This window comes from Hesperophylax consimilis, chromosome 24 (genome assembly GCF_061612785.1).
Source record: "Hesperophylax consimilis isolate HC1 chromosome 24, BYU_Hcon_1.0, whole genome shotgun sequence".
NCBI lineage: Eukaryota > Metazoa > Arthropoda > Insecta > Trichoptera > Limnephilidae > Hesperophylax > Hesperophylax consimilis.
In genome coordinates, this window is record NC_142859.1 from 15,686,156 (window position 1) to 15,808,051 (window position 121,896).

Below are 121,896 nucleotides of genomic sequence, written 5' to 3' on the forward strand. Positions count from 1 at the left end.
AGACCAGTTAGAGAGGTCAAAGGATCTCCCCAAACGAGCCTCTCCCGATCTGGCACGTTACACAGCTGGTGGGCAGACGCATCTTGAACACACCTTACCCGATGAACCCGGGCACACATGCTAAATATTTCTCAGGGCGACGGTACCCAAACCCGCCTCCCAATATTTTTGTGAACAATAGTAGAAAGAATTCTATGTAAACTTTGACCTTGTTATTGAAATACAGATCATTTGGGTACGTTAATAGATCTAGTTTTAAATCTTCTTTACAAGCTAATAAAACAATATTAGCAAAGTATAATTATTTGCATCGGGAAAGACCAAATAAAGATTATTTTTAGATTAAAATTGTTACAGAAATTCATAATAGGCATCTAAACCCCAATTCAAGAACAATATTAATTAATTTATTACTGTCTTAAAAGGGGGTTCGTTCGGTAGTAATACAAGCTATCACCGAATTGATAATATCTTAATAACTTATTTTATGATGTAATTGCTTTTTTCTTTTATTGTGGAAGAAGAAATGAAAGATTATGATACCTACCGTTTTTAATTATACATCAATGGGATAATCTTTTCATTTGCTCATAAAATAAAAACTCAATGAGGTAGTTAAGTAGGGCTTTTAAAAGGACACACCCGACATAAGATATATTTGTGTATTTTTATCGAAGGAAGCAAACACTTTGTGATGTGACATTATATATTAAATGAAAAAATACACTTTGTAAAACACCACTTTTATTTTGAATTAATATTAACAGCCAATCAGGTTTCGCTTAGCCCAAGCTTCGTCGAAAAAAAACTGATGATAGTCGATATAATAAGCCCTGATATCATCAAGCCAAAATATCATCAGTTGATCTATAACTTTCTCTCATTCATTTCCCTAAATATTCTCTTTACACTGCATCCCCAAAGATGACACAGGCCCTGAGGGTTTTTTTTTCCTCGGAACCTTCTAAAAATAATAAAATAAGTAGAAAATACGAAGGGGATAAAGAAATACTGAATCGTGTATCGATCGTACACTGGAAAAAAAACTTTGCTTCAATGCAAATAATATTTCTCTAATACCTAGCTAAGTTGTGGATCTAGGAGACGACGCACAGTGGGCTGAAAATCGCCTTTCATAGACATAGAGACTTGAATTTTCAAGGGTATTTTTTTTGGCCAAAAATGGATTCTGCTGATCATTACTATGCTATAAAATGTCGTACGAAGCAATTGCGTGTACAAATGAAGGAGTTATAATTTTTTTAAGAAAAAATTGTATGGCGCTGACATTAAAAATGAGGCTATCTCTGGAATCATAAGGTTGGCCGTTCTATCCTTACACACAGATAATACTACTATTTATTTGTATTTTTTTGACATACTTCATATTGTGGCGCAAGGTGCGATGTTTTTTTTAAAAATCCTCAAAGTTGAAAAAACTCTTTTTAATGTTGATGATTCATTTTAATGCTTAAACGCTTTTAGGCTTGCAGTGTAAATAAAATATTGTAAACTAGACAAAGCATACTCATATGTAAAGCATTTAAGCATTAAAATGAATCTTCAACATAAAAAAGTTTTTTTTTCAACTTTGAGGATTTAAAAAAAAAAATCACAAGTTTCGCCACAATACGAAGTATGTCAAAAAAATACAAATAAATAGTAGTATATTTGTGTGTAAGGAAATAATGGTCAACCTTATGATACCAGAGATAGCCTCATTTTTAATGTCAGTTCCATACAAATTTTTCTTAAAAAAATTATGACTCCTTCATTTGTACACGCAATTGCTTCATACAAAATTTTATAGCATATTAATGATCAGCAGAATCCATTTCTAGCCAAAAAAAATACGCTTGAAAATTCAAGTCTCTATGTCTATGAAAGGCGATTTTCAGCCCACTGTGCACAGTGTTTTGGCTTGCAGTGTAAATAAAATATTGTAAACTAGACAAAGCATACTCATATGTAAAGCATTTAAGCATTAAAATGAATCATCAACAAAAAAAAGATTTTTTTTTCACTTAAGAATTTAAAAAAAAAAAATCGCACCTTGCGCCACAATATGAAGTATGTCAAAAAAATACAAATAAATAATAGTATTATCTGTGTATAAGGATAGAACGGCCAACCTTATGATTCCAGAGATAGCCTCATTTTTAATGTCAGCGCCATACAAATTTTTCTTAATATAATTATAACTCCTTCATTTGTACACGCAATTGCTTCGTACGACATTTTATAGCATAGTAATGATCAGCAGAATCCATTTCTAGCCAAAAAAAATACCCTTGAAAATTCAAGTCTCTATGTCTATGAAAGGCGATTTTCAGCCCACTGTGCGACGCCAGTGTCCAATGACAACTCTATTGACTTAATAAAAAACTGGACTATTTATTTATTTACATGTATTTTGATATTTTAAATAAATAGAATGTAAATCAAATTTAATAATGTAATTATTAAGTTCTGCAAGAATTTTACTTTCTTAAAAATGATAGGGAACGATGACAAGCTACCCACATTATCGATACAAAAACCTTTATCGATAAACTGTGCTAAATGTGCAGAACATTTCGATTCTCGACGGTGGTATTTTTACGCGAGGGATAGTGATAGTATTCACCACTCATACATATTGAGAATTGCTAACTGATAATACAGGGTTTTCCAATTAGAGGTGTTATTTTGAATAGCCTGCTATTTCTGTAGATGTTACTTTTGAAGCTGTCATTTTTTGAGATTTGACAAGAAGAAACTACGTCATTAATAAAAATGGAACGATACACGCTTCAACAACGCATTGAAATTATTAAAATTCACTTGAGTGAATCAAATGCAAATTATCTTGAGTGGTAAGGCCCATTTCCACCTCGGTAGCTTCGTCAAAAAGCAAAATGGTCACATCTGGGGCTCGGAAAATCCAAAAGTTATTATTGAAAAGCCTCTCTTTCCTCAACGTGTGACTGTTTGGTGCGGTTTATGGTCCGGCGGAGTCATTGGACCGTACTTTTTTGAAAAAGAAGGCTGGAGCAACAGTTACGGCGAATAGATTGCGCTATCGAGAGATGATTAATGATTTTTTATGGCCGGAATTGGATGGTATTGATCTGTACAACGTTTAATTCAATGAAACGGCGCTACATGCCACACAAGCAACGGAACCATTGATCTTTTACGATTGAATATCAAAATAACACCTCTTATTGGAAAACCCTGTATATTCTTACAAATAATGTTCCAGTTGTAGTGATTCCATCCTTCTACATTTATACCTATATTGAAATAATGGTTATTTCTCCTGTCTGATCTGCAAAATGTTGTAACATCCTGGTCATTGCCCTTCGATTTTCCTAAGCTGTTGGTGGCGCCCTTAGAGGACTACCTTAAGAAGAAACCCTAGCTAAGTCTTTCGACCCCCGTATGGAACATACGGCAGAAGATCTTAAGATTTAATTCGCAATAATGCCCCTTTTTCAGCGTTGTGTATTTTTTGGTTTTGAAATTCATATGAGATATGAACGGGCTATTAATGCATATATTTGTGGTAATCCTGGTTCGTTTAAATTAGAGTGAATGATCCCTTTACCATTGAAATTTTTAAAACTTTCTTACAAGACCGCGTGTTTAGCCTACTCCTGTCACCTGCAGTACGCCTAACTCTTATACAGTGGTAATCGCTTGTAAACCTTTCCTTTTAAGCTCTTTCCTACCTTTAATAAATCCGAGGACATGAAATAGTTTCGTTATTGCATAAATTAGTATAGTATGGTGTTGACATGCATAGTGCGACGGTTTTCGTCATCTCAGCTCCGGGGTCGCCTCCATTCTGTTTTACATATATTAATTTTGTTATTCGACACTTAATCTTATATAGGGAAGGGACGAGAGGGGGGGGGGGAGAGGAAGGGTAAACTATGTGATCGAAATGTTTTTTTTTTGCAAATTACGTTGGCTCCTCCGCTGACCAAATACGAGAACGGTGGATGGTGATCAGAAATCAAACGCTGACTCCGACGTGGCTAGACTATACCCCACAGCTGGCGATCCATTTCATAAAGATACCCTGACCTGTCGGATCCTTTCACGTCCAAGAGAAAGCGAATTAAGTCATCACGCCACTTCCGAAATCGCTCCAACGCCCATTCCTCCGGACGAGCTACTTTACTGAGTCTAGATGGGGAAGGTAATTGCATCCCATATCATGATACTAACGCGATAAGTGTGTCGTGTAGGTTTTGCCTGATGAAGCTCAAACTCCCACGTGCCGTCAGACCTACAGTTCACCTCAAAGAAGCTGCTGTAATTCCGCCAAGGGAGCGTTCCAGTTGGCTTACATCAGCCTCTCGGTCGACACCATTGAATAATGTGATAGTGCTGCGGACTTATCCCCACGTCATCTCACGCCGTCGCTCTCCACGTGGATTTTCACAGACGTCCAAAGTGCCTTCGTCCTACACGCCCCAACTGCAGGCCATGTTCCCGTTCATTACCAATTGGCATCACTATTTCCATTCCACTTTCGTGCCCAATAACTCCACACGGCCCCGTCAGAGGGTGTAGTCCATCCAGCGCTTCGTTGGCTCGATCCGTCCACGCTGACAACCCCTCTCACGTAATAGCGTGAGAAAAAAAATCCTTCTGTCTAGTCCGTGTTTGTGAGAAACGGATTTGCAGCGACGCTATCAGACATTACCCAACTATGAAGTTTACTCGAGGGGTAAATTTGGGAATGGGGTAAGGCTTGAGGGTAATTATATTGATATTGTCGGGGAATCCTGAAAATTGACATGTTGGTTTTATGTACATATTAAAGTGGATTAGTAGTAACTGTCAGTCGGCAAATATCAGCTTCACGCGTTCCAAGTCCATCTGGGAATTTGGTTGAATTGAATTGGAAATAAAAACACTTACCCAGTCCCTATCCGCTAAATAACAACATCCGGGTTGGGTTTTACACAACCGTTGCCATTTTGGGCGGGGTGTTCGCGAATATCACTAGATTTACCCTGAGCTTATACATAATATCTTTACCTCCACCTGATACATCCTCAACCTTATTTTCCTAATTTTTATTGTGTTACCCTCTCTACCGGCCGTAACGAATGTGCTTCGATATCTCCTCCCTAACCTGGTAGTTATTGAAAAATTTCGTTGTAACACGGCTTCGATCGAGCCCAAAGCGCGGTAGCAAGATACTTAGGTATATAGATTTCAGTTATAATTTGACTTTAATCCGAGGCTCCATTGAAGCCCCCAATTAAAGTTTTATCACTTTCGTTTAATTTTCTCCGAGAAGAATATTTTTGGTTTATTATCTTTTGACTACAATCTTTTGTTTATGATCCATGACTTTATTTGAATCCATAACAATCGCGCTCAACTTTATTCGAGAAGAAATTTTAACGCTTATTAATTTTAATACAATTCATTTATAATCCGTGACTTTATTTGAAACATAAAAATCGCGTTCAACTTTACTCGAGAAGGAATTTTTAGCGTCTATTAATTTTAATTACAGCTCGTTTATAATCCGTGACTTTATTTGAATCCATAACAATCGCGTTCAACTTTATTCGAGAAGGAATTTTTAGCGTTTATTAATTTTAATTACAACTCGTTTATAATCCGTGACTTTATTTAAACCCATAACAATCGCGTTCAACTTTATTCGAGAAGGAATTTTTTAGCGTTTATTAATTTTAATTACAACTCGTTTATAATCCGTGACTTTATTTGAAACATAAAATCGCGTTCAACTTTATTCGAGAAGGAATTTTTAGCGTTTATTAATTTTAATTTCAACTCGTTTATAATCCGTTACTTTATTTAAAAACATAAAAATCGCGTTCAACTTTATTCGGGAAGGAATTTTTAGCGTTTATTAATTTTAATTTCAACTCGTTTATAATCCGTTACTTTATTTAAAACATAAAAATCGCGTTCAACTTTATTCGAGAAGGAATTTTTAGCGTTTATTAATTTTAATTTCAACTCGTTTATAATCCGTTACTTTATTTAAAAACATAAAAATCGCGTTCAACTTTATTCGGGAAGGAATTTTTAGCGTTTATTAATTTTAATTTCAACTCGTTTATAATCCGTTACTTTATTTAAAACATAAAAATCGCGTTCAACTTTATTCGAGAAGGAATTTTTAGCGATTATTAATTTTAATTACGATTCATTTAGACCAATTAAACTTTTCAACCTGAATTTAATTATTACTTCAAGGACACTGAGTCTAATTTCTTCAAACACTGAATTGAACTGTATGTTTTTTTGACCAGAAAATCTCTAAGTCCAGGATAATGACCAAAGTGATAATTCCTCCTAGCGCGGCGCGTATACTCCCTTAAAAGGTCCTCGGCGACTTGTGACGAACTATCCCGATTTGTGTCCGCGCATGATGTTTTATAGCTGTAATTAACTACGCTTGTCATTGCGATCCAACCTTTATTGAAGCGTTACGGTCTTATATTTCTCGCACAATATCCTCTGTGTGACTTAAAACTTATCAGACCTACCCTTCTGCGTTTCTCAGAAAAAATGGGCATCTGTTGTCTCACAACACAGGCCCGTACTGGTGAAATTCTGAAGTTTGCCCCATCCTGCAGGTGCCCTATAATCCGTCAAAATTGACCTGTTTTTCTAATTTAAATTTTTCGCGTTCCTATTTGGTCCGTGATGTGTGTTCTGATGACCTTTCCTTTAGTGCGCTAAGACACCGTCTTACGCGTAACTAGCCAAAATTTTCCTTTCAACTTTCCGTTTTCGTGGACATTTCCTACAACCTACCTTCAGTTTTCTTTCTCCCGTGTGAAATTAGAACTCGCAACTCGCCTTTTGTCGAATTGAATGCTGTAGACGTCCGTTCCTCCCTTTACCTCCCGAATCGATCACTTCTGACAACCATTCCCCTTCCTCCGTATGATTAGTCCCTTGCGTAAGGTCGCCTCTTACATTGCACATTTATTCACCTTCCCCTTTCGTAGTTTAGTATAATAATCACACTTTCCACTGATTATTCCAAGTTCCTAAGGCCTTTTCGGTACTTGTTCTAGTTGAAATGTCCCAGTACACATCATGTCGCTCACCCTTTGCCTTTCGTCCGAGATCGCATCGGTTTGATAACCTATTTATTTCTTTGGCCAGTTTCATTTTAAGAACTATTACTGAATTTTCACGATTCCTCTCTGCAATTATGGGTGTTGGCCTTAATGATTCTGTCACACGCCTATCTTCTCTCTTCGTCCCTCAACTCGTTTCAAATCAATCAGAGGTCTCAAGTTCCCTTCACAACAAACCCGTATGTACTCGGTCATAATTCCTCTGCCAAGCGTCTATACATTAATTTTAATGTATTTTCGTCTTCCATAAGCCACGTATAAAATTAAGTACTTTCGATAATGGTTATTACCGACTAAATGACGCAGAACCATGTTCGAAATTTTCTCAAAATCAACACTCTCAAGTGTCTGAAATTGGCAACCCTCTTACTTCTTCTAACCTCGAGTAACAGGCCTGTTGCCACCAAATCTCGCTCCGTCCGAGTGAAGTTATGCGTTCAAAAAAGGTTGTGAACTCCTAGAATGTCAAGTGATTTAACCTTGATCCTAGCCCCGTTCGTTCACCTATTCATTTTGTGGGAATATTTCCAAGGTCGATGCTATATAAATCAAAACCTAAACACGCCCCCTATCTGTAATTCCCTTTGTCCTGTCAGAAAGTCACGCCTTCCCCTTTCGTCGCAACCCTAAAGGAAACTCCCCCACCTTTGTATGCAGTTCCCTGTAATTCATATGCGACTGTGCCGACAGATAGCGCTACTATGACGGATTATATCATCTACCTCGGGAGAGACCCTGATTCATCACACAGTCTAGCAAAAAGTTTTTAATATTTCTGGCTGTTTACATGGAGATAAATGAGTAATGCTGATTTATCGAAAATCTCTTCAAATTATTAGTCATCCTGTTAAAAACGGGACTGTAAGCCGCTTCCTGATAAAGTGTTTGTAAATTCGTAACAATATCTGAACACGTGTTTATTCACCTGCGTTGGACTTAATAATATATCAGGACGAAATGCAAAATTGTGAAGATTTTTATGAACATGTGTTCCGACATCGTGACAAAACATTGGTATTTTAAATTAAGTATTGAAAGCAAAAGTCAAGTCGCCTGAAATATCCATACAAATTGAAAATATCTCCCGAGTAAAAATAAATGCCGCAGACGGGAATTGAACCCACACCTTCTGATGTCCGGTCAGGTGATCTGGACCACTGAGCTACGTCGGCTTATTCCTAACACGCCAAATAATTCAATATGTACTAGTATACTGCTTATTATATTTTTTCACCTGTTAACAACCAACTTTATTTTGTAGGAAAGGCTTTTGTTAGTGCTAAATTTTCCACTAAATGGAGTCGAGACATATTATATCTACATTTGTTGGTGAAATATTTTTAACTGTCAAATATTTTTTTTTACTGATTAATGTTTAAAATACAAGGTTTCTTATGCATAACACAAAGGATAACAAATTATTGTAAGCATTAATTAGTTGCCTGAAATATACATACAGATTTAAAATATCTCCCGAGTAAAAATAAATTTTTACTTTCATTATTAATTAAATTTTATTTTTATTTTGACTTTTGAGATATATTCAATTTGTATGGATATTTCGGGCGTATAATTATAATTATTGCTTACAATAATTTGTTATCCTTTGTGCTATTCATCAGAAACCTTGTTTTATAAACATTAGTTGATTATTAAAAAAATGATTGGTATTTTACTTAAAATTTTATAGGAGACTACCAATACATTCTTTAATGACCTACAATCCCGTTTTTAACAGGAATATTTAGCAATACTCACAATCAAGAAGTTTTCTCCGTGCACGTTCATTGTTTAAAATTCATCATTTTGATTGTGTGTCTGAATAACTCAGGTTCAAAGAACTAGAGAACTTGTTTTGCTTTGAAGTTAATGCCATTTAAACAATTAAAACTGATTGTAATTTAAAGCAATACATATATAAAGTACTTATCTATAATCTGATTTGTATAACATAAAATTATTTAAATTTTATTTTTTCGAGAATAATGTCAACTTCTGCAACCAAATTTCATGTTTTTTACATATGTACTTGTATCATATAAATTAGAGCATGTTGAGGTTAGAATTTTCGAATTTTTGGAAAATACCGAATGATACCGAAGACAGAAAACGTCGAATTTTTACATTTTCGACCAGCCGAAAAGCTTGGGTACTACATCACTGTCACTGTTATGAATTTTACTGAATCGCGTATCGTTTGAAGTCACTAATCACCGTTGCTTAAATTTTACCCATGTTCACTTTGAAAGCTAAAAACTTCATCATTTTTGTGAGGTTATCGAAAAAAGAATTTTACTTTTAATAAATTACATTTAATCAAAATAAACTGGGAGACGATTTGATTCAAATTTTCCCTCTGTTTTGACGGGACGGCGCTAGTTTTATATAAATATGTTAATTTGGAATTTTGGAGATGACATTATAAATATACGTTCAGAATAATGTCAGGTCAAATAAGTGTTGAATAGAGGAAAAGAAATTTAGATGGATTGAGATGAAAGTGTTGGTGCTTTCAATCAAATTTATATTATATTTAATAATATCTCGTCACACTTGTCTTGTAAAACGATGTTAACATCAATTTTTTTAAACTCTTGTTCTGAAATGGTTTGTTTTTTTTTATAAATTAACGTAGTGCAAAATCGGTGCGATGTCGGTTGTTGGTGCATGGAATGGTGTAAAAAACTTTTAATTTTAAAAAATTGGAACTTAAAATTCTAAATCATATTTGACAAGTGATAATGTATGTGCCAAAATTATATTTTATATTTAATTATTTTTTATTTGAAATGTGTATTTCTTTTGTTTAAATGTTTGACAGATTCTTACCTAGATGAATTAATATAATGTATTGTGCCATTGGATAGATATTGTAAAAGTTTAAGTTTACCAACATTCAAAAGATATATTTTTTTCTTTTAAGAGGTATTTTTGTTTATGAATACTTATTTTTGTTTACTTTCGGCTTTAATACAATATAAACTATATTTTTTTCTTGGATCTCCGAAAATTTTTGTGACAAATCACTTTGAATTCAATTCATCTTCTATACTCCATTGCACATATTTGTATAAATAATCAGAGTGATCGGTTAAATTATTTAAATAATGCCCCTTGAGGTGATTTTTCACATAATTTTAGAAAATTCTACAAAAAAAGGTGGTTAAAAAAAAAAATTGGCTAGTGAAGGATTTAAACCACCAACCTCCGTAAAGATTTGAGTACGGCGTTCTTACCTATTGAGCCAACGAACCACAAGAACTTTGTATGAATACGAGGAATTTATTTATTTTGATAAGAGCGTACAAAGGATAAGCGTTTTATAGCAGATCATAAAATATACATAGATAATTCGCTGGTGGGCAATAGCATGATTTTATTGCAATTTTTTTTCTTTGATCTTTTTACGATGTTAATTTCTCATCACACCTAGTATTTTTTGTGAGTGTCGAACAAGAGTCCCAACTGCTCCTAACAGTCTGGAGCCAATGAGACTATGGCATCCCCAATCGGGAAATGGGGAAAAAAGAAGGTGTAAGAATGTGGATGGGATATTATTGGAAAGAATCCAAAGAGGTCATTCCGGTTATATGTAAGGATATGAAGTGTCCTTAACATTAAAATTATCAATTTTTTTTTCGTTACCTGTTGAAGTTTTCTCTGATGATAGCAGAATTCCATAAGCTTTAAATAAACGACTTTTTTGTCAACTTCGATTTCAGTTCCTCTTAATGACAGCAAAAAGCTCTCTCATCTTAAGGGCAATAAGGACAATTCCTTATCTTTAAGTATACTATTAAAATATCCATGTAAAAGAATTATGGTTGATGCTGAAACATTACTGCAAATTTTCGTTTTTCATTTTAACTTCAGTATTACTATTACTTCAAAATTTACACGATTTCTGTGATTTATTATAATATGTATTTCTTGTTTTAAACTATGTCTGTGGTTAATCATAATATATATTTCTTGTTTTGTAAATAGAAAAATATTATGAAACTTTCTTTTTGACAACAATATTACATTACCACACCGTTACTTAAAAATTTGTATTTTAGTGTCTTATTTTATTAAAAAAGCATATTTCTATTCTTATTTAAATAGTTCTTTTTGTTGTATATTACCCACACAAAGGGAATACCTTAGTGAGATCCCTTTACTTATCTTTGTTGTATATTACCCACACACAGGGAGTGCCTTAGTGAGATTCCTTTACTTACTTTATTTGTATATAACCACACACAAAGATTGCTTTAGTAAGATCCCTTTACTTCCCTCGGTTGTATATTACCCACACACAGGGAGTGCCTTAGTGAGATTCCTTTACTTACTTTATTTGTATATAACCACACACAAAGATTGCTTTAGTAAGATCCCTTTACTTCCCTCGGTTGTATATTACCCACACACAGGGAGTGCCTTAGTGAGATTCCTTTACTTACTTTATTTGTATATTACCACACACAAAGATTGCTTTAGTAAGATCCCTTTACTTCCCTCGGTTGTATATTACCCACACACAGGGAGTGCTTTAGTCAGATTCCTTTACTTAACTTTGTTGTATATTAATGAATGCACGGAGAAAAGTGAGTGTGAAATCCTGTTTTTTAACAGGATGGCAATCCATTTCCTGATAAAATATGAATCAGGTGTTATTTTCCTGAATAATTTAACGATGAAATGCGATACTATTATTATATTATATTATTTATAAGAACACGTGTTCCATCGTCCTCATAACACATTCGCGTTTTACTGGGACATAGTTAGAAAAGCTGTCGATTCTTTCGCCTGCAGTCTCGTTACAGGAATATAAATAATTTGAACAGATTTTCAATAAATTAGCAAAATTTATGTCAATAAGTTTTCTCTGTGTGTTTAACTTTATTTCAAAATGCATGTTCTTAGTAATAATATTGTATGGCGCCCCAGGAAGACATAACGTTCTTGAGCTGTGCATGTCAGGACTCAGAAAAATATAAGAATGAGTACACTGGTCAACACATTTTTGTCCCTTTAACGAAAGTAGCCAAAAATGACAGGAAATTTCACGCTGATTTCAGATATGTGATTAGTTTTTTTCTATCACGTCGGGTTTTTATGGGTTTTAAGTTTTACTAAAATGTGTATTAATTCATATTTATTCGTGAGTTATCATTGATTTTTTGATTTTTTGACCATCCATTCCACTTGGTCATGCTGCAAACATGAAAAAGAACTATGACAACAAGCTGCTGTTAACAAACAATAAATATGTAAAATACAAATGGAAAATATGTGGTGATCTAAAAATAATAGGGCTCCTACTAGGACTGCAAGCGGGATAAACAAAGTATTGTTGTTTTCTGTGAAAGTGGGACAGCAGAGACAGGAAAAACCATTATGCCAAGAAGGACTGGCCTACTAGAAAGCACCTTAAACCTGGCACGAATAATGTTCAACATGCTCCCTTTGTAAAATCTAAAGATATCTTACTTACACCCTTCCACGTTAAATTGGGTTTGATGAAAATTTTTGTAAAAGGCTTGTCTAAGGATGGAAATGGCATGATTTACTCAAAGCAAAAGTTTCCTAAGTTCAGCGAGGCAAAAATTAAAGAAGGAATATTCGTGGGACCACAAATAAGGGAGGTCTTGACTGATCCGAATTTTATAACAGTGTTGAGACCAGTCGAGCTAGCCGCTTGGTCAGCCTTCAAGAATGTTGTCGAGAACTTTCTTGGAACTCATAAAAGTGAAGACCATATCAGCATTGTGTCTGAAATGTTCATGGCCTATAAAAATATGGGATGTAACACGTCACTAAAAATATACTTCCTTCACTCTCATTTGAATTTTTTCCCTGAAAATATGGGAGATGTCAGTGGGGAGCACGGCGAACGATTTCACCAGGACATTGCGGCTATGGAAAAGTGATACCAAGGAAAGTGGAGTCCATCTATGCTAGCAGACTATTGCTGGACCCTGCAGAGAGACTCTCAAGATACTCACAAGCGCAAATCAGGAGCAAAAAAATTAAATTGAATTAGTTTTGAAATTTTGTTAGTTAAGTACCCGTCATACTATGGAAGAATTATGTAAAAAAACTTTGTTAAATAATAAAAAAACCTGACCTATCAATTATTTTTCTTGATTCATTTCGTGTTTATGGATACTAAATACATATAAAAAAAATTAGCTATGCTTAAGGGACTGCACATAAAAAAATAAATGTCGACCAGTCGTATTAGAATATCTTTGAATATTTTATTAATGACGCAAGGAGTTGATACCGTGACAGTTAAATGGTTGTCTTTCCTATTTACCCACTCCTAACGGCAGGACAAAATGACAAAGTGCGGTTTAGTTAGTCGATATTTTACACTGCAGCTCCTTAATTATACTTTTAAATAACTCACTATAAATTTTAATTTTTTTCTGTAAAAAATTATGATGTCATTTTTCAAGTACATCAGCTAGTAACATAAATTATAATAATTTAACATTATATCTGCCTTCATCAGGGAATCAGGCCTAAAATAATTCCGAAATGAAAAGATTACGTTGAGGTTAAGTTTACTTGGGAAAAGGTTTAGTTTGGACAGGTTTGTTTATTTTGAGGCCGGCCGTTACTTTTAGCATCTCCCTTGAATATTAATTAGCCAACAATAAGCCACTATGAAAGATCGCCGAAAAGATGTAGGGAACACCCTACTGTGAAAGTATACAGTGGCGTGCAGTGGCGATTGGTAGGCTTAATCGGGATACTGATGTACATTTATGATCGTAGGTGTGTATTTTTTTCGCGTGAATATAATGTGTTTGTGAAAATGGAAAAAACGAAAAAGTTAAGAGTAAAAAATTATTGGTTTGAATTAAGTTTTGGTTTGAATTCGAAACTTCCGAAAAAGCCTAACTTATAATAAAGTTTGCGCGCAGAAAACTTACTTAAATAAGAATTAGATAATTTATTAAAAATCTAGTCAAATTAAATATTCGTTTTCACGAATAAATTCATCAATTTCCTTATAAAGTATCAGTAAATTCGAATGTGTTTTGATGATGTCGGAAAACGTATTCATATTTTTTTTTCGCATTCCGTCATTATATGCGTTCGGATATATTATGAAACAACTAATAGTTTATTGAATTAATAGAATGCTATCACGTTTTTAAGAGGATTTTAATAAATCCGCTTTATAATCATTTTTCATATAATCATAGTGATTTTTTTTCCATGTGAGAATAGATCCAATAGTCCCACGAAAAAATCGTATAATGAGTTCGGGCGTCCCTTTAGAGTTAAAATCAAATCAACAGGTGAAATCAATAACTTTACAGTGTCGGATCGATAGACATAACTATCAATGATTTTATACCATATTGATGTCAATTCGATATTCATAAAATCCGTCATCTATGGTCAGGTTGTGATGTTTGCGAGCACGTTAAAAGGATGATTTCGACAGGCAGTAGACAAATGCCGCTGCTTTTAGCGAGGCCTCCAAGGTGCCGGATAAGCTGTCAATATGCCCGACTTTTTGGATAATGTCGTTCGTTTTAAAATAACTGGCTTATAAATGAATGGAGGTGAATTAACTTAGCCCATTAGTTGAAAGATATCGCACACACAATCCATGGACGATCGAAATGTTGTTGGTTGGTTGGCGTATGAACAGTTCGATCGTGCTAGCTAAATTGCTACAAAATCGTAGGTAATTCCGCCTATCGATCTGATTTTGTAAATTGATTGATATACACTGGCAACACTAGAGTAATTTGATATTACAAATCATTAAACGTCATAAATTTACGTAAAAATATCCACAGTCACCCAAATTTAACTGGAAGCCAAGGAGATCTGGCGGGCTTTTGTCGGAAATTCTTATCAATCGTTGACCGTGCAAGGGAATGTTGGTGACGGACCATAGATCACGAATTGAATCAATATAGTGTTAACATACGGCTTTATCGATCGACCGTACTAGACCTCCTGATTTCAGAAAGCCTTTTTCATTTTAAATGTCTATTGTTATTTTCAAGAGAGTATATATATTATTATAATAATTCAATTTCTAAAAAAAAATGTTGTAATTTTTTTGCACATTTCGCTGGATTCGTGGTTTTGGATATCTAGCCGAAAATTCAAAGACAAAACATGATACATTTCACTTAGGTACGCATTCAATCACATAATTGGTTATGTTCAAGCACCAAATAATTGTTGTATTCGCCCTGATGGCGAAAAAATTCTGACCTGATATTATTGAATAAAATCTCGAAATCCGTATATTATATTGTTTATTGTTGTTTATTGTTTATTGTTGTTGTTATACGCCCATAGGGGCTTTTACATAGATTATAAATAAGTTTTACATAAGTTATCGAGTTAGAATTTATACTAAGAGTTATAAAAGTGAAGAATTTTAAAAAAATATACAAGTAGTTTTTGAAGAATATGGCGTAAAGAAACATTTTAAACAACATAATATTTAACAATAACAAAGAACAAAATATAATATAAAACATTACAATAACATATCTAATCGTTAAATCTATTACAATAATTTGTATGATTCCACAAAGTGTTGGTTTAATTTGAATTTAAGATTATAAAGGGAATCATGGAATATATCTATAATACCACCAAACTTGTTGCCCAAATCATGCATCCTATTGGTAAGTGAGTTTGACTGATAGTTGGTTTTATATGTGTCGCAAAAGAATGTTGTATTTTGTCTAGTATTTCTTGTCGGTACATAGAGTTTAATAGCAGCAACGATGGCAGGGCTGTCAATAAGGTTGTTCATGACTCTGTATAATAAAATTAGGTCTGAAATGGTTCTTCTGTCAGACAGCGTAATTAAATTAAGTCCATTCATCAAATTTACATAATTAATGTTTTCTATTGGAATTTTAAGCTTGAAATTTAAGTACCTAAGAAATTTGTGTTGAACCCGTTCTAATTTGTTAGAGTGTACTTTATAGAAAGGAGACCAAATAGGTGAATTATATTCCACTTGGCTTCTAACTAGTGAAATGTAGAGTGTTTTCATGCAATCCAATGACTTAAAATCAGTTAGGGTTCTACAAAGGAAGCCAAGAATCTTTAAAGCCTTATTAGTTATATCATCTATATGCGCTGTGAATGTTAAGTTTGATTCGAATATAACTCCCAAGTCACGAATTTGTGATACTGGTGTTAATTTAACATTATTTAAATTATATTCATGTAAGATATGAGAATGAGTTCTGGAAAATCGTATTACTTGGCATTTCTCAATGTTCAAAAATAACATATTTTGTTCGCACCATTTAAAAAATTTATCTAAATTAGCTTGTAAAATTAGGCAATCATATATATTTCGTATTCTTTTAAACAATTTTAGATCATCTGCAAAAAGTAGGACTTGTACATCTTTAAATATGTTTACAATGTCATTAATGAATATTAAGAATAATATTGGGCCAAGGTGGGACCCTTGCGGGACACCACTTGTGGCCTCGAATACATAGGATTCTATAAAATTAATCCTGACACAAAGAACTCTATTACTGAGGTAACTAATAATCCATGTCAATAAACTACCTTTGATGCCTAACAGTCGGAGTTTGGATATAAGAATATGATGTCGAACCTTATCAAATGCTTTACTGAAATCGGTGTATATAGAATCCACTTGTTGTTTCAGACTGAGCGATTCAGATATGTAATTATTGTAGATAGTATATAACAGCTTTCAAATTTTGAAGTGTGTTGTGAATTTGGCCAGCTAGTTTCACCTAAAATTTACGAAAAAAGATTAACGTCTTGGTGCATTAGAAACCAATTTCCATATATAAAATATCAATAACGACAATATTTGTGACAAATTAATAAGTTTATAGCACGTCCCTGCGAACCTATCACAGATGCCCTTGAGGTGGTTTATTACTAAACGTAGCTGTGTAATTTTATTTTCGGCATTAATAAAAACGTCAGACTAATTTATTTAAATCATGTGATCTTACCTTAAATATTATTTAGCACCAACATAAATATTAATTGTCATTTTTTTCTTGTGGGTGACCCCAATACTTGTACACGGAGAAAACTTTCTGATAAAAAATATTGCTAATTTATTAAAAAATCTCCTCATTTTATTCGTATTCCTGCTAAAAATGTGTATGTAAATAGTGATGACAAAACTTACAATAACAATAATAGCAGGACAGGAAAAAAACAAGAATATTGAAACTAAATACATAATATTTAACAGGAGGCAGTTTGTGCTCAGAAATGAGAATCTTCTGAGCAGAAATTTTAAAGGGTACAAGGAGGCAACCGAAACCAAACAATTACCGGAATTTTTTGAAAATGGCTTATTATAAAATATCGAATAGAAATTAATATTTATGAATGGTAAGATTTTTTAAATAATTTTGTTTTTAAAGCCTGTTTAAATTGAGCCAAATTCTGGAGATTAGTAAGAGCTCAGGGAAGTCTATTTCAGATGAGCGGGCCTGTTACACGAAAAGAGAGATAATAGTATACGTCGCGATTTGATCTAGAAAGTTCGATTAGACGATTACTAACATCTAGATCTGCTGACCTTAGAGCACGCTGTGTATCGCTTAGGTTTTGTCGGAGGCATAGTTCCGATATATAGGCTGTCACCATTCCTTGCAATGCTTTGAAGGTCATTAAGCAGATCTTAAACTCTATTCTTTCAGGGCTTCGATGCTAGTGAAGGCGATCCCTCAGAAGTAGGGTTATACGACGATAGTTAGATTCACCAATAATTATTATTTTGCCGCAGCATCAAAAAATGACTGGATTCTATTGATTTGTTTCTGAGGTAGTCCGGCGTATGCAATATTGCAATAGTCCATACGCGAGACGACGAACGAATTTATGAATGACTTTGCCCCATCAGAGGTAAGGCATCTCCTGATTGATTTTATCTGCCTTAGATGGAAATAGCCAGAAATCACAGTTTTTGAAATTTGCGATTCAAGAGAAAGACTATAACCTGTGATTAGTCGGCGGATTGCTGCGTGCAATATGAAGGCGTTTCATAACTTCCCGTGTGGGAATGGCCTTACTACTTACCGACAAAACGCAGGTATGTTTGACGTCACGCGTACCCCTTCCAGATTTACATCGTTTCGGCGAGCTTTAATTAAAAATTCCTGATATGTAACTAATATATTTTACTAGAATTCCTCGTTCCTACCACCGAAAATATGAAAAATAAAAATATTATCTACCTAACTAAATTCTCTCCTGCAAAGTTAATTTAATATATGAATAATTATTTACAGCAAAGCTGAAAACACATGTCTCCGGAGGCGGTAACTTGTCCCAATTCTGTTATTTTAATGGAGGAAGGAAGGGGAACAGAGGAGATGGTTATACGATCATTTTTTACGAGACTTGAGTCGCTAACTTCGGTGACAGAAGCCTGGGGTGCAAGGGGGAATTTCAAATTGTCACGCCCATTATTTACATATAGATTTAGTTACATTTGCCAAATTTTATTCAAATTAACTGTACATGGCGCTATTTAAAACATAATTTAAATTTTGAATAAAGCTGGTGGTTAAGTTAATAATACAAGCAAATATCTAATATTTTACAAGCCAGGTGACATACCCTTGATAATAAAATGCGTTATAATGTTTATTTGATTTATTTATGTAATTATGACGGGAAGCATCTAGCGGAATTAAAATAAACAACGAATTCTGCATCGCGTACCGACACTTTGGAATAACCAAAATAAGCCAAAGGTATGCGATTGTGACCTCTACAGTGACTTCCTTCGAATCCCATTATTAACACGTGGCAGAAACGGGAACTATTTACTATAAAAAATCAGCAATAAAAATACTTTCACTCCGAAAAGTAACGACATTCCTAATTTTTCACTTTCTTTCTTGTTGTTTTTCAAAAATTTCATGTTGCATTTCATCGTTTAAAGGTAAAATAGTACCTTATTGCTTGTGAAATGACAATCTGTTCACACCGAGCGAAAATAAATCATTCTGGCCTAGTAATAAAGTCACGCCAAATAGTGCCTGGTTGAGTATATTTAATGTGATGTGCCCAGTTGCCCTACTGCCACCTCCTCTCTATTCTTTCCTTCAACAAAAGCCAAAACCTTGCGAAAAATGTTTTCGTCGCTTATCCAAATAATAAAAAGAAAGTTTCAAAGAAGCTTAACAAAAAATAATTTGAGAGCGGAGCAACAAAAACATTATTTCTTCAGTTCTTCATTTGGCTGTCTTCACAAAAAGCTTTGTAGAGGTATCGCACTGAGAGTTGATGCGAGCACAGTACTCAGATACTCAAATTCTAAAAATAATATTCCCGACACATATAATCATGTGTTTTTGGTTTGAAAAATTAAACGCTTACAGCTTACGCTTAACGTATAAAATCTCTTACTTTTGAACTCCTTTTCGGAAATGGTTTTATTATGTATTCTGGAAAATTAATATCGTTAGATTATAATTGGAAAACATTAAAATATTTGTAGCTGAATTTCGTAAAATAAAATAAAACAAGCATTCGGCAATGTTTTTTTTTCATAAGATGTTAAGCAGGAATTTCAACCTTATGGTCAACTACATAAGGAGTGTTATTGTTAGTGGCCCGATTCCGAATGTTTCGGCGATATAATAGTTTTTAACTACACTATAAAATTTTTTGAAACTTTCAAATTTGTTCCTTGTTACTTGCTAAAAACAATAATGGGCAAAACAATTATAAACCTAATCGGCTTACGCAAGATAAAATGCTGTTTCTCAGTGACTCGACGCAAGAATATCCTAAGTATGTGTTGGACACATCAACTCTTACTGTGCAATCTTTAAGTACGAATTAAATAATACAATTTATTTAGCTGCGAATTACATTAAAAAATATATTTTTTATTCTTGCTAGGGCAATCTCGATGAGTTACAAAACTCATTTTAGGACAGGAAGAAATTACAATACATAAGTCGGAACAGTATACAAATGAAGAATACATACACAAGTAAGTACATACAATTTTACACTGGCATTAAAATATCAAAAATACAACACTGCATAATAATTTTTAAAAGACAGGTTAAGTAGAAAAAAATAAGAATAAACAAATAAAGGAACAATCAATGATATACAAATATGGATTTAATGATTTTCATTTTTAAAAACATTTCAAATATATTTCTTTAAACTATCATTGTGAGTTTTTTTTTTTTCTCAATGGCTTTGTACATTTCTGCAAGTGAATTATAAAGTGTGTAGGCAATGTAGTTTAAAGATTTTATCCCATATTTTGTAGTGTGTGTTTGAGGAATGTGGATTTTATTGTTATTTCGAGTATTGTGGCTGTGGATGTCTCGATTGTAAAGTGGCTTGACGTTAGTGTGAGTTGATTGTTGAGTAATTTGTAGGTTGATGCTGGTGATTTGATGCTTAGGAAGGATTGTGATTGGAAGGATACCGGAAACTAGATAGATGTACCTGACATGAGTGTCTCGTGGAAGTCCAAGAACATTTCTGAGAGCTCGGTTTTGAACCACCTGTAGGTCAGCAATCAATTTCTTTGAGGCAAAATGACGAATGTTTATCGTTGCCACAACCACTGCTGGCGTGAAATCGTAACGAAACGCTTTCCTCCACTTAACTCCGTTTATCCATTCTTCTCAAAAAGGGAAAAATCAAAAAACGGCTGTCAATCTGTTTAACTATCATCAAAAAGAAACATCTCCAAATTGCTCATCGATGAAGCTGCCAATATTATAATAGATACAGGGCGGTTCAAAAATATGTTTTTAATATTTACACGATGTATGAGAGCAAAAATAAGAGAACCGCTCCAATTGTTTATTACTCAAAATAAATTTGAATCAAACAGGGTTCAAATACCGGCATGCTTATTTAAATTTTGATTTATTTTAAAACGTGTTCATTAAAACAATATAAAGTTTATTTGCGGCCGTTCCAGAGTACTTAAACTGATAAAATTAGTAGTGATAAAACTTAAAATCAGTGATTATTCATTATTCAACCGATATGTTTATAACGCGCCCGCACATGCACCCACCTTTCACCCTTCTCTCAACCACTTAACATTCTGTGCAAGATAGTAGTTTCGCTGAGAGCTCTGTTTTTCCTCTATTTCCGTTTTATGCGTCTTTTATTAGAAATAAAGAGAGGGTACGGTGGATCAATCAACAGTTTTCCTTTATGTTGTAACGGTGGGTGGAAAACATGTAATTAAAAGTTAGTACCACTGGATTTCTATGCATTAATCCTTTATATCTCGTGCTTCACGCTTTGTGATTTAAACATAAAACACAATTAAAACCCTCCCTCGCCGGAGGGGGTATAACACTACCCCCTAACGAGAGTTTCGTGCGATATCGAAGTTGTTTTTACATCACAGTCTATATTATTTAGATAATCGTAGAAAATATATTCGATAATAGATTTGATTTTTTAACTATCCCGCAGCCAAGTGGGGGAGTAGGTAGTACCCAAAATTACTATCCTCCTTATATTAGCTTAAATATTTAACATATAATTTTAGTATTTTACATATTTCTGCGCAAATACATAAGTTACCATTAATAATTGACTGAATAATTGGGATTTATATAGTTTAAAAGTCCATAAGACAAAAACAATGCATGGGGTGGTCGGAAGACCCACTTGGTTACATACGTTTTGTTTGGCTTCTTGACGTGTCAAGAGTTAAACAATTATTTAATATGTCTCTCCAACTACGACAAAATATTAAATATAACAACAATTCATACAGTAAAGTCACAGTTTCGCGACGCCAACCCCCTTAGGGTGATACGTGATTTGTTCCTTCAGGTAAGCAAAGGTTAAATTAAACAAAGCATTTGAAATATATGTATCAACACCTAAATAATTAATATGTAAACTAATTAAATAACAACTTGCTTAGAATTCTTGTAAACCCATTCACACGACTAATGAAATTCGTAAAACACCAGAAGTAATATTATACTTATTTAATAACTCCAATGAACAGATGGATAACACGGCCATTGAAATTTAATATAACTTCGACTAAAATATTTTAAACGGACCGTACTAAAAATTAATTACGCATCGTAAACTAACTTTTGGGTCACCCCTTACTACAAATAAAGGGACGCCAGAAAGTTTGGTTTTCTTAATTTCCTTTATGGCCGTATTATTTGGCAAATGATCTTTGAAAAGAGAGGAATTTCAAAAAAGAATTAGGTCCTCTTTTATGTTTTTGGGAAAAAGGTACATTACGACCTTTTGTTTCGGTTGAAGATTACTGATCTCGAAAATTTTTCCTTTGTTTTAATATTTAACAAGGAGATTTCGTTATTATCTATTCAACTTTTTGGTTTTAATAAGATCGGACCTAATTATTTTACTGTGTAAATATCAGTCTAATTATTGTAAAGTGTTTTCAGCCGGATGATGACGGCCTTCCTTGTTGCGTGGTTACAAATCTGGAGATCGCGTGGATCACCGATTGACGTGGCACGTTCCAGAGTGGTACATACTCTGATCCTCACAACAGACTTGAATTGGGCATGCCATAGTCTCTCTGGCTCCAGACGGCTGGGATGTGTGGTAATCACATTAAAAAAAGCAACGTACCTGCTAACACCCTCCTGGGTTGAAGATAAACCCAGATATTTTATTACTTTTCCGTCCCTATAAGTTCACATGAATTACAGTCCAAACCGGTACGTAACATGGTCTGCATAAATATAACGTTACTATCGCAAAATATGTAAATTTGATATGGGAAGCAAAAGCATAATTCCGACATGATACACGTTTCAAAATACAAAGCAGATGTTAATTAAAACTTTTATGTGATTAAAATATTAACCTCGTGGTCAGGAAAAGTGTGTGTGAAAATAAGTATCAACGCCCACAGGTGTCGACATCACCCGAAAGTTAGCATAGGTATTTTTTTTATTGAATGACAACGTAAATAGGTTTGAATTGTGGTGAACAACCTTCAAAGTTTTCCCGATATTCTCGTGAAAAGGGTATTTATTTGCCTTGAACAAATTTTTGGGCGCAAAATCATAAAATTACATTTAGGTTTTATGTATTTGAATTTCGATAATAAATATAATCCTTGTTTCTACCTACTCTGATATTAGATTTGCCAAACAAATTGGCCAAAAAAAATATTAAGAACATTGCAATTCATCTTTTTTGTTACAAATCTTTAATAGCTTTATTATAAGCAGTAATTACCTTCATAATGTTATGAAATTGATGAAAAAATTATTCTATTTAAATTTTTTAAACTTGTTTTTACACCTGCACCAAGGTTCAAAAGCGCTCCCCTTGGTCTGTATGGTGTAAGACAGGAGAACTATTTCGCTGCCCGGTTGGTCAGGGTTGTGAGACGGGTTAAGTTAGGGGCCATAGCAAGCGATTTATTAAAGAGGGTCAAGACTCTCCAGAGAACAGATTATATGAAGGACAAAAAAGCGATGCCGGCAGCTCGCCATTTAAATAATTGAAAATAACTTAATGGCCTGAATATTCCAAAGAGAAAAAGCTGTCAAATGTCATAATGCAAGAACTAATGTTTTTAGTTAAACATGAAAATAATAGTTTCTGATTTATTTTTAAGTATGTGTAATATTTTTTTTTATTAATTACACATTCCTGATTCCTCTGAAAAGAAAAAAAATGTAATTTGAATATTGTCTGTATCCTTGCAACACAATGCAGAATAAATATTTTTACTCTGGCAAAGAAGGAAACATTTCTCTGTTATTCCGTTAGTAAAATTTTTTGAGATTTATATACCTACTTCTACGAATATATTCTTGTCTGCCTCGAGCTTGCCGTAGGTCAAAACGTTGCAAGTTTTCACAACGGTATTTCTTCAAGCAGGTAATGTAAATTATTTGCTCCTGGCGGTGGCATAAATTAAACTGCTTTTTGCCTGGTTATTTTGTTCTTTCTGTATTTGCATTTGATGTAAATAATATAATTACAAGTTTATACTATTTATAGATACTCTCAGTATCGCACTGGTGAGTATTTTTCCTTAAATAAAACAATATTACTTTCCTTGAAATTGTTTGAATATTAATGAACAATTGTTTGAATATTAAAGCCACCGGTTTCTGAACAACCGTTCTTTCCCCAGGGCAAAATAAATGCTTACTTAACATTATTAGGTGTTGAAGTGGGGGTGGAGGCAAGCCTACAGATTAGCGAAGAGTGGGTTTTTCTCTGTTATCTACTTATGGTTAACTATAAATGAAAGATAAATACATTTGTCTGGTGAACGACCACAATTCACAATGGAAACTTTGCTTGAAATGGGTTAAACCGTATTTAGTAATTAGGTCTAAATAGCCAGGTACCTCTAAAACTGTCCCTTCCATGTCTTCTTTCCTTCCCTACAAATGACAGAACTTAAAAACCTAAAGAGTTGATAAGAAACTTGTTATAAATCGGTAGAAATTAGGTATGCGGGGACTTAAGGACATGTTTAAATAAGTTCACTCCTTTCAAGTGCGAGGATGATTTATTTTGAAATAAATATTTAGACATTTTCAGTAACTCCAGTCTTGCGTATTTCTTAGGCATTCTCCGTGGGTAATGAAAAAAATAGTTACCAGGTATTTCTGTAAGATTCTTGTCATTTTCAAAATTTATTAAAATGAAATCCAAGTAAATTCAGCTTTTAGTCTAACGTTTTCTCAATAACGAACTATCGTAAAGTGTATATTTATATTGAGTAATGATTATATTTATAAGAAGAAGATAATACTGATAAATCTAAAATAAACATGAAACAGAACAAGACACAGAAAAATAAAAGTATAGGGGTCTCAACTGGGAATCGAACTCAGGATCCGAGAGAAGGTCTTTAATCATTCGACCATTAGGTCCCAATTATTATACGTCATTTTTTTCGTCATCTCATATTTCAAATTTATAAATAACAATATAATTCTGCAACTAAATGTATAAACAACAATATAATCCTGCAACTAAATTTATAAATAACAATATAGTCCTGCAACTAAATTTATAGATAACAATATAATGCTGCAACTGAATTTATAAATAACAATATAATCCTGCAACTAAGGTTCCCATATTTCTTGCAGCTATCTTTTTGAATGATTATAAACATCTAAGGAATTGGTAAATGTTTAAATGAATATTCATTTTTTTTACTGCAACAAGTTTTCTTTAATAACTTTTGAAGGATACCCACAGACATAGGAATTAATAGACGAGAAGATAATGGCGAGGGGTAAAATCAACTGTTGAAGAACGAAGGGAGTAAGGCTGACTGTGATTCGTCAATAAATCAATCTGACAGTAAATAGGCATCTCGCATTATAATATCACCATTTAGTTCTTAAAAGTAAAATCTGCTTTTGAATGAATAGACATTTCTACATGGGAGCGCAAATTACTCGCCACGTTATGAACAAATTTGCGAAGTCCAAATTCGGCAAAGTAAGGCAGCTTCTATTTTCAGAGTCGTAGTTAGTTTCAGAGTATTTAGTTAAGACACTTTTACAAATGTCTCATAATTTACTTACCCCAGTAAACAACGATGAGCACACTTGAGAATCGCTACATTGTGATGTGATAGTATATGTTTCTAAAACTGATCCATATAATACGGTGTGAATAAGCTTAAAATAAAGTAAAATAATGCTTACTTATGGAATGTAATACGACAATTGGGTTTATTCTCTTTTTCACATCTATTTTTACAAGTTTTCATATCACAAGTCAACATTTTGCCGTGTTATTTCGTAAAATGAACCGATGATGCCTCGACCATAGTTCGCACAAGAATGATGACGTCACGTTTTCAAATTTCACTTGAGGCCATATGCGAGCCCAGCCGGCTCAATGGAACCGGTATGGGGAGTGGGGATAATACGCTTTTAATCACTTAGGGCAGGTCTACTAATATTCATATGTCTATGAGGATACCCATTAATGAAGTATAATAAAATTAAAATGCATAAGCCCTCAAAAGTTATTAAAGATATTCTTTTTTCAGTTTTAAATATTAGTCGTCAATATTAATCGTTTTTCTCCGTATACCAGAATATGAATAGGACTTGAATATGAACTTTGATGAATCGTTCAAATTCTGTAAAACATTTCAATTAATCGTCATAAAAATTACGATTATAATCTGGAAATATTGACCAAGACATTTTTTAAATGACGATATAATTGGTGACTTATACCTTTTGCGTGCAGTGTCTTAAACCGTTCATTTATAAATTATTCTCAGTAAAAACCCCCAAAACGCAAGCAAACCACAACAAAATTTCGCTAATCATAAATGATTTTTTTTAATTGACTTATCATGAGTCACTTTATTTTAAATAACTTCATGACTTTCCTTCTAACAAGTACATCGATTACTATCGTATCTTTGGATAGGTAGTACATTATGTGGGTGGTAGTACATTCATATCTGCAGTGGTGTGCGAAATAATTTAGATAAGCGTTTTTTCAGACATTTCCTAATTTTATTGATTTAGATAAAAGTGAATTTTCGCGTTTTTGAGTTCATCAAGTGTATTACATTATGACAACTTACTCTTTCTCACATTTTGATAATAATTTGGAATTAATAAACCAGCTAGCGTGGACCCGTAGAAAACCATGGGGGAATCTGAATTACTCTCACATCAGTTCCAATTTTGAAAATGGCATTTAAACAAATTTTCATTTTTGGAATAACTTAAGGAGTAAAAACTCAAAATTGTAATATTTTATTATTTTAAGATAATATTTGCGATCGTTAAAAGATATTTGGAAACAGAAAAATTGTCAAAAGATAAAGCACTTGAACCCAGAACTTTCGCCTTGCCGGGGCACTGCCCTACCAACTTAGCTAATAGGGCCCTATTCTCTTCGGTCATACATCTTCGAATAAGAACTACCAACATTATCTTCATTTTCTCACCCCACATTTTTAATGGTTGCTATCTTTATTAATGATTTCAAGATTCATCTCGAACGAAATGCAATCTAGATAGTGTCATGGATAAATATATCCTATTTTTATTTTAATGTCCGACATCTATTAATGAATATTTATTTTTGAATAACGTACCCAGTAAAACCTCAAATTGTAATATTTACTTATTGAAGACAATATGAGCGATTTTTGAAAGAAAAAGTTGCGGTCGCGTCTAGAACTTAAACCCAGGATCTTGGCCTTTCCGAGGCGATGCTCTACCATTGGCCAATGATATCTCCAGACCTCGATGAAATTGAAACTGTTTGGATGATAGTGAAAAAGTCACTGAAAGAAGAATCGCACCCACTGACTAAAGAAACATCACTGATTGCACCACAAGAAGAAAGCTGATTTTAGAAATTTTATAACATTGGTTTCATGTTATTCATTAGTTTATCATTGCTAAAACCTATTTAAAATGTGAAAAAGAGTAGAGTTTGTTATATTACTGTTAGGAAGTAAGAGTTTTATAGATGCACGCACAGATGGCAATGCATAGAGCTTGCGTGGAAGTCCGCAAGATGGAGCCAGTGGCCAGTAGTCGCCAGGGCCAGTGGGAAGGCTCCCAGAGAAACTTACTGTTTCAGATTCCAATTAGCCAGCTTCTAGTTAGGTCAACTATCGAGACATCATTATTATACTCGGAGTATTAATAAATCCCTAATTAATCTAAAAGAATCAATTATGTATAAACTCCTTCCAAGACGAGTTGGAGACCTGTTTTTTCGAACACAACAGTAACTATTTGTAATAATAATATCTTTTTTAGACCTTAAAATTCATAAAAAGTGTACAATTTACGTTAAATAGTTTGATAATGTAACCATAAAATTTGCGGTAGGCAACAGATTCTGGTGAATGAATTAATAACTTTCCGATGAATTCAATTAAAAATATCTGAGATTTAAGTAATACGTTTATCAGAATTAATTAAAATAAACCCAGCGGAAAGATCAATTTTCCTAGGCCTGCTGGGGCAAATTCTACTATAGGTCTGTCCTATTATACCTGATTTCTTTCCACATACCTCGAAAATCAACATAAAGACAATATATACTGCTTTATCGTAATGACTACAACACGGTATCACAATTGTATATTCCCGTTTGCCGTATACATGATTTGAGTAATGAATATAAGGATTTTGTTGACATATTTAACGTATCAATCACGAGATATAAATAGGTCTTAGTATAATTTATTTCGGAAAACAGAACAAACAAATCTAATTTAACAAACTGCCTAGCTCTGCTTCGACTTATCCCATATATTTATGTATTATACAATGTATTCTAATCTAATATTGTTTAATCTTGCATGGTGGAGTATTTTTTTGTGAAAACAAAATAAAATAAACATGTAAAATCTCAGCTGGACGTGAAATAAAAAAAATAGATTCATAAAAATACGCCGGAGATGTGCGTGGAATAATTTTGTACACGCCTTCTTCAATATTGTTTTGCTTGTGTTTAGTCAGAAAGTAATATATTTTTATTTTTTAACTATCTGTAATATAAAAATAAATTACACTATTAGGATTTTTTACACTATTAGATTTGCGTCATTAGGGTATTGTGTAGTCCTAACTAAAATGGCGAAAATATTATGCATATATTAATATTGTCCCAATAAAAGTTTGATAAAACACTTGCTTCGATTATTTCGCACACCACTGAACCTACAAAATTTCAAGTGTCAATTCAAGTTCTATTGCAGAGATAACAGGAAGATAGGAATTTGGTATAAATGGGTAAGTATTTAACCGTTTTGAGGCAGTTGGTGTTTTATTCTTTACCAATTGCTTGCTACAAGATTTATTGTTTTTGGAAAGTAATAAGTTATTTGTGGAAATGAATCAGTTTTTGTTCGTCGCCACTGTGTTGGCTCTCATCGGTGGAACTTTTTCCGAAAGTATGTAAAATTTTTATACAACTTACTAAAAATTTTATTTATCTGTCTTATTGTTAAATATACAAAGCTGAAATAGAGGAGTCGCAATCGCTCACAACCGTCCGGATCCAGTGAGACTAAAGCATTCGCAATTGGGTATGTTGAAATTAAAGTGGAGGGGAGATGGCGAAGAGGAAGGTAGAGATGTACCTGGCTATTGTGATCTGGTCACCAAACATGGCTAAACCCATTTCAACTCTGAATGGTGGTCTAACACCAGTATCTAAATAATATTCATGAATAAATTGTGAAATAACACAAATTAATCAAATAAAATAAAATGCGCACCCCGGGATCTGAACCCGCGACTTCTAGATTTTTAATCAAAAGCCTTACGCCTCGACAACGGAGGCCATCTATAGATTCATGTATTATTATTATAACAGAGGCATACAATGTTAAAACTTGTTTACTTTTATTTTGGTTCTATCATAACACGGAGAAATTTTACTGATATACATATAATACAGGTTTTTTATTAAAAATATGGTCAGATAATTATTTTACCTGTTAAAAACGGGACTGCAGACTTTCAACTAATGAATTGACAGAGTTCCATTAGTTAAAATCGAATGTTTTATGAGGACGGCGAAACAAATACTGATTTTATCGCATTCACTCATGATATTTATTAGGAATAGAACATGTCTTCTAGATATATTCTGAATGACCTATATTTTCTTAGGAAATTGGCATGCTATCACTTTTTTAACAGAACAATTTTTCAATTTGTATGCATTATTGGTTTTCAAAATGTTCGTAATAAACAGTAAACCAATTGAAATGGTGCAAGAGTCCCTCTACCGTGGGAATTCTTTCTGAACCGGTGGGAAATGCTGCGAGATGCGGTAGGGAAAATCTCGCTTCAATATTTTGAGAAAATAAGTACATTTTATCTGTCAGAACTGTCACTATTAAGTCTCTTGCGAAATCCTTTACATTGAATAAACGTCACCACAAAATATCGAAAAATCTCTTTCAAGCTTCGTAGCACGTCATATCCAGTTCAACATTATTTGCCGTAGACTGTGAAATAATAAATTGCCGTTCCTCAATCAACAATTCACAAATGTTCACGGGTACCATTATCCACTGTCCAGAAGTCGAGACTTATTAACTCAGTCAGGGCCTTGAAATATTTTAATACAGTCTAAAAGATTTTTAAATTCCGGAATAATGTCTAAGTCATGGACTCCACCAAAACCTTGCTCAGTCTTATTTGAATATTCTCATCTATATACAGTACATTTCCAACTTTTGTCTGCTTCATTAATTTAGTATGCACGTTCTGTTCCTTTTCTATAACTTTAATTATTCATTTCGTGTTATATATATGATTAACTTGACGTGTACCTGGCATTGTTCGGGGTTATTAATGGTTTGGAGTAAAGTTTTGAAGTTGTGAATATTTAATTAGACAAGAATCTAGATTATATTGGTCAAAATAGCTTAGCAAATAACCCATTACAAATGTAAAAGATAAAAATGATTGCTATCAATGATTACCATCGCGGACTCTTTTATAGATATATAATTCCTTAGTACATTATTTTGATGTATATCGTAAGGTTTAGCCAGTGTTAGCAATGTAAGCGCCCGAAAATATTTTTTTACTTTTTTATTTATTAACGCCGATTATAGCGGCTTTTACAAAAGAATAACAATTGTTTTACATATGAATACAGAATATACATAGATAAAAAAATATAAATATAAAATACATAAAAGAGAACAATAGAAATAGTAGTATCAACATAAAAAAGTACAATGAGTTGGTTATTATAAATACAATACAACATATTATAGATCCCGGATATTATGTAATGTTAAGAAATTAATACTTTAAAACTGTATTTGATTATAGTCAATCTGAGAAGCGCTGACCGACAGTTTTGTATGAGGTTAAACTAGCAATGTTTATAGGTTCATCCAAAACATATTTATTTCCAAGTACATGTAGGCGATTCAGTATGGAATTGAGTTCAGCGTTAGATCCTGTATTGTTGTAATGATAGGGTAATTTGAAACGAACTGATCGACTAGGTACATGGAAACATATTAACGAAGGAAGTTCAGGGGAGTTCAACAGGTTGGTAACGATTTTAAATAAATAAAATAGGTCAAAACAAATTCTTCTTTCTTTTAATGTATCGAGTCCCAATAATTGTAACAGAGCGGGGTAATTAATGTTTTCGATGAAAATTCCCAATTTAAAGTTAATATAACGTAAAAATTTATGTTGGACTCGCTCAAGGGAATTCTCATGTACACTGTAGTAAGGACTCCAAATGGTGGTTTTACGACTAGATTACAAAACATTGCCTGTTCTCTACTTTCTATAAATATAATAAACATATATTATCTATACAAACCTGTCGAAAAAAAATTTCCATTTGATAATAAAAACCCTATCAAAATCCGTTGCGTAGTTTCGATGAACTTAGCTCACAAACAGACTGACGCGGATAGCACCTATGCTTTATAATATTTAGACATATAATTAGACAGTAGTCATTAATAGCCGTAAAAAATTATTAAAGGTAAAAAATAATTACATGACAAGGTTTTATGCAAAGCATAAAGGATAGTAAGTAATAATTATTGGCCTGAAACACAGGTATAAATATTAAAAAAAATCCGAAAAAAATAAATGCCACTGACGGGAATTAAACCTGCACCATTACTATTTCCGGCCAAGTGAGAAATTGAGTATTTAACAATATGTTTTCTATAACTTTCCTCGGAAGATTTTTTTTTATTTATATTTGTGTTCATTTTTTCATTCTAATAATTATTGCATATAATAATTAATAGAGGTGCCAAAAGACAGAGAACGGCTTTGGAGATTTCTAATTTTTCTTTGATGATTATTGAATGATCACATCAGCAATCCAAAAATGTTTTAAAAATAAGCCCTGACAATTTTACAAGAGAGCGCGTGCATAAATATTTCCATATTCCGAAATGCAGAATAAGCTACATTTTGTAAAAATACCCTTACAAAAATTATCGTACTCTTAAATGAACTAACGCCTGGATATTATTAACGTTAATAATATTTTCAATTCAAAAAGGTTTTATTCAGGTAATCAGTATAATTAATGTAATGTACATCTGTTATTGGAATGGGATTCTACTCGAGTAAATTTACAATTATTAGATCATAACTGAGAAGTAGTCTAGCGTCTGACACAAAGCCTTTTGAACTTGAGAACTGAATTCTAACTATTTCAGATTTACTAACTAAATGAGGAATTTTGTAATTTAATTGTTGGCTGATGGGTTTAAATTTATTTATTTTGTTTGATAAATTTATAATAATAAATTTATTCAGGTCGTTGTTACTAAACGACCTGAATAAATTTGTTAGTTGTGCCATAAGTTTAGGTAGAACTTTTAAGCACTTACAAGTCAGTAAAAAACTTTCGGAACGGAAAATCCGCAAATCTTTATGAAATTACGATTCTATCAAAAATGATTTCGTTTTAGTAAGCTACGAGTATTCTATAAATACCTATTCAAAGCAGAGCAATTGGCATCGCGTCTGGTCAGCTGGCTAAGTCCTCCATCAGGACAAGCAACATTTCCGCTTTCTGTAATGGTAGTAAGAGATTTTTTATAGTGGCTGAGTTGGCATCGCGTCTGGTCGGCTGACTAAGTCCTCCATCACTACAAGTTCAATGCGCATACGTATACACACACACACACACACACACTCACACATACATACAAACATACCTATACACTACACAAGTCACCAGGTAATTACTGAATATACCACATATGAGACGTTAAGGAAACATAACATAGATACCCATCATCTATGCTGTGCTAGGACATCTGTTCTGCCATGCGGTATCTTGAACAAGTCATGGTGACGACTATGGGTGAAGTTTTTAGGCACCTACAAACTATGGCAACCCGAGAGGAATTGGCTTTCAATGGAGTTATGCATTACATTAAAAACAAGTATCAAAATGATTGATTTCATGACTAATCTAGCAGAGGGTTAAATCCTCGATGTCTTTGTTGGAAACTGATGTAACACTCGGCTAATAATAACCTAATAAACATCATTAAATGTTGATAAACATACTTATTTCGGTTGAAGGTGCATGGATAATGTGAAATATTCCTGTGTAATGCGAAACATCAATCAAGTAAAATAAAATTTCAATTTAAAAAATTCATAATTTATCAAAATCACCAAATTAATTTTATCAATTAATAATTCTTTTATCGAAAGTGTATAGGTTTGTTCAAATGCTTGACAGATACTGTTTTACCATTGTACCATGTTATTGCAAAAATGTTGTCATTATGTACCTGCTGACAAACTACATAAGTAGTTTAGCAGGTTTGAATGATAATAAATAAAAAATAATAAAAAAATACTTTACAATAGTGTAAGGATTCATTAGGTACTGAAAAGACGCGTGCGGTTTCACCGAACTAGGTCCAGTGGATATAGTTTAGCTGCCCGTTCAATATAACGTGTCTTTTTAAAAATGCTTTTGGATAGAAATTGTAATTTATAATCTTTACTAACATTCGATAAGTAAATTTTGTCTTTTTTACGGCAATAATCTCTGCTTTACAAATCCAAATTACCTCTTTAATCCTAGTATCATAATTCTAAAGGATATTATTAGTTTGTGTCCTCATTTGAATTCATATCCACAGAATATCTTTTTAAATTCTCTTGAATAACAAAATAATTTAAAAAATTGTATTTCTTCCAGAGCTCCTTCTCTGTTACTACGGAAGCTGGGCCACCTACAGAAACGGCAATGGAGCCAGCCACGTTCAGGACTTGGACCCTTTTGTCTGCTCTCACCTGATCTATACCTTCGTTGGACTTAATGACGATGCTACTATTAGAATCATGGATCCCTGGTTGGAACTGCCTGATAACTGGGGAAGAGGTGAGAGAAAAGCATACATACACATTACACATCATCATTCCATTGTCTGATTTGGGTAAGGAACCCATCACATCGCCAAGGAACCTCCAGGCGCTCTGTCCTGCAATTTCTCACGGAAAAAACATACTGATATAAAATATTGCTAATTTATTAAGAATCTCTTTAAATAATCAAATGATTCGAAATCCGGTTAAAAATCAGACTGCAGCCCCTTAACGAATGAATTAATAGGTTTCCTGTTAAGTTTTTATAACTTTCTTCTATAAGTTTTCGTAAAAAATATGTATTTTCGCGATGTTGGAATACGTGTTCATAAAAATCATTAAAAGTAATTTTATATTATCAGGGACTAAAAAGTATTGGAAAACGGCCTGTGATCCGTTCTTAACCAGATTTTAATATATCAGCAATCCTTATTTTTCTCCTTCCTCAGTCCATAGCAGGTACAGCCTCTCCTCGCATATCCTAAGGAGTTTTTCAGAATTTTCTCAGAATTTTCAGCGGAATTCAATCTTCTGGCATTCTTTACCTGGATTTCTGACCTTTATATCCGTCTTGGTGAATCCGAAGTGGATTTGCTGGTAGCAGAAAGTTAGTGATAAAGGTAGTAGCCATAAAAAAATATTCGTAAAGAAAATGAATAATATCAGTAGTATAATAATGAATAATATCAGTAGTTCTTATTCGAAATATGACCGAAGGAAATAGCGACGGATTAGCGCAGTGGTTTTAGCAGCACCCCGGCAAGGCGAAGGTCCGGGGTTTATGTCCCAGATGCGTCCATATTTTATTTATTTATTTCATTTTATTTCATTTTATTAACGCCTAGAAGGCTTTTACATATACATGTTATGGGTTTTGTTGTTCAGTAGCATTATAAAATATTTTAATTACATAGCATAATAAATTGAGTATGAACTTACATAACAATGTGTAGGGTTATTGTTATGGTGTTATTATTTTATAAACATAAGCAAGCAAAGTTTATTGTACAAAGTACGTCGGTTGAATATTTTACAGAACATAGGTTAAACTAATACATAAACTTGAGAAAAATATAACAGATATAGGTAGTTAGTTAAGTAGATACAATTCAAGTATATAGTTACGGTGTTATTGGAATTTGGACAATGAGTTCGATAAGTTTATATAAATATAGTGTAGTTACAAGAGTACAATAATGTAAGTAGGTAATACACACAAGACAAGTAAGTTTGTTATTATTATTATAAAGATGAACACTACAGTTTGTTGTAAACCATCTTTGTAATCATCAATCTTTATTTTGCCCGATTGGGAATTTTACAAAACAAAGCTTAGTTAATGAAACAATAAAATATGCGTTTGAAAAAAAATTATGAATCTGTTACAAACATTCTAGTATACTGTATTTTAGTTTGTATACTGATTGGTGATGATAAACATCAATTGAGCTATACTTATTACCGAGTATGTGAAGTCTTTGAATAGGTGAGTTTTGAAAATAATTGTTAGCAGATATGGGAACATTATATAGAGCGGTCTGTCGAGTGTCGCGCGTAGGTACACGGAGCGATATAAGACTCGTCAAATCAATGGCGTCCAGTCTGCCATTCGAAATTTTGAAAAGAGATACTAAGTCGCACACTGTGCGTCTCAATGATAAATCGGTTAAATTTAGTAAGTTCATGAGGAAAGTGTAATTAAGATATTCGTTTGGAATTCCTAATTTATAATTAATAAATCGCAGAAATTTATGTTGCACTCTTTCAATTTTCAATTGGTGAATCTTATAAAATGGAGACCAGATTGTTGAGTTATACTCTAGATTACTTCTAACTAAACCAGTGAATAGCAGTTTGAAGGAATTTATTAATTTAAAATCTTTCGTTGTCCTTAATATAAAACCCAAACATTTCATGGCCTTGTTGGTTATTTCGTTTATATGAGGAACAAATGTTAGTTGCCTGTCAAAAATAATACCAAGATCCTTAATATTCTCAACTCTTTTTAGGAAAATGTTGTTGATGCTATATTGATGCGTAATGGGATTTTTGATTCGGGAAAAAGTTATCGTTTGACATTTATCAATATTGAGAAATAGTTCATTGTGGGTGCACCACTCTTGTAGCCTCACAAGATTAAATTGTAGTACGTAACAGTCATGAATATTTGTAATGGTTTTATAAATTTTGAGATCATCTGCAAATAAGAGAATCATGACTCCATCAAAAACCGTAGTTATATCATTGATAAACAATGAAAATAGTACTGGTCCTAAATGAGACCCCTGTGGGACGCCGGTAAAGACTTCGAACTGGTGTGAATAGTGTGAGTTGAGTTTAACACATATTTTTCTTTTATGCAGATAACTCTCAAACCATCTCAAAATATTCCCTGTTATTCCAAGGGCACTAAGTTTATGTATGAGAATTTTATGTGAGACTTTGTCGAATGCCTTACTAAAGTCAGTATACACTACGTCTGTTTGAAGACGCTTTTGCATTGTATTAAATAGGTATTCCTGATAGATCATCAAGTTTGTAAAAGTAGATCTTTTTGCCATGAAACCATGTTGACGATGTGAAATAACTTTGTTAATCTCAGGCGAGAGTTTGGAAAGCAGAGCAGATTCAAATAGTTTAGGGATTGACGATTGGATACATATAGGTCTATAGTTAGAGATATCTGATCTATTTCCTTTCTTAAAGATTGGAAATAGAAAACTGGTTTTCCATTTTTGTGGAAAGGTACCAATTTTTAGAGACAAGTTAAAAAGTTTAGTTAGAGGTAATGTTAAAACTGATAAGCATTTTGATAAGAAAATTGGAGGAATGTTATCGGGACCAGCCGATTTATTAATATCAAGGGATTTTAATTTAGTTCTAATATCGCTTTCTTTGAATATACATTGGCTAAAATCGATCTTGTTGTCATTGTTAGCTGTAGTTGTATCGAATAATGGAGAGTTGTTTGCAGTATCATAGACTTTGCTGAAAAATTCAGCAAACAGATTGACGACTTCTTGGGGGGTATCGGCCATTTTATTATCTAAATACATGTTTGACGGAATACTAGAGTCATTATTATTGAGCATGTTCGCAAATTTATAAATATTCTGAGGATTAGCTGCTGCCAATTCTTCGCAGTTTTCGATACACCTTTTGTAACATAACTTGGACATATTTTTAGTTGTCTTTCTTAGTTCACAAAATTTTACATAATCTTTAGGATCACGTGACGATTTATAAACTTTATGAGCAATTTTTTGGTCTCTAATTATTTTAATAAGGTCGTTGCTAAACCATTTTGGGTAGTTGTGCACAGTGATTTTAGTGACGGGTACAAACAATTCAATTGCATTATTTAAAATTAAGTAAAATTTGTCTACCATTACATTTAGGTTTTCTTCAAAGTCAAGAAAGTTCCAGTCAGTAGACAATAGAAGATTTGTGATTTGCTTAAAATCAGCTTTGAAAAAGTTTAATTTTGTTGATGGAGATGGATTTTTTTCTATTTTTGAACTGTAGCATTCGATCGTTAAAGGAGGGTGATACTTGTCGATTGGGAGAATATCTTCAGCAGATGCGGATACTTTTACAGAAGAAGAATTGGAAAACACTAGATCGAGAAGACGAGCGTTAACATTGTAGACATAGTTTAACTGCCGGAGACTTAAAAAATTTGACATCTCGATTATGTCATGGGAACCATGATTGATGTTGTCCGTGCATGAAGTTTTATTGTTTTCTGTGTCCCACGTTACATTAGGTAGATTGTAGTCTCCTGTTAATATCAAAGTGTGTAATGTTTCACCTTTTTGGGTGTGAGAGTAATTTTAAATATTTCTTTTTTTTTTTTTTTGTTTAAAACAATATAAAATTTTCTTCTCTCTTGGCTATGACCGATATTTAATTTTTTCTCTAAGGCTTTGCATATGTGTTCGCAGGGATGGAAAATTCCTCCCCTACAACACATAAGCCTCCATGAAAATTGGACCCTTTTCCTTGATATCTATAGAAAGCTACTTAAAGCTCTCTTGTACTATATATCTTTATAGACATATGTACTTAACTAATTAATACGTTATTTACGATCTTGAACGCAAATATACCCGTATTTATATTGTAATTAAATTCCATCAAACGTTGTGTAATTTTTTTGATTTATGATATAGGATTTTAATTACATTCATTTTTGTGGTAACCCCCTTGGTTCTGATCGAGGTGTTGAGTTTCACAATTTAATTGGTCTTTCCATTGCAAACCTAGACTTAAATGAATTCCCTGAATGAGCTAACTTTCCTATTGTAATTATTCTGATTCCCTGCACCCTAACAAAATCGTAGTTAAACGCTGCTAAAAGATATTATACATGTTTATTTGGACAGGTAATTTGATATAACTCAAATGGTTAATTGTTAGTAAATTTGATTTTGGTAAACTCTTGTGTCTGTGGGGCGCCACTCCTTTATGATTCTGCTGCTATAAGGTACATGTAAAGATTGATTTAGTAGGTTAATGTAATTAGTTAATTGCATATTTGACGAACTCGGAATAGCCCATTTGCTGGCATAATTTGGCTCCAAATCCTCCTGCAAGTAAACGAGATGATCGTGAGTCAACAAGAAATTTGCACAATCCTTTGACACGGCTCTTTGATTGATACCTAAGTTATCTCGTCCCAAAAAGCCTTCCACGTCATCATGTGCAGCCTTCAAGTTTCCCCTCGGGTCTCGATACCCCCAAATTCCGACCCCTCCTTGGACTACAATTTACTTAGGGCGAACCGGTTTCGTCCTATATACAATCATATACTCACGGTTGGTGTGGACTTACGGGTCGTGAATCCTCATTCCACGTTTAAGAGAGAATGCGAGAGTGGTCTACCGACCTAAATGCAAGCTGTATGCAGGTCCGCATTCTCCAGTAAACAGTACATACGAATAAATATATGTATACATACAGTTTGGGAAAGGTTTATAACTCGCAATACGAGGCTATCTACCTCGCATCCCGAGCTCGGATCTCGCGCCAAGAACTCTGCGAAGCTCTAGGTCTGGTAACCGAATATATACGTACTAATAAGGTGATACTAATAAATACTAGTAGAATAAGGTCATATTTGATAGTTTGTTTTGGAGAGCTATCGAACTCCAAGCTTTTGTTTGTTTGGTTTTGACGTTTTTATTTAAGAGAATCGCCATCTCTATTGGATTTGGTTAATGGTCTTGTTATAGGAGCGACCACTGCCTCCTATTGATGAACTGTATTTGTTTTAAATTTTACCTCCAGGGTTCAACATTAATTTTTGTTCATCCTATCCCGTGATTTTCCAATTGTTTCAAGTAGTTGATTGCCACATTAGAGAGTACTCGACCCTCAAATATCTCAGGCAACTGATGGGGTTTTGTATGAGCACCCAATCAATAAAATTCAAATGTTTCGTATAATTATTCGATATAAATCTGGCTAACCCGTGATTTTTCAATTGTCGATTGTGAATGATAAGTATTTGTAAGCACGCAGCTTCCAGCTGTTTCAGGTAACTAATAAAAACTGTGCGATTATCTAATCAATGGTCTTCAAATGTTTCATGTAATTTTTTGATATAAATCTGGCTAACCCGTGATTTTTCAATTGTCGTTTGTGATTGATAAGTATTTGAGAACACGCATCTTCCAGCTGTTTCGGGTAATTAATAAAATCCTTTGTGACTAACTAATTAATGGTATTTAAATGTTTTATGTAATTTTTTGATGTAAATCTGGCTAACCCGTGATTTTTCAATTGTCGTTTGTGATTGATAAGTATTTGAGAACACGCATCTTCCAGCTGTTTCGGGTAATTAATAAAATCCTTTGTGACTAACTAATTATGGCCAAGGTCGTTTTCAAACTATGCGGTTGACCCAATTCTCCAGTGATCCTTTGTTTTGTAAACAAATAATATAAACATCTCCTGACACACTAACCTAAATGTGAGATTTGTTTATTTTAAAATTCCTTAGAAGTCATTTGTGCCTCTTTACTGATTCAGTTATGATACCGTTTATTGTGCATAGTTAATTTAAATATTTTTAATTCCTTTATTGAAGTTAAACTATTTATTTCATTTTCCGAATTTAGTAAATTTACTAGGTTAAATGAAGAATAAATATACATATATAAGTACACATATCTCGATTATCAAAATATGTTAAATAAGATTACATATATTAATAAATAAATATAAAATATATGATTCTACATAGTCTGGAATATTAATAAATACATATTTTCTTTTTCAATAATATAGATATGTTCTCGGGTAGGTATTAAAAACCGCTACCATTTCGATGTTTCGATTAATAAATAAAATACATATATATAATTACATTACCCATATATATATTCTTTATATACAATATTTTATTTTATATTTATAAATATATATACAAATATACAATATACATATATTAATGTGTAATTCTTTGTTTTGTTGTTTTAATTTAATATTCAATTGATATACTTCCACTTCACAGCCCTTCTGTGTCTCCTGGGACCTGAAAATTATTAATAAAAGGAAAACTCACCCACGTCAAGGTATTTCCGGTCGGGTAGTACACAACAACCTTGATGAAGAAATCCTACCTAATTAATTGTATTTTTCAACTAATTTCAAAATAAATCCTTTCGACTATTTATTCCTATTTAATATTTTATTCTCGCTTGAATCGTATAAATTAGCTGATATTTAATTTTTCTTCCGAACGAAATCCTAATCCAGAAAACCCGTTGATTTAATAACACCTTTCTAGTTTAGGCTTTTGAATGATAGCTGTTTCAAATTCTTTTTCGAAATGATAGACTGATGATTAAAATTCCGGTTAGAACGACAAACACTTTTAACACTGTCGCTATACGCACGATGGATTTTAATTGAACAATTTATTAATTCTAAATTTCTTTTTATATAAATTGATAAGAAAATTTATTCCGAATTGTGCAAACTTTTAATTAACTTCTTAATAAATTAAATTTTTTTCCTCTTACTATTAATTTTAGAACAAAGGTTTAAACGTTTATTATTATCGAATCCTTTTTTTTTGTTTTTGTGTTTCTTTTAACCTAAGATGAAGTATTTATTACTATTATTATTATTTTTTAACCAAATTGACGTTAAATTATAATCTATTTTTAAATATCAATACGCGATCACGTTCACTTTAGATTAACGATAACAAACTCTTAAATTTAATTTGAATGTTTTCACTTTGAATGAAATAATTATTTTTAAATTTTTAATTAATTCACAATTCACTTTTTGCACTTCACTTAACACTTTTAAGCACTGAGTTTAAATTATATTTATTTTCACTGTTTAACCAAATTAAACTGATTTAACAAAACTTCACTGGTGGGGTTTTCAGAATTTAGAAACTGAATTTAAGACTTTTTACAAAACTTTCTAAGTCCAGGTACTTGTTCAGAATTTAACACTTAGATTATTTCACTAGAATTTTACCAATAGACGTAGTACTGCCATGTAACAACTTTTCAAACCCTCGGCGCGACTGCCCTCCTGACTGATGAGTTCCATCTTTTATACCCCTCTCAGGTTCCAAAAGACGTATCTGAATGTCTCTTGATGCTTAATTCTATCTCCTATCAACTCGTAAATCCAAACACCCCTTCCATCAATATCGAATGTGCTCCCATAAGATGTTCTGCTTTCCGGCTCTGGGCGGTAGTTAGTTTTTATCTCACAAATCTAAGTCGATAGGGTCCGAATCGGGTAAGTCTGTGTTAATCGCCCAAGCTTCCTTTGTCCTGTGTTCATACAAAATGTAGTTAAATTCTCATGATTTTGTGTTCCTTTTTTTTCTCAATTTGCGATAGGTCCGTCCTCAATAATATATATATACATCTCAATTTTACGCATCTCGTGTGAAAAATACCTAAATCCATGTTGAAATCCCTACTATGCAGTTTAGAATTTCGATTTATCTAAATTCTACTCAATTTTATTGTCACCTATATGAGCTTTTCCATTTTCACCAGTACTTTCTCTCTTAATGCCGCAGATTTGAATTTTTCCTTATCTTTTGGATTTTCTTTTATCCGCGACGTTTTCTTGCACAATTTTCTTCTTTATTCTTATGTCATTTCTCATAACTCTTTAATTACTCATTTTCCAAGTCGTATTTATTAATTTCACGGATAAATTCGAATTGTATCGCTTTTCTCCACATGGATCATTTCCTATCTCCGTTCTTTACCCTTCCTGTTATCTTTTCTTCACTTTTCCCGATGTGTGTGGTCTCCTGGGAAATTTCATACTTCATTTATTATTAATTAATATATAGTTTTCCACACTTCTATGGGAGATATACCTAATTTGACTCTGGGATATCTGTCACTTTTATTGCCTGATCCAATCTCCGCCCCATCCTCCATCCCTCACTTACAAGATTTCACATAAATTATATGTCTGGACACCTGTTTACGTTTAAAATTTTGGTACCAGACTCGTAAATTTAGTTTAATTTCAAACCTATTAATTTTTATCTCTTTTGACTAATCTAAATACTTCATAAGACCAACGTTAAAGTTAATCGCTTTTCCAATCGTTTATTACCTTAACGTAAATAAAAATCATGTTCGGATTTCGATTGTTTATTCTTCAAAATATACATGAGACCGCCAACCTTTTATCTTGGTTCGATCCCTCCGTAATATTGGGTAACTCTAATATATATCTAACCTAATAATTTTGTATAATGTCTACTTTTCCTGAATCTAATCTATCGCTATATATTTAGTGTTACTGTCTTCTTCTGATACTCGATTTTCACGTCCCTAGAACCTTCGTAGCAGCTAAAATCTCTGTATTATCCTTCCATTCGGTCGCCGCAATTTTCTAAAATGTCTATTTTTTTTGCGAGATTTTCATTCAAAATTGATTTACCAATATGTCCGTTTCATCTTAAATTGATAACGATTAATTTCCATTGTCTCCAACACTCACTCCTCTCTTTAGTACGATTTTTATCGAACATGACACCCTCCTTCTATCATAAATAATTGCACTACAGTTGAAATTCCGCCAGTAACTTTCCTTCGCTTTTCCCGTCCCTTTTTTATACTATCACGTTTATAAATTTTCCATTGCATTTTCGTACGTGTGTTTTTCAATTTGTAAAATCTTCAAAGCACTCGATTTCAACGGTTCGCCATCACCTAAATGTCTCGGTTATTGTAAACATTTCCTAGAGTTTGTCGCCTTGAACGTCAGTGTTTATGCCATAGTGCGTTCACCTCTAATTTTTGTGGGAACGGAAATGCAATTAATTATCTTTTTTAATGTCGGGTCCAAGGTTCAATCCTTTGTCTTTCGTAGACACACCTCCCTTCGTTCACTGATTGGTTACTCAAAATTTTTATAGCTCTTTGTTTAGATCTATTGGTTGACAACCTTCATTGTTTATTTTTAGGCCTAGAAAAGGGGAAGCCCTGTCTAGTCCTAGACGATTTTACGACCTCTCTGCTTTCGTCTTAGAACCTCGATATAATTTCAACTATTACAGGAGTCTACTGCAAGCAAGCTGGATCAATTCTTTCTCCGCCAGATGTCGTTAGTATGTCCGTTTTTCATAAATAATTTGCATATTTTCTTGCAGCTATGGTTTATCTGTTTTTCTTTCACTGTGATTTAAAGCCTTTCATCACAGTTCCCCCCTCTGAACTCAATTTGCTGTGGCTAACGTTGTATACTACTTTAGACATCGAAATTGTGTTCAAAATGTAGTCTAGCTTTTCTCCCCCCTTCGTTCTGTTATTCCCTATCTCTCTTTCCATTCTGTTATTTCCTTTCTCTACCTCACTCTATCATTCCCTATCTCTCTCTCCATTCTGTTATTTCCTTTCTCCCCCCCCCTCATTCTGTTATTCCCTATCTCTCTTTCCATTCTGTTATTTCCTTTCTCCCCCCCCTCATTCTGTTATTCCCTATCTCTCCTTCCATTCTGTCATTCCCTATCTCTCTTTTCATTCTGTTTGGATTGTTAACAACCTTGAACTTTGAATCACATTGTATTTTCTATTTTTTTTTTTTTCGCGTAGATTTTATTTTATGGAATTTTCTCTAATTTTGATAAACTCAAAATTAATCTCTTTTTTTTTCTTTTTCTGGGAAAAACACGCCCCTCGACTCGCGTGTTTAGGTGGTCCTCAACCTGGTTGGACTAAGACCTCCCTTACAATGATTCAGGTAAAGATTGTTTGCAATCTCGCGGTCTATTGACCAACTGAAGGGCGGGTGGTCTCTTGGTGTGCAAATAATTGTTTGTTTTGGTTTTGTAAGTATTATATTTTTGTGAAATGTATATCTTTGCACGACCTCACCCAATCCGACAATCAGTGGTATACATGTTTCATTTAAACTTTTCCAGCATTTTGTTTTTTGTGTAATTTCTAATTGTCTTTTCATAGATCATTCAAACAAGTTGTCCTAGCCTAGGTGTTGCCCATCCTAATTTTTAAATTTCATAACTGTTCTTAACTAGCCTCCAATTTTCTCATCGTTCCTGTTTCCCTTTAAAATTTTTTTTTTTTTTTGAAAATTTAACCTATCGATATCGTAATTTCTAATGTTCCCTTTTTATCTTTACCTAATGTCTACTCTAAATCTATAGATAACCTTATTTCAAGTTTTCAAAAAAAGTTCTAACTCTATGCATTGTCAATTTAAAATCTTGTTTTTTAAAACGTACCCTATCCTATTTATAATATATATATATTTTTTTTGTTCCTTTTGTGGGTATATAACTCCCATACGCTTTCCTTCTGTGTTCTTACTTATCTAACAAAAATTTTCCTACGCATTAACACACAATTTTTTTTTTCTAAACTAGAAAATCAATATTATCGAAAAATTTTTCTCTTACTCTATTAGTAAATTAGAATATGATTGTCGCTTATTAAGAAATTTGTTCACTCAACCTTAAAGACTTAAAGACGACCCTCGCAAACAAACTGATAGTCTAATATTTTAGTAATTTTCTTTCTCCCTCCCTCCTTAAATTATATCGTATTCTAACATATTCTTATTTGTATTTCTCAATCGTTTGTTTATTTAAAGTTTCAAATATTTGTAAATTTCGCATTTTATTCGTTGATTTCCACTATCTCTAAACTCGGTTTTTGTTCCTTATTACATGTATAGTATTTCGCTAAATGAATTGCGCTATAATCTCCTTTTATTTCCCGAGTTACCGGATCAATTAGCGTATACGTGTTACTATAAACTTCTGACCCAATTACATAAGGTCCATCGTAAAGCAGATTGAATTTTTTTATTTCTTTTTTGAGTAGGTTTGATTGTGTAAATTTTTTCAACTTGACCAGAGTCCCAATCTCATAAGTTATTAATCTTTTATTGAGATTATAGTATTTCTGTCGATTTGCAGCGCTTTTCTCTAAATTTTTCCGTGCTGCTAATCTTATTTCATTTATTGTTTTCATAGATTTTCCGCAGCCTTGAGTATACCTGTCTAAACTATAAGTTGGTGATTTCCCAAAAGCTATTTCATTAGGTGAGAATCCTGTTGAACAGTGTATCGAATTATTGTAGGTTTGTTCTATTTCTTTAAGGAAAGCCGCCCACTTGGTATGTTTTTCGTGACAATAAATACGGAAAATTCTACCTAATTCTTTATTCACGCGCTCTGTTATGTTCGGTCCGGGATTTCGTATTGAAGTATGTACGATTCGTATGCCCATCCTATTTAAATTGTTTTCCCATTTCTTCGACGTAAATTGAGATCCGTTGTCAGTTAACAAAGCATCTATTTGTATTGTTTTATTAAAATCCTCTACACAATTTAACACGGTCTTAGTACTTGCTATCCTCAATTTATATAATTTTACAAATCTACTGAATGAATCTTGGATCACGAAAATGAATTTAACCCCTCCTATTCCTCTCGGTAAAGGTCCGTATAAATCTGCCATAGCTAATTGTCCTACTTCTTTGGTAATTATGGATTTACTCGGCCCTACAGTTGGTCGAATTTCGCGCTTCGCCAGCTGACATAGGTGACACCCTCTCACTATGCGTTTTATATCTCGGTGCATGCCTGGCCAATAATACCTATCTCCCAAAGCTGTCCCTGTTTTAAAAACTCCTCCGTGTCCAATTTCTAAATGTATCATTTTTATTAGTTCTTCAGTCAACTCTTGTGGTACTGCTAACACCGTTTTGTTTAGTCCTGTTGTGTAATATAAAGTCTTGCCTATTTTTTTGTAATTTTTCAAATACCTATTAACATCTTTTGTCGGCGGCCCAAATTTTCCCTTGCGCAAATATCCGGAAATTTCTCCCAAAAATGTGTCTTGTTTTTGTAGTTCAGTTATATTTTCTAAGTGTTTTCGAATCTGTTGTCTACCTTTCACTGCAAAAGCTGCTATCTCTGGGCACGTGTTTTTCTCCTCCTGTACATTTTTTGCATCACAAGAATAACGAGATAAAATATCAGGCCCTATATTTTCCTTCCCTTTGACGTACTCTACAGTGAAGTTAAATTGATTTAAATACAAAATCCACCGTGTTAGGCGGCCACTGTACATCTTCCAGCTCTTTAAAAATGTCAATGCTTGATGATCCGTTCTAATTATTAAGTGTACTCCTCTTAAATATGTCTCAAATTTATGTAAAGCATATATTATCGCCCATAACTCTTGTTCTGACGTGGTCCATTTCAACTCCGGTCCCCTTAAAGCTTTGCTAATAAATCCAATAACGTGGTGATTCCCTTCCTCATCCAACTGATATAATTCTCCTCCTATGGCGAACCCCGAACTATCTGTCTGTAAATAATAAGTACTATTTGGGTCATGATGATGTAAAATAACTGTCTCTAAAAATAATGTTTTCACCCTCTCGAATGCGCGCTGTTCTGAGTCACCCCATCGCCAGGTTCTATTTTTCTGAAGTAAATCGCACAAAACCCGTGTTGTTTCCCCATATTTATTCGCGAATCTACGGTAATAATTACAAAGTCCAAGAAAGGCTCTAACTTGTTTTATTTTCTTGGGTACCGGAAAATTTTTTATGGCGTCAATCTTTTCCGGATCCATTTGAACTCCCAAAGGCGTTATAATATGTCCTAACATACGTACTTCTGTGAATAAAAATTGACATTTTTCGAGTTTACAAGTCATGTTTGCTTCCTTTAACCTCTCAAGCACTGCGTTTACATGTTCAAAATGATCTTCTTGACTACCACACGTATATATTATTAAATCATCTAAGTAATTAGCGCAGAATTCCCTCACCCCTGGTCCTAGAATTTTGTCCATTCCTCTTGAAAAACTCCCTACTGATGTTTTTAACCCCTGCGGTAATACCTTGTATACGTAAGATTTTCCATTGTATACAAACCCAGTATACTTGCGACTTTCTGGACTGATAGGTATTTGAAAGTAAGCTGAATTTAGATCTATTGTGGTTATGAATTTTACACCATGAAAACGCTGTATAATTTCTGAAGTTAATGGTGGTTTTTCTACTTCCGCCTGCATTCTGGTGTTTAAGAATCTAGCATCTAAGAGTATCCTAACCGTCCCATCTTTTTTCAAGGTAAATGTTAGAGGACTAGAAAACTGCGTGGCCTCTCTACTGATGATTCCTAATGACTCCAATTCTCTAATTTTTTCATCAATCTTATCTCTGTAAGCAAATGGTACTGGGTAGGATCGCTTAACGAAAGGCGTCTCGTCCGTCATTCTTATTTCGTGAGTGTACAAAGTAGTTAGACCCGGTTTGTCTATAAATACATTCTTATGTTTAATTAAAATCTTTTCTAACCCTTCTTTTCCTTTTGAATCTAAATTTAACTCGGACACAAAGGTCGTTATTCTACGCTCGAGGCACGCCGTATTATTTATTTCAGGGTTTACTTCAATACTAATTATTTTTCCACTTGTGAAATTTTGATTTCTAACCTCCTGTTTAGGTTTCCTATGAATTACGGATGAATTTACTAACTCTATTTCCTTCTTCCCATTTCCTGTTTTTATTTTTAACTTTCTGTTCTCTCCACATTTAAATTCAGCTGTATATTCGTCTAACCAGTTGATACCCAATATAATTGGCCTAATTAACTTTGGTATTATTAAACACGGCGTATTTATTATAACATCTCCAAATCGCAACGGTACTAGAACCAACCTAGATATTCTCTGACTTTTGTGTCCTATCGCTACTTTAATCTGTATAGTCGTTACAGGCATAATAGGATAAATTGTTTGATCATTTAAATAATTTTCATAAAACTCTTGAGAAACGCACGTGATTTGACTTCCGGTATCTATTAAACAGTGAACTTCCGTGTTATCTATCTGTGCTTTGGCTTCCGGTAATAACGGTAAAGTGCTACCCTTTTCTACTTCCTCATAATCTCTGTCTTCGAAAATGTTGTTGAACCCACTAATTTCCCTGCTTGTTTTCTCTTCGTTCACTTTCAATTGATTCCATTCATCCGTTATTTGTTGTAAAGAATTGACACATACTTCCACATCTATTTCCGCTTCCGTTCTCGTTTCTTCCGCTCCATCCTTTCGTCTTCTCACATTCTTTTCTGCTTTTATTGGAACAGTCATCCCTTGTTCATTTCTTCCCAGTCCTTTCATTGGATTCCACCCCCATTTCATCATAATCTTCAATGCAGTGTTGTGTTTTGGTGCCGGCGTCCCTCTCCCTGTGTGAGTCGTATTCATGAGGGCTAATGAATCAACCCTCGGCCGTTTCCCGAATTGTTCGCGATGACTAGCTCCTTGCCGCTTGTAGTTATTGTAGAACCTCCTTTTGAAGATGTCGTAGTTTCGGCACACTTGCTGCAGCTAGCGCCTCCTTCCACACTCTCTATTGCGTGAATTCTCTTCTTTATAGCGTGGTAACGGTCACGGTATTTGTCCTTCTTGGCGAACTCCTCCCCACTCCTTTTCTTTGTATTCCGTTCTTCCGGTGTGCAAACCATTGTATCTAGTTTTCGAAGAAACTCAGCAGCGACAATCTCATCTCCTGACTGTCCTGAAAACCATAGCGATTGAACTTCTTTAGGGTAATGTCTCATAATTTCGTCAACTACGCTTAACGGTGCCTCTGTGATTTTTAATGCTTTCGCTAAATCCCAATAATTCGCGAAATGAGTGAGCATGGATATATCTCTCTTGGCATCATATACCCCTTCCGCAAGACGACGGCGAACCTCATTCTTCTTTATATCTCCCCAATAGGTAGCTAAAAAATCTCTTTCAAAATCCAACATTGTTTCCCATCGCTTGTTGTATAACTTGGCCCACGTTTTTGCTTCTCCCTTCAAATTTTCCCGTACGACAATTAATGGATCTGTACGTTTAACTTTTCTAGTGTATTCTTTTATATCTTCTAAGAAACTTATGGGGTTTTGATTTCCACCGGAAAATGAAGGTCGTTCTTGCTGCGGTAGCATTTCCACTACTTGGAGAACGTTTTTCGGCGCATTATCCTCTCCTGACACCGCCACTGTTGTTGGTCTTCCTAATTGTTTCTCAAGTTCCTGCATTTTATCAACAAGCGGTGCTAAAGCTGCTTGAATTATTGTAGTAATATCTCCGATGTTCACTGCTGACGTCCCAGCTGTAGCATTTTCCTCGATTGCCGTCACTAAAGCTTCTGTTTGCCTCCCCATTCCACGTTTTCCCACCATTTTCTTAGCTCTTCCGAGTGTTACCGGCTTATGTATCTATTTTTTTTTCCTTACTAAGCGACAACCTTAATATTCCTATTTTAATTTTCTTAATTATTTATATATATGTTGCCTTTCTTATTCTTTATATCTTTTTTCAAATTTTCTCGTTTTTCTTATTTTTTTTTTTTTTGTTTTTCTAGATTTTTCTTGTATTTCATCACCTGATTGTTACTGTAAATTTTCAATTTCATTTATGATTTCCACGTCACTCTCTCGTATATCTTTGACTTCGACATCCGAATATGTTCCAGTCTCCCCCTCTGACTGCCTCATATTTTCAGGTGCCTTAAGATTTTCAACTTGTAACGAACTTTTTCGCGATCGTTTGAATATTTCTCTCAGTTCATCACCTAAAGGAACTGTTTCGGCGCTTACCTTCGCGTCATCGAGTTTTCTTTTCTCTGCCATATTTATTTATTGTTGAGTTCAAACCTATATTCAATTTGCAAAATTGGCAAATTCTATTATGATTTTTTTTGAAATACCTAACATGATTTTTTTTCATATACCTATCACGATGTTTCCTCGAAATAGGTATATATATACACATATATATATATCCCATCATAAACATTCGTCAACGACATTAAAATCTCGAGCCGACTCTGAATTGTATTTTTTTCTTTGAGATTGAAGGTCGAATTCTCAACTAACACTTTGTCTTTTCAAAACAACGTTTATTTGTTTGGCCTATACTTGAATTCTTTATCGAATCCATTGACTGAGTTCTCTGTGTCTTAAAATATGTTTTAATAGTCAACAACCTGATCCGAATGTCAACAAAATTATCATGAGTAAATCTTACGTTATTTCAACTTACCCGTTTAGATGGTAAATTATATTATGTAAGATTAATCTTACCTCACAAAACAAAACATCAAATGTTTCACCCTCATTAATGTCTCTGCCGATTATCGAGATTTGTGATCCTGACAACAAGTATCTACATTGGCGGCACGTAGCGCGACCATTTGAATCTAACACGTGGTCCTAATGATTAACTATGATGTAATACAATTACACTTTTCTATTTTGATATTATTGTTATTATAGATCTATCTATCACATGATATGGGTGTAATATTTCCGCTATTTATTATGTTACAACATGATCATAATAGATTACACCCCAACATATCAAAATAATTGTTTTTCTTTTGTTTTATAATGATATTGATGTTAATCAAAAAAATATATATATATTTTTTTTTGTTAATCAATTGATATTAATCAATTTTATATTTTCCGTAATCATTATTTTTGCAAAACCAATGATATCTAGTAAGGTGCATTGGGTGTTGTAAAACATTAATCAATTTAATTTCTCTAAACCTTTCTATCCTCCTCATAATTCTGTCGAATGTCTAGCGATGAAATAATAATTTCTTTTCCTGACTTTGTGAATAATTTGTTAAGTACCACGGCCCGCCGCTGGTCGGATATAAGATAAACAATAATTGTTTACGTTAATACTTCACGATATCCAAATGCAATGTTTATGTTATATTTGTTCCAGCTATCTCGTTTTGTGTCATTGTTTATTTAATCTCGACGTTTGTTATTTAATTTTTTGTTCCTCGGAGTGATACGTATTATTCAACGATGTTTCCGACTTTTTAAAATCTCGATGTTTATCTTATCAATTTTTAGATGTTCTTTGATGTCCCAATAAGTTCGATGTTTTTCGGGTTTGTCTGTTTATTAAACTTGCTTTATATCAACATTCCGATTTGTTCGATGAACCCAAAACATAAACAATGTTTTTGTTTACGGAACGCATTCCTCTCGAGTGAATGACATCATTAACCTACTTCTTTCATATTGTTTATATTATCGTATGAAAGGTATTTTTATTGACTCTAAAGTTCACGGTCATTTGAATTAACACATTTTTATTTATAAGGACACTTTTTGTATTATAAGATTTATTCGTTAACACTTTCTTTTTGGATTTATTGTTTGTTTACGTTAATCTATTTATTTTTAAATTTCACTGTATATTTATGTAATGTCGCACTTTTCTGATAATTTTTTTTTTTTGTTTTGTTAACTCTTTAATTAATTTCGTTCTATTTATTATTATTATTTTCTCCGTTTTTGCAATAGGTTGACCAATAACTTTGTTTTTTTTTTCTCTCAAAGACTTATAAAACCTGAACCTCCTGGACACGGCTATTCAGTTGTAATGTTTCACCTTTTTGGGTGTGAGAGTAATTTTAAATATTTCTTTTTTTTTTTTTTTGTTTAAAACAATATAAAATTTTCTTCTCTCTTGGCTATGACCGATATTTAATTTTTTCTCTAAGGCTTTGCATATGTGTTCGCAGGGATGGAAAATTCCTCCCCTACAACACATAAGCCTCCATGAAAATTGGACCCTTTTCCTTGATATCTATAGAAAGCTACTTAAAGCTCTCTTGTACTATATATCTTTATAGACATATGTACTTAACTAATTAATACGTTATTTACGATCTTGAACGCAAATATACCCGTATTTATATTGTAATTAAATTCCATCAAACGTTGTGTAATTTTTTTGATTTATGATATAGGATTTTAATTACATTCATTTTTGTGGTAACCCCCTTGGTTCTGATCGAGGTGTTGAGTTTCACAATTTAATTGGTCTTTCCATTGCAAACCTAGACTTAAATGAATTCCCTGAATGAGCTAACTTTCCTATTGTAATTATTCTGATTCCCTGCACCCTAACAAAATCGTAGTTAAACGCTGCTAAAAGATATTATACATGTTTATTTGGACAGGTAATTTGATATAACTCAAATGGTTAATTGTTAGTAAATTTGATTTTGGTAAACTCTTGTGTCTGTGGGGCGCCACTCCTTTATGATTCTGCTGCTATAAGGTACATGTAAAGATTGATTTAGTAGGTTAATGTAATTAGTTAATTGCATATTTGACGAACTCGGAATAGCCCATTTGCTGGCATAATTTGGCTCCAAATCCTCCTGCAAGTAAACGAGATGATCGTGAGTCAACAAGAAATTTGCACAATCCTTTGACACGGCTCTTTGATTGATACCTAAGTTATCTCGTCCCAAAAAGCCTTCCACGTCATCATGTGCAGCCTTCAAGTTTCCCCTCGGGTCTCGATACCCCCAAATTCCGACCCCTCCTTGGACTACAATTTACTTAGGGCGAACCGGTTTCGTCCTATATACAATCATATACTCACGGTTGGTGTGGACTTACGGGTCGTGAATCCTCATTCCACGTTTAAGAGAGAATGCGAGAGTGGTCTACCGACCTAAATGCAAGCTGTATGCAGGTCCGCATTCTCCAGTAAACAGTACATACGAATAAATATATGTATACATACAGTTTGGGAAAGGTTTATAACTCGCAATACGAGGCTATCTACCTCGCATCCCGAGCTCGGATCTCGCGCCAAGAACTCTGCGAAGCTCTAGGTCTGGTAACCGAATATATACGTACTAATAAGGTGATACTAATAAATACTAGTAGAATAAGGTCATATTTGATAGTTTGTTTTGGAGAGCTATCGAACTCCAAGCTTTTGTTTGTTTGGTTTTGACGTTTTTATTTAAGAGAATCGCCATCTCTATTGGATTTGGTTAATGGTCTTGTTATAGGAGCGACCACTGCCTCCTATTGATGAACTGTATTTGTTTTAAATTTTACCTCCAGGGTTCAACATTAATTTTTGTTCATCCTATCCCGTGATTTTCCAATTGTTTCAAGTAGTTGATTGCCACATTAGAGAGTACTCGACCCTCAAATATCTCAGGCAACTGATGGGGTTTTGTATGAGCACCCAATCAATAAAATTCAAATGTTTCGTATAATTATTCGATATAAATCTGGCTAACCCGTGATTTTTCAATTGTCGATTGTGAATGATAAGTATTTGTAAGCACGCAGCTTCCAGCTGTTTCAGGTAACTAATAAAAACTGTGCGATTATCTAATCAATGGTCTTCAAATGTTTCATGTAATTTTTTGATATAAATCTGGCTAACCCGTGATTTTTCAATTGTCGTTTGTGATTGATAAGTATTTGAGAACACGCATCTTCCAGCTGTTTCGGGTAATTAATAAAATCCTTTGTGACTAACTAATTAATGGTATTTAAATGTTTTATGTAATTTTTTGATGTAAATCTGGCTAACCCGTGATTTTTCAATTGTCGTTTGTGATTGATAAGTATTTGAGAACACGCATCTTCCAGCTGTTTCGGGTAATTAATAAAATCCTTTGTGACTAACTAATTATGGCCAAGGTCGTTTTCAAACTATGCGGTTGACCCAATTCTCCAGTGATCCTTTGTTTTGTAAACAAATAATATAAACATCTCCTGACACACTAACCTAAATGTGAGATTTGTTTATTTTAAAATTCCTTAGAAGTCATTTGTGCCTCTTTACTGATTCAGTTATGATACCGTTTATTGTGCATAGTTAATTTAAATATTTTTAATTCCTTTATTGAAGTTAAACTATTTATTTCATTTTCCGAATTTAGTAAATTTACTAGGTTAAATGAAGAATAAATATACATATATAAGTACACATATCTCGATTATCAAAATATGTTAAATAAGATTACATATATTAATAAATAAATATAAAATATATGATTCTACATAGTCTGGAATATTAATAAATACATATTTTCTTTTTCAATAATATAGATATGTTCTCGGGTAGGTATTAAAAACCGCTACCATTTCGATGTTTCGATTAATAAATAAAATACATATATATAATTACATTACCCATATATATATTCTTTATATACAATATTTTATTTTATATTTATAAATATATATACAAATATACAATATACATATATTAATGTGTAATTCTTTGTTTTGTTGTTTTAATTTAATATTCAATTGATATACTTCCACTTCACAGCCCTTCTGTGTCTCCTGGGACCTGAAAATTATTAATAAAAGGAAAACTCACCCACGTCAAGGTATTTCCGGTCGGGTAGTACACAACAACCTTGATGAAGAAATCCTACCTAATTAATTGTATTTTTCAACTAATTTCAAAATAAATCCTTTCGACTATTTATTCCTATTTAATATTTTATTCTCGCTTGAATCGTATAAATTAGCTGATATTTAATTTTTCTTCCGAACGAAATCCTAATCCAGAAAACCCGTTGATTTAATAACACCTTTCTAGTTTAGGCTTTTGAATGATAGCTGTTTCAAATTCTTTTTCGAAATGATAGACTGATGATTAAAATTCCGGTTAGAACGACAAACACTTTTAACACTGTCGCTATACGCACGATGGATTTTAATTGAACAATTTATTAATTCTAAATTTCTTTTTATATAAATTGATAAGAAAATTTATTCCGAATTGTGCAAACTTTTAATTAACTTCTTAATAAATTAAATTTTTTTCCTCTTACTATTAATTTTAGAACAAAGGTTTAAACGTTTATTATTATCGAATCCTTTTTTTTTGTTTTTGTGTTTCTTTTAACCTAAGATGAAGTATTTATTACTATTATTATTATTTTTTAACCAAATTGACGTTAAATTATAATCTATTTTTAAATATCAATACGCGATCACGTTCACTTTAGATTAACGATAACAAACTCTTAAATTTAATTTGAATGTTTTCACTTTGAATGAAATAATTATTTTTAAATTTTTAATTAATTCACAATTCACTTTTTGCACTTCACTTAACACTTTTAAGCACTGAGTTTAAATTATATTTATTTTCACTGTTTAACCAAATTAAACTGATTTAACAAAACTTCACTGGTGGGGTTTTCAGAATTTAGAAACTGAATTTAAGACTTTTTACAAAACTTTCTAAGTCCAGGTACTTGTTCAGAATTTAACACTTAGATTATTTCACTAGAATTTTACCAATAGACGTAGTACTGCCATGTAACAACTTTTCAAACCCTCGGCGCGACTGCCCTCCTGACTGATGAGTTCCATCTTTTATACCCCTCTCAGGTTCCAAAAGACGTATCTGAATGTCTCTTGATGCTTAATTCTATCTCCTATCAACTCGTAAATCCAAACACCCCTTCCATCAATATCGAATGTGCTCCCATAAGATGTTCTGCTTTCCGGCTCTGGGCGGTAGTTAGTTTTTATCTCACAAATCTAAGTCGATAGGGTCCGAATCGGGTAAGTCTGTGTTAATCGCCCAAGCTTCCTTTGTCCTGTGTTCATACAAAATGTAGTTAAATTCTCATGATTTTGTGTTCCTTTTTTTTTCTCAATTTGCGATAGGTCCGTCCTCAATAATATATATATACATCTCAATTTTACGCATCTCGTGTGAAAAATACCTAAATCCATGTTGAAATCCCTACTATGCAGTTTAGAATTTCGATTTATCTAAATTCTACTCAATTTTATTGTCACCTATATGAGCTTTTCCATTTTCACCAGTACTTTCTCTCTTAATGCCGCAGATTTGAATTTTTCCTTATCTTTTGGATTTTCTTTTATCCGCGACGTTTTCTTGCACAATTTTCTTCTTTATTCTTATGTCATTTCTCATAACTCTTTAATTACTCATTTTCCAAGTCGTATTTATTAATTTCACGGATAAATTCGAATTGTATCGCTTTTCTCCACATGGATCATTTCCTATCTCCGTTCTTTACCCTTCCTGTTATCTTTTCTTCACTTTTCCCGATGTGTGTGGTCTCCTGGGAAATTTCATACTTCATTTATTATTAATTAATATATAGTTTTCCACACTTCTATGGGAGATATACCTAATTTGACTCTGGGATATCTGTCACTTTTATTGCCTGATCCAATCTCCGCCCCATCCTCCATCCCTCACTTACAAGATTTCACATAAATTATATGTCTGGACACCTGTTTACGTTTAAAATTTTGGTACCAGACTCGTAAATTTAGTTTAATTTCAAACCTATTAATTTTTATCTCTTTTGACTAATCTAAATACTTCATAAGACCAACGTTAAAGTTAATCGCTTTTCCAATCGTTTATTACCTTAACGTAAATAAAAATCATGTTCGGATTTCGATTGTTTATTCTTCAAAATATACATGAGACCGCCAACCTTTTATCTTGGTTCGATCCCTCCGTAATATTGGGTAACTCTAATATATATCTAACCTAATAATTTTGTATAATGTCTACTTTTCCTGAATCTAATCTATCGCTATATATTTAGTGTTACTGTCTTCTTCTGATACTCGATTTTCACGTCCCTAGAACCTTCGTAGCAGCTAAAATCTCTGTATTATCCTTCCATTCGGTCGCCGCAATTTTCTAAAATGTCTATTTTTTTTGCGAGATTTTCATTCAAAATTGATTTACCAATATGTCCGTTTCATCTTAAATTGATAACGATTAATTTCCATTGTCTCCAACACTCACTCCTCTCTTTAGTACGATTTTTATCGAACATGACACCCTCCTTCTATCATAAATAATTGCACTACAGTTGAAATTCCGCCAGTAACTTTCCTTCGCTTTTCCCGTCCCTTTTTTATACTATCACGTTTATAAATTTTCCATTGCATTTTCGTACGTGTGTTTTTCAATTTGTAAAATCTTCAAAGCACTCGATTTCAACGGTTCGCCATCACCTAAATGTCTCGGTTATTGTAAACATTTCCTAGAGTTTGTCGCCTTGAACGTCAGTGTTTATGCCATAGTGCGTTCACCTCTAATTTTTGTGGGAACGGAAATGCAATTAATTATCTTTTTTAATGTCGGGTCCAAGGTTCAATCCTTTGTCTTTCGTAGACACACCTCCCTTCGTTCACTGATTGGTTACTCAAAATTTTTATAGCTCTTTGTTTAGATCTATTGGTTGACAACCTTCATTGTTTATTTTTAGGCCTAGAAAAGGGGAAGCCCTGTCTAGTCCTAGACGATTTTACGACCTCTCTGCTTTCGTCTTAGAACCTCGATATAATTTCAACTATTACAGGAGTCTACTGCAAGCAAGCTGGATCAATTCTTTCTCCGCCAGATGTCGTTAGTATGTCCGTTTTTCATAAATAATTTGCATATTTTCTTGCAGCTATGGTTTATCTGTTTTTCTTTCACTGTGATTTAAAGCCTTTCATCACAAGTGGCATCTGGAAATTTTCTTCGTATTGTTTCAGCTTCGAGGTAGTGGTTTTTGTATAATTGAGCATCAGAAGAAGGGGGTATATATAAGCAGCCAACAATAATTTTTTCCTTATTGGTAGACACCATGATGAATAGTTGTTCCAGATGAGTGTAGATGCATTTGAGTTTTCTTGAGTTGAATTTCTTATTTACGGATATTAACACACCACCTCCTCTAGTTTTATTGCTATTGCTTCTATCTTGTCTGTACACTGTGTGTTCAAAGAAACCCAATTCCGTAGTATCAATGTTTTTGTTCAGCCATGTCTCAGTGAAAGCGTAAGAATCGTAATCCAGAGTAGGTAAGGTTGATTTCAGGTCCTGTAATTTTGTTCTTAGTCCACGTACGTTTTGATAAAATATTTTTATTTTAGAATTTAGTTTTTTGGGTTCGATTTGACTATCGACGGATTATTATTTTATCGAAGGAAGCAAACACTTTGTGGCTTGACATTATTACACAAATGAAAAAATATCTTTGTTTTAAACCACTTTATTACATTTATAGACGTCGACCGGTTTCGGTTGAACTCAACCTTCATCAGGACAGTACAAATATAAACATTAGTGGACGTGATGAAGGTTGAGTTCAACCGAAACCGGTCGACGTCTATAAATGTAATAAAGTGGTTTAAAACAAAGATATTTTTTCATTTGTGGATTATTATTTATGTATTTTATCGTGATATCCGTTTCACCAGAAGATTTTCTATTTTCCAATTCTTTTCTTAGGTCACTCAATTGTTTCCGCTGCATAAATGACTGATCTTGGTAAATACGTATATTATTTTTTAATGCGTGTTTCTTGCTTAATAGTATTTTCGGCCATTTAGCTTCCGGAAACTCTGATTTCTGAATACCTAATATTTTCTTCAATAATTAAAATATTTTTTATTCGCTTGGTATAGTGATAATGTGCCATAATATTGTTGTAGATTATCGTTCCGTCACGTTCAAATATTTTTATTTGTTAAAAAGCGCTTCACAGTTTCGGTGTCAAATGCCATAATTCCGATTTTCAAAAGTCACGGTAGCGTATTTACTCACAAGAGGGTCTCATGTAACCTGTTTTTATTATGAACAACGCTTATTTAGCTGGAAAATATAATAAAAGGCGAGATGTTTTCGTATTTCATCTTTGTATTATTATTCTATGTTATCAGATCCGCACTATTGGCGGCACAATTAGAGACGATGCGAACAACATAAAAAGCGTTATTAAAGAAACATCTGAGCCAACGCGGCGCCTGATGCGAGTAAAATTTTGACGCTCCTTGTCAAAATCAAATCAATATGTGATCAATGTAATCAAAAAATATTCCGATGATTTGTATTTTCATACAAGGGCGATGTGTTAAGACTGTTAGGTGTGATCAGCGCCTTAACACCTTCAGTATTCAGTTCCAATTGCGCCCGCGCAGGGCCGGTCCTAAGAAACATAATTCTTTCTTGCTTATGCCTACTTATTTTTTTTAGCAAAACAGGGAGAGCAAGTATCTTACTTACGGTTTTTCGATATGTTTTACAGTGCCCTTTTAAATATTTACAAAATTAATTAACATTTAGATTTTTCACATTTTGAAACATGCTGTATGCAAGCAATGTAATTTTTGAAGATAATCTTTATGCATTTTTCGAGTTGAAAATATAAATTATAATGAAATTCCCTTGTTGACGATGTTGATTATTTATATACTATTATATAAAACAGTTGTCGAGAGATTCTCGCTTTATTTTTAATAAGTCATACTCATTTTTTTAAGATTCGTATTACATATCTACCTTCCAAACCAATTTTTTCTTCTTTTTACACGCTTATAAATTGTAAGACTTTAATTCTAATAATACATAAAAAGGATTATATAGAATATATGAGATATTATTTGTGTGTATCTTAAAACCTTCAAGATTTATGTTGAAGATGTCAAGAGACATGTTGTTCGTCATATTGTGCTGAGTGAGAAGAATTGTTTTTCTCAGGCCTCCAATATGGAACTAATATAAAAACAATATATATATATCTGATGTGGGGTCCATCGGAAGAAGGGTAGGTACTCTAGTGTGGAATTTATTGGCCCGGTATGTCAGTTAGTACGTATCCTTGGTATATGTAACATTCCTTGTACCGAGAAATAACGGACTAATATCGTGAATAAAATATTTTCATACTGACATTACCGTTGAAGGGCTAATTATCTGTATGTTTTTTTATTACAATTTGAGGTTTTACTCAGTTAGTAAATACAAAAAAAATATATTTCTAGTACCTATTATGCTTTGCCAAAACCTCTCCGTCCCAACTTTTTGGAGTTATGGATATTATGGCAACCCTAATATTGCATAAAATCGTTAAAAAACTCTATATAATTAATATTTCATTAAATCGGTCATACCAATGTCGTTATCTCAAGGCAAGTATTTTTCAATATTGATTTTGACCACAAGTTATATAAACATTTCACTTTAGTATGTAAACAAAACTAAAAACACATAAAAAAATATATATTTTTTTACATTAACTCCTCCAGTGTGTGAAAAAAAATTCACTCGGGGTCTGTGTCATCTTTGGGGATGTTGTATTTAGGGATTTTTTAGGGAAAGGAAGGGGAGGAAGTTTTGGGAAGGAAAAAGGTATCAAGGGTGAGTATGAATCTATGGATCAGTGTATACAAGACAGATGGACGAATGAATATATCCCTCTCACTGTGGCGCAAGGACATGTTAAAAGGTCTCCCCAAACAAACCTCCCTTGATCTGGCACACCACGCAGCTGGGGAGCAGACACTCCCTAAACGCACCTAACTCGTTAAACCCGGGCACCCCTGCTAAATCACTGAACGTAACGAACCACTTGAGGTGACCTATAGATTTCCGATTACCAGTATTTAATTGGAAGACGCTCAGAAGAACTAGCGTCATTGATCCCTTTCCCACCGGTACATAGTCAGGAAAAACGCCAAACGCACTCCCAACATTTTTCACGCGAGATCTGTATTCTCGTTATTGAGTTTAACAGCTCGGCTGTGGAAATATTTACCGGCCTTTGTGTTTCCTCCCTCCTACAATATAGGTCTTGAAAAGTGATATGTTCACTCCTTCTTCCCCTCCAGACAGAATCCCCAAGGATGACATAGGCCCTTTGGGGAATTATTTTTGTAGAATAGATGTAAAAAAAAATAAAACCTCTCACAATAAGGATTTTAATAAAATCAATAATATTAGAATTTCTACATAAGAGTAATGATAATATGATAAATGTGTACGTACCTAAGTGATGAGTATTGCTTTGTACGCCGAAACTACTACCACAAAATTAACACATTACACACGAACTCGCCTGATTACAATAATTAATTACTAATTTTTGTTGAAAATAAAATATAAAAACACAAAGAAACATAATATATATGGAGTGGCGCAAATTACACACAAGTCATACATAATTTAATTGTATGACTTGTGCTTAATTTAATTGAGAGAGTGGGCGAGGAGGAAAATGGGGTGTTCAAATTTCACGTACCAATATTAATTAGACTGCAAGAAATACTATGTAATTACATTTACTAAAATTACAATGACTTGAATTACAAAATCCGAAAAAATCTATTAATCTTTTTAAGGTTTGAATTTCGGTGTTTTAATTTGTGTTAATTAAATATAAAATTGTAAAAAATTTAATGTAAGATTTAAGCCCCGGCATTTTGAATATATCCCTTGCTATAAAATACTTTTCTTGAACAGTTTTTAAGTTCCAAAAACAGAGTAGGAGACAGCAATTACATTAAATTCCCTCGATAGAAAAAAAGTGTGCTCCGGAAATTATTGAAAACACATTTTTTCGTTATTTAACACGTTATAAGTATGAAAAAATCACAAAGTATCCTTAAATGCACTTAGAGTAGAGTGGAAATTTTGGGTCAAGAAATATTTTCACAATTTCGCTTAATTATTATCTTCTTATGTAATATTAGCGCGATCCCTCTAATTCTTATATTTGCATATCTCCCTTCAAACCATCTTCTCCTTATTTTAAATTATTCATGATTTTGAGGTAGACTACGACATCCCCAATTGGGGTATGTTGTGATGCTGAAGGTAGTGGGGAGAGGAAGGAGATGGGGAAGAGGATGATGGGGAAGTACCTGGCTATTCAGATCTGGTAACACCAGGGAACGAGGTACACCTAGAAGCCACAAATACAAACAAAGATTTTAAAAAAACCTTATTAATACTGTCAAAACTATGTCAGCATTAGCCAAATAGATAAATTGACATTGGTACCGTTTTATTAACCGCAATCAATTATTTTCATGATTGTCTCAATCACAGATCAAATGGGCAGATTTCTGACAAGAAATACGAAGAAACAACTTATAACTAGATGTCACTAGTCCCATTTCTAACTGTCGTAACAGAAGTTCCCAGGGACAGACGAACGTTTTCTGAATAATTGATGATGATACTCGTATTTATCCAATTATTAGTAATTCGGCTATCGCAAATAACGTCTATATTGAATTGTAGGCTGAATTCTGTTGATGAAACATCACTTTATTAGAGACTTTGGAATAACGTATCAATAATATGTTATTACTATTTTTCTTGGAAAGCAAACACTTGCGTGTCATCAACAAAACAAAACAGTCATTTTGTTTTGCACAACTTACTCTCAGTTCAATTTGGGAGGCGGGATCCATTCATTGGATAACCAACACATCTGCCATAGTTCACCCCAAGTGGTTCGCTACATTTGGTAATCAAGCAGGGGTGCCTGGGTTCCCGGGAGAGGTGTGTTGCATGGCATGCCAGATATCAGTTGAAAAAGAAATATAAAAAATTTACTGGATTAAAAAATTTTAACTACATTATTTATTCCAAATAATGTCAGAAATCACTCGTTAAAGTAAGTCAAGACGTCCCTTAACACCCTGTATAATTAGTAATTTATTCAGATGGTGCCCTACGTAAGTAATTTCGCAATGTGTAAGAAAGCTTATAAGGTATAGAACGGTGGCGAATACTGACAAGAAAATTAACGGTGCACTCAGTGTAGTATTATCAATATTACAAAGAACCCGTCTACAACCTGTCGTTACACAAAAGAGTTCGTTCTCAAACTGGATGTATGGAAGTGAAGCGTAAAATTGGCAATAGAATAATGAAAAGAGAGGGAATGCTGTATTTTAAATGAGATCTCTCAAACGCCTGTGTTGTAGAAATATTCAACACAAAACTTTTGGGTTGCAGTGTAAAGTGAGCTAAGTTAGAAAATTAAAAAAAAATTGGTAAAGGTTATGAATTCCGCTTCACGGTAAATATGGAATGTTTACTTTGAATTAATACTTGAATTTAGTTATATTTTTACTAAAAGTTACTATAAATGTTGGGGAACCTTTAATAACGCCTGCTCGCGTCCCTTTTAGAGTTATATCCCAGTTTTCAAGTGGTTTGTGGGCTACGCTAGGTTTGTATAGAGTGGTTTGTGATTTAATTCTAATACGATATTATGAATATAATCCAACTCTTGATATGAACATAGTCGCCGTCGGCTGCGACTATAACGGCGCCGCATACTAATTTACATATCGCGTAAGTGACTTAATAAACGAAATTAAAATTAAAAGTGCGTATTTTTCCGTCTCCTCCGACATAATAAATCATGTTTTGAATTAATAAAGCTAAATCCATTTATTTGAAAGTGAAAAATTGCGTATTAAGAGTGAAGCGGAATAAGAGAAAAATATTGATGAATCAAACATATTTAAAAAACATGTATTTTAACCTGTTTTTACTAGACAGTTTGGCATGACATCAATCTGTCCCTAAATTGATTTTTACGTTCCTTCTCCGGTTTTGAAAATCTGCAGCATCCAATCATCCATGTATTAATCAAGCAAGCCTTACTTCGTGACTAACATTGACTTGGTGGCTGACTTTTAATTGAACTCCTCGAAATTATTGCACTCGTAAAAATCTGCCTGAATAAAGAATTGCCGTTGAGATAGTGACGTTTCTTTGAACAAAATATGTAAATACTTATTCGATTTTTTTTTTAAAGGGGTTGTTATTTTAAAAATATGATTTAAATTTAAATAGGTACCTAAAGTAACTGAGTACCTAAAAACAAACAAAATCATTTCAGTGATTTTCTGCATATTTCGGCATATTGTGCCGAGTTTACAAAAAGGCTTGGGTGATCGCACGCCATAATATGCCAGTTTTTGTTTCCTAAAAATATAGGTAAATTAGATTCAGATGTATGTATTTTTTTAATGACGGCGAGAAATCTCGAACGCCAATCACATCAGCACAGGTTCTCCTAGTGAGGTATTCACGTTACAAACAATATCACCCACACATAGTTTTACCTATATAAACCTATGTTCTTTATTTTTCATACCTGTTTTCTGTACTTCTTTCTCTGTACTAGAATATAAACCACTGTAATCATTTGTAAAATGTGTATTCAAGAATAGACATAAATAAATAAAAAAATAAATAAATAAAATCACTCAACAAATATTCCAGTTATTGACGCGACCACTCGAGTGGATAATTGAAAATAAGAAACATACTTTTTTGGCTTTTTTATCACTTTACTGTTAAAAATGTGATTACATGATAATTTCGTAGTAAAATATTAGTCAATCAGAATATATCTGAGCACGTGTTCGACGCAGGTGGCCTTGCCCGAATAAATATGCGGATGAGATGCCATTTTATTATTATTTTTAAGAACACGTGTTCTGACTTCCTCATAACATATTCGTGTTGTGCTGTAATTTCGTTATGAATTTCGTCAATTCATTCGTTATAGACATCTTGTACCGTTTTAACAGTGAAACGTATAATTTAACCATATATTTAATAAATTAACAATATTTCATACCAGTTACTTTTCTCCGTGTGCATACAAAGGCTATGCTCTACGTAGTTATTCAAAATCATGTGTTTTTGGTTTGAAAATTTGGTCGTCTAGAAATGTTTCAGGCGAGTATAATACATCTTGGCCTTCGAAAAAATCGAGTATTTTTTACATAAGTCTTTTTATAAGCCCAGAAAAAAATAATTTATAAGGCCTATGAAAACTGAATTTAAAGTTCAACATTTCCTACTTACGAACCCATTTTCGGTTATGGTTTTATTGTATAATGTGGCAAATTATGTAATTTATAAAATGATCGGAAAACATTTGAATATTTATGCCTGAACATCCACAAAATAAAATAAAAGGCGCTTTTTGGACGTGTTCTTTTCTTGCATAAAATCAAAACAGCTGGATGGTGTTAAGCGGGAATTTAAGCCTTATCGCCATCTACGCAAGGAGTTTTATTGATGACGGCTCGATTCAAAATATTACACGACGTCACGACGTGCACTCATTGTCTTAATTTTTCACGTTTTTTTATTGTTGTTACGGCATTGAATTAAGAAAACGTAACTCAAAGATATTTATAATTTCCTCATTAAAATTGCCCGAACAAATTCGGACTTTTAGACTTTACAAGTCAACTCTCGAATAATAAGCGAAGGAATCAGGTAGGCGTTTGTAAAGCGGTTGAACTTATAGTGTAGTGGATAAGAATTTCATGGATAGGTTCTTATTGTTCGGGATGTGAGTAATGGAATGCTAAGAATATTCAGCATAAATAGACATTCAGCTTTCTGTGACTATTAACAAGCCCTTTCTTTGTGGCCATCATTTAAACAGACAACGTTTGCATTATTTTGTCTTTATATTATCACGCAGTCAGGATTAAGTATTAAATATTTAGGACTTGACCTGACCTATTGAATTATGTATTGTATCAAACTGATCAGTTTTCTTTAAATATAACGAGGTCAGATAAATTTGTTTCTTGATAAATTTGCGATGAATGGGACGACTAGGAGCTGTATCACCATTATGAATCAACATTGCTATTTTAAGTACTTCGGAACGAAAAATCAATTTTTGAGTAATAGAAAATGATTTTATTATTGGTAAAAGCGAAGTGAAGAATCAACACGGTCGACCGACGGTCCGCATGCGCACGCGCTCGACTGACGATTCTCGTACGCACTGCGTAGCGATATACGCATGCGTACGGTCGGTCCTGCAATGAACGATTTATGAAATTTCATACAAATGACAAGCGCGACCGACGTACGTACCGACCGTCGGTCGTGCACTACAACCGGCCTTATTACTTCCGACAGTGATGTTGTTGAGAAACCACATTGAGAAACAGTCATTTGTCTTGCATACGGCCTGTGTGGCCTATGAAATATTAGTCAATCAGATTAGTTTTTCATTAGTCTTTCTTTGTGGGCATCATTTAAACTGACAACGTTTGCATTATTTCGTCCATATATTATCAAGACGACCATCACGCAGTCAGGATTAAGTGAATTGAGTGAATATACACTTCTGACAGTAATGTCGTTGAGAAATCTCATTGAGAAACAGTAATTTGTCTTGCTTACGGCCTGTGTGGCATTTGAAAAACCGTACCCAAGTATATTATTATCTGAAATGCTTTATTAACTTAAGCTTGGAAGTGATATTTCTGGCCACAAAAATCATTTGCCTTTAAAGACTTTCAAAAACAACAACTATTTAATTTTTCTTTGAATAAAAGATTAAAAAATAAATACTTTTTTGTAAACCAAACAAAAAAAATATATATGTTTTCGTTTTATTTACGGAACGATCATTTACGATAAATTATTTTTATAATATTTTTCCTACACGTTTTAAGTAGGTATTGCAGGTTGGTACTTATATATGTTGTAATTAATTAATTATAGTTCTATGGTATATTAATTAAGCTTTTTACTTATTTATTAACAAATATAATAATAAGATTAGACATTATGTAACCTGTACTGAAGTGTTCAAATGTTTTGTTATATATGTTTTGTCATAACGCGTTAAACATGTTTTTTTTAACTATGAAGGTATATCAAAAAAAAACATGGTAAAAGCCATACATCTGTTAAATCTTTTATGGAAGTTCTCTTACGCGAATTTCGCATTAAATTGCAGCAGTTGGTATAACTGTGAATTTCATGCTCATGATAAATTCTCATAAGTTGAGGGAGGCAGTATTTTTCATTCACTATTAATGTGTCTAAGATATGAAGTTTTCCCTTAAGTTAGTGTTCCTTTACACACTGCATTTCCTCGTTAGGTTTCGCATTTCAAAGAAAAGTTACAAATAAAATAAATTACAAGTTGCCACCTGCTTTTAAATGTTGTCATCCAAAACTCACACTTTCTTAGTAATCTCGTTTCTCGTTTACAACCCCCCCCCCCCCCCAACAAGAAGGTGGAAGTTTTCTTTTTTCTATAATCTCCCCTTCTACGAATAATACAGTGTTATTTCGTTCACTCACATGATAGGAACGGCTTTAATTTGTTTAATATTTGATGAAGCGCAAAAATATACAGGATTTTTTTTTTAAATGTACAATTGAATTTATATCGCGAATACTATAGTTTTCACATCAATCGAACTAATAGGTAACACAAAATAATCATCAAATTACCTATGGCGTTAAATTATTCTCATGGTAAAATTTATTTCTTTGACAAAAAACATAGGTTAAAATGCTTTGAATAGAACCAGTACTAAGCCAAACGGCGCATAGCGATAGTAAAAGCATAGGCAACACTGTGTTAGGTGTTATGTTAGCTTAGGTTTAAGGTAAAATTTTATTTCATTGTCAAAAAGTATATGTTTAAATGCTTTGAACAGAGCCGACCCTGAGCTAAACGGCGCACAGCCATAGTAAAGGCATAAAGAACACAGTGTTAAGTATTTTCTGCGCCTTGGCTCTTTGGCGCCCAGAGAAGACTGCTTCAATTGCGCCAGCACAGGACCGCCCCTGGCTTTGAACGTTCAAATTTCTTACGCATGACGAGTTTTCTAGTATATTTATTGTGTAGGCAGATACCGGGACAAATTAGTTTGATGAATATTTTAGAATTTCATAACGATTTGCGACATTTGAGACAGGCCGTCAATGCGACGAAGCCATTTCTGATAAGTATGTAACCAATATAATGTGGAAAAAAATCTTATGAAATATGCCAAATAAGTAAATCACTAAATTTTATTTTTTTTTCATTTTTTGCAACTAGAACAAAGAGCTTACTGCTGCGATTTTTTTTCACATTTTATTAATTAGTGTGCAATCCATAAAGGCTAAAAGGTCTACCATAAAACCCGAATCATAAAAGTAAAATAGAAAAAAATATTAAAACTATAAATTTCCGATTAATAATTTATATTTTTCCCTAATTCCTTGTTCAGTTGGCAACAATGGATGATGATAATAAAATAGCCATTATCAAATATTAATCGCAAAATTTTATTATTCATTGAACTTGATAAACTTCATAAAGCAAGGCACGCCACTGGTAATAGTGTCAAGTTAATCCATAGATCTAGATTTATAGATTAGTCAACAATCTTATCACTATAAGTATGGCGTATTATATTATTTATAATAATAATATGCCATTATTTTTAAGTATAATATGGCAAGTCATTGGAAAACTATTGATTTAAAATAGAATTTCAAGAATATTGTGACGTGTTACAAAATTTCCTATGGGAAATTTCTCGATCCACTTCGTGCAACTTTACTTAGGATTCTGTTGAGATTTAGTAAAGATAAGCTATTATATTATTGATTCGATATCATAGTTTGAAGAAAACTATAATTTTCCTACAGATAAGACATCACACAAGTGGAAATCTAACATCTGAAATCTTGTCAAAACAAATAATAAATGTTATCAGTTAAACAATAGAATCGCCTGCGCGGCCTTTGTCATATAAAAATATAAATTTGGATTTGCGGCCAAAAATAAAAATATGTGGCTAATACTATTATGGATATGAACTATTTTATTTATTTGAAATTTTTTTATTTTTTTATTGAATTTAAATATAAGTGGGTCTTCTTCTTTCGTATGGTGGGGGGTCAGAGGGCGACATCTAGGTCTGTGAGCCAGTCTAGGGCCTCATTCGTCGCCATGTGGACCTCATCAATCCCGCCGGGGAATGAATGGAGTGGGCATTCGTTGACCACATGTTCGGTGGTCTGCACCGCACCACATTCACACATCGCCGACTCTTTAAGGCCCCATCTGTGCATCATGTGGGCACAGCGGCAAAGGGAGCACCTTAACCTATTGATGGCGGACCAGGTTTGCGAGGCGATGAGAACCCAGGCTGTCTCTCGGTGGGGTCCTGTTTAAGGTGGGCATTTCCCACGTTGGCCGTTTGCCACTCAAGTTTCCACCTATCTTCTGGGGTGAGAGGTAATCGGAGGAGCCTCTCTTCTTCGTAATAAGTGGGTACAGTGGTGATATATAAATTTTGAGTTAAAAAGACCGCGCAGACGTTCCTGAAAAATTTTAAACAATAAAGACAGAAAAAATCTCAATTAAAACCAGGTCTCTTCCTTGCCGGGGACTACTGAGCCTATTCGAAAATATCAACATACGGCATTTTTAACTGTATCATATTTTGTCTGAGAGTAGCCAACATCATCTTAATTTTCTTTACTTGTATTTTTTAGCTGTTATCTTAATGTATGATTGCAAGAATCTACCCGAAATAAATTGCTTTATTTCATCTAAAATTTCATCGATATCGTATACATAGAGAAAACTGTATGTAACCCACTCAGTCCGTAACCGAAGCTCACCACTTCTCGAAGCCTGTAACATAAAACCTAATGTTTAAGCTAAGCTCTTGTGCTTCCTCTGATCGTTAGTGTAATCTGTTCGGTGTGTTGTTTGTTCCAGATAACTTTGGTCAGTTCAACAAGTTGAAGACTATCAACCCAAAACTAAAGACTATCGTGGCTATCGGGGGATGGAACGAGGGATCGGCAAGATATTCAAAGGTATGTTCTTTTAACCTCACGATATATTATTTCATTGTTTTTACATTTTGTATAATATCCTGTTAAAATGCGTTCTTACTGTGATGTTGAGATGACGGACTAAAAGTAAAGACACTTTAATTCAATGTATTAGTCATCTCGGTTGATAAGTGATAATTAAAAGACACTAGACAATTTGCACTCACTTATATACCTATGTATATTGTTGTCTCTCTCATTTTGCAAAAATAAATCTTATTATTTTACTATTTTTTTGCTGACGACCTCCATGGTCGAGGGGTGAGGCTCTTGACAAGCAATATAAAGGCTGCGGGTTCAAATCCCGGCGTGCGCAAGTAAGATTTTACTGAATAATTTTGTGTTATTTTACAATGATATACAGTTTAGTTGCGACACGTTCCAGAGTGGAAGATACATGCTAATTACCTAGCATATGCAGATGATAAAAAAATATACTTAGTTATTAAATTAATCAATAGGATTTATAATTCGCATAGCAAAACCTTTCCACAACATAAACACTCTATATTCCCTTTACACCTCATATATTCGCCCGCACCTGGAACACTGTACACCGATCTGGACTCCTTTATACCAAGCCCATATCGAAAGAATTCAAAAAAAAAATTTAAACACATAAATTATAAACTAAACTTACACTTATACCGAATCCATTATATTTCATAATTTTAACTCCCTCCAAACACGACGTCTAATTTTTGATCAAATCTTATTGTTTAAAATCCCTAAATAATGGTCTGTACTCACCAGAACTTACCAATTTAATAAATCTTCATATTCCGTCTAGATCAACCCGACAATCTGATTTATTTTATCTACCCTCGTTTAGAACAAACATTCGAAAAAATTCCTTAATTCCTCGTATATGTGCACAAATACAAAATTTTACAGCATTGACATTTTTGGTAATAACCTGAAGAAATGTCGATATGAAGTAATGGGTACGATCGATTATAAATATGAGAGTATGGAATGTATCGAGAGCATCTCCTATCCTCTTCCTATTTTCCTCTTCCTCTTTTCTTCCTTTAACACCGATTGATTTTAAGATATTAAAACTTCACTTACAATGAACTTTAGCATAAACTTCTGTGGCTTGACTTCAATTAACTTGTATATTTATATCTATCATTGTATATTATGTAAAAGCTGTTTGTTTCTTACAAAATACGAGTAAGTAAGTAAATAAATACTCTCGAAGAATTGAGATGTTGCTTGAAATGGCTTTAGCCGTGTTTGGTGATCAGATCTTAATCCCCACCTTCCTCTTCCCCATCAACCTTCTCTCCCTACTACCTTTAGCCTCACAACATACTCAAATTGGGGATGCCATTGTCTGCTGCCGCCAGACTTTTGGGAGTAGTTGGGATTCTTGTGCGGGATTCACATAATCATTTTTTTAAGCATAAAATCAAGAAGTATATTATTCAATGTAGCAGTTGGCGGATAAAATTTCATCTACTCGAAAATAATCTTAACAATATATTTTTTCCGAACCCATTAAACGGAGTTAGAAATGTTGTAAATATACAACTCGAGTATAAATCCTAAAAAGTCACATTTATACCAAATGGTGGTGCGCAAATCCTTCGTTCGCAATTGTGCGGGGTTGGTTGCGGTAAAGTGCGATAAAGACTAAGACAAAACAAAAACGAATTGAATTTGCCTTAGTGTTTGCAAAGGAGAAATGAGTGGGAAAGGCCAAAGACTTACCCTGGTCTCGTCCTCCTTAGCCGCTGGTTCTTTACACTTATCAGCTTGCATACAATTAAAGGCAATTCCCTTTTAACATTCGCTCACTTAACACAAAACAAAAACAGTGACATTCACTGCGGCGGGTAAAAACGTTTCACTGGACGATTGTGATGCTCCAAAAAAACAGTCACAGCCGAGTTCAACATATGCGGGTATTCACAAATGACACGAATGTTCGCGGTAAGATGCAACGATAACAATGCTCTTTGTCTTTGGGCCCGGTCAAGGAAAGGGGACAAGGGGCAAAGGGGAGGTGAAGGGTACACATTTTAAGGCTATTCAATTTTAAAACCTCACGCGCAACTACCAAATGTTACTATTAAAGGATTTACAGAGTCGAACTGTTCATGATATTTCATATTTTCAGTAAAACAACAAAAGTATTATTTCGAAGTTAAGTACAAATTCAAACATTTCACTAACTAATGTGCCAATTTTTGTACTGCGCGCTTAGGTGTTTTTGTTTGACTAACAGCAAAATTTTACATCGTCACGAATCGACAATCAGCGCCATTTACATTTTATTAACGGTTCCATTTAACTGTCTCGTCGATTTTCGCCCCGTTGTTGTTAATGAAAGTTTATGTTGGGCCGTATCATCGAATATCGATTGACGGGAAAGGTTAAAAAAATTAAATAAAAATGAAAGTAAAATCGTGCTCGGTTTGGATGACTGTATTTTCTCCACAATATTCATGAATGCAGTTTAAAAGTTAAAACTCACTTGTTTTCAGGAATCTCCGTCTTTTCTATATAAATCCGAGATCGCGGGAGATAACAAGGAATGCAATCGCATTTCCTCTCCTCGATTGCATTCCAATATCCGTTGCACAATATTGAACATTGGAATCTGTTACCCGGTGATGCAAGGGCATTTGAGGATATTTTACTCTTTGAAAGTTATTCAAAATAATTTTCACATTTATAGCTTTTAAGTAAATCTTTCGAAGCTCTCTTATAGTATTCCATTTATTATATTTAATTATTTTAAAGACTCGTCAAACTTAGCATTAGCAAGCTGTAAACCGAAAATTGGGAGGGTTTGGGTGTCACCGCCCCGGGCACCATTAATTGTATAACCAACACCTCTGCTACAGGTCGCCCCAAGTGGTTCGCTCCGTTTGACGATTTAGCAAGAGTGAGCTGGTATATCGGGTGAGGTATGATCAGGATCAGTTTGCCCACGGCGTGGCGTGCCAGATCAGGAGAAACTGTTTTGAGGAGACCCTTTGGACCTCTCCAACTTGTCTCTCGACGCATCGCCATGCGCGGCAGTGGGAAAGATATATTCATATATCCGTCACTCCTACCTACGTACCTAAAATATAGTATTATATTTTTTTTATTTAACTTTAAGCAGTTTGTATTATGTAGGTACATCGTTTACATAATTTATTAATATTAAAATCGCATAGTATACAGCAATAAATTTACAAACTAAGTAACTACAGTGTTTAAAATTACAAATTACAAAATATATAAGGACATATACTTTTTCAGGAATTATATGTCCCACTTTGATACTAAACTCCTCACATATTTTGTTTTTTTTGTTAACACATTTATAGGTCGTTATAACTTGGATGATTGTCACTGCTTTATATAGTAATGAGTTCTGTCATTTTTACTTCTTCCGAAATAAAAAAAAGTTTAATTATAAATCCATGTTATGTTAATTTGTATGGTGAATAACGTTCGTAGTTATTTAATAAGACTTTTAAGATGTTTTTTTGCACATCGTCTTTTAAGCATTATTTTCTATTTGTTTATACTTACTTCTTCCTTAATTTCAATTCCATTCAATTCAATTCAATTCAATTCAATTCAATTTGTTTATTAATTTCAAAAACACTACAAAATTGTTTATTTCAATGCGTTTTGAAAATAATTTTATAATAAGAATTCTAAGATTAATATTTACGGTGTGTATATCAACTATACCAGTGATAATAGAGCTTGCCTTTTAAAGGAAGCTTCATTGATGCAAAACATGTCGATATCCGAATTGATTCTGTTCAACAGCAAGATTGCTCTCCCCACAGGCATGACCATTGGCAAGTTAGTTCTGCAGGCCGGGAGACTGAATAGTCTATGTTGTCGGTGACGTAGATAACCATCAGGAACATAGAAATGAATGCTCTCCATGATGACCGAGTTTTCAAACCATCGACGAATCAGTCTAAAGAAATGTGTAACAATTCGCACATCTCTCCTGACCCGTAGATAGTTCATTCCGAGCATACCCAAAATAAAGTCAGTGGGATAGAGCCACGGGTAGTAGCCATACTCCCTCATGTAGAGAAATCTTAACCACTTGCTTCAGGAGCTACTTTATGGAACAGTAGAATAATGAGGAAAAAAATAGTTTATTTTACTGTTATAATTTTAAATCTTACTTTATAAAAAATAAATAAAATAAAAATATTGCCGATACCACGCGGCGGTTCAAGCAAGTCGTTACACCAAGCACTTTAACTTATATAAATATAACTTTTTTAAAAGCAACTCTCGTTCGGTATATTTTTTCAAAGAACTTTCATAGTAATAGTGTCTTCTCTCTCTTTGTGGGATCATGTAACCTGCCACCCAATAAAAGTAAGGGCTTTCTCTACTTGAAAACGCTCGCTATAAAGCCAATCTTAATCAAAGAAGAAGCCAACTGAATCGTACTACTGGATGAAAATGTTTCGTTGTTATTCGCATTTCGCAATTAAAGATTATTAATTTAATGTCTGAGCACACAGGGGTAGTAAACTTATTTGCATGTTTAAATTATATCTCTGTTCTTCGTCTCCTACATAGAAATTTATTTTAAAAAATTTAAAAGAAATGCCATTCGAAATTCTTTTTGTAACTCGTATATTATTTTCTAATATAATAATCTAATATAAATATAATCTCGTCAAATTTAATATTTCAAAGACCCAATCCTGTCTAATTACCTCTAAAAGGGATCCAAATGATAATCTAGTCTCCTTCAACGGAAGCAATCTTCCGAACAGGCCTTCCATTGATATGCTTGGTGTAACTATAAGTGACCAGCTCAGGTACGGGGGCTCCATCGAAGCCAGAGTAAAGCTGGCCTCTCAGAAGCTGGGCGTACTGTACAGGGCCCGCAGATACTTTAATAGTACACAACTGCTGACCCTGTACAAATCGCAAGTGCGCCCTACTGTCGAATTTGGCAGCCATCTCTGGTCCGGAGCCCCTAAATACCTGAAAAAAACCCTTGACTCTGTGCAGAAACGGGCGGTCCGTTTGATAGATTCCCCAATCTTAACAAACGGACTGCATTCTTTAGAGCACAGGCGTCAGGTAGGTATGCTGTCCTTTTTCTATCGGTATTACAATGGAAGATGCTCTGAGGAACTAGCGTCATTGATCCCTTCGGCACCGGTGCGTAGTCGGGATACACGCCAAACACGCGCCCAACATTTGTACACGGTTGACATTTGTCACATGAGAACGAGTCGCTTCTACGATTCGTTCTTAGGTTCAACAGCTCGGCTGTGGAACGAACTGTCGGCCTCTGTGTTTCCTCCCTCCTACAACATGGGACTCTTCAAGACCCATGTTCACTCCTCACTCCACAAAAAGACCGTCCACACAGCATCCCCAAAGATAACATAGGCCCTGAGGTAAATTATTTTCCTCAGGGCCTCCTATGTGGAGTTAATATAAAAAAATATATATATAAATACATACATATAAAAATATAAATGAAATAGGATTACCACGTTTTGAAAAAAATCTATAAATACTATAAAATAAAGTCGCATTCCGCGTCTGTCTGTTTGTGCGCTAATTAATTATTAAATTAATTAAATTACTAAATTTAATTATTCTTTTAAACTACGAATTTTGATACGATTTTCACAATCATTTAAAACATTTATTCGAGAAGGCTTATATATGTAATTCATGCATATTGTATTTATAGAATGTAGAGAAAAGTTGATGTTTTGTAATGAAGTTGTAAAAAATATTTTCAGGCGATTACATTGCTAACGCTGTCTAAAACTTATGAGATGCATCAAAATAATGTGTAACAGAATTGTATAACTTAAAAAGGCCTACAGAAAAATCGACAACGTTTTATGTCTATATCCTAAGGGTAACTCCCGGCAACACCGGGTAAATTTCAGCTATTGTATGATAAGATGGCTGAAAATATCTTAAAACCCATTACAATTCTTGATTGATATTCTGGAAATTTGACTTTTACAAAGTATTTAAGGGTTTCACAAGAAAAGAGTTCAGCAAAACAATTATTTTGTATTGTTTGTTAACTAAAATATATAGTAAGAGAATCTACCGCTAGAAGTACCGCTTGTATAATATAAAGGTAGCAAAGGTTGTTTTAGCAATTCAACTAGGCATTTTTTATAGAAAATTTACTTTATTGGTTATTGGCGGACCCCACCACTTTCCTAACGACGGTATTAAGGAACTCATTTTTTTACCTCCGTCAAGACTTTTAAATAAAACAAGCTAAATTTAATTATTATGAACGACTATAGACCCTCCAATGTCCCTACATTCAGCTTGTATTAACATATACGTATTTACACTATAAAAAAAATAAAAATAAAATGAAACAATTTCTCTTCGTTATTGCCGGATCTAAAGAAATACCGAAGTTTTATCGATTTGCGCAGCTTGAAAATAATATGAAGATAGCTAGAGCAGTTTAACTCACTAAAATAGGGCTGTCCCATCGTGAATATACGTTAGCTTGGTAGCGATCACATAAAACGTTTGTCCCTAAAAGTAGTTCACGGAGAGTTTTTATGAAGAAATCTGTTGAATCAGACTTGTGCTAACACTCCTTTTTCACGCTCATAATGTTGAGGGAGGTGCATGTGGGTTTTGAGGTGACTGATCCAGATTGTCTTAGCATAACTGAATGCAGGGTCAGGGTCTATCCATCCCCTTGAAAAGGAGATTTATAAATAAAATGAAACATAATATGTGCTCAGTGCATAGTTCAGAACTACTTCCATGTTAGTGTTAGTAAGTATTAATAAAATAGAGCAGATAAAATCATGAATATAAATAAATAAAATGAAAGAATAGAGGGTCAATGGAGGGTCAACGAATTCATTCAAAATTAGAACAATCTTCTTCCCCTTTCTGTTTTTTCTGCCTCATAACATATCCCGATTGGGTATGTCGTAGTCTCACTGACTCTGAACAGTTGTAAACAGTTGAAACTCTCGTTCGGTATTCACAAATATCAACCAAAAAGATAGTTCACATTAGAGATATTAATGAACTTATTTTACATTAAAAATTAAAAATACCTAAATATTCCCGAATATTGAACGCGAATATTTATCTCAGCTCTCAATTTTGGACTTTCACCAACTCAATTTTTTTTTAGATCGCCGAATCGTAATTTTAAAAAGATAGTGAATTGTCAAATTTGTTAAAACACACAACTTATGTAAAAATTCCTGTAAGTAAATATTTATGATGCACATGTCTAGTATTACTTTCTAGAAAACTTGTTTCAGTGTCTGGGTCAGTGAACGGATAGTAACTAGGAGTGTAATCTGTAGGTACCTACCGATTTGAAATAATACCAAAAACTGAAAGCTTTCTACTCCCTGGAGACCAAACACTCCAATTTATTTGATCATAAAAGAATGTCAGTTTTTTTTTGTTGTTTCATCAATTTCCCCAGAAGTATGGAAAAATTGAGCTTACCTTTGGGCACGGATATGCCCACAACACGCTTCTATCGATAAATCTCTTCAGTGATTTGAGTTCATGCCAACTTCGTAAGTGCTTTACTTTTATGTGCTTAGATTTAAGATCGACATCGCATTCGAGCTTTGGTTGAAAACATCAAAAGTTGCCTTATCAAGCTGTAAAATTCCGAGTAACTTACCGATCTGGCTAACAATCTTGGCTCGTACCATGAGATATAGTTTTATGGTATTTTATACTCTCTTTCCGATATGTTACAACACTGCTATTTTTTAGGGTTTGCAATCTAAGAAACTAAAAAAATAAATTTCTTTTCAGGGAGTGAATTTTAAGGGCATTTTTTATCAACAGCTGCAGAATTGATGGTATTAATAACCGTGCCAAAATAACCCTTAACAAAGAATATCGATCTTAAATACCGCTATGGATTTTTGAAGTGTTGCTACAACACTGCACCGACGGCCATTGCCCTACCAACTGCCGAGCTATTCTCAAGTTAGTCCCCGCTAAGCCGGTGTACCAGTGATGCTATATCTACGAAGAAGTCCACAGATTTGGGGGATTTTGAATTTATGCGGAGAAAGGTAGTTTTATATAAAAGGGTAAGCAATCTGGGATGTTTTCACCAATGGTATGTGGCAAAAGCAGATACGTATACATGTAGTTGTCTCAGATGGTGTGTCTCTTTGAAATATTATAAGTTTAAAAAAATTCCAATATTTTTATAAACGACTGTCTTTGTCCTTAGCTTTCTAAAAATACCCCATAGTATTAGATCTTGGTCGAGTTTTAGGCATGGCTTGTTCTCTGGTAGGAGCATTGGCACTATAAGCCTAGTGATACCATTACTAAAAATACAGATATACCGGCCTTACCTATATTGAGTTTTATTTTCTTTCTAAGTTTCATTCAAATTTAATTTTTGGGTACAGTATGAGAGGCGGTCCATAACGGGGACAGTCCATTCTTGTCATCGCGCTATTTAAAAAACGCAATTTGTATTGGAACGGTCATACGGACCGGTGTATAATAAAGTTACACGGCAACTCAGGAGATCGACAATTCAAAACACACTTTTTAAAAACGCAAAAAAGCTGGCCTATAAACTTATTATGATAACCTTGTAATATTATCAAAACCTAACCTAACTTATCCTGGTTTATTTTCATTACTTTCCATGACTTTATATCAATTTTCAAAAGACGGTTGAATTGCTATTTTCCTGAATTGCCCAGCTACCGAATGATATATCCATATAACGTTATTATTTTGTTGTTTATTGGTTTTATTTTAGTGGTCTGACGTACCGGTGCCCTTTCTAATGGACTTAACTGTATTGACTTATTTTTGTTGTTGTTTTTGATTTACTTAACTTTTAAAAAACTGTTGTGTTCCCACAAATAGTTCTCTAACTCGTCGTGGAAAGAGATTATAAATAATAGGTTCTTGTGTTTAAATCAGGGATTTATTAATACTTCGCATATTACATTGTGACTCGATAGTCGACTTAACTAGAAGCTGGTTAAATGGGATCTGGGAACAGTAAGTTTGTCTGGGAGCATTCTCACTGGCCCTGGCGACTACTGGCTACTAGCTGCCATCTTACGGACTTCCAAGCAAGCTCTTGGCACTGCCCTCTATGAGTGCATCTGTGAAGCTTTTAACTAACTCACTTCTCAACAAAAAAATAGCAAATATTGATTAACCACAATTTTCATTAATGTCACTAGGTCGTATGAGACCAATTTCAAATAAGAATATAACCGAATAAAAAATGTCGTCTTCAAGGCCATTGTTATTTGTGGTGTCCCGATAAATAATCACAATGATAATTCATCACATCTTTAAAAAGTTATATAAAGTCATGGAAAGTGATGAATCAAAAACTTTATTAATTGGGTTAAGTAGGTTAGGTTAAAAAAAATTATTTCATCGTTTCTAATAACTTTAGATCACTTTTTGAAAGTGTGTTGAATTGTCACTGTGTTGAGTTATCATGGAACCGAAAATTTAAAAGTTTGTTCTTATTAGTTCCGGGTGTTTTAGACAGTGGTTTGAATAGTAGAAAAATTCTGGGACGCCCGAGGATGACTTCATTCATTATCTATGCACCGAAATGTGATACGAAATTGAATAAAATTCGATATAATGTACTTTAATTATAGTAAAAATGTGGTACATAGTAGTGCGTAGTAGAAACAATCGGGGATACTCGAGGAAAACTCTATCCAGGAATGAGATCCAGATGAGAGTCGAATTAAAGTCAGAGTAATGTTTTAATAGTAACATTGAGAATTTCATGACACTATTTGAAGAGATTTATTGGAGAAGCCCGGGACGCCCGAAAAAGACATGACACGATCAAATTAATCCAATTCTTGTGTGTGGTAAAAAAAGTGTATGTTATGAACTAGGAAAATGATGAAGGAGAATGTATGACGTGAAAGCGAATGGTGGATAAGATCGGGGAAGCCCGAGAAATACATGGCACGATCAAGTATAACAAATACTTATGTATTGTAAAATAAGGTGTATGTAATCAACAAAATAAGGGGTATAAAAATAACGTATGACGTGGAAGTGAATGTGTAGTGTTTTGTGATTACTACACTTTTACTGAAGCTCAAGGCTCGTTAGGTGATTGAAACTATGATGGTTCGTCTTCAGATTTATTTCAATATAATGCTATTACAACCAAGCTGTACACTCTTAGTTTGGTAACGTGTGCTCGCTAGCAGGGTAAGTTTCCGTCTGGCGCGGCTCCGCGCAGCGCTCGTAGTTAACGCGACTGGATCGGAAGCCCTCGGCCTTTCCGAGCGGTTCCGAACCGACTGTTTAGTGTTGCTAGATACTGCAGAATGGTAGATGGGAGACGCCCGAGGAAGACATGGCATGATAAATGAAACAAATAATTAAAAATTAAACTTTTTCAATGCTTCACAATAATGTTATTGCCACCTTTAAAATGCACTCAGATTTCAGATAGGTATACTCAAAATTTTACTAAAAACCATCCATGATCCCGGGCAACGCCGGGTACACATCAGCTAGTAAATAATTCTAAGAAAATGTTGAATGGCCTTGTTCATCGTTCCCTGTGATTTTCTCAATAAGCGGCATGAATTAGCCATCCAACATGTTCATTATTTCTGGAACAATACTTTTATTTTTGTTCCTACTTTGTATGGGACCGCAGCACTGTGTTAAATTTTTTTTAATATTTAATATGATTCATATATGTAATAAAAATCATACCTGATTAACGAGCTCACTTATCATATAATATATTTTGTTCTAAAATCTGGTTCACATAAATTACCTTGTTTATTATCAGTAACGTTCCAAGCATTTAATTAGTTGAAATATGAATTTATCGCATTAGTTACCTAGCTGTAGTTTAAGCAAAACCACGTCCGAGCTCCGAGCTTCGTGAAAACACCGTGTGTCATCATAACTCATAATCCGCAAAAACTTTACACAGAATGTCAAACCGCCCCTTGGTAATCTAAAAACTTTTCCACCCCATGTGTCACCCCTAGTAACAAGTTGTTCGCTGGTGACATTGCTACGTCGCAAGACGGAATCCCATTGCTTACAGTCCGACAAGAAAGTGTAAAAAATTGCAGGACGTTGGAATCGTTGAAATAGCGACCAAGTTTGTTCAAAAGATATTTTTAAAAAGTATTTTGCTCTTCGTGAATATTTTTCACAGCAGACGGTGTTCATAAATTAGTGGTAGATACTTACTTCCTAGCTTTTTACTGGGTGGTTTTTAGAGTATTTTCTACTCCGGAACGTGATGGAATGTAGATAATAAATATTTTATTAATTTCATAAAATTTAATTATTATTATATTATTTTGTAGATAATCAAAGTAATGATACACCCTACACATATAATTCTGATATTTAACATGTTATTGGTATTAAAAAAATTACTGTGTTGCTTTCAATGCTACTTTACTAAGATGTCAAGAGATTTATAAATAAGTCGTGTTTTATTATATTTTTAACAGCAGTCTAATAGTGTTTTTAACATTAGCGCGCTCCTTCAATAATTTGTTTTTACAAATATCATCTCCCTTTCAAAATATATTAAGTAATCTTCTTCTTCTTTTTAAACGGTTATAACGGAACCTTGATTGTGGAATCACAATCCCCGTGACTTCTAGTTGGTTGTCGATCATCCTACATTAAGGTCAGCCGGCTGGGAATGTAGCCAACCTGGCACAGCATTTTGAATATCTTCATCGTCATCGAAGTGCTAGACTCCAAGCCGCTTCTTCTCCCGAATGAACAAATGTAATTCAGATAGAACCAATTCCAGGCTTTGCGGAAAACGGGAAGGTCGGGGATGATGGTACACTTCGTTTCAACTTTATTACTACAAAAACGACTATTTTCAAAATTGGACATGCACAATACAGGGTAATTAGGTTTTTAGTTTTGGGTTATTTAAATAAATTGTGCATATTTAGATTGAAAGGATGCCTTTCACCAAACGTCACCCCATACAAAAAAATTCACGCTGACGGCAAAAGATGGTTAGACGAGGGAATTTTGAATAAAATTGTAATTCTTGTATTTTTTAACATGTCCCCCGACGTAAATAGTTGTTTATTTATGTAATTAAGCTGGAACAAGGAATATTTCAATATTTTAAAATTTTGTCATTTAGAAGTCGCCTGTGTCCATAACAGCATCTCGCAAATACATGGCAAACATACACTTTGTTTTAAAATAAATAATTTGTTATAAATACTTGATATTTTCCATTGAATAAATAATCCTTTTTGACGCTTTCTGCCTAATCTCAAATACAACTGCTTTAATTATTTAAAAAATTTACAATTAGGTTTTTACATTCATTAGTGGGAACAGTTTGGACTTAATAAATAAAATCAAAGACTTAGACATACCTAGCAACAGTAAATTAGTGTCCTTTGACGTTATTAATCTTTTCCTAAGCATTAGGATGATTCAAATAAATTAGATAAAAATGGGATATACACTTTAGAGTGTAATGATTGTAACTCACAGTATGTAGGTATGACTACTAGAAATTTCAAAACCAGAATTAGGGAACACGAACTATGTTTAAAAAATAATTATTTTTCCGAGTTCGCTAATCATTTGATAGAGACAGGCCATAGCTTCAACCGGGATAAAACTAAGTTTAAACATTCTAACATTAATAAATATTTTAATTTGTGCGCATTAGAAACATTAGAAATCAACAAAATCCAAGCATTAATATAGTAAATAAAATAATAGCACCTTGCAAATCACCCCTATTGACATTGTTACCCGTTATGTTGACTCCTCCCTCCGTTTCCCTCTCAACACCCTCCCCCTCCCTCAAATCCCCTCCCACCAAAGAACCAAACTAAATAAAACCCCATATTTCTGCCCTTAAAAATTTGGTTTTAAAATCGGTGTCGTTATATTAACAAAAAAATATATTGTTTCATTTTATTAAATATCTACATTTTCTTGACGGACTGTACACTGTACATCCCCTAGTATGCACAAGTCTTTCTCGCAAAATATGAAAAGTTTTCGCATTGAAAGGATTATCACTTCACACAGAATTGTTTCATTATTATTTTATTACTGCACAGTTTTATACAACACGTTTCGTGCTAGTACAACGACACTTTGGAGGTTCTTTCGTGGGCAATGTTTTTCTTTCTAAGAACCAACTAAAAATGAGTGATAAATGTATAACTTGCGTCTGTTTGACCGAGTTTTTACACCCTTTGAGATGCAAATATCTTTTTAAAGGTTATAAAATATATATTTTAATAAATAAATATACATAGTTCAAAATATATAAATAATTTGTAGTTGAGGGTTCCATGATAACTCAACCCAGTGACAATTCAATACACTTTTAAAAAGTGATATAGTCATTAAAAACAATGAAATTTTTTTTTAACCTAACCTAACCTGCTTAACCCAGTCAATAAAGTTTTATTTTCATCACTTTCCATGACTTTATATAACTTTTTATCAATTATCATTGTGATGATTTATCCGGTCACCGTAGTTGAGGTATGATTTGAGATTTTTACGGCCAAAAATATTATTAAAGATTACACATCTGCCCTGATGATGGACACTGCAATCCTTTCCGAAATCTTGGCTAAAGAAGGAGGTAGCGCAACACGGCATAATATCCCAAAAAAATCACCATAATATATAGTTCTACAAACTTACCTCCGAACCTATTATAGCAAATATATCGTCAATCTTACAAATTTGTTAGATTGGCGCCCGGAACCCCACTAAGTTAAAAAAGTGTTATGCACTTTTTAAAAATTGTAAAAAAACTGATTATACAGAAAATTAAAAGCGCGTTCTCAAATTTATCTTAAAAAGCTGTACCCCGCCACGAGTTGCTGTGGCGCAGTCTGTCTCTACAAATTGAGAAACAATAGCGCGTATTGCTTTTACATCCAATAGATGGCGATTTTTTTTCTTATAAAGCATGTTTGTCCAATATGCGCTAAAAAAACCCTACCCTCAACTTAACCTAACTTAATCGATTAAACAATTAAAACTAGTTTAATTTATTCAGACACTATTCTAAAAAAAAAATTAAGACTTTGATCTTAAAACTTCTCACAGTTTCATAAAAGACGTAAGTGACAATTTAAAGATTTTTTTGTGGTCCTCACTGGGTCCTTACCCGTGCTGAGGCCCAGTAGAGATACAACATATAAGTAGGTATAGAAATAAAAAGGACTCAAAACTACTCAGGACTACAAACTGAAATAAAATTTAATTTAATTAAATGAAATACCGAGAAATAAAAATATATAAAATAATGTAATAAAAATAAAAAAATAAACGCAGTTATAAAAAAATATTGGCAATACGGACGTGGACGGACGTGGTGCAATTGTGTATTATGTATTACTTTAAGATTTAAAATTTTAGTAATATCGCAAACTATAATTGCCACCGTTTGAAATATTAAATTTAAAACGAAAATAATTACAATCCTTGCTGTCTTAATTCGGTGAATCAATAAGTAATGCTGGTAATAAACCGATCAATGTAATTCCCGGATTGAAAAGGGTTGTTGAATTTATTAGGGACGGTTTAGGGGTAGATACTCAATCAGAACACAATTAATACCGCGAAGCCATTCTAAACCAAGTGATAGATGATATTGTACTGGGCCGTAATCTATTCTCAAAACCTACACACTCGTAAATAGTTTCCATCTTCTAATTAAGTTCCTAAATTAAAAACACCCGATTTGAATAACGCGAAAATACGACGTATATTTAATAATGTAGTAACTAAAGAAAATGCGATGTATATTCAACATTGTAATAACTAAAGATAATTAAATAATAATCGCAATATCTTAAATTTAAAAAAAAAACACACTTTGTGATACACCACTTTTTATTGAATTAATTACTGACAGCCAACTAGATTTCGCTTGTCTCAAACTTCTTCAGGGCTATTATATTAACAGTTCATTGTTAATATAATAGCCCCGAGGAAGCTTGAGATAAGCGAAACCTGGTTGGCTGTCAGTTATTAATTGACTTTGAGTTAATAACTGACAGACAACCATGTTTCGCTTATCTCAAGCTTCATCTGGGCTATTACATCAACTGTTTTAATATGATAGCCCTGATGAAGCTTGAGATAAGCGAAGCCTGGTTGGCTGTCAGTTATTAATTCAATAAAATAGTTGTGTATTACAGAGTGTTTTTTTTATATAATATATAATGTCATACCCCAAAGGATTTGCGAAAAATTAAAGAATAATCGTAATATCATTTACAGACAAACGATTAATTATTCGATCCTTTTCAAATTAGATGATGAGATAAGGGTTATGTGATAACTCAACACAGTGACAATTCAACACACCAATAAAACGTGTTATAGTTATAATAATAATATTTATTCCAGGATTTGGGGAGGTATAAAGATGTGGAGATATAAAGTCATTAAAAGCGATGAAAAAACTAACCTACAAAATATATTTAATCTAGTTTTTGTTTCATCCCTTTTCATGACTTTACATAATTTTTTAACGGAATTATTTGACCACATGAGATTTAATATCTACATTTTCATATTGGTAAATACCCCATATATCGCCCTGGTGAAAGACGACCATTCAGAAAAGAAACGTTAGGTGTTTGATTTGTTTGTGTTTGGTGACAAGATCTGAATAGCCATGCCCCAACCTTGCTCTTCCTCAACTCCTTCCCTTACCTAATAATAATACCCTTGAATCGATCTGTCATTCAATTATTTAGGTGCATTTATCTTATAACCCATTCCGTATACCTATACATGTAAATCGGTAATTCCTAATTATATCTAAATCTATGAGATCACGTGGAATTACTGAGAAATCCCTTCGTTCAATCAATTACCTTACATTTATAAATGAATAAATCCGATAAACGAAGTTTTAAGCACTAGGTTGGTCTTCAATAGTAAATTTATTTATTTATTATTTTCTTCTTCTTTGTGAGCTATCTGGCATCCAGACTTCAACCAGGGATCCATTTTTTTTGTGTAAACTGAAAAAAAGTGCGGGATCAGTGAAACTTTGACTTCCTCAATTGGGATATGTTATGTGAATCTGAAGGGAGTGTGGAAGAGCTTGATGGGGAAGAAGAAGTTTGAAAAGTCCCTGGATTTTCAGATGTAGTCACAAAACACCGCTGAAGTAATTTCAGGCGATGTTTCAATTTTGAATGGTGGTCTTTGATGAGAGCGATGCTGAGGAGATCTGTCACTCTCAGACGCACATGCAACCTCTGAAACAGGAGCAAAGGATCTTAACCGCTCGGTTACAGAAGTCGTCATGACTAACGATTTTATAATTTTTTATTTAGGCTTATTTTATTATGGCTTCTGGCGTCCAGCTTTGGGCGTACGCCACCCTAAAATATTCACAGTTATAACGATTCTTGACGGAATTCACCCTTCCGAATCTAGAATTTCTCTAATTCGATCTAATGAGCGAGACATGATGCTATTTTGTCCAATTCCCATAAGGATCGTCATTCCATATGGAATCGGGATGAAAAAAATGACGTTTTCTATATTGGTATCGATTTTCGTACGGTTTAAGATGGCGTCTATTGTGCCACAATGAATGACATTGGAAACGTTGCATGTTTACTTGTTTTTTTATTTATTAAAGCCCCTTTTGAGATCTTTTACATATGAATTTTAAACATTATACATAACTCAACTGCCTCAGTAACAACAAGTTGTATTTGTGTAGTGATAAATTGAAAATGTCCACTGACTCGGTATAATTACTTCCCTCCATTAATATTATGGGCAAAGGGGGATACGTATGGTAGTTAGTCCCAGAAATTCTGCACTGAAAGAAATCTCCACTTCAAATATTGCGTAGTGGAATCCGAAAGCTTATCAATGCAATCAATTCTGAGCCATCAGATACATTTTTAGAATTTTATATAAAAATACCAAGTCAGTGAATATCCTTCTGTCTGTTAAATTAAGAATATTCATATGTTTTAAAATGGTTCAACAAACTTGCTGTTAAATTATGCTTAAAATATTGATAAACATACAATAATGTATGTTTATTACACTGATTGTAGACATGCATGAAATTTTTCTCTTTTCCAACCAAGAACGCCATCCAATGATAATAGATTGTTTACGTACCTTTATTAGCTATAGTAGATATCGACTAGTTCCACTTCAAAATGTAGATTGCGACGATAATGTCGACAATCTCTAATCTATTTAAATTCTTTCTATTTCGCAAGGTTATTCCATTGCCTCTTTGTGCGATGGCTTTTTGTTACAAAGTCCTTGGCGAGATCCCACGTGTACTAACGTTGATACGTGAAAACAAAATATAACATGCAATATGCATCCTACGTATAATATAAATTATAATATCTGTTATTTTGCAAGGTGGACGTCGTTTGTGATAGACGAAAACGTGTCTGAACGTAAATCGAGCCAATCGGAAGCCATGTACGCATTCGTTACAAGTCTCTCTACACGAGTATATGAATACCGTAGTCAAATTGAACGTTTCCATGTAAAATATTGTCATCATTAGTTCGCATGTTAAAAATGTACTATAAACTCGCAGTACAAACGGTAACTTGGTAAATCTATATCGCATAAATAACCCAAAAATTTACGTACAATTCCAGCGTGATCGCACATATTTCGATAAAAAAAATTTTTTACAGTTTTTGCCATATTTATCGACAACTAAAGAGTTAAGAAACTTTTGGAACCGGGTTTACGCCTCAACACAATTTAAAAGACATTAAACAGCTGATATTAACCCTTTAGTGGCCGATTTTTTTATTTGACCTAAAAAGATACATCTTCAGAATTTTCTTCGAAAAAAGAAGCTCTAATCAAAAAATTATAGAACAATATCGATTCCAAATGCGATGCAAATTCACCCGTATTCCAATTTTCCTACGACTAACATACTATTTTTACTCGTTTCCATCTTATTGTGTATTTCAATAACATTATTGGCGATCACTAAACGTCACTGAGAAACAGCCATTTACTTTCCTTTTTCTTCCGCCAAGCTATAATTTTAACAGTCCAAAAACTAATACATTGTCTTATTTTATTACATTAAAAATGAACTTTTTTCAATTTCACAGGTAATTTTTTTTGGAAAGCGATGCATCCTGGTGTTAACCATATTCATGTCAACTCTGGTGGCGATATGTCCACCCTTTGACGTTCTTTAGCCAAGATGTATTCCATCTACCAATTATATTTTTTCAGATCAATTCTCAATCGAATTAAATATTTCAAAGACCCAATCATGTGTCATTACATCTAAAAGGGATCTAAATGACAATAAAGTCTCCCACAATGGAAGCAATCTTCCCAACATGTCTTTCATTAATACGCTTGGTGTAACTCTAAGTGATCAGCTCAGATACGGGGGCTCCATCAAAGCCAAGTTAAGTCAATTTAGCCTCTCAGAATCTGGGCGAATCGTACAGTCCGTTAATACTGCAATTACTAGGTGCACTGTAAAAATACAAGATTCGAAAAATTTTCTTGTGAATCGATAATTGGAAGAAAAAGTTAAATTAATAATAAAGCACACCAAGTTAATTGATGAAATGTAGATCTCCAAGACGACTGAAAAATATTTTGGATTTCACAATACTTGGATTAAAGCACAACTTGAATGGGATTCTCACAGAACTTGAAAATTAACTTTTAAATTTGATGATTCTTCGAATTCTGTGAAACATCTTTACAATAATCAATCAGTATATTAGCTTCAATCGGTTATTGTTGGTTATAAAATGAGTGCAATAGAAAAATAATAATATATGTATTAGTACATCTCTGTAGTCCTTCACCAAGATATTAGTATTGTTAGACTCGCTCATTTCAATCTTAAATATATTTTATGAGATTAACCAGTAAAACAAATTTATTTTATTGTGATCACTAAAAGGTAAGCAATAAATTTTAAAAAAATTGGTAGCTCCACACAGGAAGGCCTGAGGAAATTCATGTCAATGTTTGGGAATGCTGTGTGGATGGTTTTTTAAGGAAATGAAGGAGAGGAAAATTTGGTAGGAAACAGGTACGATGTATGAATCAACCCCTCCTACTGCCGAGCAAGGCAAAGAGATTTCTGCTGGAGAGGTCAAAAGGTCTCCCTCAACCAGTGTCTCCCAATGCCGCCAAGCAGTAGGTAGGCAGATACATCCGTCGCCAAGACCTAGTCAAGCTTCAGCCCCCATGAATCCGGTCACCCCTGCTAAGTTATCAAATATAGCGAAGTCTTGGAGCGACCTATAGTAGAGGTGTTGGTTATCCAATAAAGGGATGATATAGCGGTGGTACCCATACCCGCTTCCCTAATTGAATTTAACATTTACCTACCCACTAAAATTTAAGTTGAAATGATTTTAATCACTTATGAAAGATCACATTTCTTCTAGTTTCCACTCAGGAAGAAATCGCAAATAAAACTTTTCAAATTCAATTGAAAACGTTTTAAATCTTCGGGAATTAAACTCTTGAATTCTAAAACCAAAACACTTACCACTTTGCCACGGAGCTAAATAAACGTGTTGAAGATGACAGGATTCTTGGAAGTTATTTTCACGATATAAATAAATTTAATACATTGTTTACAAGATAGAAAAACGTCTCCTTCACGTGTAATAATACTTAAATCGGCAAATGATTTGATATTATCATCTATCAAGTTATTGATATTCATGTAAATAATTCCTGATATATGAATCATTATCTTTCGGAAGTACGTTGTACCGACTAGTTAAGCGGTTTTTCAGTTCAATTAAGTGACGCATGTTATCATCGCGTTGATTTTTTATAATCTTTGATTAATCATCAATACAACAACATAACCTGACCTATATTAATTTCAAAAATTCATGTAATATATTATGTATTATAGATGTTTACACAATCGTTTTCATTTGATTATGTTAAAATGGAGATACCAATCACACTTTTGTTTGTTTAACTTGGTTGGATAATTTTTTTAAACAAGCCATTTTATTCAAACGTTATTTTTGTCGCATGAAGAAATAGTATTTCACCGAGTCCTCATTTTTTAAAATGCAAATTTGGTATTCCCAATTTGGGAATGCTCTAAAGGTGAAGGGAGTGAAGAGGGGGAGAATATAGGGAAGAAGGCAGTTGGGAATCTTCCTTTTTTGTAACAAATAGAGATAATGATATCCTCACTGGGATCTCTCATGCTGAGGATTTCATTTACATGTTATTAAAATTTAGTAGTATGGATAATATGAAGCAATTTTAAATATACAGGGTTTTCCAATAAGAGGTGTTATTTTGATATTCAAAGAAAAATGCCATTTTTTAATATAAATGATCAAATGTTTATTTCATTATAAAGAAGAAGGTATGTCGTTAATAGTGAAAAATAACATCAGTCAAATGACCACTACGACCACGCCTACAGGATCATATCCTTTTCATGAAATTTTCCATAACCAAATCGCAAAGTGGCTGCCTTATGTCCTCTATAGCAGTGCTCCGCAACCGGTGTGCCGTGGCACACTGGTGTGCCGTGAGCCGGATACAGGTGTGCCGCGGTCAAATTCAATGTATTTGACATTTTACAATATTACGTATTTAATACACAATGGCAAAATATTTTTCATAATATTGTCTATTTTTGATTGTCTGCCGATACTGTTAAAAGACGTATTCACAATATATTAGGAACACTGAGTAGAAAACTGTTATTTGCTGAAAAATTTGCGCTTCAGATGGACGAAACAACCGATATTAAAAATAAATTACAGTTGATAGCTATTGTACGTTTCGTTAACGAGGATTTTATTAAAGAACATTATTTATTTTGTAAGGAGGTTCAAAACAAACTACCGGTTAATAAATTTTTCAAGTAACCGATGATTTATTCAAAATATATAATATTAAATGGAGCAATTGCATTGCTGTTTGCACGGATGGCGCTACGGCAATGACGGGTAGGAAAAAGGGTTTTGTCTCTTGTGTAAAATAAAAAAAAAATCCAACGTTACAATTTACACACTGCTGCATACATCGCGAAGCATTGATGGTCAAAAATTTACCGGAGGAACTTATGAACACGATGAATGAATGTATTAAAATCGTAAACATAATTAAATCAAGAGCCCTAAACTCGCGAATCTTTGGAATACTCTGTGCAGAAATGGGAGTCGAATATGAATCCTTATTGTTTTATACTGAAATTCGTTGGCTATCCCGAGGCAAAGTTTTGGCTAGATTATTTGAGCTTCGTCACGAGGTGCGTGAGTTTCTTTTAAATCAAAATATGCCCGAACTATAACAGCACCTCGATGATAATTACTGGATAGCCAAACTTGCATACATGGCTGATATATTCGAGCATTTGAATGAACTTAATAACGAACTATGGCAGAAAGAGTTGCAAAAAGGATGTTTGGAAATGTACAAAAGGACCAAATATAGTACAATTGAAAACAAACAATTAACTGTGGATCTGGTCCAACAACATTTAAGTATGCTTCGGCAGAAATTTAACATTTAAGTATGCTTCATCAGAAATTTGGTCAATATTTTTATTCCATTAATACGGAAAAATACGATTGGATTCGAAATTCTTTTGCAACCAATGCAATAAATTCTACAGAAGCACTGCCTCTGCAAATTCGAGACGAATTTACAGATTTAAATAATGACATGACATTCAAACTTCACTTCTCCGAAGATCCATTAGATGTTTTCTGGATTTACGTTAAAAAAGAATATCCTCGATTTCCGTCAAAGCATTCCATTTTCAACGACATATTTATGTGAGCAAAGTTTTTCAACGCTTGTATTAATTAAAAATGATAATCGATCATGCTTAAAAGGTCTTGACCAAGAACTTCGGGTTGCGCTGTCAAAAATCGAGCCGAATATAAAACTTTAGTGTTAATTGAAACAAGCGCAGGTTAATTTAACAATTAATCGCTCCTTAATTTATTATTATTTTATAATAATTATTAAGATTGCGTAAAAATAAATATGTTATAGTTATATGTATGTATATATACTTTTCAAATAAAAAACAAGAAATTATTTTGAAATTTGTGTATCAATTTAAAACCTATATATTTTAGCTTTCGGTGTGCCGCGGAATTCTAGGAAGAAATTTGGTGTGTCGTAGGTGAGAAAAGGTTGCGGAGCACTGCTCTATAGCCTCACGAATTCCACCTTTGAGGTCTTGAATCGACGCTGGGCTGTTGGCAAAGACCTTTTCTTTCAATGGCCCCAAAGGAATAAGTCACAAGTGTTAAATCACAAGATCTCGGTGGCCAATTGTGATCACCTCTTCGAGAGATAACACGGTCCGGAAACTTTTCCCGTAAAATATCAATGGTTTCGTTGCTTGTGTGGCACGTAGCGCCGTCTTGTTGAAAGTAAACGTTGTCCAGATTAATACCATCCAATTCCGGCCATAAAAAATCATTAATCATCTCTCGATAGCTCTTTGAATATCAAAATAACACCTCTTATTCTGATTATTTGACGGCCGGCATAGTCCAGTGGTAACGCATTGGACTGCCATTCCGAAGGTCGCGGGTTCGAACCCGGCGTGCGCAAATAAATTTTATTTGATTAATTTGTGTTATTTCACAATTAATTAATTAAAATAATATAGAGTATATTTGCGGCACGTTCCAGAGTGGAAGATACTACCAGTATCGCCCTGGTGTAAGACCACCATTCAGAATTGAAACGTTGCTCCAAATGGCTTTAGCCGTGTTTAGTGACTAGATCTGAATAGCCAGGTACTTCTCCACCTTCCTCTTTCCCTTCCCCACTTACCTTCAGCCTCACAACATCCCCCAATTGGGGATGCCACAGTCTCACTGGCTCCAGACGGGAGCAGTTGGGACTCTTGTGAGGTATTCACTATAATTTTTTTTTTTTTTAAAACCGTGTATTATTAAATAGAGTGTTTTTTTCTGGAATATATTACATGGTGTTTTTAGTGCAGTTGAGTGAATAGATATATTTTCTATTTCTGATCTCCCTATGTTTTGTATCCAGCTTTTTATTTGAGTTTTAAATGTTATAATATTGTTGTGAATTTTGAATGAGAGTGGGATTGTGTTATATTGTTTAATACCATAGTTTAAGAAGCTTGTTTGCTTTAATGTTTTATTTGTAGTTGCTTATTCAGATCTGTTAACCAAACAAGACAATAGCCATTTTACTTAACATTTCGACTCTGAAAGGTTGTCTTTAACCAGGTATCTGCTACTCTGGAACGGATGCAAATATGTATTTTGTCATGTAAACAAATAAATCTTCACCATTAATAAGTACATAATTCGCCATTTAAGGCGATGCACTACTTCGTGAAACATTTAGAAGTGAGCCGCTATCAATAATACACCTTATTTAGATGGCAATAAAGTTTGAATTTCCGCTTAACACCATTCGCCTGTTTTGAATTATGCAAGAAAAAAACATCGCCAAAAAAATCATTTATTTTATTTTATTATATTATTTTGGGATTATAAAAATACACTCGATTATTTCTAAGGCCAAGGATGGGTTCTACTCGCAGTATTTAAATAAAACATTTCTAAGGGATTAAATTTTAAAACCAAAGAAAACACATGATTTTGCATTACTTCGTAGTGCATCCCCTTAAATGAAATCTCCGAATATATTCTACTACTCTGAAACGGGGAGCAAATATGTACTTCTTCACATAAAGAAATAAGTCTTCAATATTAATAGATAATTTAGTTCGCTATTACAAGCATCTCCGAATATATTTCAATATCCTCCGTTCCATATTCAAATTTACTTAAGAATTTACCTCTATAATATATCATAACATTATATTGATATTTTGTTACGAATTTCCCGAACGTTTCCAATTGAAAAAATGTAATTAATGTTTGATTTTGGTAAGTACCAGGGGCGTGCCATTCATAGAAGGTGATTATTTATATTTTTTTTGCAGAAACAACGATATATTTAATCACTAACCATAATCGTGAAATAATAAACGAAAATAGCAAAGGCAATATTTTTATTCCTTAAATTATACTGGGTTAATAACCTAACCTAGAAAATATTTCAATTACGTTTTAATTTTTTTGAAACCAGAAATCGTTCTTCACATTAGACCTACGTTTTCATGGGTAAGATTCTCTACTAGCAAGCTGGAGGTCACGTGTTCCAATTCGGCGTGCGCAAGAAAATTTTATTTGATTAATTTGTGTTATTTCACAAATTATTCCCTAAAAATATTACATAGCATATTTGCCATATGTTTTAGTATCGCCGTGGTGTAAGACCACCATTTAAAGGTGAATTGTTGCTCAAATGACTTATCTCCTTCCCTTCCCTAAAAACTTCAAACTCACAACATACCTCAATTGGGGATGCCATAGTCTCTCAGTTGGTACTCTTGTGCGGTTTCACATTAAAAAGACTGCAATAATTTTTCTTATTTTATTCCGATATGTTTATTTCAGAATTTTTCACGAAAAATTTAAATAATGTCGAGTTTTAATATTATTCTATCATTGTTTTAAGCAACTGTAATAGTTTCTAGTTCGTACGACTTGGTAGAAAAATTATTCGAATTTAAGCTAAAATGATCAATTTGACTGTCAAATTAAAAAATTCTTAAACTATATATCATACGCTGACCCAGTGTATATCATATTATGTGTGTGTTTTTAAATCAGTGTAGGAATTTTTATAAGTATTTAAAATAGTTCACAAACATTTATTTTTATGTGGTGATAACACTAGTAAACATTTAAAAACGTTTGAAGCATTTTGTGTACAACTCTAAATAATATTATATTCACCTGAATTTTTCTAAGCCATCAAAAAGTGCTCACAAGAAAAAATATTATGCTTATAAGGCACGCCTCTGGAATTTTTTCTTGTAATATTTTTGTAAATTGAATTCCAGGAATTGATTTATGATAAATATAGTTAAAAAGCACTGATGCAGAAATCAAATTTTCCACATCAGTGGAAGAAGCAATTTTTGTTTAATTAAGACGAATAATATGAAAATAAACAAAGATAACGCTTTATTTACGAGAACGCATTCTTGGAAAAATCTTTGAAAACAAAAAAATTTACAAATGTTTCGATAAAAAATAAAGAACAGTAAGTAGTTACCTACCCATTTCTAAGAAATCTTCACTGTAAATCTACGTGACTAAATGAGATGAAAACTGATTGGGATGGTTTTGTTGCTGCTTTGTGCAAGTGGTCCAATGCGTCTGGTTCTGAACCGGTATTAATGATGGTAGTAGGACTAAATAAAATTTGTCAGGTCTTTCGTAAGCTGGGAAAAATTGTCTTTCTTTATAAAAAGACAAAAAAAATTATTTCAAGAGTTTGAGATAAGGGTGCAAAAGAATTTCCATAAACATCAGATATTCAATAATACAGTGAAGGAATTTGATCTTTACACCTATATAGGTTGCCATCGATTCCATCCGGCGAGCCAAAATAGATGTACACTATATATAAAATGTAAAATTAAACTAAATAATATTTACTTAAAAAAATAAAAATAAATCATCAAAAACGCGGCCGACTTCACCACGCAGTACGGCTTCGACCACTTATACAAGATTACTCATTATTCGTTTTTTACCAACGATGCTTTACATTCACCAAGAACGCGTCCGACTTCATGTTGAAGTTTGAAGTTCAGTTTCGTCCTCATTCTATAAGATCTTATAGGTTCCGGTATCTTCTCCAAGAACGTCATTGACTCCATGCAGAAGCACTAACTTCTTCAATCCCTTCTATAATTTATAATTTGCTTTTCATTCTCAGGTTGCCAATGACCCCACCCTGCGCGCCAAATTCGCCAAGAACGCCGCCGAATTCACCGTGCAGTACGGCTTCGACGGGTTCGACCTCGACTGGGAGTATCCCGGGCAGCGCGACACGGTCGCCGGCTCTGCTGATATTTCAGCGCACGCCCTTCTGCTGCAGGCCATGCGACAGGAGTTCGACAAACGGGGCCTACTGCTCACTGCAGCAGTAGCGTCTGTCAAGAGCTCGGCTCAGCTGAGTTATGATATCCCAGCTCTGGGCAAGTAAGTACCTAACAAGTATTTTTCGTTTTAATTCTCATGGTGACATTTTATTTCAACTGGAGAAGACCCTTGAAAAATCACGCCAAATTATAATTGTAGGTTTTATGAAGCTGAAAGTATTATTCATAAAAAAATCTTTGCTTCATGATCATTGCCTTTACAAAAAAGAATGTATCTATCAAATGTTAGTAAACTTGAAAAATTACGACATTTATCCAAAAACATTATAAAAATACAAGACACGTTATGTTTATACTAGCACCGTTTATGAAAAGGACACAGCCTTTCAATATGTATTAGTCTACAGTATTAATCTTACGCTCGTAACGGCAGCCCGCACGGTACTGTCTTCGCGCTCCCGTTACACCGCAACGTAACACTTTCATGACGGTAGAAGAGTTGTTAAATACGCTAAAAAATGAAGTTCAAAAAATACAAACCGTTAAAGACTCGAAAACTAAAACAAATATCGAAAAAATTATTATTGATCTTGACAATGAAGTGAAATCTGAAATATTAAAAATGCAACAACAAATAATTCAACTACAAGACAAACTTATCGAAAAAAACGACCAACTGGTGGGAAACTTTGAAAAAATAATGAAAAGCGCATCAACACCATCCTATGCACAGGTATTATCAACAACCAAAGTCACTCCTCGAGAAGAAGAGAGATTCTCAATCATCATTTCGTCGACCAAAAATAATGCTAAAGCAGAAGAAATTGAAAAGATAATAAAAAAAGAAATAAATTTAAGCAACATAAAGATAGGAATAAATGGTTTGAGAAAAACAAAAGAAGAAAAAATAATAATATCATGCCCAAAAAAGGAATATGCAAATACCTTAACCGCCGAAATAAAAAAACTGAATACCGATTTGGTGGTAAATGAAATTCAAAAGAAAAGACCAAAAATAATAATAAAAGGATTAAAATCCAATCTTACTGAAGACGAAATAGTTTGCGGAATAATTACCCAGAACGAAGGAATTGAAGATGTTTACAAGGAAAGTGAAGACAACAAAATCACACTTATAACGGAGATAAAAAACACAAACATAAACGAAAAGCAGCGCCAGTTCACTAGCTACATCATGGAAACTAGTGGCAAAATGCGAAAAAGTCTCCTTGCACTCGGTAAACTAAATATACAGTTTCAACGAGTAAAAATTGAAGATTGCGATCCACTGACTCAATGTTTTCATTGCTGTATGTTCATGCATACGGCTAAAAGATGCCTACACCGAACCAGCCCTCCAATTTGCCCACACTGCATGGGCGATCACATCCTTTCAAAATGTCCGGGAAGAGAAAAAACAGTACCAGCATGTGTAAACTGCACCAGACAAAATTCTAAATATGGAGAAAAAAACACCACGGACCACGCAGCCAACAGTATTAGGTGCAACTATAGAAACAAAATGCTGAAAATTGCGAGGGATCGCATCGATTACGACTAATGATGCATATTATTAATTACAAGTGTAACGAAAACCTAAATAATATGCACAATATTTCAAAAAAATATTACGAAAAGCTCGCCCGCAAAGTGTTAACACGCAGTGATAATGTACAAGCAAACACATATAATATTATAATTGCAAATGTGAAGTGTATTCCCAGCGCCAACATTATTGTTAATTTTATTACTACCTCAAAATGAACGACTTTATAATAAACGCAATAGATAATTCATATAAAATAGACGAAAGGATTTTTGACACGGTAAATAATACAAACGATTTTATAGATATAAAACCTACAGCCAGCCTAATAATAATACACATGAACGTTAGATCTTTGGAAAAAAATTTCGAAGAATTTCTAATAACTATTAAACAATTAAATAGACTTGACTGTATAATACTATCAGAAACGCATTCATCGAGTGAAATTAATTATAATATACCGGGTTACTCGTACTATGCAACAAAATATAAAATTAACAGAAATAGCGGCGTCGCCATATTTGTATCAAATATTTACGCTGTCACAAGTGTAAATGAAATAATGGTGAATAATGTCAATTTATTAAACTTGGAGATAAATTTTATGAATTATTCATTTAATATCATTGCTATTTATCGGACACACTCTTCTGCTATAACCACATACATAGAAGAATTAAAAAAAATATTACAACATCATAGAAACAAAAAAACAATACTCATCGGAGATATTAACTTAAATATCGCTAATGACTACTCCTCTAACGATAAAGATAACTATTTAAATATGTTAGCAGAATTAAATTACATTTCATGTATAAATTCATACACCAGAAATATTATCGGTCAACGACCATCTTGTATCGATCACATATTCACAAACACCAAAGATATACAAAATATATCATCTGCGGTAATTAAAACATCTGTAACGGATCATTTTGCATGTATATTTAAATATGACTACAAACATCAAAACCTCTCATTACCAACCACAACGGCCGTTAATAATACTGATAAATACAACTATAGTATTAATATAAATTCTCTCACTAAAATATTAAGTAACGAAAAAGAATGGCAAGAAATATATCAATGTAACGATGAAGAAGAATGCTGCAAAATATTTGATAAAAAACTGAGTTTTCACATAAATGCTTGTAGAAATATTAAATCTAAAAAAACATCTTCAAAACTAAAGCCAATCAAACCATGGATAACTCACGGATTAATCATCTCAATTAGACACAAAGAAACACTCTACAAACAATATACAAAACAACCGGAAAATATAACATTACAAAAACATTTCAAAGCTTATAAAAAAAAACTTACATATCTAATAAAAAACACAAAGGATGACTACTACAAACAAAAACTTGAATTATCTGGAAATGACAGTAAAAGGATTTGGTCCATCATAAATGAAATTGTCGATAAAAAACATTTAAAAAATAAAACAATCAACAATGTAAATCATAATGATTCAAAAATCTGCTGTAAAGATAAACCTCTAGAAGCCGCAAATGTATTTAACAATTTTTTTGCTAATGTAGGAAAAAACCTCGCTAAAAAAATCCAACAAGGCCTTACCCCAAATGACCCAAATACTACAGTAAATAATGAGCATAAATTTGAATTATTTCAACCAACAACACCAGAAGAAATTGAACAAATTATTACAGGTATGAAAGGAGGTTCTGCCCCTGGTTTTGATGGGGTCACAATACAAACACTGAAATGTATAAAATCACAAGTATCAAAACCATTAACTCATATAATCAATACAAGTTTTCAAAGCGGAGTTTTTCCATCCATGTACAAACAATCTGTAATTATACCAATATTTAAAACCGGCAATCCGGAAGAACCAACAAATTACCGCCCTATTTCTTTACTATCAAACATTGCAAAAATATTTGAAAAAATTGCCAAAAAAAGAATAACTCAGTTCATAAAGATTAATAATATAATTCACGAAAATCAGTTTGGATTCATGGAAAACAAAAGCACAAAAGACGCCATTGCTAAATTATCTAGTACCATACAAGACGCTTTAGACAAATCATTAAAATGTGTTGGTATTTTTGTTGATCTTCAAAAAGCCTTCGACAGCATATCTCATGTCAAACTAATACAAAAATTAAAGATCGTAGGTTTTAATGACACAGCATTAAGTTGGCTAAAAAGTTATCTTCACCAAAGAACACAAGTTGTAAAAATTAATCACGCATCTAGTCTACCACTCACAAGTGATTTTGGGATACCACAAGGTACTGTTTTGGGTCCTTTACTTTTTATCATGTACGTAAACGATATTTTCAAACAAAACCTCAGTGGAACAGTTATATCTTACGCAGATGATACAATTATCATAATTAAGGGTAATGACTGGAAAATTGTAAATGAAAATGCAAATAATGACATCCAAATCCTAAAAAACTGGTTCGATACAAATCTACTTACAATTAACGCAAAAAAAACAGTTTATATACCATTCACAATAAATAAATTCAAAACTAACCCCAACATTCATATAATAATACACAACAAAAAATGTAACAAAGATGTTTGTAATGAATCATGTACCATACTAAACCAAACAACTGAAATAAAATACCTCGGTGTAATTGTAGACCAACATATGAAATGGAACAGACACATATGTGAACTTGTTAAACGCATTAGAAAATGTATCTATATATTCATTAGATTAAGAAATGTTCTCAAGATAAACAACCTGAAAAAAGTCTATTACGCACTAGTCCAATCATTACTTCAGTATGGAATCATTGGGTGGGGAGGTGCATATGAAAAATTTTTAAGCTCTGTTAAAGTGGTACAAAAACTAATTATCAAAGTAATTTTGAAAAAAAAACCAACTTTCTCTTCAGCATCATTGTTCAAAATTTTCGAAGTACCAAAAATTGAAGACCTCTATAAAAAAGATGCAATATTACAAATATATAAAGAAACTGTAGTAAAAAAACTTAAATTTAACTCATCCTTAAGGCATAATTTTAACATCCAAATTCCTCTATTTTCAACACAACAAATGCACAATAACTACATTTACAAAGGCATAATATATTTTAATAGTCTTCCCGAAGAAGTGAAAAAAATACCAGATTTTATTTTATTCAAAAAGAAGGTCAAATTTATCTTTAAAAAAATTAATATCACCTATCAAATGTTATAACTTCAATTCATGTTTCAACCAAAATTAACGTCACAATCCTCTTTTAAGTTTATATTTATTGTACTGTAATAATGTTAATTACTGATATAAACATGAAATAATTGTCAAATAACTCCTACGCCAAGCTCAAGAGCTAGCACTCTTCATTGGAGTAGAAATTCAACAACATATGTTTTACACTATTACTTATTTTTAACTTATTTTATGTACAATGTAACAATGTTATAAGTTAAACAATAAAAAAATAAAAAAATAAAAAAAATGTATAAGAAAGGGCCGCTAAAAAATTTCCACTGGACCTAGTTCAGTGAAACCACTCGTATTGTCTCAGTAAATTCTTGTAATTATTTGTCGAAAATTCAAAGAGATACGTACACAAATCGAATAAAGAATTATTAATTCATAAAAAATTTTTGTTAACTTCTTTGTCGCTTGTCTGACATAAGTAGTTCCAATTTTGTAAATTAAAATTTCATTGAACTTGCATAATGTTACGCATTACGCAGGAATATTTCACATTACTTACTTGCCCATGCACCAAATACCGTAATTAGTATGTTTAATAATTAAATGTGAGACTTTGGGTGATTAGCATTTGGCCTTTAGGGATTTTCTTATAATTTTTAGTGATAAACACACTAACCCCCACCTACTCTAATATATCACTCATGCCCGTTTCCTTATCAGAACCTAATATCCATAATTTCCTTAAAATACCCTCCACAAAGTACTCCCAAAGATAACATAACCCCCGAGAAAAATTATTGTTCTCAGGGCCTCTTGTGTGGAGCTAACGTAAAAATAAATTCTGTATGTATTTTTTTAGTTCAAATTGTACCAGTTTTTTTTTTTCTAGATAAAAGAAAATTACATTTTCACTTATTTAACTAGAAATAACATATATATTACACATAAATATATTACACACCGATATTATTCACTTTCATTGTTTTGTTGATTGAGCATAAAACTGAACAATTTTTTTTTAAATGTACCTATACTTTTTTCATTTTTAATTTCGTCTGGGAGGCAATTATATATGTTGCTTCCCTCGTAACCAATGGATTGCTTGCCATAATGAGTATATATGGTGTTTAAATGTATTTTATCGTGTTGCCGTGTAAAGTGTGTGTGTACTTGGGACGTTTTAATGAGTTCTGTATTTGTATGTATGAGTTTATTATTTATTTTGTAAATAAGGAGATGAAGATGAAGTATGAAGTATGAAGTATGAAGTATGAAGTATGAAGTATGAAGATGACTTTCATTTAGTTAAACCTTTCTTCTTTATTTTATACTGAAACCGATTATAAAGTTGTTTTAGCCCATAAAAAAATTAATTTAAAATGGAATTCAACCATGAATAATTATTAAAGGTTTAAAAAATAAGAAAAAAACATTGAACACGCGTTGTATATCGATCAGTGGCGTACCTACTCGGGAGTTATTTATAACCCCAATCGAACTCAATTTGCTTGTCGATTTTAGGCGCACTCTGCCTCGACCAGTGTCCGGTATCCCCACCCTTGTCTCGGCTCTCGCAAAATAAGCCTTTGTCGTTAACGTGAACAATTGAAGTAGTTTCTATTTATCGTCAAACACAATGGGAAGATGTCATATTTTAAATTATTTCGAAATTAAATAAAATTGTTAAAATCCTATTAATTAGAGATGTACGTACTTAGTTCAAAACGTTTGAAAGTATATTTTTACTACTGTTTTTCGAAAACTCATCAGCAGTAATAATTATTTTTTTTTTTATTTAACGGCAATATAATGTAATGTAAAAATGATACAATATTAAGTAAAAAAGATATAAAGTGATGTAGTTTGTTCTCAGTCCTCCTCACTAGGTATTCCTGTTCCGAGGCGGACTGTAGTTTGTTGTATTTGTGTTGGTCATGATTTCCTCATCTTTTAATTTATTAATCTAATTATGTAAGCATTTCTGGAAGACTAATTTGAAAAAGAAAATTGATTTCTTATATCAATGTTACACATCACAACTTCATTGTAGTGCTGTGTTAATTTTGATTTTAACAAGAATTGATGTGTAAAGGAAATAAAGTCTCGTACAGATATTAGCTTTACATCACCGTAATTTAGGTGATTTTTTACAATAACGGCGCTATAAAATTTAGCCAAATATTATTATTATTTAACAAAGGTTTTAACACTTGCATAACGTTGCATAACCTTGCATAACTCGTTTCCACATTTCAATTTCCTAGCCACTGCGACTGCGAAACTGTGAACAACCGCCCAAACAGATTTTCTCCGTTAAGGCGATGCCATACGTAGTAATGCAAAATCATGTGTTTTTGGTTTGAAAATTTGGTCGCCTAGAAATGTTTCAGATGCTTCAATTAAATACTGCTAGTAGAATACATCTTGGCCTTTGAAATAATCGAGTATTTTTTAGATAAGTCTTTTTATAAGCCCAGAAAAAATAATGTATAAGGCCTATGAAAACTGCTTTAAAGTTCAAAATCTCCTACTTACGAACACATTTTCGGTTATAATTTTATTGTATAATGTGGAAAATTAAGTTATTTATAAAATGATCGAAAAAAAATTAAATATTTATGCCTGAACATCCACAAAATAAAAGAAAAGGCACTTTTTGGCGATGTTTTTTTCTTGCATGAATCAAAACAGGCGGATGGTGTTAAGCGGGAATTTAAACCGTATTGCCATTTACTTAAGGGTTAATATTGATAGCGGCTCAATTTAAAATATTACACGACGTAGTGCATCGCCTTAACAAACACGGAGAAAAATGAGTAATGCAGATTTCTTAAATATCTCTTGAAATTATTAGTAATCTTGTTAAAAATGGGACTGCGTACCGCTTCCTAATAAAGTGTTAGTAAATTCATAATAATATTGGAACACGTGTTTGCCTATCATATCATGACGAAATACAAAAATGTTATTAATTATGAACACGTATTCGTACATCGTGACAAACATTGGTATTTTATGGTAAGTTTATCAGGATACCTAACAATTATTATTTTTTTTTTATTATTTAATAAATATTTACATGTTACATTTTTTGACATTTTTTTAACTACCATACTAGGCTTATGCCCGTGTTGTGGTAGTTATACATGAAATAATAATAAAGATAACATAAAAGAACTAAAAAATACTATTTTAAAGACACATAAGTATGCAAGTATGAATCATACATGAAATAATAATAAAAATAACATAAAAGAACTAAAAAATGCTATTTTATAGAAAAATAAGTGTGCAAGTATGAATCATACATGAGATAATAATAAAAATAACTTAAAAGAACTTAAAAATACTATTTTATAGAAAAATAAGTGTGCAAGTATGAGATAATAATAAAAATAACTTAAAAGAACTAAAAAATACTATTTTATAGAAACATAAGTATGCAAGTATGAATCATACATGAAATAATAATAAAAATAACTTAGAAGAACAAAAAATACTATTTTATAGAAACATAAGAAAGAAGTAAAGAAAAAAAAAAAACAAATTTATTGATAAATAAAACTAAAAACAAATATATTAAAATTAATAGTAAACTGAAAAATAAAGAAAAAGTATATGTTTATTAATAAACATACAATAAATTCATTAATGGCCTACAATCCCGTTTTAAACAGGAATGCGAATAATTTGAACATACCTAACCTAACCTAACCATTCCGGATTCAATGGGATTAAGGCATCCTCAATTGGGAGTTGTTTTGAGGCTTAAGCGAGTGGTAGGGTACATTATGTATACATTAAAAAAATATATAGTTTTCGATGGGTTAAACACATGCAATAAATGTTAAATAAATATATTGTTTTCGATGGGTTAAACACATGCAATAAATGTTAAATAAATATATAGTTTTCAATGGGTTAAACACATGCAATAAATGTTAGATAAATATATAGTTTTCGATGGGTTGAACACATGCAATAAATGTTAAATAAAAATTTTACACACCATTAATTAAAAATTTATGAATTTTTAAAGTTGATATTTTATAAAAGTTACCCTATTTTACGGTAGCATTTTGAACATTCTGGCCACAAGACAGAATAGCTTGACCATATTAAACACTGTAATCACATTTTCATCATCCCTCTCCACCTACCTTTAAAGTTAGGCTTAAGAATATAAGTGTTAAGGGTTGGGGAAATCTAAAATTCAGCCCCCGCGCTAGCTGATACCCACGCCAAGGTTACATTTGAATTTTGAATGGGTCCTAACCTAACCTTACTTTCCCATTTCAAGTTCGAAGGTACCCGCGTCACTCACTCGTTTATTCCGGGTCCGAACCCCCTTCCGAGGCAAATCTGACTTAGGCAAATCGAAGGGATGAAAAGTAATAGATAAGAAATACGAGAATCTATCTATAAGGTACTTGTTATTCGGAGATAAATCGAGATTTGAACCAAATCTGTGGCACAGATTTATTTGGTTTGTGGTTAGTTCTAAAAATTTTCGTATATCACGAAAAGAAACTTACTTATATGAGATATTGTTAATTTATTAAAAATCTACACAAATCATTCGTTTTAACAAATTAAAAACGGGACAAGAGGCCTATAATTTCATAACAAACTAATATGTTATATGAGGCAGTCGGAACACGTGTCCTTCAAAATAATAACATTTTCGCATTTCATCCATTCTATTTAATCCGACAAGGCCACCTGCGTTAAACACGTGTATAGATATACATATTCTGATAGATTAATATTTTATAAGGTAATGATCATGCATTTTTTAACAGTATCTTGATTTTAAAAAAGCCGGATTCATTTTTCTACGTGTTGCTTTTGTTATTCAACACATCAGAAAATATATAAATTATTTTCGAAAGGAGTAAAAAAGTGAATTAGTGAAAAATTGAACCCGGAGGTGGCGCGTTCAAATCTCATCGCACACATTTTATTTGATTAATTTGGGAAATTTCATCATTTTCGTTACAGAGTGAAAGGTACTATCAGTTTGGCCCTGGGATATATCACCACCATTCGGAAGTAGCTTTAAATAGCTTTAGCAGTGTTTGGTGACCAGATTGGAATAGCCAGATACTTACCCACGTTCCTTGTTTGATCTCCTCCCCCTCCCCACTATTATCAGCCTAGGGCTGAATTAGTACGATAAATTAAATTTCCAACTACGATTTGTGGAACCCAAGCGATAGAACATTTTGAAAATAATCAAAAATGATTTAGGATTGTTGCTACGCCTCTGCATAAAGTTTAATCCGATATTAATTAATGAATTTAACTCCTAACCAAATCATTAATCTTGCCCATTTAGGAAACGGCCGAAAATAGAATATCTATGTATTTGATATAATCCGAAACGAAAAGTTCTTAGAAATCCGCCAGTCTACAATAATGATCTTCGGATTATTACAATTTATAAACTTTAAGCAAACATTTTTAATAAACAAGTAAATTTTTTTATTTTTTTGTTAGTGTTTTTGTTGAATTAAGGTAAAAATTAAATTACGTATACAAAAATTGGAATGTTATATTATTGTCTTTGTGAGTATCTCAGGGCAAAAGTGGAAGATACTCTCAGTATCGCCCTGGTGTAAGATCACCGTTCAGAAATGAGATGTTGCTTGAAATGGCTTTAGCCGTGTATGGTGACTAGATCTGAATATCTAGGTACTCTTCCACCTTCATCCCATTCCCATCTCCTTCCCTTCCCCATTACCTTCATCCTCACAACATTCCAAATTGCGGATACCATAGTCTCACTGGCTCCAAGCGCCCACATAGTCAGAAACTAGTGGAATTATGGCTTTCTTAATTGAGGTTATGTCGTGTGGAACGGAGTGGGAAGGTAAGGATATAGGTAGGAGGAAGGTTGTGAAGTATCTGGCTATTCAAGTCTTGTCACCAAACTCGGAAAATTTCATTTCATGCAAAGTTTCGATTATAAATGTTAGTCTCACCAGGCTACACAGAGAGTAGGTAACTATCAATAATTTAACTCTACGTAGAAAAAATAATTTGACTTAGGACCTACGTCATCTTTGTGGATGCTGCGTGGAGGGTCTTGTTAGAGAGAGGAAGGTGTAAACATAGTTCTTGAAGATATCGTGTTTTAGGAGGGAGGAAACACAGAGGCCGGCAAATCGTTCCACAGCCGAACTGTTGAACTCACGAACGAGTCGTAGAAACGACCAATTCTCGCGTGACAAATGTCCACAATGTGCAAATATAGATTATGCACAGGTGCCGAAGGGATCAACAACACTAATTCCTCAAAGCATCCTCCATCTTGTTGTGCGGATTGATTAAGTTAGCAGTATTGGTTTTATTTCCCTTTCTTAGCATATCTGAGGCCTAGGAGTTACATAGTTGGTAAAAACCTACAAATATCTATTTTTAAATGTTATTATATTTAATTTTTATTTTGTAAAACTAACAGATTTTTTATTGCAATATTGCAATGCAATATTTGTTGGAAAGGCGATAATTCGGGAAGTATTTAGCATGATTAATATTATTATTCGTCGATGATTATTTAAAGACGGATAAACTATAAGCTCATTATCTTAGAACTATTTATCTTATTTATGCCTATATCAACATCGTTACAATGAATGTTATTTGTATCCATTATAAATTACACTTGTTCCGTACTTAAACTTTATTAAAGTGGCAATGGCCTGGATATTCAAACAAGCAATACCTACACGGTATCCTGAAACTAGTGGTAAAAGCGATATTGAAATTCAAAAAACTTTTGCGATCTGAGCATGTGTGTTAAAACCCTTCTGGAGCCGGTTCTTTGCTTCGACTCATTTAAAAAAAGCAATTAACAACTCACATCCTAATGTAAGTACTACAACACGTCAAAAAATTGCGGTTTTGATTTAATAATGTTGAAATATTGAAAAAATTAGCTGCTCAAAACACATCTCAAAACTAACTTGAAAAAATTAGAATGTTCACAATACCACATGCATTCCTTATTTCTTTTCCAGGATTGAAACCTTGATTCCAATTATCTCAGAATGACAAATTTATTTATTTGAGTTTTTTTTTTATTTATTCTTAAATAAATTAGTAATACAAAGGTGTACATTGTCCTCCACGCTAGGAGTTCACCTGTGTTGTGGAGGACTTTTTCAATTGTAAAGTTATATAATAGTTAACAATACAGTGGAGATTAGTTACATAGAGAAACAATAAAAATTAAAATATAACAAAATTAAATATTTAAAATGATTGTAGCCAGTTCCATATGAGTTTTTTGTATTCTGTAAGATTAAATGTTTTATAATGTGTTGGAAGTGAATTGTATAGTTTTATAGCCTGGAATCTGTAGTGTTTTTGTCCAAAGAATGTGTTGGTTTTTGGTATTAGTAGTTGGTGTACATGTCTTGTTCTAGTATTGCGAGAAATTTATGAAGTTTTAAATGTGTTTAGGTTCTTGTAAAGGAAAGTATTTATTTGTTTTGAATATCATTTTTGAATCTTTACCCTGGGAATTTTTTGAATATGGTTGAAGTGGGTGTTAATATAGGTACTTTGAGTATTACTTTTATTAAAGTTTTCTGAGCTTTATACAGTGTGTCTATGCATTTTTATTGGCATGGTTAACACTGCAGAAATAATAAAAACATTATTAAATACTTGCTCAAAAACTATAGCGTCTCGAAATGAACTGTATAAGATTTGAAGAAAGAAAATAGCACACATCTTGTCTCAGAATGGTATTATTGACATTTTTTGTTAAAATATTTAATATTAGATTAGATTTTTTTCATATTTTAAGCTAAAAAAATTCAGCTTCCGAATCGATTTACTCGAAAACGAAAACTCAAATCAAAAAAGTTATATTACGAAATCGAATCCAATTGTAATGGAGATTCAACAATTTTCCGCTTGTGCCACTAGTTTCTGGACACCGTGTATAATTAGTTAGCCGATGTAATGTTGATATTATAATCCTTTAATATTTTAAGCCACTATTTATCTTTGTTGAGTACCGCTTATTGATACCTATCTAATTTACAAATTGACTTATTTAATGATCAGCTCAACTTTGCAGTCGGTGACGACACTACCATGAATATTAAAGATGGCAGTGCAAAATATACGAACCATTAATAATTATTTTTTGGTTTTTATTATTTAATTAGGTTTTTTAAATCGAGCTCAGTTGAGCGTAAAAAAGATTTTTTTTTTTGAAAAATTACAAATTATATAATGGGAACCCTATATATATCTGGCATATATTTCCAACTGCCCTAAGCCAGTGGCATCCCTAAATGGGGTGTGTTGGGCTAGACTGAAGTGCGTGAAAATGGAAAAAAAAATATGGGAAACATCTGGATATTCAGATCTGGTCACCAAATACGGATAAAGCTATTTAAAGCTACTTTACTTGGTTGACTATCACCAGGGCGACACTGAGAGTATATAAATACTGATACTGAAAAATGATTGCGGAATCATTAATACATTAAATTCTTCACTACACAACATCAGTATTATCTCTTCGAGGAATATACCTCGATTTTTATTGGGTTTTTAATAATTACGTGCCATAGAATATTGGTTGGTCATATATTCTTAACTTTTTTTAATTCAATATTATTTTATATAACTGAACTACCCCAGCAACAATATTTTGTATTTATTAAGTGATAAATTGTAGATGTCCACTGAAGAATGCACGTTATTACCCTACATCAGTATTTACTCTGGGCAATGATGGGTATATGTTATGGTAGTTAGTCCCAGAATTTCTGCACTGTAAAAAATACCAAACTAACTAACTAACCATCACACCGTTTCCCCGCAAGGGTAGGTAGAGAGGACGGACCGCCAAACAACTCGTTCTTGGCACACACTTCTTGCCTCATTCACATTCATAAATCGTCTCATACATACTCATCTATTATTCTGACTCTTGACATGGCCCGACTCGATTATCTGATTCACTTGATCGTGCCATGTCTTCCTCGGGCGTCCCCGACTTCTACTACCATTCGCATTTGCATCATATATCCTCTTTACACTCCTTTCTTCGCTCATTCACTCTAAATGCCCAAATCATCTAAGCGTCCCTTTATTAATCTTACTCATTACGCTTACATCAGCCTTGCCCTCTTTGCGGATCTCCACATTCCTCAGACGATCATACATGGTTTTACTTTCATCCTTTCTCTGCCAGTTCCATGCCTCACTTCCATACATCAGGGTAGGTACCAGCACTCCATTGTGGACTGCTAACTTCGCTTCTTTGGACAATTTGTTGTTAGCGTCAACTTTGTTCAGTCCTCCATTAATGGAGTTACCTGCATTTACCCTTCTTTCAATATCTCTGTCAGCCTTCCCATCTCTCCTAAACATACTTATACTCATACTATTGCTCCAAGTATTCATCATTCACAACTACATTGCACACTGTTTTCGTACTCTCTCTTTCAAACACCATTACTTTAGACTTACATACATTCATCATTAACTCATTATTCATACATATTTCGTTCATCCTAGATACGAAAGATTGCAGATCATCAGCATACAACAGGTAACATACTTTCAGATTATTCAAATTCGCGCCCAATCCCACCTCTTTCAATTCTTGCATACAATTATCCATGTATGGGTTTAATAACCACGGTGACATTACAAAGCCTTGTTTAACACCTTTTGTGATATCAAAACACCCCGTAAAACCACCGTTTACCTTAACACATGCAACGCTTCCCTCATACAGAGACGCAATTGCCTGAGTCAGATTCGTATTCACTCCATACTTGGACAACACCTTCCATGGCTTTTTCCTGTCGACTCGGTCATATGCTTTTTGTAGATCTACAAAGGCACAGAAAAATTTCTGGTTTTTTTTCAGTGAGCGTCCGCAATGAGAAGATCTTGTCCATGCACACCCTTCCACTGATAAAAGCACCTTGCAAATCCCATATTTTATCCTTACACATACCGACTTCTAGTTATCTGGTGTTGGTGAAAAATTATAAAGTACAAACATGTTAAAAAGGATGGTAAAATGGGACAAATTTTTGTGAAAATGCCCCAACACGGCTCTAACGGCCGCTTGTTATTATACTGGAATTATTCGGACTTTAACGGACTTTTTCAAAGTTCATGAATGGACATAATATGTAAATATCCTTGAGAATAATATTTCGCGTATCATCTTTTACCGTTTGTATGGCTTTTTTATTATAAAAAAATACAAAAATCGTATAAAAAAGCCAAGTGAAAATATAAACGTATTTTTATTTTGATGCTGGGATAGGGTCGAATAAGCTCCATTGTAGAGCAGCTGAGGTCCTAGGTTTAATTCCTCCATGCGACCAAATCTTTTTGTGATTGTTCCATTCAAATATATTGGTTTGAGATTCGCTAATATTGTCCTCAATGATTTAATATTACAATATGAGGTTTTACTCATTAAGTCATTAAAAAATATTTATATATTCATCCTGGACTTTTAGAAAAGTCAAAGATATATTTTTCCAAGACATTATTTGATGGCATATAGTTTATGAAGAATCTTGCGATCGTACATAAAGATATCAGCCAATAAAAATTTGCGTTAAAAACGTGAGATGATGTTGGTAGTTCTTAGTCGATGAATGATACATTTAAATATGACCGAAGGGGATAGGTTCGAATTAGCTCAGTGGTAGAGCAAAGTCCTGGCAAGGCTGAGGTCTTGGGTTCAATTTCAAGCGACCGAATCTTTTTCTGATTTTCCTGTTTCAAATTTTCGTTTGAGAGTCGAACACAAAACATGGCGTCCGTAATCCTCTTCTGACCGCATGCAAATTATATAAATATATTATTGTCACTTTGAATGAGTTTCATGTTTGTCATAGATCTAAGTAGAAATACCGATATCGTAAATTTACACACCGATGATAAGGTAGATATATAGTATGATAACAAAATCATGATAAAAATAAAAATTCGCCTTCTGCAAAGGCTAATGAACCGTTTTATGACAGATTATTAGTTCTTGGTACTGTTATTTATAGGTACGTACATCCATGAATCAGTCACAAGATTACTTCGTTACTATTAACAAAAAAGTAGTTTATAGACCTAGATAAGCTTTCTCTAGTTGTCATAAAATATTCACGACTTCTCGTCATGGAATACCGTACTATTTTCAGCTAGCAACGTAATTTACATAGCTACGTACATAAATATGTATCTGTCGAAATTAGTACAATAACGATTTTCGATTTTCACGGATAAAAGTGTTATACTGAAAACTATATACCGGTTCCGAAGGGATCAATGACGCTAGTTCCTCGGGATATCTTCCATTGCAATACCGGTAGAACAAGGACACCGTACCTAACTGATGCCTGCTTTCTAAATATTGCAATCCGTTTGTTAAGAATCTATCAAACGGACCACTTGTATCTGCACAGAGTCAATGAATTTTCAGGTATTTTGGGGTGGCTGACAAACTCAACAGCGGGGCGCACTTGAGATTTGTACCGGGTCAGGAATTGTCTACTATACAGGGTGTATCGGCACTAACCCGACAAACTTTAACCAGCTATTCCTTAGCACATTCGGAGTAAAAAATGTTATGGGCACTCTGCTGTCCGGTAGCATTTTTTTTTCAATTAAAAACAAAAAAAATAAAAATTTCCACACTCCATCACTGTCATTGGCATTGCTTTTCGTGTTCAACAGCTGTTATAAGCAAGTATGTCGAAAAGCGTCTTCGCTCTTTCGCACACACTAAATAATAATATTTTAAAATGAGACGAATGGTGCCGTGCCATTTCGTTGTGATTGTAAAGGCGCGCCAATATAGGTACACACGTACATTATTCAACGGAATTCGAATAAAATATTGCCAGATGGGTTTTCAAACTTTGACAAAGGATAAAACAGTGGTGACATGTGGTGAAAATATGAATAGTAAATTTTTTATTAAAAAAAAACGTTACCGGATAGCAAAGTGCACATAAGATTTTTTACTCCAAATATGCTAAGGAATAGCTGGTTAAAGTTTGTCGGGTACGTGCCGATACACCCTGTATACTAGTATCCGCGGAAACTGTATACACTGTACAGTACCTACGCCCGTAGCAATTTTAATTAATTACTTTTATTCGGATGGTTTTATTAAGAATTATTGTTAAAAAATTTATCTCATTGTTATTTCCTTAAAAAGAGCAATCGCGTTATCCTTTTGCTGGATACACCTACAATTGCGTGTCGAACCACGACTTGTGTTGGTTCGTTCCTTTCCAATGATTCGTGATTCGGCTCGCAAGTGTATACACAGCATAACAAGGTATAATTGAGTTCCGTGAATTCCTCTTTTGTGTTTATAATAGGTACCTATTTTATTTCAAAGGCAAACTTGTTGAACTTTACAAAATAAATTAAATTTTGGCAAGTTTTGTTTTACAATATTGAAATTTAAAATGTCAAAATGTTAGGTAGATAAGTGAGCAGAAATTACATAAGTCTAGCCGTATTTTATTAGCCAGTGGCGTTTTAATGTTTTTCTCCTCCTCCCACTCAAACACCTGAATTATATTTTTTGTGTATATTATCTGTCAATATTTTGTATCATAGGTTAGTTTTAATATTTTCCTGACGAAGTAAGGGTGCTTCCTAAGGCTGGCCGCATACATACGTTTTCCGTATTTGATTTCCGAATTCGTTTTCCGTATTCGGACATCCGAATGCACGGAATCAGTAGAAAATACATTTACTGCCGCACACGTTCGTTTTAATTCCGAACGGAATAAATTCCTTACGCACGTTCCGAATGCGAGCCGGCGCGTTCGGAGAAACCGAATGGAAAAAAACCTAATGACGTCATGTGGAACGCAGCTCTTGCATACACTTTGTTTTTGCCGACGCAAACGTTCGGAAATTTCCGTTCAGTAATTCAGTGTTGCCAACGGATCTTGACCTAATATCGCCGTTTCTCATACATAAGGTAGCGTAAAGTAGCCGAATTTGCTATTAGGTGGGACATGTTTAAAATTGATGTTTTTACGTAATTTAAATTAAAATAAAAATTTCGTGGGGGGGGGGGGTGACTAGAGAATTTCAAAAAAATAAAATTTGTCCCCAGAAAATAAAAAAAATTCATGGAGGGGGGTGTCTAGAGAATTTCAAGAAAATATAAAATTTGTCCCCAGAAAAATTTCATGGGGGGGGGGGGTGGCTAGAGAATTTCGGGACATGTTTAAAATTGATGTTTTTGAAGTAGTTTAATTGGCGACCAGTCGCCTTTTAGATTTTTTCGGCGCCGATTCTCGCTCTGAGTAGCCTAAATGGCAATATATCGCCCTTGTTGGCAACACTGGTACTGACGTTTATACATTCCGAATGAAGAAAAACGAACGTTTGCGCTAGTCTCACACGAAATTCTGAATACGGAAAACGAATTCGGAAATCGAATACGGAAAACGTATGTATGCGGCCAGCCTAAACCGGTAGAGTACAATTAAAATTAAAGTGGTCTAAAACAAATTTATGTCTTTTATTGTAAAAAAAAAGAAATTTAAAATAAATATTATAATTATTTTGTAATTAAAAGAAAATTTGAAGTTCATTCAAACAAATTTGAATGGGAACAAATTATCTGTTTAGTCCAATAGCCCACCACTCCGTCTCAATTACAATCGCCTGACATCGTAGAATTTTGCCCACAGTCATTTCTTGCGTTATTCTTATTACATGGCTAAATTTGAAAAATATTCAATTTGTTAAGAAAAAAATCATCACTATTCTTTACAGGTACCTCGACTTCATCCACGTCATGACATACGACCTCCACGGCGCCTGGGACAAGAACACCGGCCACAATGCGAACCTGCGTCAGTACGAGACAGGCGTCGCCGCCGCCGATTCATTCGACGTCGTGACGGCCATAAGCTACTGGCTGGACAACGGCGCGCCCAAGGACAAACTCATCATGGGACTGCCGCTCTACGGAAGAACATTCAGTCTCACCAACCAGGCTGATACCTCCGTGGGAGCACCTTCTTCCGGAGCGGGAATCGCTGGACAGTACTCTTATGAGAACGGGATGATTGGATTGAATGAGGTAAGAAAAATCTTCTATAAACTTTAAGGAGGTGGGGGAGTGGAAAGACACTTATCGCTGCTTAAGATTCTGAATGCCTCAATTTGCGTTTTTTTTACTAACACTAGACAGCTGATGTTTAATATTGAAACCCTTTTATTGTTATTCAAACAATCCGGTTCCTACCTAATTTGCTTTACCTTCTGTTGGGAAGTAAGAGCTTCACAGATGCACTTATAGAGGGCTGTGCATAGAGCTTGGGTGGAAGTCCGTAAGATGGCAGCTAGTGGCCAGTAGTCGCCAGGGCCAGTGAAAATGCTCCCAGACAAACTTACTGTTCTCAGATCTCAATTAGCCAGCTTCTAGTTAGGTCGACTATCTAGTCACCATTGTAATACGCGAAGTATTAATAAATCCCTGATTTATCACAAAGAACCAATTATTTATAATCTCCTCCCACGACTAGTTGGATAACTGTTTGTGGGAACACAACACCTTCTAAAGAAGCAAGAATATTTGAAAAATAGAAGGCCAAAAGCAAGTGAGGCCCCTAGAAACAAAGACGGAAGTGTCCACCAAACGTCAAAAATGAGTTGAATATGCAGTTTTATAGAGAAAGGTTCATTCTATCTCGAGAATATATCTGTTTTTAATATAATTGTCATTAAACCATTGTATTTTGGCTTTAAAGTTTTGTTGTTGTAACAAATACGGCAGTGTCCACCTCCTTCCGAAACAAAAGCGGCAGTTTTTCAAATAGCCAATCAGGATCCTTTATTCATAATGGCGGCCGTACTTGAATTCATACAAACTCGTGCGGAAGCGTCAGTGAATCGTGTAGTGAAAAGTTGTTATTTTTTGTGGAAATAACCATTTATTGTTAGTGGACGTCAAATATTCCAAAAATGGAAACTTTCCCCGATATATTGCCACCGGAATCAGTGAGAAAACGTGTCAAACAAACGCATAAATGGAAGGCAAACATCGCCAAGAAAAAAAGGTAAACTGCCATCATGTTGTAGGCAAATGTCAAAATATGACATTTTTAGATTTATCTGAATTTGTTCACAATTTTTTTTGCAAGGCTACTGCAACTGCTAAATATCCACTTTGGCGGTGACTGGAGAAATATTCCCGAATTGAATTTCTGCTCGAAATTATGTCCAACTACTTCGCTTGTACCTCAAGAAGAAGAAGATGATTATGTTCACATAGAATGTAATGAGGAATCGGCAGAAATCGTGTCAGACTTATTAATGATTTAGTTAATTTTTGTATTATTTTATAATTTAGTTAACTTTTCTTTAAATCTATTTTTACCTTTTATTAAATCTATTTTACCTTTTTTTAAATCTATTTTCTGTCATCCAGAATTTATGAAAATTTCTAAGATAGAAGTGACCTATCAACTTTCAATAATATCTTCAAGAGGAACTCAATTCCAACTTTTTCAATAAAAAAAATCTTCCTAAAAATATTGTTTTCTTACATTGACTGCAACATCTTTGAAATTGTCATTTACATCAAAACCGGCAGTTTCCAACTGTCTGTGAAACAAAACAGCAAGTGTCCAAAATGGTCAAAATGATTGAAACAAAAACGGAAGTGTCCATCAAAAAAATTCATTTTTTAAAGAAACTGGGGCATTTAGATACATGGATGATTTAAAATAGTATTCTTAAACCGGATTACTATTATATTATTAAAATTTCCTTGCATATTGATGAATAACGGACTGATTAAACGTTTTTTTTAGATTGCCAACAATTTAACAAAGTGGACACTTCCGTCTTTGTTTCTAGGGGCCTCAAGTGTATTTTGTTTATTGGTGTTATTTTCTTCGTTATTGCATATCGTTTATATTTGTCGCCCCTCATAATAATTTATTTAAAAACAGTATAAATTATTAGCCCCAATCATCTGAATCCATATTTTTTTGATACCGTTCGTTTTGTCAAACAATACTAGATGTACTTCTATAAACTCTAGTACCCACAGAACTGTCAAGACCAACATGGTAACTCCCAATTAGCAAAAAAGTTCACAAGGTAAAGACCTCCTTTCTTACTCCTATTATTCTTTGTGATAAACACGATTGTTTAATATTATTTTCTTGTTAAAAATTGCAAGAATAACAATATAAAATAGTTAAAAAAATATATATTTTCAAAATTTAAACTTCGGACTTGATTTACTCGAAAACAAAATGTACTCCAAATGTGAAGTAGATTCAATAGTTTTGCGCTTGTTTTCCGGACACCCACATACATACCAGTCCAAAAGTTGATAAGTCGCAATATCCGGTGGCAACTGCAATTATTTGGGTATGTTGTGAGGCTGAAGGAAGGAGATGGGGAAGACCTAGACTGCGCAGTACCTGACTGTTCAGATCTGATCACCAAATGCGACTCAAGTCATTTCGTATTTAACCAGGGCAATACTGAGAGTATCCAATCTATCGCTCCATGTTTGCGGTAAAGTTTCAAAGATATATCTGTAAATATCTAAGCACTTGAGCGATAAACCTTAGTTTCGTAAAAAAAGAAAAAAATATTTTCATTGCAGGAAATTGAAAATCATGCTATTAAATAGCAAAAAAAAACATCAAGTATTATTAATTATTCTGAGATTTTCGATCCAATTCTGTTATATTTGTCAGTAACAGCAGATAATATTTCTATCAATATTTCATTCCATCCGCATTCATTAGGGCTGAAATACCCTGAAACTAGAAAACTTACGGTGTTGATTAAATCATGCATTACTTTGAAAACCATTTAGATTACGAAAGAATCCATCAAATCATTTTTTTTTAGAAATCATTATATTATTGATGGAAACTTTTGTGTAATTTGACTAATTTGTCATTGCTATATCCAGGTGTACCTAATTTGTAGCTAGGTACGTACAATTTTTTTTCGTTAATTTCTAATGTTTTTCATAAATAAATAACGAATTTGAAGGACAAAGCTATTTAAATGCATTTTCCACATCCGGCAATTTTTACACTTTTTTGTAACCCAATTTCCTTTGCAAATTAGTTGAAATGGAGTACCTACTATTTGATTGGTAATTATGCGAAATAAAATATTGTGTAAATATTAACATTAAAAATGTTGTCCTACGCACACTTAACACCTCCAGTGAATACTATAGCTACGCCCTTGCAGTATCTACAGCTAGGGAACGATTATTTAAACAGAAAAAATCAATCCATCAGTTTTTAAAAGCCTCCAACAAAAGAAGGAAACCTTCTATGTTCGTAGAACATCACAGCGGTGCTGCCAAGGTCTGGTATCTGTGAGAGGATAGTGTGTCAGCGCTTTATTAGCAGCAGACACATACCTGGACGGATGACGAACCTCGTGCTGGAGAGTCTCCATCTTCTATCTTCATGTCACCTGTTCCTATACTTCATTTTACTTAACTTAACTTCACTCTATTTTTGTAATACCTGCTGATACCTGTAAAGTGCCCCTGAGGTGATATCTCACAAAAGCGGCGCTATACAAATTATCCAATAAATAATAATAATGATGATTTATCTTTAGCTTTAGAACAACAAGTATCTACTATTAGGTGTGTTACTTGCTGTGTGTTGATATTATATATTTTTTGATCTGATATATGTTGACGTTTAAAATCATAAAATACAAAAGCAGAAGCACTTGAGATAACTTTGTAAGTACATCAAACATTCCGTGTTAGATAAGAAACTATTTTGATTGGTTCGGTGATTCATTTGCGATTTCTTTGAAATATCATTAACGAAGATTTATCAATTAGTACTTATTTCTAATTTATTCTGTATTAACAACCTGTTATTATTATTATCTAAGAAGGTTAGTTACATAGTTTAATTAAAAACAATATTTTTTTAATCTTCAATTTATTCAGATCAGTAATCAAGTGAACAAATGCGTCGGGTTCTCACTCAGGCGGTGCGTATTCCATCCTCTGCTAGCACCTAAGTCCTCCACCATTGCACAAGCAAAATTTTCCACTTAAAATGACGGTAGTAGGAGAAATTCAGGTCATTCGTAGCTGTGAAATGTAGGCAGTCAGTAAGGGGAAGTGCGTCTACGGGGTATGAACTTGCCCCATTTCATGGGATATGTGCGTCTAAGTGACAGCCATTAATAAAATGATTATATAACATTTTACAATGCTCTTAAATTTCCCGCGCTAAGGATGAATAAAGAAATGTATAAATTTTTTTTAATAGCAGGTACTTACCTTATTTCTCAAAAGCACATTGAATTCAATACTAATTACTACGTATTTAATCTAACTTGTTAATTTTTATGCCGCTCTTCCACCAGCTGATCTAGCCTACATCTTTTTTTTTTGTAAGATTTACTATATTTTTGACAAATAAAATGGATTATTTTTTATCATAATTCTTTTTAATACTGCATAAAAGTCCCTATTGGAGTACGTTGTGAGGCTGAAGGGTGTGGAAGCAGATGGGAAAGGAGTATTGGGTAGTGCCTCGGCTAAACACGGCTAAAACCATATTGACGGCCTCCATGGTCGAGTGATAAGACTCTCGACTAGCAAGCCGAGGGTCGTGGATTCAAATTCCAACGTGTGCCAGTAAATTTTATTTGATTGTTTTGTGTTTTTTCACAATTGAATAATGTAAACAGTGTAAGATATATTTGCTGCACGTTCCAGAGTGGAAGATACTATCAGTATCGCCCTGTTGTAAGACCACCATTCAAAATTGAAACTTTGATGGAAATGGTTGTTTGGTGACCAGATCTGAATAGCGAAGTACTTCCCGATCTTCTCCATTTTCCCCGTATCTTTCCCGTACAGGGGAATCTTCAGCCTCACAACATAACCCAATTGGGATGCGATAGTCTCACTGGCTTCAGATGGTTTGCAGCAGTTGGGACTCTTGTGCGGTATTAACATTTTAAAAAAAGCATTAGATTTTGAATGGTGGTCTATCACGATAGCAGAGAGTATCTACTACACTGAATATTAAAAATCACTTACGTTACTGTTTCTCATGACCGCAGAATTACTTTTAACACCATATATTTTCTTTTCTAGCTTTGCGAGAAGCAGATGACGCAATCATGGCCAGAAAAATGGGATGCGACGGCGGAGGTACCGTACACGTCGAGTGGAAAAGACTGGATCAGCTACGACAACCACAAGTCCCTCAGATTAAAGGCAGAATACGCCATGTCCAGGGGGCTGGCCGGTGTCATGGTCTGGAGCATCGAAACCGACGACTTCAGGGGCATCTGCCACACAGAAAAGTTTGCATACCTGAGGACCATCAACAAGGCTATCGGCAGGACAGTCGAAAGTGGATCTACCACTGCTCCCGGTGTTACAACAACGACAACATCAACCACAACGACCAAAGCCCCAACTGCAGCCACAACCACCACCACTACAGCTTCTCCCGGCTCACCCACAACTGATAGCAACAGTATCTGCACAAAAGCAGGGTACATTCGTGATCCCAACAACTGTGCGATCTTCTACCAGTGTGTTTGGATGGGCTCTTCGTGGAAAGCATACAAGTTCACTTGTGGAGCCCCGCTTGTGTTCGATGCCGTTCAACAAGTTTGCAACTATCCAGCATTGGTTAGTTGTTAAGAACCTTCTGATATTAACCTTTTGGGCGGGATAACTATCTCAAATGCTGAGTATTGTCGGCAACCAAAACTGTTGCGTAAAAATTTCTTGCCGTGTCAAATACTGAGATGATCGCTGCTGAAAGGTTAATCAGAGTTTATTATAATATATAAATATAAAATAGGTTGATTGCAGGCAAAATATTGTCCAACTAACATCACATATTGTTAATCATTAAATAATGACCATGTAAATAATATGCATTATAAAACATTAGTTATAGCTTTTAATAAAATAAAATTCAGCATAATTAACCTAATTATTTAATAGATTTAGCAGGTAAATCTACACGCCTTACACTAAGTTCTGTCACTTTGCACAAGCCAACTTTGTACGAGGATAGTTCCTAAAAAGAGATATATGATCATGTAATGTTACAGATAGTAATTATGTACAGCGAGTGGAAATAATAATTAAAAAGATTTTCTTCAGTACTACTACAGTATAGTCTCGGCAATCTGAACCCACTAACAAACCTTCAGTAATACGAACCATCGGGTGACGAGGGCGGGGTGAGTGGATGAAAAACACATGCTAACCATTCAAGAAAAAAGTGTAATTTTAAATAAACTTGAAGGTGAAGAGTTGTACAAGATCCTTGAAAACATCAAACTCTCAAATGTTCCTAAAATACTGATGTTTCTTAAAGATTTCTGTAATCCGAACATATACATACAGGGACTATACAGTATATTATATTTGGTGCTTGACAAATAAATAATGTTGATACTTAGGACGGGTTGTTTCGGAGAACTTGAACAATTCTTCAATTTTCAAAGTTAATTTTCAAGTTCTGTGAAAGATATTTTTAAGTTATGTTTTTATTTCAGTTCTGTCAAGCAACTAGCCTATAATAATATAATAACAGAGTTTGAGTAGGACTTTCACAAAACCCGTAAATGAACGTTGAAATTTGATGAATTGTTCAAATTCTCCGAAACAACCCGTCCTTAATAAAACACCATAATAGTTCAAACTCATTTTAATTACTGCTAAATTACAGAGCAGTTTTTGAATTTTTATTTAAGCAAAACAACCATTAGCACAATCCACTTCTTCACTCGTTTAGCCTGGAACTAAATTTTTTAACAACTCGCTGGAGCACTGCTCTAGAAAACATTCCAGTTGGGTGGTAATGGGTTAAAAACAGTAACCCCATGGGAAAAAGTCAGTTGATGTCTCCTCGGCACTATTACTCTTTCAGGGAATAAATTGTGAAGAGTAGCTAACGAGTACTTTGTTACATGTGTTGTGCTTGTAGCCAATCTTATTTGGCATTTCTGGAGCAAAAAAAGTCCAGATCATAGGGCAATATCGATCAGAATGAAAAAATTCTGAGACTCCCGTTACTATACCTACAATAACCTACTTATTCGTGTATTCAAATAAAATTGTATAAACAATGTTTCTTGTATCATTTATGTTATTTTAACCTTTTGAACGCATTAATTTGCTCCGTTTTATCTATACCCGTACGCGGTACATATTTTCAAATACCTATGCACGCAATTAAATGTCAAATTATAGAATTCTGGCATGATTTATTGGACTATATAGACAGAATAGATAATTCTCCACAATATGAAAACAAATCCTCGTGT

The 121,896-nt window shown here is 33.5% G+C and overlaps 1 protein-coding gene across 1 annotated transcript; it reads left to right on the forward strand.

The window, feature by feature from the left end:
- The first annotated feature begins 28,940 nt into the window (after positions 1-28,940).
- On the forward strand, positions 28,941-120,973 carry LOC149411982 (chitinase-3-like protein 1). The gene is made up of 6 exons (XM_089646488.1): positions 28,941-29,058; positions 33,840-34,022; positions 69,707-69,807; positions 95,668-95,933; positions 114,349-114,658; positions 119,699-120,973. Exons 1-6 carry the CDS (start codon positions 28,998-29,000, stop codon positions 120,254-120,256), a joined length of 1,479 nt encoding a protein of 492 aa, XP_089502614.1. The 5' UTR covers positions 28,941-28,997; the 3' UTR covers positions 120,257-120,973.
- The last annotated feature ends 923 nt before the right edge of the window (positions 120,974-121,896 follow it).

What these genes read in the sequence shown, in the direction of transcription:
- LOC149411982 (XM_089646488.1), top strand. Translation starts at nt 28,998, where the DNA reads ATGAATCAGTTTTTGTTCGTCGCCACTGTGTTGGCTCTCATCGGTGGA. An exon ending in GCCTGATAACTGGGGAAGAG is followed by an intron (nt 34,023 to 69,706) that starts GTGAGAGAAAAG and finishes TGTTTGTTCCAG; the next exon opens with ATAACTTTGGTCAGTTCAAC. An exon ending in GATCGGCAAGATATTCAAAG is followed by an intron (nt 69,808 to 95,667) that starts GTATGTTCTTTT and finishes TTTCATTCTCAG; the next exon opens with GTTGCCAATGACCCCACCCT.